The sequence below is a fragment of the Parasteatoda tepidariorum genome, chromosome 6 (assembly GCF_982258835.1).
Source record: "Parasteatoda tepidariorum strain Cologne lab strain chromosome 6, Ptep-v5.0, whole genome shotgun sequence".
In the NCBI taxonomy this organism is placed as follows: domain Eukaryota; kingdom Metazoa; phylum Arthropoda; class Arachnida; order Araneae; family Theridiidae; genus Parasteatoda; species Parasteatoda tepidariorum.
Window position 1 is genome coordinate 98,755,224 of NC_141760.1, and position 144,179 is coordinate 98,899,402.

The following is a 144,179-nucleotide window of genomic DNA, read 5'->3' on the forward strand; positions in this document are numbered from 1 at the left end:
ATTGGAGGGGGATTTTACATGATTGAAACGATTAATTTTTGTTTTCATCTGCGTAAGCCTTTGTTAAGACTTACTTTTCTGAGATTAAAGCTCGTTGAACCAGCATAAAAATATGATTTTAAGTAAATTTCATTATATAATTTTTCCTTTTTTTGGATATTGAAGAAAACTAAAAAGTTTCTATTGATAAAATGCAGTTCTTTAAATAAAATTATCCAATAATTTTACAATAAAATAAATCTCCAATTCAGTACCCCCAGAGATGTAATTTGAAATGGGAACATGGAGAACTTTGTGACCCTACAAATTTAACGCGCATCAGTCACTATTTACAACACCGCAAGTCACTGGTCGGCATGATTCGAACCCCCGTTTTCACGAACGTGAGTACAGCGCCCTGCCAACCAGGCAATCCCGGCCATTCCGTTTACTTGCATTAATATAGTCGATAAGTTCATATTCTTCGAAAATATTCCAATCGAAAATACGTAATATAAATGCACAAATATAATAAAACATTTATATGTGTCAAAGTTCCTTTTAATGTATAATTACTTTTGATAATTCCTTTGATCAATAGTTTAAATAATTTTAGACATATTCTCTTAGGAATATCTAAAATTTATGCGTTGGAAACTAAATCACACTTCATTTTTCTTCATTATCTGCGATTCTGTACATAAAAATTTGCGTCCTTTTTGTTTTTAACTTGATTATTTCGAAAGCGGTTTATGAGGCTAATTTGTTTGATTTTAAGGTAGAAGTAGGAGTGCATAATCTTTGGCTTTGTCACGTTTATGCAAATTTCTTAATTTTATCAACGACAACTTTCTTTGTTTTATCCCATATTTGCTTTTGATACTTTTCTTAGAGACTGTTTTTTTCGTGATATTATTTCGAACTAGTAATCTGGTAGAAAGGAAAATTAAAAATTTATATAAACTCAAAGAATGAAAATTTAAAATAATTTTTAAGAACAATGTTATTTAAGAATATTCGAAATTTTAAAAGGTATGAAAAATGAGCAGAATTGAGTAAGTGTTCGTTTTAGATATTATGTAAATTATATAAAGGACTAATTTTTCTAATTCAGCTCTAAAAAATGTTAAGAACTACTATAGCAATAATAGCTTCAACGACTTTTTTTGGCTATATTTTTATTATTAATTTTAGGTTACAATTAATTATGCAAAAAGTTTAAAAACGTTTTTGGATTTAAATCTTGTTTAATTATATATCACGTTTAGGAAACTTAAATATTTTATTTAACTGAATGCTTTATTGATCATTAATGAACTTTTCAAAAATATTATATACATTTTATACTTCAATCAGTATATGATGTATCGATTAATATGTTTTAAGCAAGCACTATCATATTTCTTTCAAACCTTATGTTTGGCCCACCGTCTCATTTATTTGGACTTTGTACCATTAAATCCTACATTCAAGAAAGTTAAATGTATTTTTTTGAGTTTTACAACAAGTTTATTGTATTTTAATGTGCTTTACGGCAAGTTAAATGCATTTTAATGTGTTTTAGGACAAATTGAATGTATTTAAATGTTCTTTAAGAGGAGTTGAATGTATTTTAATGTGTTTCAAGAAAAGTTGAATGCATTTTAAGAAAAGTTGAATGTATTTTAATGTGTTTTAAGAAAAGTTGAATGTAATTTAATGTGTTTTAAGACAAGTTGAATGTATTTAATGCACATATAATTGCAGTGCTTTATCTTCTGATTGTTTTAAAACCCAATATTTGGCATATCATGTCCTTTTTCTGTACTTAGTACCATTGAATTCTACATTCAGCAAAATCCAGTTCATTAAATTTTAAATAATTGTTTTGTCATTTCTTTTTCATGAGCTCTGTGGTTAAATTATAATTGTATAAAAGCAAAATATTTGGTGCATATTGTTTACTACGTAATTTTTGATCTTATAGAAACAAACATTTAAAGAAAATAATCTTTAAATGTTTGTAATATATAAAAAATAATAATATATATCTGAATATATATTATATTTACAAGTATGCATAAGGAAAAAGAAGATTTATTTCACAAACATATAATAAATGATTAACAACAATAGATTTATAGCGCTGCACCAAAATAATTGCTCTCAGCTACGCATTATGATCCCGCAATGCAAAATTGAATTTTATTCTCAGAAAGAATTTATACTCACTCAATGAAATGTATATAAAATGTCGCATATTAATTGCAGTGTGTATCCTTTTTATTTGCTACTCATTTTTTTTGTCCCTATTGAACTTTTCGGTACAATGCCTAAGAGTGAATCATTAAAGCCAGAAAATTTCTCAAAAGGAGTAATCTATACTCTAGCCAAAATAATTAAATGTTGAAGTGGATGAATATATATATTTTTTTCCTTCTTCACGTGAAAACGATGGGAGAATACAGAAACGAGTATAACTAATATCTTCTCTTTGGGGATTAACACAAAGCCTTTTCCGCCACGCAAATAAAAAAGCGGGAACAAGAACAATGACAAAAAATTTTCTAACTCCGGATCGTGTTCCTCTTCTCTTTATATTTTTTTTTGAGGGAAAAATATAGGATATTATTTCTAGTTTGAAAGTTTTGAATGACAATGACATTATTGATTTTTCTTTGGTGACGGTGAAGCTAAAGTAATGTAATAGATACTTTCAGGAAATATCGCATTGAGAAGAAGCGCTTTGAAGATGTTAATATACGCGGTGGCGTAAAGGATTTTTCATTCATTTGGAAGCGCTAAAGGAAGCTACACGCAAATATCCAAATATGTTAATAGAGTCTTATTATAATCCGGAATATTGTGTCTTTTCTATTTTTAATAAAACACTTTTGATGTATTTCTTTTAATAGAAAATAGTAATCGAAGACAGATCAAGTATTTACAAAATTAAAAATGTATTCATAAAATTGAAATACTTTACGAATTTTTTAATGATTAACATTTATTAAATTGTTAAAATTCCTTAAAAATAATAATTATTATTGCTGAGTTTGAAGCACTATGGCATTATTGATTTCACTTACGAGAATTTCTGCATGGAATTTGCAAGACTACAAGAATATAGTAAAATGTGCCGTGTTTTTGCTCTTTTCAAGTGTTAGTGAAATGAAAATTGAAAAAACAATAAAGGCAACATTTTCTCTGTTTATCTTGAACTCAAACGTACTATCACACGTTGCCATATATTTATATGTAAAATCATGCTTTGCACACATGACTGTTCACTGAAAAAAAATATGGTAAAATTTATAGAGTTCCTGCTTCTGTGGGAACACAAAAATGTTCCGAAATTATTATATTTTGATTGGTAATAATTGGGTAATGATTTTTATTAAATCAACATTTAGATTATATTTTATTATATGATATAAAATGGATAACTTTGGTAATTTTTTCAAGATACCTTAAATGGCATAAAAATCATTTATTAGGTTAAATTTACTTTGCAGTTATGATTTTTTTACTAAATGAGTGGAAGATATGAAGTATAATTTTGAAAATCAGAGTTTTCGGCAAATTGTTACCATATGAACGGAAAAATGGCCAAATGATTGGTTTAATACTAAATATTTATTTTTTAATCTAAAAATGCCATTAATATACCCTACGGTAATATTGTTCTCCGTGTTTGTTTCTGGAAATGTTTCATTGTCAGAAGACGTTATCTCTGTAATGGTGGGGACGATTTTTAATTCATTCGAAAGAGATAATATTAAACCATTTTAATAGAAGATAACTAACTATTTTAATAGAACATAACTACTTATTTTAATAGCACATAACTATCTAAACTATTTTAATAGAATACGATTAATAATGTTTAAAAATCACAAATAGCAAAATTTTAACGTTTGCGTCTTTTGCTGTTTATTTGGAACCCTTTCATCAGTAGGACAAATGGCAGGTGGCAAAACAGAGGTGTTGTAATTCGACAGAGGTTACGTCACAATAAAGAGAAAAATGAAGAAAATTAAAAAACAACATCAATTGACAGAGTTTAAAAATTATGAAAACGAATGATTTCCAAAAACATTTGAAAAATATGGTATAACACGTAATATCATCAACAATAGAGATTTTGTTTTTGATGATGTGGAAAAATTCCCAAAAGTCAAAGTCAATGCATGATATACGCATATGAATGATGTTAGGTCTAGAAAAAACGAACCTATGACCAGCAATATCTTCAGCTGAGCAGTTTTTGAGTCCAGTATTGTTCAGCCCAGAATGTTTTGCGGGAAAGAGGTGGAGTTTTAGATTCCTTATGTAACTTTGATGCTGGGGTGATACTTTTGTTTGTCTTCAATATATAGTTGCTGGAGAGAGCAATTGGTCCTTTAGGTTTTAGAAAGCAGTTTTGTTGTTAGAAAAAAAAACTTGTAATTATTAAACATGGAAGTCGTAAAAAGGAATTTGTTAAACACAAATTTCAAGTGTGTGATTTTTTTTGTAAGTAATAATAAATCTCTGAAATATAAAGTAGACTTCTTATACTGCATAATGCTCCACATAATACCCAATAGACTGCAAATAGTGCATTATGCCGATTTTATTGCAGGTATTTTGACAGCATAAATAAAAGCATACTAATATGAAAGTTGATTATTACAAATTTAAATATTGGAATGCCACCTATTAACAGCATAAAAAATTGTATTAATAATTAGTCTTAATCAAAATTTCTTTAGTATCATTGTCTTAAAAAACAATAAGTTCATTAGGGCTTTAGGCGAGAATAAATTATTTAGCTGCAACAAAAAGCAGATTTTTTTTATTAAACTAGATTCTTTTCTAAAAGTTATCTGGTCTAATTATTTGCTTCAATAATCAAAATAAGCAACTTTTGACGCTGCGTAAAATTGAATAAATAAGTAAGTAGATAATATATTCGAAGCCTTTTTAATCCTTAAAAACTCAGAATGTAAAACAAAAAAACAATACTAATTGAAGAGATAATATATAATTGCAGAAATGCTTTTATTAGTTGATTATTTGATGAGTTGATTGCTTTTTGCAATTAATGAATCGAATATTTGTTTTTAGAGTTTTCCTTATGGTTTCTGTAAATATAGAAGCGTTCATTCACACATTTGTATAAATTATAAATATAAATTCAATAGGATATAACAAAAAAATATCCTTTTAATACAAAAGAATAATTTTAAAAATTGAAAATTTTCAACCAAAGAGATTTAATATTCAGTTTTAAAAATAAAATAATTTTTGTATATAATAGATACTAATTGAATATGAATTAGTAATGCTGATTTATTGCATTTTTATTTCAATATATCTAGAATAGAAAGTAGTTTTCTTTAAGGAATGGAAAGTAGTTCTAAGTAGTTTTCTTTACTTCATATTACTTATTATACTCGTATTTAATGGTAGTTTATAGGCAAAGTCAACATACAATATATCGAATAATCTTATTTACTCCGATATGAAAAATATAGTTTTGACAAAGATTTCATATACACTGGTAAAATAATTGGAAAGCTAAGAAATGGCACGATAATAACACTACTATACTATCTACCAATAAGTTTTTGGACACCTATGCAAATGACTATATGAGCTGTCCTGAGATACGTCATGACCTCCTGGTACGTAATGGGACCCTTGGACTCCATTCATGGTAAGCTCAATGCCGATGCCTACTGCACTATTTTGGATGACAATGTGATTCCTACGATGTGGCAGTTTTACGGGGTGGACCCCTGTTACTTCCAGGACGACAATGCCAGCTGTCATGTTGCGAGGGTCACCCAGGCTTGGTATGGTGCCAATGGGGTTAATCGAATGGACTGGCTTGCCCAGAGGACAGACCTGAACCCTATCGAAAATCTCTGGGACGAGTTGGATGGCCGAATTAAGGGGTGTACTGTCTGTCCGAAATCGGTGAAGGAACTTACATGTCTTCTCCAAGCCGAGTGGAAGAAAATACCTCTAGCCGTCACACAAGGACTTGTGCAAGGTATGCCCTGGAGGGTACACGCTGTAATTGCCCCTCGTGGAGGCTCTACCAACTATTGATTATGAATAGAGTTTGTTTTTCTTTTCAATCACACGTGTCCAAACACTTATTGGTAGATAGAGTATAGAACTTTACAAAACTCTAAATATACAACGAAAGCATGAAGTAATATTGAATAGCTTTCATATTGGTCGCACTTTGTTAACCTATAAACATACTTAAATTTCCGTACTGAACTAAATTAAAACAGTACTTATATAGATATAAAAGCGGAAGTATGCCTGATTGTATGTTCCCTAATAAATCGAGAACAGGAGCACCCACATTCAGAGAGTGGTTTTTTCAGCAGTTAGCAAATTTTCAAGGGGAGGTTTGTAAATAATAGCCTCTTTCGGACGTTATGTGGTTTACGCACAATACTGAAAATATGAAATTTCATTGATGAAAACCATTGTTAAAGATTAGCTGAACCATTTTGTCGCAAATTCTCTTTCTCCCTCATTACTAATTTAAAATTTAAAATAAAGAAGTTCAGGCTAACCTAGACTAAATCATAAAGTTTGAATTGCTAAAAAAAAATTTAAAAATATTAAAATGCAAATAAATTATTACAAGATAATTTCTCCGTTGCATAATCCTAATTTATCATCTGATAATTTATTTTTATTTGTACGGTTTAAAATTTTCTTTTCAGTATTTGAAACTTCATGGCTAACTCTAGGTTTGTCTGTACTCACTTTTTTCTACCCTTTAAATTGTAAATTAGGAATGAAGGAGAAAGAGAATTTGAGATGAAACTTTTCTTCCGTGGTATGGTGTTCCCTTAAGCTCGTTTTAAAACTAGCTTAACTCATAGTCTAATTGCAGAAGTAAACAAATATGTAGGCTAACATTAACGAAAATTAAAGAATTATCCTATTTCCCCGTCACTGGTAATGTTTAACAGTAATCAAATGATTCTTATTCGTCCGAACGGTATTTCATTTCCAAGGCCTGTTAATCTAATAAATTCTGATGCTAAAACGCTTTAATAATAAATATTAATGATAATAATTATTTCAGAATTAGATATTCAGAATTAGATGTTTTAGATATTAAGAATTGGATATTTTAGATATTTAGAATTAGACATTTTAGATATTTAGAATTAGATATTTTAGATATTTAGAATTAGATATTTAGAAATAGATATTTAGAATTAAATAATTTAGATATTTTGAATTAGACATTTAGAATGAGATATTTTACATATTTAGAATGAGATATTTTAGATATTTAGAATTAGATATTTTTGATATTTAGAATGAGATATTTTAGATATTTAGAATTAGATATTTAGAATTAGATATTTAGAATTAGATATTTAGAATTAGATATTTAGAATTAGATATTTAGAATTAGATATTTAGAATTAGATATTTAGAATTAGATATTTAGAATTAGATATTTAGAATTAGATATTTAGAATTAGATATTTAGAATTAGATATTTAGAACTAGATATTTTAGATATTTAGAATTAGATATTTAGAATTAGATATTTAGAATTAGATATTTAGAATTAGATATTTAGAATTAGATATTTAGAACTAGATATTTTAGATATTTAGAATTAGATATTTAGAATTAGATAGTTTAGATATTTAGAATTAGATATTTAGAATGAGATATTTTACATATTTAGAATGAGATATTTTAGATATTTAGATTTAGATATTTTAGATATTTAGAATGAGATATTTTAGATATTTAGAATGAGATATTTAGAATTAGATATTTAGAATTAGATATTTAGAATTAGATATTTAGAACTAGATATTTTAGATATTTAGAATTAGATATTTTGAATTAGATATTTTAGATATTTAAAATTAGATATTTAGAATTAGATATTTTAGATATTTAGAATTAGATATTTTAGATATTTAGAATTGGATATTTAGAATCAGATATTTAGAATTAGATATATTGAAATTTATAACAATTGAAGTTCAATTCTTTTTGGCGAAAAAACCCTTGCATATGAAACTGATTGGCTCGCTTAATTAATAATAGTTAAACTGCACAAATGGGGCACAATTTGATCTTGACAAAGTTGCTTTTTTGGGACTGGATAGCCTGGTTGGTAGGGCACAGGGCTCAAGTCCAAGGGTTTGTGTGTTTAATATCCACCAGCCGAAGACTCCCCTTCTAGTAAATGGTGACTGATGGACGTTAAATCCGTAGAGCCACAAAGTCCTCCATGTTCCCATAGCAATTCATACATCTGGGGGTACTGATCTGGGAGATTCCTTGTCTTCTGGGTTGGTTCAAAATTACTAGGCTACGGAGTTGAATATTAGTAGTCGCAAACTCAAAATTGGGTCAGCTGCTTAACGACGACTTTTAAAAAAAGTTACTAATTTGAATTATTATCCATCAAAAATGCCATTGAGATAATCAGCATATTTATTTTTTAATGTTAGTATGCGCTGTACTAAATAGTTTAATAACAAATTCACCACTTTACCATCCGAATATGTAGGAGACAAAAAATAAATTCTCTCTCACTTGAGTAATAAGAGTTTATTTTGCTTACATATTGTTTTGATTTTTGGATGTACAATCTTGAAAAAAAATCGAAATTCTATTGATTTAACAAGGCAGATCAACTGGTCACCGGTGGTAGCTAGTTAAGTAATAAATGTGTCTAACGTAAAAATGAAATCACAAGAAATAAAAATGTATTAAATTACTAGGGTGTCTCATGATCTTGGAATCCATATTAAGCAGTAAGCAAACCCCTGATTGGATGGATAAAGAATTGAAGGCTTAGGCAATAACATATCTATGAATTATATGACTAAGAAATCATTCAATATGAATAAAGAGTCCGATTAAAAACACGGCAGCGTATTTTTTTTTCACGTATAAGATAACTAACTGATTTTAACGAACTTAAATAGAAAAAAAAACTAACGCAGTACAAAAAATATTCATAAATCATTCATAAAACGAAACGGTATTTTCTTCCGAGTTAAAAAAGAAAAGAAAAATTTATATTAAAAAAAATGCATGAATCATATATAGCTACTTACATTGTTTCGTAAATATGACATCACCAACTTACTTATCTCGTACTAAATTCTACAGCTTATGTCTCTAAAATACCGAGCTTATTAGATAGGCTTCTGGAATATTCGAAGTAAAAATAAATGGATTTCGCTCATTTTTTATGAGGCAGCGTAACACCTGCCAGGAAAAATCCTTTTTTTTTTTAGATGTTTGGAAACAAGAAACAAATAAAAAAAAGTTCTTGAGAGAGTGTCTTTTTATCTTCCATCAACTTGGAAAGGAATTGATGCTTAGAAAGTTGTTGTGATAGTGCTTGTTGTTCCTTAATGGCTTAGTATCCAGTTAAGTAAGTGCTTCAGTTGTTGCTTTTCCCGAAGTTAATGGCATTTTAAATACCGTCAACAAGTTGTTAAGGAAAACACTTGAAAAAAAAACGGTTAAGCTTTTATTTTCTGTTTGATTGCGTAGGTTAAAATTTTGATATTGTAATCTTTTAGCGGAGTTAAAATAAAGTCGAACATGGACGAAGCCAATTAGCGCGCACAAAACGATACGAACATAAGTAAAAAAAATGCCATTTTCTACAGTTATAAACATGAAGATACTTCTTTTTAGAAAAAAATCATACATCTTAATTTAAAAATGAATATGTATGTAACTGCATTGTTTTGCCAGTATGGCAACACTAACATACTCATGTTAAAAGCACGGTAGCTTATGTTTCTACAATGCACCAAGTTTCTTAGATAAGTTTCTCGAATATTCGAAGTAAAAATAAATAGATTTCGCTTATTTTTTCATGAGGCTGCGTAACACAGTAAACAAACAAAAAAAGTTCTTGAGATAGTGTTTTTTTTTCTATCTTCCATCAACTCAGAAAGGAATTGATGCTTAGAAAGTTGTGATAGTACTTGTTCCGTAACGGGCTAGTATCTCGTTAAGTAAGTGCTTCAGTTGTTGCTTCTCTCAAAGTTAATGGCATTTTAAATACCGCCAACAAGTTGCCAAGGAAAACACTTGAAAAAGACGGTTGAAATACTTCTTTTCTTCTAATTGAGTGCGATATATTGTGATATTTTATTCCTATTAAGCAGAAGGATAGCGAATCTTTTCTCGATTAGTGTGTCAGTTAAATTACGGTTTATATTTGGGTAATTAGAGAGCCATTTTTTATATTTCTCATTAAAAAAGCAATTTTTGAACTGCTACTTCGATTTCAAATCATTTCATTAGGTACAGTGAGGGGTAACAATATTTATCTTTATTAACTTGCTTCAGATGGGAATAGAATACCCATTTGAATACCCGTACCGTAATAACCATACTTGTTTTCGAATCCGATTTTAATGACCGCTAGAATTGGAAATGTTTTCCAGGAAATGTTGTCAATAAATATAAATATTTAGTATAATTACTTATATTTATTAAATATAAATAAATAAGTAATAAGTACAAATAAATATAAGTATAAATAAATATAAGTGAAAAAAATGCCATTTTCTACAGTTATAAACATGAAGATACTTCTTTTTAGAAAAAAATCATACATCTTAATTTAAAAATGAATATGTATGTAACTGCATTGTTTTGCCAGTATGGCAACACTAACATACTCATGCTAAAAGCACGGTAGCTTATGTTTCTACAATGCACCAAGTTTCTTAGATAAGTTTCTCGAATATTCGAAGTAAAAATAAATAGATTTCGCTTATTTTTTCATGAGGCTGCGTAACACAGTAAACAAACAAAAAAAGTTCTTGAGATAGTGTTTTTTTTTCTATCTTCCATCAACTCAGAAAGGAATTGATGCTTAGAAAGTTGTGATAGTACTTGTTCCGTAACGGGCTAGTATCTCGTTAAGTAAGTGCTTCAGTTGTTGCTTCTCTCAAAGTTAATGGCATTTTAAATACCGCCAACAAGTTGCCAAGGAAAACACTTGAAAAAGACGGTTGAAATACTTCTTTTCTTCTAATTGAGTGCGATATATTGTGATATTTTATTCCTATTAAGCAGGAGGATAGCGAATCTTTTCTCGATTAGTGTGTCAGTTAAATTACGGTTTATATTTGGGTAATTAGAGAGCCATTTTTTATATTTCTCATTAAAAAAGCAATTTTTGAACTGCTACTTCGATTTCAAATCATATCATTAGGTACAGTGAGGGGTAACAATATTTATCTTTATTAACTTGCTTCAGATGGGAATAGAATACCCATTTGAATACCCGTACCGTAATAACCATACTTGTTTTCGAATCCGATTTTAATGACCGCTAGAATTGGAAATGTTTTCCAGGAAATGTTGTCAATAAATATAAATATTTAGTATAATTACTTATATTTATTAAATATAAATAAATAAGTAATAAGTACAAATAAATATAAGTATAAATAAATATAAGTGATTTAATATGTACTTATCGCGTGCCACCAAAATACTTGTCACGTGCTATTTATTGACAAGCGTGTCCTAGATTCTCAACCTCTGATAGGAAAATAAAATGACTGCTAGTATTGAAGATGTTTTCTTTGAAATGTTGTTTTCAGCGAGTACAAATAAATAAAAGTAATTTAATAATTTAATATATACTTCTCTCACTTGCTACCAAAATACCTACATTTAATGACATGTGAGTCTTAGGTTCGCCATCTCTGATAAAGGAATTAAATGATTTTAATAACTTCTAGTACTGGAGATGTTTTCTTTGAAATGCTGCTCTTAAGTGAGTCTAAATAAATAAAAGTAATTTAATAATAAGTATTACTCACTTGCTACCAAACTACCTGTCAAGTGTCACTTATTGGCTAGCATGCCCTAGGTTCGCCATTTCTGATAGGGGAATTAAATGCTTTTAATTACTGCCAGTATTGGAGATGTTTCCTTCGAAACGCTGTTTTTGGTGAGAATAAATAAATAAAAGTAATTTAATAATATGTACTTCTTGCGCTCTACCAAACTACCTGTCACGTGTCGTTTAGTGACAAGCGTGCCCTAGATTCGAAATCTCTGATATGGGGAATCAATATATAGTCTCTGATTGTAAGATATTCTGGGTTTGAAGAGATAAGCTCAGTTTTTACGAGTGTCACTTTTATTTTTCTGTTGATGACTGATTGGAGAAAGTTTTCCACCAATGGCTACGTTGTTTTATAGGGCTCAGCAAAACTCAAATTTCTTTGTGTTAAAACAAAAAGAAAAAAAACTTTTTTTTAAATAAATAATTACCACTTCTTTCCTAATTATAAAAATTAACTACTAGTCGGAAAATCATCAAGAATTGTTAAAAATTATAAGAATTATTTTGAGCGAATTTAAATATCGCAGATGGATCCTTCTCAGATAATATTTTTTTAAAGATCTAATTTCATACTGTATGTTTCTTTTATTCCAAATAAAATATTCCAGCACTCTTTCTAAAATGTTTCTAATTTCTAAGCGATTTAAGGGAGTCAGTTTATTCGTAAAATTTTGGAACTAATCTCGCTAAATTGGTTATTGTTTTGAAATAAATGACAAAATATATGAAATTTTTTTTTCAACTTTTAATACCCATTAATTCTATTTGCATGATAGTATAATGTAAAGTAAAACCTTTTTGATACTATTACTGATACTGTTGCATAGATATAATCGTTATTTCATTCTGCTTATTATTTTGGCTATTTATGGCAAAACTACAGTTATCAGACTACTGGACTGTGTATGGATCAGGGAACTGACCTTGTATCGGAACGGTTCCCGGTTTCGATTCCCGGACAAAGCATGGATGTTCTTTCATTCTCTGTACTACCTGTCCTTATTGTGGGAGCAACGTTGGTCCACCTAATATGGTGCTCCTGAAAGAGTTTCTAACAAATCTGCCATGTAAAATGCGAGAATTGACGAAATGTTAACACATGTGGACATAAGAAATAAAAAAAAAAATAGTTTTGATGAATCAAGGTAATACGAAATGATGACGGAGTTGCCGAAAAGTTTTAATCTTAATTCAAAATCAGAAACATCATTTTTTTAAATACATAAATTTAAACAGGTAATAAGTAGACAACAGTAGAGATTCCAATTTATTTTCCAACAGAAATTCGTTTTTCTTTCGTAAGCCTCTATCCTACATTAAATTCCATCGCAAATGATTTCTATTATTCCCGAAGTAAAACTTTTAAATAATTTATTTTCTTCTTCAGGCCTACAGGGTGTGAAAATAGTGATTCGAGACTTGTCAATAAAAAGCAGCTACTTTCAAAGTGAAGAGACGTCACATCAACACTTTCTTTTTATCACCCATTTCAACAGGAAAAGAGATTGAAGCCATTACTGCGCAGTATTAAATCTGTATTTGCGAACTACCTTTTTTTCAATTTGGGAGCGGATCGCGTTTTATAAAAGTAGAATCTAGATTGTATAGGCATATGCATTAAGGGACTTTTTTACACCAGGTATTCATTGGAAGTTTCTAATATTTTCTCTTAAAAATCCTTTCAACAAAAGAATTTATCTCCAGAGCCTTTGATTTCAAAACAAGGCATTTATTTTCTTTCATCACCTAATCTCGTTTGATGTTTATAATTTTTTTGTGTGGATACAATACTTTTCTTTTGACGGTGTTTGGATTTGGAAATATGTAAAAATTCACTTTTTGATAGTTCTTCTTATCTTTTATTTGATTTCACAAATATTGAGTTTGAGTGATGGGAATTTAGAACTTGACAACTTAAAGAAGAGAATAAAAGAAACAAATGGAAAAAAAAATCCCCAGAGATTTTATTAATTATAAAATGTATGTCAATGCAAAATGTCAAATACAAAAATAATTCAGTCGATTTATCTTTGGGATTAATTATCAGATTTCTTTTAATATTCTGATATAGTTTTGATAAATTTTTCTGCATAAAACATGCATTTTCAGAGATTTGATTAAAAAAGCCATTCATTCAATTTTTTTTATTTTATTTGGCACGGAATCTCGTTGAATGTTTAAATTTTTTTCATGGTTTATGCTTTATTTCACAGTTTCAAAGATGAACTGTGATATTTTGAGTGGAAACATTAAAAATCTTAAACTACAATAATTAATGCTTTTCTCTAATTCAGAATAGCTTTAATTCTCATATGTTAAAATTCTCATCTACATAAAATATATTATTTTTCAAAATTTTTCAATCTTGCATTTTAAAATGGTTTTATTATGGTTATGGTACTGCTATTGGTGTATATCAGTAGTATAGTGCTACAACCAGCTTTATGTTATTGAACTCTACATTCATTCAAATCTTAAATTTTGTCATCATTACTTTAAATAACTATACTCCAAAGTTTTTTTTAAAAAAATTTCTAAGATGCTCCACCCACTGTTCGTTCCACTCACCAATCTCCATGCTTTGCACTCATAATTGTTTTTTCCCTCTTAAAAATTGATAAAAAATATTATTTTGCTTGCAGAATATGTCACTATTACAATTTCCTGTAAGCACATTTTATTAATATGTTTAAAGCAAAGACTTGAAACGATACCCAGATTTGAAGAAAATAACCAATAGGACGTGAAAAAAAACTAAACTTAGGAATATAGAATATGCTACACAAATATGAAGTAATAAATAAGAAGTAATTTTACTTGATTACAATATACAACGATAATCCTATATCATAAAACAGTTCGAATTGGGAGCAGTTTTTTATTTCTTTTTAGACTTACCATTCTTGAAAATTTGGATATTAATATTGAGGTATCTGGCAAAATCTAGTCTCTTATTTTTTATTTATCATAATTTTTTTCTTACTTTTGACATCTAGAGAACCACGAGTTTATGAAATGTATATTGCGAAATTGATAGTTTTGTTCTTACAACTATGGGTAAATAATTATTATTTAAAGGGAAAAAGTGAATACTTTCAAACCAATAGGAATTTGGAAGAAAATTCTTGTTAATTTTATAATTAAAAGTGTTCCTATCAGCTCGTCAAATTTCAACTCAGTAGTTGCATTTTAGCGAACATTAGGTAATTTTTTTTTCTATTAGAACAAAAAGACCTAAAACGTACCAAATGGAGGCGGTTGCGTGATCGAATTTCATCATCCATATAGTTCTTGGTTGTGTAAGTTAAATTATATTTACAACTATTTACAAAGAATTTCACTGTGGTAAAACTCTTTGGCTTGCTGTATTGTTAAGGTTCCCCACTAGAAAGTTACAATTTCGGACAGATCAGCATATTATTAAATTGAAACTTAAACAGAGTGATATGTATATCTTTTTAGCTCACTGTACCAACTAATAAATTTCAAGTTGTTTATAAAGATGCATTTGCACTATGTATTTTTTATCTTTCTATAAAACCGTTTATATGCCGCAGCCTATAATTTTTTCGGTCACTGTAAAGTTAAACCTCACAATCAATTCAATTAACACATTAGCGTATCTTACTGACGTTGTGATTAGTTAAGTAATCAATTATGGGGTTAAATTCCTAACTAATCACACGAACTATAAAAAAATATACTTTTTCTTACTTTCAAATTAATTAAAATTTAAATTTTTATTAGTAACTTTATTTAAGCAAAAAAAATCTCATTACCTGGTGACTGATTACCAAAAGCATTCTTCATCCATTTCTTAAAACGCATAATACTTAAAAAAAAGAAGAAAATTAAAAAAAAAATATGCGCCTTTTCCCCCAACACTTTAACGAGGAATTTCCTGAATATCATTACGAGCAGTATTACAACGGCTTCTTTAATTAAATAAAAAAAAAGAAACAAGCAAAGAAAGTGATATTTATAAAAAAAAATAAATCTCTAGCGGTTGGCAACATCATTTAGAAAAAGAGTATGGCAAAGAGTGTAAAACATCTTAATTAAATTGAATCCGTTCAGAGTGTTGCCAACTTCATTTATAAATTCCCAAATTTATACCTTTAGAACGTTTTTTCTTTAACTCAATTTCATTATATGCCTTTGTCAGACGACTTTTTCTATTGTGAATGAGAAGCAAATAAAGTAAAACGATCGTATAGAAATTTAAATGAAGCAGTTATTGCTGTTCCCAATTGTGGCGCGGGACAGTTTTTCACTCGCATACGGAAAAAAAAAAATTATGCTTACAAGATAAAAGATCAAAGACACTTTTGAATTGGAAATTTGTCAGAATGTTAGACATCAGGAAAAAGTTTCTTTTTGTTGTTTCCAGCGAGAATGGAAAACATTAAAAGTTTTCGAAGAAAGAAATGAATTGTGAGACTCTAATCTCGTACGATTTTGTCAATTAAGTGTTTTAGGAATATAAATGTTCTTTTCAAGGACTTCCAGATATCGCGATCGAGAATTTTTCAATTAATTTGCTGACAAGATGGTTTAATTAAGCTACCGAGATAAATTTATTCAATTCCGCTTTTGTCACGTCTTGTAAAGAATAATAAGTAATTTTTTTTTTGTCAACGCAAAAAAATTTATAATTATCCAGTATTTTCGTGGTTTGAGAAAAAGGACACTAATATTTTGATATATTTTAAGATGAGCCATTAATTGAGGTTCTGCTTCAATTAGTCTCGTATAGTTCGTCGTGGTGACTGTTCATTGCACACAATTTTTTATGGCACATTATACAGAGAGCACAATTCGTCGTTGCGACAATTCATCGAGACCACAATTCATCGCAATAACAATTCATCGCAGTAACGATTAATCGCAGCGACAATTCATGTCAGCAACAATTCATCGCAGAAACAGTTCATCGCAGCTACAATTCGTTGTAGGCATAATTCGTTGCGAGCACAATTAGTCGTGAGCAAAATTCGTCATTGAGACAATACATCGTGACCACAATTCATCGCAGTAACAATTCATACCAGCAATAATTTCCAGCAGCAACATTTCATCTCAGAAACAGGTCATTGCAGTAATAATTAGTTGTTGCGAGCACAATTCATCGCGAGCAAAATTCGTCGTTGCGACAATTCATCCCAGTAACAATTCATCTCAGTAAAAATTCATCGCAGCAACAATTCACCCCAGTAACAATTCATATCTTAGTAACAATTCATCCCAGCGACAGTTCCCAGCAGCAGCAATTCATCACAGAAACAGTTCATTGCAGCAACAATTCGTTGTGGGCATAATTCGTCAGGGGCACAATTCATCTTGGGCACAATTCGTCGCGATGGCAATTCGTCGCATTCATAACTCGTCGTTGTGACAATAGCACAATTTCTTGCAGTTTCTATGAAATACATTTTAATTCAGTAATTATAGAAATAAAAAGAGTGTTCCTCCAGAATAAATAACACCAAAAATATTTTTCGACAGAAAGCGTTGCTACGTCATTACAAATGATACCTAAAAACCCAGCTACTCTCCTCTGTACGTTTCTTCTCTTTTTTAAGAAAAATGGGAGTAATTTGAGGGGGTTAATTGAATTTCTTCCAAACATGCAAGTGATGCATTGCTTTTGATGCATTTTGTTATGCAAAATTGAATCAAATCATTTACAAGATGATCAGACCAGTAGTTTAAAAGTTATATGGGTTTTATTTACTAAAAATATTTGCATTTGTGCCTATTTACGCATAGTTGCTCTTCGATTATGCTAGAAAAATTCATAACAAACAATATCTCACTAGTCTGTATGGAAATCAGAGATACGTTAATAAATGCAAGTACAGCTATGTACTTTTTACATGGAAAATCTTTAATACAAAACCTATTCATCTTATAAATTTCTGTTTTTTATCTTTTAATAAAGCATAAAAAAATTGCGTCAAAAAGATACATTATACGTTCAGATACATCCTTCAAAGCATTGTAAAAAGTGCACATTAGTACATGTCAAAAAGAGTACTTTTTATACAAAAAGCTCAATTAAAACTATTCGTTCGTAGTTTCATTCGATTCAATGAGAAAAATTCATAAGAAACATATATATATATATATATATATATATATATATATATATACATACATATATATATATATATATATATATATATATATATATATATATATATATATATATATATATATATATATATATATATATATATATATATATATATATATATATATATATATATATATATATATATATATATATATATATATATATATATATATATATATATATATATATATATATATATATATATATATATATATATATATATATATATATATCTTTACAATGGTAAATGCGATATTTCCAAATAAAGAATAATTATCCTAAGACAAAAACTAATATTTATAATGCGTATATATCGCTTTTAGTTTGAAATAAAAGAGAACAAAAAACAAACTTACAGACGTGGAGTAAAAGTAAACGCTATATAGAAAAATCAATGAGGTGTTTTCATATCATGAGAGGAATTTATGGTGATGGAGGAGGTATAAAAAATACCTACACTTTACACTTTTGAAGCCGCCCAGGTTCGAATCCCAGCTGCAGCTGTATAATATGTATTCTGATCCCGGCTCGCACCGACTATAGTGGTAGGCATATCATAGGTTAGAACCCCCCTGCTGTCGTTCTGACAGGTTATCTGACAGGTTTTCATGGTTTTTCTATCCATGTAACGCAAATGTGGGTGAGATCCATCAGCTCCCCACAAAGACTAGTTCATACCACTGCTTAATTCAGGAGTTCCGTTGTTTTCTGGGTTGGGTTCAAAACTATAAGATTACGTACATTGTTTGTCGTAAACACAGAATTGAGTCGACTGGTAACAATACTAAAAAAAGCTTGTAGTTAACTATTACGGAGTATTATTCCTTTACAGGTTATTTTTTTCCTGAATTTTCAGTATTTAGAATTATAACGAAGGAAATACAAAATAATTCGAATTCATTACAAGTAATTGTTTATTCTTATTTATTCTTAAGGAATTTATTTGCTCATTTCAAAAATGGAATTGAAAGAAATTGCTGTTTTAATGACTTTTTTGTTCTATACATAATTTCTAAAAATACGCAAGCTTTAAAGCGGAAATAAAAATTTATATTATTAATATGATTAAAATTAGAAAAATATTATGCTTATTTTTCCTACAGAAGGAATTCTACTAAAATGTTTTGTTTTTTCGAAATTAGTTTTTGTTCGCTCTTATTTATTAAAAAACTGAAAGCGCTAATTTATGGAGATTATACAATTAGGCACTGCATTTAGTTCAATTTAATCAAAAGGGAAAAAGAATGTTCTTTTTTTAAATTTCTTGCTTCCTCCATTATAGCAAATTTTAAGACAAAAATTATGAACGTTATAGTTATTAAAATTATGAAAAATACTAAATAGTTGTTTACTCGTATTCAGCTTTAAAAGATGGAAATGTTTATTTCCGAAAAACAATAAATGAAATAATGAAATTCTTTTTTCAGTGACTTTCCCATCATAAACAAGCTTGAAGCGAAAATTAAAATTGTGATTTCCATAAGAAACTTTTAAGTAAGATTATAAGTTCTGAATATAAAAATAAAAAAAACTAGCAAGCAAAACAAAAATCTTTGAGACATGATTCATTCTTCTTATTAAATTTATAAAATTTACTTCAGTTTTCAGTTAAAAATTATTAATCCGTTACATTATCTTTGGAAGGTGCTACTTTAACAGAATTTTCGTTTCTAAAAATATGCTTAAAAAAAACTTGTTTTTGAATCGCAGAAAGCGCGGAACAAATCCAATATTTTTAATATATAATTTGATTCAGTGGAAGATATGAAGGCAAAAACACATTCGTATTTATACAGTTGATTGAAAATGTTTCCTTACAGCGAATCAGATTTTTCTCATTACTGCTATCATTTACTCAAGAATATCTTTTCAATCTACAGAAAAAAACAAATTTTTCAGGGACAGATTATATAATTCAGAAAACTGCATAGTTCTTTTGTAGTTAAGTTTTGATGTATCGTTTTTCTCTCGAAGGGATAATATTTCGTACCTTGGATTATTTTTTATCATATAATATACATATTTTTTAAAATAAAATATCTTTCATATTCTATTCCGATGTGAGAACTTTTAAATTTACATCTTGACAAAAATATTTCTTATTCAAGACAATTTAGCTAAATATAATAGCCGACTTTAGGAACGGTTTTTATTAGAAAGTACTTACATCATATAATTTTAAGGGAATTAGAATATTATTTATAATTAAATCTTTGTCGGCAATAATATAAATTTATACAAATATTATACATTATATACTTTTAAAATTCACCTGACAATGCAATTATCTTGATCACAGAAAAATGCATTATTATTCTTAAGCAGCTTTCTTATACTGTGAAAAAAGTATGGTCAAAACTATCAGGATATGTAAAAATTCAGCGTGTTTCTGGCTCTATGGGAACACCAAAAAGCTCTGTAACTTTTACCAACGTGCTTTGATAATGACTTTGGTAAAATTAACTATAAAATATGGTTCTATAATATATGATAAAATGTTATAAGTTTTCCCAAAATATGGTTATTTTATCTTGATACCTTAGAGTATGGCATAAAAAAATTTTTTGGTTTAATTTACTTTCAGGTTTTTGCTTACTAAACGTGTGTAAAAAGAACTATAATTTTGAAACCTGAATTTCCGGTTAATCGTTACTATACGAACGGAAAAATTACTAAATGAAAAGTTTAAATACCGTATATTTCCATAGTATTTTTTCGGGGTAACACATTATCTTAACTTTTTGCGGTTTAACTTGTTATTACTGTTTTATAAATTTATACACAATTGCTATATCCTATTTCATTTATCGTTTTCGTTATTTACTGCATCGTGTCATATTTCCTACGCACCTTTTTTACCTATCATGTGTAAACTTGATGTATTTATACCTTTCTATATCTAATTTTATGCACTCTTATATGTATCTATTTTTGCATGCAATATTTTATAAATTATATTATACTATGATAGTTTTGCAAAATGTAGATGCAATGTATTTTTTATAAGTTTCGATATATTGTGTAGTGCGTGCAATATGTCTTTTTTTGGAACTATTGTACTATTTTAAACATTATACTTATTTAAAATTCTCTTACTATTATTTAAAGTTCTCATTACCTTTTATGCATCAAATAAATAAATAAATTTCGCGAAATGATATGCTTTCCTCCTTCCTAATGCTCTTTTTGGCAGATTTTATCCCGATCTTTCATCCCTACTTAGTGACCCTATACATCACAATCTCATCAAGTTCATCAAAACAATAGGACTGTATTCATTAATATAAATAAAAGTGCAATTCTTTTACCTAGTGACTGGCGCAGTATACCCACTTCTGTCTGTTGTGCCAATAAACTTCAACTAACCAACCAGCCGTCCTAATGCTTAAAATTTTTATTGGAATTTGCAGTGTGACTTTAAAACAATGTTTGTAAAATATTAGAATTTTATTGCCAATACTTTTATGTTCTTAATTTTTTTTATGCTACTAATTAGTCTTATTTATGTTACAAATTAGTCAGAACATATATAGTTTAAACATTTAGAAATTTTGCCGTTCATACGGTAACTGTTTAAAGGAAGAAAAACAACTTTTCTTTCCATTTAAACTTTCGTGAAAGTAATTTTTATAACGTCAACCTTAAAAAGTCATACATCATACATTTGAACGAACAATAATGTGTAGGAAATCAAGTTCAATTGATCAAGCTTAAAGAAAGGCAACGGACAGTAAAATAAACAAACAAAACAAAAACACACCATATCAGTCACAGAATTAAATTTGACACAAACCTCAGTAAAAAGAAAGACGAGAAAGGAAAAGAAAGAAAAGTTTAACAAGGAAAAGAAAACTAGATCTGAACGGGCTAAAGTACCTATCCAGTTTTAAAACTTGAAAAATCGATTTTGCAACAGCTGATAATACTCTTGAAAATCCCAATAGATGGCGTTACTGATTGTTTCTTCGCTCTTCAGAAATGAGGATTCACCAGGATGGATGGGGTAAAGATCAGAAGAAGCGCAAGAGGAATTTGTGCCGAATGTGCTGCACAGAAGATCTCGATTCGGATTTGGAGAAGAAAGATGCCAAGTGATGATGCTTACCTACAGAACCACGTGGCGCGCTTATTTCTTGGCGATATTTGTCTTCGCTTTTGTTGTCTGCTGTTACGCGCAGGGTGAGTTTTTAAGCGATGGTAATTTATTATTTTCAAAAGTTTGGCCACATTTGAATGCGTAAATGTAGGATAGAGAAAAATTACTTCCAAAAAAGATTGGGATTTTATTTCTTTAGTTGAATTTTACAAAAAATTTGTATAAAATAAAAATAATTTAGAAGATAATAATGAAAAAATAAAAATAACGGTAAAATTTTATTTAATGTCTTACAAATGTGATAGATTTTTATTATACATAGTTTATGACATAAATATCTGAAAAGAAATATTTCACATTTTAGAAAATAGATGAAATTAATTTACAGGAATAAATAAATAAATTTAAATTTGATTTGTTTTCTTTTTAATAAAACAAAAAATCTCTTTTCTGGTATCTAGGTTGAAAACAATTGATAAAAGGAAACATTATGATCCAGATATACAATATAATTTTGTTCCAGATAAGTACTTTAACAGATTCACAAGAAATATTATGAATTTAAAGGAATTATTCTCTTAAGACAGAAAGAATATATGTTATTAAATGTTTATATTCTATATATATAACATTGTTCTTACAATAAGAACCATCAGGATATAAGGATGACGAATTAGTGAATAATATATTTGTATCTATCTATATATAAATATATATATATATATATATATATATATATATATATATATATATATATATATATATATATATATATATATATATATATATATATATATATATATATATATATATATATATATATATATATATATATATATATATATATATATATATATATATGTGTGTGTGTGTGTGTGTGTTATGAGATGAGAATGATAATGAGAGTACACTATAAAAGTGCTTGAGACGATCGTTACTACCATAAGTTTTAATAAGGTTACATTTGAAGGGTTACTATCAGTTCAAGTACGTTATTGCAATGAAGTTGCTTTATTTCTGTAATACCGTCCTTTATAGTTATGAAGATGCTTTATTACACAAAGGTAAGGTCTTTATTCCTTACATAATTCAAAAGTTATGCAATGTTTTGGACGGAATCGTAATGGCTGCCATAGACAGTAATATTAGGAAGTCAACACATGGAAGCAAAACTTAAATGAAGCTTTACAATATACTGTCGTTTAAGTAGTTTTTTGAATAGTTTTTTTTTTAACTTGTACTCTAGAAGTGGTACATTGTGAAAAATATTAAATTCCATGGAATGTAGCACTTCAATCACTTTTAATACTATTTAAAGAAAACATGGTGATTTTTTAAAATTGTTTATTTAATTTTAAGCGATTGTTTATTTATTTGTAATAAGAAGACGTGCCACACACGTCAAGATTATTTTGTAACATAATCACCAATGGCGATTACTGACTGCGATAACTGCCTGCACACGTCTGCAGGCAGTTATCGCAGAAATGGTACAAATTGTTCTGAATTCTATAAGGTATCGAACACTAAACGCCTTGTTGGTAGCGCATCTGTATTTTTCTAAATATATATAGCGCATTTTTGCTAGCAAAGGAGTGAATATGTGGCATGATATTCGGGTGTAAAATTAAGCGAAAGTCGTGTCCGTGTAATAATAACACTTATTAAGTGAATATGAACATTGTTTTTATTTTTCAGGAATTTCACGACATTTAAGTGCTGATTTCGTTTGTTAATTAACTGATGTTCTCCTGTCATACTAATTGCAACATCACTTTCCAATGAATGACTTTGATAGTTTGGTTGACAAAAATATTCAATTAAGATGTTTTTACTTTAGACAAAATATTTAATTTTTACAAATTTAAGTTATATTAAATTAAGTTAAAGTAATTTAAGTATGTGGTAGCCTAAGTAAAAAATGAAATATTTACAGCATGCCTAATAAGTTACAATGCTGTTTGAAATGAAGAATTGCAAAAAGTGTGGTTAAAAGTATTATGATTTTATTTATAGCGAAAATGATGACATTATTTTCATAAATATAATTGCAGGGTGGTTAATATGATTCCTGACAGTAGCACCTAAAGCTTATATGCTAAAAATTAAAGTAATTTCTTTAATTAAACTCTGTGGGACTGTTTCATTTAAAATTCTTAAACTTGCATTTTTACGGACGCTTAGAATTTGAAGTGGTTAACTTTACACTCACTTTGTACCTCTAAAATTTCTGCACTCAACAATGTGAGTGAAAGAGTGATATGCATTGTGGGCGTGAGGGCTATGTTTTCGGCTATACCTCATATAACACTAGGCTGGTAATAGTAGTAATTTATTTACGTCACTCTACAGATGATGCACAATGGTCTGCACGACGGTCTGGGAATTATCCCAGAGGATGATTTCGAAGAAATGCCATCACAATTTTGATCCTCTGCAGATAAGATGGCCCACCCGCTTTGATAAGCTGATGACCTGCGAACGAAGTCCAGCATTTAACGGTAGAACCTATAAGCAAGGTCAGATACTGAGCAAACTATGTCCCTTCGCAAACTGATCACTGCAGTCCTGATCACTGCAGTCCACCAGTAAGACGTAACTTCAGGTATTTACTGGTAGTCGAGTCATTCGATTAGTCTACTAAGGAACAAAACTGGGTTAAAATTGATTTATATAGGTTGAATTTCTGAAAACTCAGTAGAAATTAAAATAAGTTAAATTGATGCAACTATGACAAAATCGAAAAAACTATGTTAAAATTGAAATATCTGCTTTAAAACCAGTCCAACAATGTTTAAAGGAGAACTTGATTGAATTATAATAACTATTGTTATTAAAGTAAATAATTAATTTTGGTTAGGTCTGCCTGCAAGTAAAGTATTTTAAATCAGAAAATAACTGTTAAAGCACTGTAAAAAAACAGAGCAAAAATATCTCCAAATACCTCCCAAACAAGTAAGAGTCAAATTTGAACACAATTTATTTAAAACTAAAACAGAAACTATTTATTTTTAGGCGAAATCATTTTCTGAAAAAAGGATTTGAAGGGATAAATGTAAGAGAGGTTATCGGCAAGATTCGAACTAAGCACCCCCGGGTTTGTAGAACGATGCTCTTTCCACCATAGTCATACATTGCGCATGCGTGTCCAGAGTGATTTAGGAAGCTTCATATACTGGCAATTGCAGTGGAACATCATAATATAGAAATTTACAGTTTCAATGGTGGAAAGGGTTGCAATTTGCAAAATATTGACCCAATAGCTTAGCCAGAAGATAGGTAATATTAGTTTTGTCTCCTGCTCAGTTTCACCAACTAAGATATATTTTATTCATTTCCCATAGAAACTTTTAAGGGAGTAGAATGTGATCATGATGTGTCACTGAAGCGGCCCTATATAAAGCTTTCTAACTCTCCCTGGACTGGGGTATACAACTAAGGTGGCTAGAGAAGCCTACTACACATGAAGGTTCCATGTTTAAATCCTTCAAGAAACTGACAATCATATCTCTCACTCATATCTTTTCAGATTATGCATTATGCTCAAAAATGAATATGAAACTAAACTCAGCGACGCGGCAGCCCATAGAGGGCCAAGGCCTACTATGCCCATCTCAGTTTTCTTGACCTTGAGCTCTGAGGTGCAGGAGCAGATGTTCCGGTCAGGTGCTCAGTCGAACGTGGAACCCCCAGTGTTTAGTTCCCAAGCATGCTTGGTACTCATTTATCGACCCACTGAAGGGATGAAAGGCTGAGTCAACCTTGCCTGGCCCGAGGATTGAACCAGGGACCTGTGGCACGACAGCGCGAAGTGCTACCGCTCAGCCACCGGGCGTCCAAAAGAAATGAATATATGCTGTTCAAATTTTGAATGGGTTTCCAAATCCGATTATTATTTCTTTTGGAGCTATTTTGACAGATTTTTGCTCAATGTTTTTACAGTGCTATAACTGTGACTTCCCGACTTAATGCATTGTACTTGCAGACACACCTTACCAAAATTAATATCTACTTTAAAGAGATAAGGTTTCATAATTCGGTTTATTTCTAATTTTAACTTTGTATGCCTAATTTTAAGGTAGTTTTTAACTTTTAACCAAATTCTTTCGACTTTTGGAGAGTTTTTACTAATTTTAACAAAATTATCTGAAATTCAACCTATTTTTAATTAACCTAAAATTTAACATAGTTTTGTTCCTTAGTGGACGAATAGTATCATACGGGTCTCGAAAAATCACCGAATTCATGCATCAATGCGGGTGGGTGACCACTTTGAAGGGACTGTTACTTACTATCAGTCCTCATTAAGCTGCTCTACAGTAAAGTGCTCGACCTCGAGCGCAGGTTGTTTAGCTACAAAAGGGGAAGTGCCATCTAATCTGCGGAAGATTAAAATTGTGATGGCATGTCTTCGGATCATCATCAGATGTGTTTCCCAGACCGTCGCGAACAGGCCGTTGTGCATCTCTAGAGCAACGTAAACGAAATACTACTGCTGCTTCATACTTTTATGTCAATTGAAAATTTATGTAAGAAATATAAGGCGTTTTGGTTCATAAAAGCCGTACGTAGTGCTACTACTAACCTAATTTAAGATACTATATAGCCGAAAATATGGGTGAAAACTATTGTATAAACTAATGGTCACTACCGGTAAAAAGTCAACAAACATTAATGAATATAAATAAAAAAACTGTCTGCTTGCGATCGCCATTTTCTTGTCGAAGAACTATTGTCTAATGGTCTAAAACTATTGTCTAAACTAACGTTCACTACTGGTCAAAAGCTGACGAAAAATAAAGAATAGAGTTAAAAAAATTGTTTGCTAACGATCGTCATTTTTTTGTTTAAAATAAATTTTATACGTGTTTTATTATTATTTTTTTTTATAAATTTTAAACTATCATAAATATTTTGAAATGTAAAAAAAGTTGTTGTATAGTTTTATTTGGTGTAGAGGTAAACTAAATCCATTTCTAAGTACAGAACTCTAGTTATCGAGCAAAAAACTGCAAAAAATTGACGAAATAACAATTGTTTAAAAGAATAAGTGCGAATCTATTACTGAAAATATGTTTTTAGTTAAACGAAATATTTTTGAGATGAGGACATTCAGTTGAAGTTATTTCAGCATTAAAAATGGTGGCAATTAAACAGCAAAATTTTTTCACAGTGTATAATATTCCGAAAATTACTTTATCTTAAGTTTTTTACTTAAAGTGTTTCAACAGTTTGGAAATGAACAGTTTATGTCATCATATTTTGAGAAATTTCTCAAATGATATGTTTTACATCAAACATCAACAATTTTTTTAATCGTTTGAAATGTTTACTTCTTGAAAAAATTGCCAATGTTAAAAATACCACAACTGGCCCATGGTCAGTAGCAATATTTCCTAATTTTACTCAATAATTTGTAAAACAGTTTTTACATAATTGAGTTTCCTTCAAGGGATCCAATACACGGAAATAAGCAAGCCTTTTTTTAAGCCTTAAAAAAATAGAAAAAACTATTAAATTATGATTTACAAAAACTTTTAACCAGATATAGCAAAAGTTCTAAAAATAAATTAAACTATGGATATTTTTATTCCATGTAAGCAAATAAACTAATATCAACAATAATAAACAAACTAAATTTAATAAATTAATTTATTCCAATATAATCATTTTATCAAATTTGAATTTATTCAATTTATATAAAAACAATATTGAGACATAATTTTTTCAGTTGTAACAAAAACATGAGACAACATTTCTTTAGTAGTTTTATTTTTTTAAAAAAATGACTCAGAAAATTTCAGAGCATTTTTTTAAACTTTTCATATGGCAAAACACTATAAAAAATTCTAAACAATGCATGCATTTAAAATAGCAAAGTATTTATATTTAGCAAAACATTCTCTTCTATTAATTTCTATTTGGAAATAGCAAAATATTTCTATTTAAACATCAAACAGCATTTCAACTGAAAGAAATTATTTGCGTTCCTTTAATGTTTTTTTTTGTACTTACAATGACAGAGTATCTTCCACATTATTTTTAACCTTTCATAATAGACTAAAAAATAAAAAAGGTCACTTAATTGGATTAGTAGAAATAATGCTGGATAATGACGAAAAAACGTCAAGTAATGAAATTATGCGATTTATATTTATAAGTAATTCAAAACTACACATTTGTCTGTCTTAAATTTTTTAAAGTTTATTTTGCTGCTGATTAAATTAATAAAAACCGGATTCGGAAGATGTAATTTTTTTTGAAGAAAAATTGCTCCACAAAAGTTATTTATCAAAAAGAATACTAATACTAAATAATACTAAATAATAAGAATACTATATATAATACTAAACTATCTTTCAAAAAAGACTGATTGCCGAGTTGTATTGAAATAATTTTATCAGAAAAAAGTGAATAAATAATCAGACGTTACATTTTGAATTCTGTTTGGAGGACGATTTTCGAAGACATTTCGAAAGATTCTGCCGAACAGAATACGTATCCACCATCACTTTATTAGTGAACATTTGATTAAAGTTACAAAATCATAATACAATCATTTAGAATTTTTACCCCCTGCCCCAATTAATTGAGTTCTGTCAGAAGGTCAAAGGTCTTTAATAATATGAAATGTTCTTAACAGTTATAGCATGCAGACATAGCAGATATAGGGCAGTGATTACTATAATAACTTAACAAAGACATTCCATCACGCTCGTGAGTTTGGGAGTTCGAATCCAGCCGGCCAAAGTAAATGGTGACTGGTGCACGTTAAATCTGTCGGATGACAAAGTCCTCCATGCTCCCATATCAAATTATACCCCTGGCGCACTGTAGTAGAGATTGATCGCTCTATGGTTCAGGTAAAAATTACAATCTGTGGAGGAATGAATGGATGTATGAATAAATCCGTCCTATAAACGCGTGTAATGCGAGGGTGTTTCAAAAGTCAAATTGTTGGCTATAGATGGCGCCACTGGAAAACAAGAACAATCGTACCCCCAGGCACGCAATGGCCTATTACAACAACAACAACAAAAGAATCCAAAAACAAATATATATAAAAAAGTAAATATAATTTTTTTAAAAGCTTTTTAAACTTTTTAAGTTTTTTTTAAAGAAACTGGACATCAATTTTAATTTTCGAAAACTAATTATTGATTCTGAAAAAAATAAGTCATTTCTTTTCAAAACTTTTTATTTGCTTTTAATATGTCTAAGAGTGCAGTGACCTCTTAAAGCAAAAGATTAAAAAAGATATTACTGATAGAAACTACAACAAAATAACGCATCAACTGTATTGATTTATTTCAAAAACTTTCATGAACTCGATAAGTTTTTTAAGAAATTAGAGAACACACCAGCTAAAATAGGTTTATATAAAAGTCACAATAATATTGATTTCGGATGAAATCTTTTTGGCAATGAAATAAAGACCGTTGGCTATCAAATTCCTTCTATTCACATGATCTTTTAAAGAAAAAGAAATATATATCTTCTTACATCATAAATAGTATTTTGTGTTGATTTTGTTCTTAACAACAATGACAATTGGGCTATTATTTCGTGAGGATTCGTTTTGATAGATTTTCAATGCAATATAAAGGCTGAAGAGAGTGAAATAAATTTTTTTCTTCAGAAAATGTTCCGCAAATAAATGTTGTTTGTATTACAAATTAAGAAGTTCTTCATTAGTACTGTACATAACAGCTATTTAAACCCTACACTGAGAAAATAAGTATGGGTAAAACTACCAGATTTTGGTAAAATTGATCGTATTACTGGTTCTTTGAGAACACCAAAAAGCTCAGTAAATGTTACCAACTCGCTTTGATATTAATAATAAAATTTGGTTTTATAATATGTGATAAAATTTGATGAATGTGGCAAAATGTGAAAATTTTATAATAATACCATAAGCACGATATAAAAACATTTATATTTTGCATTTTTTACTTTGTGTATGGTAATAACAATTATAAATTTGGAAACCAGAATTTCCATTAAACTGTTTCCATACGAATGGTAAAATTATCAAATGATTTGTTTAAATATCGTATATTTTGGTTTTATTAACCACAATTATGTTTTTTTTTAACCAGAAATGTCATTACCTTGAAAGAATATTAATTTTACCATAGTTTTTTTCCTTCTTCTTTGGAGATAACTAATTCATTTTAGTTCGTTTAATTCTTTTGTGTGCACGATACTGTAAGGCATTAACATTTGAAAAATTAGCAATAGATTAACAAACATAAGTAGATAAAAAAAGATGAGTTCACTTATTTCAGAAGCAATATTTTCTGTTTACACGCTGAAAGTGAATGGTTTGTCAAAAATGTCAGCAAAATAGCTCTGAAACATAGTAAAGTTCGAAATTCCAATGTACTCATTCTTGAGTATAGGGACACACTCTAAACAGCATATACTTTTTTAAAAATTCAACTCAAAAATGACAAATTACTCATTCTGTGTAATTCATTTTTAAACGAGTGGGAGCATAGTCTTAAAAACGAGTACAATCAAATTCGATTACATTTCTGTTGGTGCTATTTTCACTCATTTTTGCTTAACACTTTTGCTGCCAATCCCGCGCCAGGGCGTGACGAAATTCCTACTAGTAGTTTGTGTCTAAAAAAACAGATCAAGTGGTAGCAAGGTGTATATTAACGTCCAACTATTTTTCAGAAAATACGATATTTTCTCACCAAAATAACGCATTGTTTATTGAAATAAAGTTATTGTGAATTTTAAAAACTAAAGTAGTTGTTTAAGAAATAAAAGTTAACTTTAATTTTATTTTTATCGATTACCACTTTTCAATGAAAAACACAGCATAATCAAATGTTCTCGGCTGGCAGTGAACTTGTTAATAGCTCTGTAAAATTCCTATTCCGTGCTTGCAAGCTACTCCATTTTGGTAACCCGATAACCTGCACACGAGGTTAAACTTTTTGCGGTAGAAACGTTTAACGAGGACCGATACCGCCCACTCTTGATCTCTACGCAGTAGGATTAAAGTGGTCGCACACCTGCTTCCTGCCAGTGATACTTTGGATTTCAGACCCCCGAAATATAGAAGGGGGCCGCAATCTGAGAAATATGGTCCCAATAGTTTTGTCAGGATAGCGATCCAAAGTTTGGACCCCTTAATGTTAATTTTACTTTTTCGTTATATCTCAATAACTTTTTAATAGTAACGAAAAATAACAGCACACAATTATAAAATTCATTTATTCAAAGATAGCGAAAAATAACCTTTATTAAACAATTATTATTTTTTATTATTTTATTTAACATTGGTAGAAAAAAATTTAAATTGTTAGGTATAAAATCTTTCTACATCATTTTAAAGAATATAATGTTACATGGCAAAATACAAAGTTTGAGCAAAATCGGTCGAATAGTTCTTGAGAAATTTAATTTCAAAAAAGTAAGATATTTAAAACAGCTCATCTGAAATTCCGGTTTTAAAAATTATAGTTCTTCCACATATAACTGAAAAGTAAATTAATTTTAATAAATGTTTTTTAAACAAAGCTCTCAGGTTAGATAAAATTGCCAAAATTTACCTCTTTACCCAAATTGTATCAAGTATTATAAAACTATATTTTATTGCTAATTTAACCGAAGAGCTTTGGGAAAAGTACCGAGCATTTTAATGTTCCCATAGAGTCAAAAATGCGGTAAATTTTACCATTACGGAACTTTTTTTCTCTCTCTGAAGAAGTTTCTTTTCTCGATCAACCCAGTAACATTAAAAAATCAATTGTGTTCACTATCGATTACGATAAAAACAATATAATAAACGATTAAAAACGGGCACCTAAATTTTGATTTCAAATCAAATTTTCATTAATAATTTAGGGAGATCTATCAAAGTAGGGGGGGGGGAGATTTCCTTGGTTTGTTAAAATTTGGTTTAAAGCCTGTAAAGAAAAGATTTTGAAAAACACTCTTATGTCCTATCTCAAAGCAATGCATGAAAATGAATATTATTTTTATCAGCAAAATGGTAATCCTAAGCATACTGCGAACATTTCCCATAATCGGCACTGCAACAATCCGGTTGAGATTATTCTCGATTTCAGAAAGTTTTCTCAGACTTGTTTATTAAAGACAACTTCAATCCCGATATCTCGAAGTCACAAGTTTTGATGGTTTTCTATTGATGGACCAACATAAATCTTGATGGTAGCCATCACTAATTCCATCATGAACCAGTATATTTTTGATGGGAAACCAACATAAGAAACCATCACACCAATGAAGGAATTCGGATTGATTTATGATGGTCAAACAAAAGAATAGCAATTTGTTTTGATGGTTTGTTCGTGTTAAACCATTCGAAATTCCTTTCATAGTTTCTTAGAAATCAAATGTTGGAACGATCATGAACAGCCATCATAGCAATATAGGAAATCGGACTGGTTTATGATGGTCCAACAAAAGAATAGCAATTTGTTTTGATGGTTTGTTCGTGTTAAACCATTCGAAATTCCTATAATAGTTTCTTAGAAATCAAATGTTCGAACGATCATGAACAGCTATCATGGCAATATAGGAAATCGGACTGGTTTATGATGGTCCAACAAAAGAATAGCAATTTGTTTTGACGGTTTGTTCGTTTTAAACCATTCGAAATTCCTTTCATAGTTTCTTAGATATCAAACGTTGGAACGATCATGAACAGCCATCATGGCAATATAGGAATTCGGACTGATTTATGATGGTCCAACAAAAGAATAGCAATTTGTTTTGACGGTTTGTTCATGTTAAACCATTCGGAATTCCTTTCATAGTTTCTTAGAAATCAAATGTTGGAACGATCATGAACAGCCATCATGGCAATGTAGGAATTCGGACTGATTTATGATGGGCCAACAAAAGAATAGCAATTTGTTTTGACGGTTTGTTCGCGTTAAACCATTCGAAATTCCTTTCATAGTTTCTTAGAAATCAAATGTTGGAACGATCATGAACAGCCATCATGGCAATGTAGGAACTCGGACTGATTTATGATGGGCCAACAAAAGAATAGCAATTTCTTTTGACGGTTTGTTAGTGTTAACCATTCGAAATTCCTTTCATAGTTTCTTAGATATCAAATGTTGGAACGATCATGAACAGCCATCATGGCAATATAGGAATTCGGACTGATTTATGATGGTCCAACCAAAGAATAGCAATTTGTTTTGACGGTTTGTTCATGTTAAACCATTCGGAATTCCTTTCATAGTTTCTTAGAAATCAAATGTTGGAACGATCATGAACAGCCATCATGGCAATGTAGGAACTCGGACTGATTTATGATGGGCCAACAAAAGAATAGCAATTTGTTTTGACGGTTTGTTAGTGTTAAACCATTCGAAATTCCTTTCATAGTTTCTTAGATATCAAATGTTGGAACGATCATGAACAGCCATCATGGCAATATAGGAATTCGGACTGATTTATGATGGTCCAACCAAAGAATAGCAATTTGTTTTGACGGTTTGTTCATGTTAAACCATTCGGAATTCCTTTCATAGTTTCTTAGAAATCAAATGTTGGAACGATCATGAACAGCCATCATGGCAATGTAGGAATTCGGACTGATTTATGATGGGCCAACAAAAGAATAGCAATTTGTTTTGACGGTTTGTTAGTGTTAAACCATTCGAAATTCCTTTCATAGTTTCTTAGATATCAAATGTTGGAACGATCATGAACAGCCATCATGGCAATATAGGAATTCGGACTGATTTATGATGGTCCAACCAAAGAATAGCAATTTGTTTTGACGGTTTGTTCATGTTAAACCATTCGAAATTCCTTTCATAGTTTCTTAGAAATCAAATGTTGGAACGATCATGAACAGCCATCATGGCAATGTAGGAATTCGGACTGATTTATGATGGGCCAACAAAAGAATAGCAATTTGTTTTGACGGTTTGTTCGCGTTAAACCATTCGAAATTCCTTTCATAGTTTCTTAGAAATCAAATGTTGGAACGATCATGAACAGCCATCATGGCAATGTAGGAACTCGGACTGATTTATGATGGGCCAACAAAAGAATAGCAATTTGTTTTGACGGTTTGTTAGTGTTAAACCATTCGAAATTCCTATCATAGTTTCTTAGATATTAAATGTTGGAACGATCATGAACAGCCATCATAGCAATATATGGAAATCGGACTGATTTATGATGGGACAACAAAAGAATAAAATGATATAAGAAAACATTGCATATTTAACTAATTTAAAAAAAACATTTCGTTTAAGACATACATAAAAATGTTTAATCTATGTTTCATGATCCGATCTCTTGATGCTTTATAGTATTAAAGTGGAATTTTCCATCATGGAATGCTGGAAGTTTGCTGGTATATGAAAAACCATGAACGCGTAATGGAAAATGTTGGATGATGGTAACCATCAAATAATGTTGGACCATCATGATTCGTGCTGAAACCAACATAAACCATCAAAATGTTTTGATGAGATCATCAGGAATTCTGACTTGGTATGCAAGCTGAGTTCGAACCTACGTGAACTAGCTTAGTTAAATTTAACATTGTTTCAAGCTTGCATGGTTTATTTTCTAATCATCTATAAACCTTGTTTGGATTTGTGGTTAAGGTTGCTATTGAGAATCACTTAATATCAACTTTACGCTGCTATTTGAGGCTAAAAACAAAAAATTAGTATTTTTAATCCAGCTATACGTAATGAGCAGATTCTCATTAAGCAGATACATAATTCTCTAAGAATAAACTTTTTTGCAGAGACATTTTCGTATACAGATTCAAAGAAAGAAAAAAAAACTTGACTGGGAAGTAAAGGCGGCAGGTGTGCACTGGTGATTTCTACCGTAATGCTACCGTCACATTGCTCTTGAAATTGTGGGGCCTTAATCTCTGCGAATCCCTTCGCCTATTGTGGTTTATTTTTTTTTACCTCAAATAACAGCCTATAAAACATTAAATGTAAAATGCTATATTTATTTAAAACAAAAGTAGTGTTTAAATCTTATAATCTAGCTGACAACATTACAATGGTTTAATGAGCCCAAAATGCTTATAAACTATATAAAATGCAATATAGTTAATGATGAAATCTTTATTTAATTTGATGGTTTTCTAGGATTTTAGAAATAAAATAACACATAAGAGAATGAATAAATAATATTTAAACCCCTTCCCACAATAGAAGAGTTGAAATATTTCGTCTAGTTATGGATGGAAGTATAAAAATTAAATAGAAAAGCCTCACAAAATACATAGTTGTTTACTTAAAAATCGAAAAAAATGAAATACCTTTGTACTTAATTTTAAACATTGCTTGAATTTCTTTTATCCTTTTGCGGATCTAAATGAGTTTTCTACAAATGATTCACGAAAATGTTCATTATTTTGAATGAATTAAAAAGATCTATTTAAATTTTAGATAGAAAAATACCAAATTTCTTAGAATATATTTTTTTTAAAGTTCAAAGCTTTCATATTAAAAACGTGTTTTAGCTATTTATATTTCTTTTTTTTTTGAAAAAAAAAACCCTATTCAAATTTGCTCAAAACCTAAATTAAAATTACCATTTTATAAAAAAGTACTATTTGAATTTAATGTCTGGCAATATTATATTCTACGCCACTGTGTATGTTCAACTAAGCAGCAATGGTTTATTCTAGTCTCTTTAATAAAATCTTAGTTTCCAGTTTCCTTAATAAAGTCCCTTAGTAAATATTTCCTTGTCTAATATTGATTGATTTCCCTCTTCTATTTTAATTCAATTTAATATTTAACACGGATCGATGGAAAGGTTCTTAATCTAATGAGTAGATGGCGCTAGAATCGAATGTGAATTCCGCATGTTTTCAAACAATATTTATTCAATTTCGATGAAATTCAAAAAGCATGAAACGAAAAATGTGTATCTATATAGAAGTAAAACAAACGAATTTGATGTAGGAACTGTGCAAAACGAAAACAATGTAACTGGTTTGAATGTAAATCTATTTTTAAGTAAATAAGCTGATCTTGATTGATATTTTAATCAAATAAAAATAACATTGAGATTTGAAAACAATATTTTCCGAATTCATGAATTCGAAGCGGAACGCAATTGTAGATTATGTGATTTATAGCCTAAGGCAAGATTAGGCGGAATAAGAAAATATTTGTTTCAAAGCAATATTATTAATATTTTATTTTTATTTTTTTCTAATAGGAAATATATAAGTGAATAGGGTTGATTGAATGTGGAGTTTAATGGTACTTTAATTCAGGAACCTTATTTGAATGTTGATACAAATGCATAATGAGGTTCATTGGTAAAAATACAGGGAGAGTATTTTAAAATAATTTGTGGTAGAAATGCAGGATTAGGTTAACTAGTAAAAATGCAAGAAGCACATTTGAAAGAAGTTTATAATAAGTACAAATGCATAATAAAGTTTAATGGTACAAATGTAGGATGAGGTTGGGTGGTGTAAATGCAGGAAGCGTATTTGAGAGTAGTTAATGGTGAAAATGTAGAATGAGGCTTAATCGCACAAACGCGGGAAGCTTATTTAATTATAGTTTATTGTACAAATGCAGAATGAGATTGAATGTTACAAATGCAGAATGAGATTGAATGTTACAAATGCAGAATGAGATTGAATGTTACAAATGCAGAATGAGATTGAATGTTACAAATGCAGAATGAGGTTAAATGAGACAAATGCAAGATGTGTATTTGTGAGTAAGTAGTTTATGGAACAAATGAACTTTAATGGTACAAATGCAGGATGAGTTTGAATGGTGCAAATGCAGGAAGTGCATTTGAGAGTAGTTTATGGTAAAAATGTAGAATGAGGCTTAATCGCACAAACGCAGGAAGCTTATTTAATTATAGTTTATTGTACAAATGCAGAAATAGATTGAATGTTACAAATGCAGAATGAGGTTAAATGAGACAAATGCAAGATGTATATTTGTGAGTAGTTTATGGAACAAATGAACTTTAATGGTACAAATGCAGGATGAGTTTGAATGGTGCAAATGCAGGAAGTGCATTTGAGAGTAGTTTATGGTAAAAATGTAGAATGAGGCTTAATCGCACAAACGCAGGAAGCTTATTTAATTATAGTTTATTGTACAAATGCAGAAATAGATTGAATGTTACAAATGCAGAATGAGGTTAAATGAGACAAATGCAAGATGTATATTTGTGAGTAGTTTATGGAACAAATGAACTTTAATGGTACAAATGCAGGATGAGTTTGAATGGTGCAAATGCAGGAAGTGCATTTGAGAGTAGTTTATGGTAAAAATGTAGAATGAGGCTTAATCGCACAAACGCAGTAAGCTTATTTAATTATAGTTTATTGTACAAGTGCAGAAATAGATTGAATGTTACAAATGCTGAATGAGGTTAAATGAGACAAATGCAAGATGTATATTTGTGAGTAGTTTATGGAACAAATGAACTTTAATGGTACAAATGTAGGATGAAGTTGAATGGTGCAAAGGCTGGACGTGTATTTATGAGTAGTTAATGGAACAATTGCAGAATAAGGCTTAATCACACAAACGCAGCAGGAAGCTTTTTTTAATTGAAGTTTATGGTGCAAATGCAGAATAAGGTTGAATGTTACAAATGCAGAATGAGGTTAAATGAAGAAAATGTAAGAAGTGTATTTGTGAGTAGTTTATGGAACAAATACAGAATGAGGTTTAATAGTACAAACGCAGGCAGCGTATTTAATTGCAGTTCATGGTACAAAAGCAGAATGAGGTTGAATATTACATATGCTGAATGAGATTAAATGAAGCAAATGCAGGAAGCTAATTTGTGAATAGTTTGCGAAACCAATGCCGAATGAGGTTTAATAGTAAAAATGCAGAAAACATACTTTTGTAGTTGACGGTACAAATGCAGAATGAGGTAGAATGTTACGAATGCAATATGAGGATAAATGAGTCAAATGCAGGAAGTGTATTCATGGGTAGTTTATGGAACAAATGAAGGATAAGGTTTAATGGTACGAGCTCAGTAAACTTATTTGAATGCAGTTTACAGTACAAATTTAGAAGGAGGTTCAATGGTGCATATGTCGAATGGGATTTAATGGTACAAATGTCAGAAGCACATGGAGGTTTGACGAGTCAACCAGTTGGTATGTCTATTCATAACCGTTTCATTTCGAGTGTAAGAGAGGAAAAAAATATCCTTGATAACTTTCGATCTAATTATCGAGTTTTCACTTAATAAATGCTGCCTTTAGTAACAAAGAGGGCCGCTTAATGTAGACTATAAATTAATCTAAGAAATCCGATAATTTACGTAGGAGTAGTTTATCTCTCTCTCAAAAAGAAAAAAAAATCTTTTTTACAATGAACATACCATTTCTTTACCCTGAGATGTGGGAAAATTTAAAAGATATGGCTCTAAATGTAGAAACTATGATTTCCGTGGCTGAATCAAGAGATATGTTTAACGTTTTGGAGCCTTAGTTCCATTTTTACTGTGTATCAAAATTTCTCTGAAAGTAATAGTGCAAATCAAATCTTTTTAGCACCCATGTAAAAAAGAACCAAGAAAATTCCAAAAAGATTTAAATCTAAAGATAATTTTAGTTAAAGCAATTTTTAGCTTTTTATTATCTTTTTATTACTTTAAAGCACAATAGAAATTGTAACATTTGTATATTCTTTTAAACTAAATATGTAACTTTTTTTAAATCAAAATTTAAAATTTTGTTATGTTTTAACAAAATATTTCAGAAAACATTTCGTTTTTATTTTACAAAAATACCACGAAAATTAATTTGGTTTCTTTTAAGCGGAATCACTCTTATTCAGGAATGCCTAATAAAGTTATGTATTTTTATTTCGTTATTTAAAACCAATCGGTACGTATTCGTACGCAGCTACTGAGCTATGTTTTTATTGTCTTGGTTAATTACGTTACATAAAAACATTGATTTACCATCAATTTTGGCGCAAATTAAACCATTAGAGAACTAAGACATAAGTGATAAAAATGTGGAGGAATTTTGTGGACTTTTTCTCCATTTATCTTGCACTTTGATAACTTTGCATTCTGAAAGTGGTACCACGGATTAATAATAACAATAAAGACAGTATAAAAATTTTAGCACAATGTTTTTGTCTAATTATTTTTTAGCTTTGCCTTTTAACTTAAAAACTAAATGTACTATTTTTAATAATATATGTAATATTTTAAATATCTAGTAGGCTTTACTTCTTATTCATAATTGAAGATAAAAGGGAAATATCAGTTCAGTAAATTTTTATAAAAATTAAGATTGGATTGCAATCTTATACATTTTGAGGATTGACTGAATTTTGGCCATTTGTTTAAAGATGGAAAATTGGTACCTCCATCTTCCCTAGATTAATTACTCAGTGAAAATTTTTTTTGTCTGTTTTCAGGATAAAAATTTTTTGTCTGTGCACAAATTCGTTTTTTTTTTCTTCTCAGATTCCAAGAATTGTTTAGAAAATATATAATTATTGTATTTAATGTAAGCACATTTTATAAATATGTTAATCATAACGAAACGAAGGAATACATATATAATGAAAAACAATCAAATGTACTTAAAAAAATAAGCTTAAGAATACAGAATATGCGACAAAATAAGTAGTGATAAGTAAGAAGTAATATTTCTTATTAAAAATTTATAATGATAACCTCATATCATATTATAGTTCTCATTGGAAACAATTTTTATCTCTTCAATATTTATTTATATCGAAATTTTAAAAATATATAAAGATTTAAGTTTGGCATCATTCACATATATTCATTTTTTGTTACTTTTTTTTACATGAAGCTAAACGAGAACTTCTAAAATGAAAATTGCCAGATAGAGATAAATTATTTATAGCAATGGATACACAATTGTTATTTAAATAAGAGAAAATTGCAATTATATTTGAACAAAAAATAAATTCCAAAAAAAAAAGAAAAAAGTAAAACTCTCGTTAAAGTGTAATTCAAAATGGTCATATCAGCATGTCAAATTTCAACTCTGTACTTGTACTTCAGCGGATAATAGATCAACCGAAATATTTTTTTTTACTGCATGTTTCACAGCAAACAATTCTCGAACTAATAATCGAATCTTATTTTTTATCTTTTCGAACTCTTTTACATTTTTCTACACACTTTTGCAATTTCTAGTTTATAAGCAAATAGATTTTGAGCAGTTAAGCAAATTGCAACGTAAAGCCAAAATCAATGGAAAAAAAATCGCAAAATAAAGCACTTAAAGTTGCAATAACTTTCATACAAATTGAATTTTCATACAAATAAACTCTATGTTAAGTTCTTAAACTAATATACCCCTTTCGGCATATCAAATTTCAACTCTGTAGTTGCATTCATTCGGCCTATTTTTTCCTGAAAATTTAAGAGTAAATAATTTTTGAACTAATTATCGTGTGTTCATTTTTTTTTCATTCATCTTGATTCATGTACACTTTACTATATATCTTAGTAATTTCAGGTTACTAAGTTCTATACTTTTTGGGCAGTAAAGAAAATGCATCGTTAAAGTGAACACCCGAAAAGTGGTGGCAGCGTCGACGGCCTTTAAGAATTTTTTTAATATAGAATTAAATTTGCAATTGCTCATTTTCAAAATATTTAATAGTATATTTGTATTTCTTATTAATATTCAAAAGAGAAGATTTATTTTCTTTTTAATATTGACTTTTTAACATTGAAAATGGTTGTTTTTGAAAATAAACAAATGCTAATTTAAAACCAAAAATACGAATAAAACAAAATAATTATAATAAAACGCATTGAGAGAAAAACAGAAAAGTTATTTTAGATATTTTTCTATACATTCTTCGTTTATGTTTATAAAAATTCGTAGATATTTTTAAAAAAAAAACTTTTTTTACATTAATTACAAATGTATCAGATTTTACGTTTTGTAAATACAGAATATTTGAATATGCTAATTAAAATCATGAATACTACAAAGTTTCTTTTTCTTCCTAAGCCACAAGGCAGGTAAAATTTCTAAATAACGTGTTTTTTTCGAAAGTAAATGAAATGGTAATATTCCTTTTGTAAATATATAAATATGCTCACTTGCTTTATTAATTACAAAATAAATTTTAAATTTGCAATATGCTGGAAAATATCTAAATTTATTATTTAAATAAAGCCTCGTATAATAATTTTTCTTTCAATCTTGTAAATTTCTTCAATGTTTGGATTCTAAAAATAACTTGTATTTTGAGCGCACGTATTTTATAATCTTATTTGTAATTAATTTGAAGATATTTAATTGAAAAATTAGGATTAAAGAAACTAGGATATTTTTTTATGCTTTTCTGAGTTAATTTTTTTCCTGGATTCAATAAATAAAATTTAAAGAAATAAAATTATAAATTAATGACTACATTTGGGAGCTACTTTATTTTTAGAATAAGTACTTTCATAGACTCAAAATTTTAAACATGGAAAATAGTATGAAAATACTAGTTTCAATAAAAATTCTATATATATATATATATATATATATATATACTTTTTTTAATATTCAAACAAGCATCAATTATTTAAAATTCCTTTTTTTATTCTCATTCTTTTAAATATATTTCTAGCGCTGAATGAACTATACTAACTGAAAAATATTAAAATCGAATTTCTATGGAAAAACTTATGTTAATTCTTAAACTCCATTCATCGTTTATACTTAAACGTTTTTTTTTTTAAAAAATATCGAATCTCGCATCATTATAATAACAATCACTGTTTTTTAAGCTGTTCTGAAAAAAGCAAGATTAGAAATAAACAATTATGCTACCTTTTATTTTTTGTCAAATAACGTATGATTTAAATTTTATGTGAGGTAAATTCAAGAGAAAGCATTCCATTTTTAGTATTATAAATCAGAAATTAAAATGCATGAAATTTTAATTATTCTCATCGATATGCAGACATTAAATTTATAGTTAAGTTTATAGTTATAGAGCCTAAAAAATATGATGTTTCTTCATATATATAAAAAGTGTATAATCATTCGTAAAATATTAAAATTTTTTCGGTTCCATAAAAAACAGAAAAATTCGGATTCATTACATTAAAAATGCTTTATAGGAGAAACAAAGATAATTGGAGCTAAAAAATTGTTTTTGCAATAATCTACAATAAAAAAACCCCCTAAAATTTAGGTTTTTAAACCGGCTGCTGGGTTGGTTGAAAAAAACCGTAATACATAGCTTCACCAATTTTTTTACTGTAGAAAAACAAGTTTTTTTCATAATCAGACTGGTTTTTTACAATAACAAAACAAAGTTTTTACAATAAAAATTACTTTGTTGTCTCAACGGACTTTTACCAAGCGAAAATAAAAATTCTCCATAAAAGGTACGAAGTGAATCTGTACTGTAGATGTAAATATTTTATGTCGGCAGAATTCGTATCGGCGAGTCATCACTGGGATTCGAACCTGTGTCACTTCATTGGAAGGCTAGTGCTCTGACTCCTGATTCTCTGCAGCTCAAGTGATTTATTATGATGAAATTGTGACCCTGAGAATTTCATTTCAATGTTGTATTCAATTCAGCAACAAAGTCTAATCACTGTTTTATTTATACTATGTTTGAAATAATAAATTGATTTCTAAAAAATACGTGCAAGATAAATGTTATATGATTGAGGAAAAGAATAAAGTGATATTACAGGAAAAAAAAATTGCATGGCAAAAACTAGAATTTCAACTAATTAGGGTGAAAGAGAAAAGAAAAATCAGTTTTGTGATAAAATGGTTTAAACCGTTATGGAGAAATTTTGAATTTTTTTTTTCTTTTTACAGTGTAGAAAATATAAAGGACAAAGGCTAATTTTCCCCATTTATAACTTGAGTAATTATTCCATAGCTACCTCCGAGGCCAACTTTGACTTACAAAACTTAAAACAATCAGGGCAGCAATAACGAAAGCTAAACATAAATAACTGCATTTAAAAACACCCAAAAGCATAAGAAAATCCTTCATATAAATACATTTTTTACATGTTCTATCAGAAATAATCTTCATCAGAAGTCTATCTTTTATTCATTTAGATTCTGTTAGACTTTCAAATAGATATTATTATTGAAAATACAATTTATGGTCGAACAAAAAGTACATGCCTTTATTTTGAATCAAATAAGTTTTTTCTATAAAAATATCCGATGAAATGCATGCAATGTAACTTAATGTATAGAAGGTCATGAGATATATGCTTCAGGTAAGGAAAATCACCACCAAGTTTAGTTGCTGTAAATTTTCATGGCACAAGAGCTGACGTTGACAGCACCGCAACTAGCATAAACTTTAATACATATATTGATAAACCGGTGCTATAAACCATGTGTAAAAAATCATACGATGTAAAATGAATGAAGTAGCTCGGGATCGTGGGATTCGTAACCTAAGAGAGTCTAAGAAAATAAGGAATTTGAAATGGAGTAAAGACCGAGGAGTCATCTTGACTTGACTGTTGTTGTCGTAGGCCATTAATACAAAGGGTGCGAATGTTCTTGTTTTCCAGTGGCACCATCTATGGCCCAGCATTTAACTTCTGCCACACTCATACATCACACCCGTTTATAGGACAGACCCATTCATGCATCCATACAGTCATACACAGATCGTAATTTTGACCTGAACCAGAAAATGATCAATCTCCAATTCAGTACCCCCAGAGGTTTGATTTGCTATGGGAACATGGAGGACTTTGTGACCCGCTAGATTTAACGTTCACCAGCCACCATTTATTACATGGGAAGTCTTCGACCGGCTAAATTTGAACTCCCATTCTCACGAACGTTAGTCCATCACCCTGCCAACAAGATTAAGTTGACTGTAAAATTTATTTATAAAAGAGCCTAATTCAGTTGTACTATGGCAAACATATTGTGCTATATATAATCAAAGTTTGACACAATAAACATGGAAAAAAGCTCTATCTGTTAATAGAATTCATCACATATTTTCAACATGAAACACATAAATTTAATTATATGCTATTATAGGTTTTATATTTGAAAGGCATGAGATGAAAACTGAAATCTTTTAGAGAATAGCCAAGCTTTAATATACTTCACTATCGGAAACAATAAACAATATTTTGGAATTATCTTCAATTTTTTTCTTAAATAAAAGTTGACTTAAAACCGGTTTTAAAAGTTAACTTAACTTAAGTTTTGTTAGAACATTAAATCATTATTTTTTTTAAACATTTTTAACAGAAGATGCATATGAAAACATTTTTTAAAATTTTATAAATAAACTTTACAAAAATTATAAGTGAGCATAAAACAGAATGGTAGATACACAAAAATTACGATTAAAAAACTATTATATTTTAACATAATTGATAATCAATTGCGTTATGAAATGAACAAAGTTTGTTAAAGAAAGCAACTAATATTATTCTAAAAGTTTCTAGAAAATTTCCTTCAGACATTACGAAAATTTAGCGAGTTTCTTAAAATATTTTCGCAGTCAATTCTTGTTTTCTATTACCCCCCACCCCAAATCTTAAATATGCATTAGAGATTTTAGTATTTTTTTAAAGGCAGGAAAAACTGAATATCTTCCGAGCAATTTAGAAAGGCAAATAGTTCGAATAATGATATTCCGCTAGTCACTCAACAACGCCTGTACCTATCTTTACTTGACAACAACTTTAGACGAGAACATGGTATATTTAAATATGCATAATGTTCATTCTAATTTGAATAATTTATGCTCTTCTTTCGACGTTTCCACCAAAACTGACGAGAACATAGCGAAAATTTCCATCTTTATGCTTAGGAATTATAGCATGACAGAAAGAGTTGAAATGTTTTTCTATTTTTAAGACACGTGCCATACAACGTAGTTAATTCAAAATTAATGACTCTCAGCTGTTGAAGTTAGTAGATTGATTTATTGGTTTGCTCAATATGTTTCGAAATAACATCTTTTTTTCTTTGAGATGTATTGTTTAACATGCTATATTTTTTTTTAAAATTGGAAAGGAAGTAATCTTGAAGTAAAGTGGTTGTAGAAATGAGAGGTTATTTATTTTGACTTGTGCCAAAAGGGCCTTGGTAAAAGTAATAAATATAAGTACTTTTGAGTGTAAAATTTTTTTATTTAGAAACATTTTTTATTTAGAAAAACTTTTTATTTAGAAAAGTTTTTATTTAGAAGTTAATGTTAAATTAAAAAAATGTTAAGAAATTTTCATTAAGAAATATTTTGCGTTTTTAATTTGTGATAAATTTTTAAAAAAATGCATTAAGAAAATGTCTGAGTTATTTCGGCAAATTCTGTTAAAGATTTATTTTTTAAAGACTGCTAAGTATTATTTCCAAATTTTAAATGCTTTTTAAGTTTAATTTGATATAAATCTTAAAAATATGCATCAAAAAAGAATGTATGAGCTAATTTAGAAAATTCTGTTAAAGATTTATTTTTTAAAGATTGCTAAGTATTATTTCCAAATTTTAAATACTCTTTAAGTTTCCTTGAGAAATTTTACTTTGTCTTCTTTAATGTGCAATAGATTTTTTAAAAAAATGCATTAAAAAAGAATGTCTGAGCTAATTTGGCAAATTCCGTTAAAGATTTATTTTTTAAAGACTGCTAAGTATTATTTCCAAATTTTAAATGCTTTTTAAGTTTAATTTGTTATAAATCTTAAAAATATGCATCAAAAAAGAATGTATGAGCTAATTTGAAAAATTCTGTTAAGGATTTATTTTTTAAAGATTACTAAGCATTATTTACAAATTTTAAATGCTCTTTAAGTTTCCTTGAGAAATTTTACTTTGTCTTCTTTAATTTGCTGCAAATTTCAAAAATATGCATTAAAAATGTCTGAGCTAATTTGGAAAATTCTGTTTAAGATTTACTTCTTAAAGATTGCTAAGTATGTATTATTTCCAAATTTCAAATGGTTTTCAAGTTTTATGATATTTAATTATGTCTTTTTTAATTTGCTATATGAATTAAAAAAAAATGTGTAAGAAGAGAGTGTCTGGGCTAATTTGGCAAATGCTGTTAAAGATTTATTGTTAAGGATTGTTAGACATTATTTGCAAATTTTAAATGCCTTTTAAGTTTTCTTACGAAATTAAATTTTGACTTCTTTAATTTGCAATAAGAAATTAAAAGAAAATTTATCAAAAGAAAATGTCTCAGCTAATTTGGTAAATGCTGTTTAAGATTTGTTGTTAACGATTGCTTGACGTTATTTGTGAATTTTAAATACTTTTTAAGTTTTCCTAATTAGATTTCGTCTTCTTGAATTTGTTGTAAAAATTTTTAAAAAATGCATTAAAAAGGAATATCTGATCTAACTAGGCATACCCCGTTTGGTGTTTTCGAAACCTTCTACAGATATATAAATTATTTAGTACTAATAGTTTAATGTCAAAAGCTATTATTTAATAGAGCGTGGAATCATACTACATTGCTTAATAAAGGAATAATCTCCAGAAATTGAAACGGAAAGTTATATTTTAGGATATAAAATTTCATTTGCATAAAGAATAAGAAGAATATAAACACCAGCCCATCTTGAAGTCCTAGAATCTTGCTTAATTCATATCAGTGCAGATTCCCATATTAATGGCATAAGTTACTAACCAACTCTGAATTGTGCGTGGAAATGCATTTTGCCCTGATTTACCTCTCTTTGTTGGATGATGGTGATCCTCAAATGATGTTGGCCCATCATGATTCACACTGAAACCGACATGAACCATCGAGTTCTTTTCATGGGACCATCAAGGATTTTGACTTGGACGCTATAGCACAGTATATCCCAGTACTGCGATTATTTTCAAATCGCTTGGCTTACTCATTTCCTCTTCGTTATACAATGTTTTCGTTCGCTCATTTAATCTTCGAAATGCATTCGAAATTCTCGCTCATTTAATCTTCATATTCGAACATTTTATATGCTATTCTCAATGTGTCAAAAATATATTTTCTAGTACGTTATTCAGTTTTTTGCTTACTACTATTCGTTATTATTTTATTAATTTGAGATAAACCCTATATTAATTTAGCTTTCAGTAAACAAAACTTTAGGTATGATATAGCCAATCTGCTCGCTTGGTAATAACTAGATAACCAACCATGGTTCTTTTTTTTCGAATAACAAAATTATTTTTTAATTTTCTTATTGGTTTGCTAAAAGCTATAAACAGCTGAAAAGTATACTATTTACTATGGAAAACTTTGGTTTCATGTTTTATTTCTAAATAATCGTAATTAATTGTTTCTTTATGTAAAACAAATATTTTTACAACAGTTGCTATTCCAAAAGAAACCATGTTGTTAGCTTACTTAATAGCATACTCTAGACAATTATAAATAAATAAATGCTCTTAACATTTTACTATGACAAACTTTGGTTTCATGTTTTATTTTTAAATAATCGTTATTAATTGTTTCTTTATGTAAAACAAATATTTTCACAACAGCTGCTATTCCAAAAGAAACCATGTTGTTAGCTTACTTAATAACATACTCTAGACAATTATAAATAAATAAATGCTCGTAACATTTTACTATGACAAACTTTGGTTTCTTGTTTTATTTCTAAACATTCATATTTAATAGTTTCTTTTATGTAAAGCAAATATTTTTAATACAGCTTCTATTTGTAAAGGAACCATGTTCTTAACTTCCTTCAAGGGGTACTCTAGACAATTATAAATAAACAAATGCACATAACATGTCGAAACATTTTTAAAAAGGTGGATTACGCACTTTCAAAATCTCAATAAATAAATAAATTCAAAAATTAAATAATCAAGAAAAACTGTCAAGAAGGAAAACGTCGTTATTTTGGAAGCTTAAATGCTATTATTTTTGTGTAAAGCTGTAGGCTAAAACTAATTGGCACTGCATATTTAAATTTCACAGCATGAGGAGTTTTCTGAGTTAAACATAAGCTTTTTTTTTTATTTATAATGAATATATTTGTACGAAAGATTTTTTCTATACTATAATAGGTTACATAGTAGGTACAACATTACTTTTAAACCTAATATGAGATTTTATAATCATTTTTTAATTAATTAAGATTAATAAATTAAGCATTTTTATAACAAGATAATATTTTTTTATTTGCAATAAATATATTTTAACGAAATATTTTTTCTATATTACAATAGGTTAAATAGATCCAACATTACTTTTAAGCCTAATATAAGAAGTCTTGTCTGGAAAATATTACGACTTATTCGGCAAATGTTGTATCCACACAAATTAAAGCGATTAACAGCTGTGTTATATCATTATTAGGTGTAAGAAGTATAATATCTTCAAACAACTCACATTATGCATGTGATTAAGAGGTACTTTGCTAGCTTTATTTGTTTTTGATGACGTTACAGTGTTACTTCTGATAATGCACCACAATTATAACAATTGTTGAGACGGTTAACAACGGGAACCCTAAGGCATGTCGCATAACATCGAGGAACAAGTTTTATTTTATTTTCTATTGAATGAGATTTTCTTTAAACAGATTTCAAATATATTCTTATCATTAATTTCAAATTTGCAACAGTTTCTCTCTGCAATACAATTTTTAGTCGATTTTTTGTCGAAATGTACAACTTTAAGAACTTTATGTACATTTTATTTTATAACCGTCGTTGAACAGCCAATTTTTGAGTTTACGACTACTAATGTTCTACTCCGTAGCCTTGCAATTTCGAACCCAATCAAGAAGACAAGGGAACTCCTGGATGAAGTATTGGGAGAAATTTTCTTTCGTGGAGGATTTGTTGATGGAACTAACCCGCATTTGCGTTACATGGAGAGGAAGACAACGAGAACCTTAGAGCACATCACTGGGATTGAATAGGATTCCATGCCTGGAAATGTCGTCATACGCCGGGCAATTACTTCATATAAACTGTTTCGTTGTGTGCTTCAGAATATTTAACGAGGAAGAGCCTCTAGTAGCGTACGATGACATTTTCGGCCTTCGGTTCCTAATTCTGATGATGTGCCTAACTTCCATTGAAATATGTCGCAACATTTATGTGACTCCTTGCTATATGTAACGATTTTAAACTTATTCATTTCGACAAAAAATGGACAGAAATGTCATAGAAAAATCTGTAGCTTTTAGGAGCAAACACTGATTTCAGATTCGAAAACCCTACTCCTGAGTTAGGCCGGAGCGAGTATTTGTATAAATGCAACAAAAACGTGTTTCCCAGTGAAATGTAACTCTATAGCTGATTTGGTCAAGATTAAAATGCTTAAAATTTTACAAGAAATTTAATAAAAAAACAATTTTTTTGTCATTTTATGACTTTGATGTTTCTCCTTAGGTCCTTAGGATGTATCTAGAATTCAATAATAATTATACTGTATTTTTAGAGATTCTAAACATTCAACAAGATAGGTAAATTGTGAGTTTTTCAAATTTAAAATACAGCTTAAATTCACAAGAATAATAGAAAAAGGGAAAATATCACTGAAATTTGAAAATTTTTGGCGCTATAGTTTTTGGTTTTTGTGACAATCTAATGAATATTATTTTTGGGAATATCTGTTCGTTATAGAAACTAGAAGGCTTTTCGTAAGAAATAGCGGAGAATTGCCATTGTTTTATCGGTAATTTTTTAACATTTATATTTTTCTTTCACTCATTAATAAATTGGCTTTATAACAAACTGTTGCATTTTCTATAATTTTTAATTTTTACTCTTGTCAGATGACATTGTCAACGTTTCAATCGTTTTAACTGATTTTTCACTATTTAGTTTTGTAAAGTTATGAAAATTAATTTTGTTCGTAAACATTTTATTTAAAAATTGATTTTAATAAAAAAATATTATATTAAATTAAAGGGTACACAAGTCGAAATTCTTGATGGTCCTATCAAAACATTTTTATGGATAAGTTGGTTCCAATGCGATTCACGATGGTCTAATATCATTTGATGGTTACCATCATCCAACATTTTCCATTATGCTTTCATGGTTTTTGATATGCCAGCAAACTTCCATCATTTCATGATGGAAAATGCTACTTTAATACTATGATGGTTAATCATCAAGAAAAGGTTAATTCTCATGAAATAATAATCTGTGATGGTTCATGATAGTTCCAATGAAACATTTTCATGATGGTTTAATGGGTATTCTTGTTGGTTCTCAGGAATATACCATCAGAACCAATTTTGTTTTTCTTATGTTGGACTATCATAAGTCAATCCGAATTCCTACGTTGGGATGATGGTTACTTATGTTGGTTACCATCAAAAATATAATGGTTCATGATATTTACCATCAAGATGTTGGTCCATCAATGGTGAACCATCAAAACTTTTAACTAGGGTAAGAAGACATTATACTACTTTATTCCTTTTATTTCTTTGGCTTAATTTTAGGAGTCATTTTTCTTCAAATTCGATATGTTTAATTAATATTGATATCACTTGTGATTTTCAAAATAACTTCCTTACATTCATAGAACAGAAAAGGCATAAAAATGAAAAAAAAGATGCCGATAACAGGAAAAATTATTATTTGCATTTTTAAGTACTAGGATTTTTATATAAAATAGTTTACTTATTGACGCCCGGTGACTGAGCGGTAGAGCTTCACGCCGTCGTTCCACAGGTCCCTGGTTTGATCTTTGGGCCGGGCAAGGTTGACTCAGCCTTTCATCCCTTCAGTGGGTCGATAAATATGAGTACCAAGCATGCTTGGGATCTAAACACTGGGGGTTCCACGTTCGGCTGACCACCTAACCGGAACATCTGCTTCTGCACCCCAGAGCCCAAGATCAAGAAAACTGAGATGGGCACATTAGGGCCTTGGCCCTCTATGGGCTGTTGCGCCACTGAGTTTAGTTTAGGTTTATTTATTAATTCGAGAAAGATATTTATTTTCTTTAAAAATTCTAAAAACACGACTTAATAAGATTTTAGAATATTATTCCTTTCATTAAATCACTCTCATACACTTAAGCTACAAAGCATAAAACAGAGACTAAATAATTTATTTGTTAGTTAAAACAAAAACCTAACGAATTAAGAGCTTATATTATTTATTTTACTTTAAAAATTCAGCAGCAGTTAATTTCTGAAAAGTCGAAACTACATTTTACCTTTCAAAATAAACTATGCTAAATAGTTTTCTGTAAAATACATACAATCTATTTAAATGAATTTTTTTAAAAAAAAAAAAACTAAAATATAAAGAATTGAAGTCATCGATGAGAAAAAATTCTATCAAAATTTAAAAGTTTCTCTTGGATTTCTAACAGAAGAATACATTTATGCAAATTACTTAAAAGCCTGTTCCAACTTCGTTATGAATAATTTACTTTTAACTTTCTTTATTCAGCTACAGTTTTTCGAATTGAATGCTGACAAAGATGCTTTTTAGCTTCTCAAAGAATTCCTTCTTTTCTTATCTGATTACAAAAAATAGAGAGCGTGACAAGAAATTTAAAATCTTTTACTATGTATTTCTTTGTCTCCAAGCTAAAAACCTTTTATGAGGCGCAACAGTGGTATGGTATTTTACTGTCTCTCTTTACTAGAACTTAAATATGGATGAAAAGATAAATCCCAAAACTATGCAATACTCTTTGTTTCTATATTTATATGAAAATCTCTTTTTGTTCTTGAGGAACATTGACAGATTAAAGAAATAAACTAGCATTTAATGTTGCGTATTCCCCTTAAAGTGTCAAAAGTGCTGCTTTTTCTTACGAAGAATTTAAGAAAAAATAGCAACTAAATGTATCATTTAAGAGAATTCTTTTAAACTTAAAAAATTGTTCCTTACGTAAGATATAATATTTATACAACATAAAAATAGGTATTTAGAGTATTATTGCTTGAACAATCCGGATAAAACTAAACAAGTTATCACTAACATTCGTTTACACATTTTTTACAGTAAAAAATTCCAATTGTTATTTTTCAAGATCAAGATTTTTCAAACGGTTTTTGTCCTGCTTCGTATCTTTTGTTAAAATTACTAAATTTGAAAAAAAAATATCACATAGTATGAAACATATTTTACTGTTAATATTAACAAAATTATTAATTAATCTCATCGGTAAATATTACTGAGCTTTTTTGTGTTCCCATAAAACCTGAACTATGGTAAATTTATCATATTCTGGTAGTCTTTGCCATAGTTTTTTTCTCAGAATGATTCTTTGAATCTATGATTAACTTCATTTTTATACTTAATTCAGTTTGTCGAAAATCCAAAGGTTATACTAGATAATTAACAACAACGTTTTTAAGGATAGTTCACTGTAAAAAATTCGGGATCAAACTATGATAAAAGATTTTTACCGTAACATATTACGGAACAGAAAAAATGACATACTATAATTTTTACAGTAATGATAATCAAAAAATCACTGAGTCACTTAAATGAAATAAATATTACGTAAAAAAATTATGATAAAATACTTTAAGGTAAAAATTAATTTTTCGTTAAAATGGATTTTTCGAATGATGTACCCAAAGTACCGGTACCTTATACTGTTATTTGATCTGGAATTATTTACAGTGAAGTTGATTTAGATTGAATGCAGTTTATAAAGATACAAAGAGAAGAATCGGCTACACTATGCTAAAAGTAAATTTTACTTAGCATTTTAGCATGTTTTTTAGCTTCTCAAATTTAGCTTCTCAAATTCATTCTTCTTATCTGATTATAAAAAGTGGGGAGCATAATATCAAGAAATTTAATATCTTTGGTATTTTACGGTATTTACTAGAAGTTAAGTATGCATGAAAATATAAATCCAAAAGCTATGCGATACTCTTTAGTACTTAAATGAAAATATATTTTGTTATTAACCTATGTTCTACCAGGAAATATTGCAGTTTAAAAAAATAAACTAGCATTTAATATTATATTTTATCTTAAAGCGTCGGTGTGACTTATGAAAAACTAAGAATAAAGTGTTGTCATTCTCTTGAACTTACGAAAATTATTTTTTTCTACAAGATATCTAAAATCTATATTATGTACATAAAATAAAAAAAGTTTTTTTTTTGAAAATTAAATACACTACTACAGACATTTGTTTACACATAGTTTTTAGCGAAATGGCCAGTGTGATATTTTTCAGGAAATGCTGCTGGATTGGATTAAATATATAGTTTGAAAAGGTACAAGAGATAAAATAACTTAGACTGCTCTAAAAATGAACGATATTACGTACAAATAGGCTTTTCAGCTACTCAAAGAATTCAATCTTTATTATTAGCTAACTGGATGTTCCTTCTTTGTAATCAATCAATAAATCAATACTGAACAACGCTGCGAAATTATGTGCAAAATGAAACGACATATACCAATCGAATCAGTCAAGCTAAAATAAAAATTCTTTTTTATTTATATTTAGTTTTAATACTTGCCGAGGCTTTGCGTTACACATAAGATCAAACAAAACATCTTCCTAGTAGTTCATCGCATCATAATAAAGATTAACTGTATTCCGTAAAATTTGGAAACTTGTTGTTGCTCAAGGGGAACTCATGGTAGTTAAAGTTTACAACAATGAAGAGATTTTTTCTGATACCCATCACTTTTAAGGTCTTGTAATTAATCTTCTTTCCCCACTTTTAGACACAGTCAGTAATATTATACACACGCAGTCAATAATTTTAGAATTGCAGTTTTGATAGATATCAAATATAATAATTGTAACTAGATTAGTACACGGCGAAAACAATTCTAGTAAAATTACCGTCTTGTATGGTAATAGCATATCTGGTTAAAAAAAACTCATAAGGCTGGTTAATAAATTTAATATAAAGGGTATTTAGACTATTTATTTGATAGTTTTTCTGTTCATATAGTTTACACAATATTCTAGTTTATAAATTCATAATCCTTCATAGTTTTTATTACCACACATTTAGTAAAACATACACACTGGAATGTTAAATTTACCGAATAAATGGTATTTATGCCATGCTCTCAGGTATCATGATAACCTCAATTACCAAAGTTTATAACATATACTAAAACCGAATTTTAATATTAATTTAACCATTGTCATTACTAAAGCACTTCGGTAAAATTTAACGAGGAGTATTATAGAGCCAGGAACGTGGTAAATTAACTTTTTTTTAAATACATAGCTAATATTTTTTACTCCAATCAATACATATTACAGAAATTAATCAAGCATCAACAGCGTTAATAATAGTTTGGTGATTTTTTTACGTTTCTTCTTTATTATTCCCTTATTTATTCATAAATTTTACTTTTTAGAATTTAATATTTTTCTCAAGTACCGTTGATTTTAAATTATTTGTCAATATTAAAAGGTGTTTTTATAAATACATTTAAAGGCACAACTGCAAACGAAATAAATACATGGATTCAGATAACTTTAGGAATTTTTATACTATTTAAGGAATTAATTTGATGCTGCAGTTCGGCTTCTCTACCACATTCGCGTTGATCATAAAGTTTATAAATGCATACAATAAAACAAAATGAATAAAAACTAATAAATAAAAACTAATAAATAATTTAGGTACTTGCTATAAACTATATATAAGCAGCAGACAAATCAGAAAAACGCTTCATTTTATTATTATAAATTACAAGATGTGATGAGGATGATAAAAAATTCAAAACATTTTATAATATATTTCTCAGTTTTGAAGCTGAAAACATTTTATGAGGTCAACTTTCGTATGGTTTTTGGGTTTTCACTAAAACTTAAATATGAATGAAATGATAAATCTATTCTTTATATAGTTAACATATTTTCTTTTTTTTTTACAAAATTTTTAAAATGTTCTACAAAATTTACAAAAATTGATTTGAAAATTTTAAAGTGAATTAAATTTTAAAACTAACTTTGGGTACTATTTAAATGTATACATTTCATAATTCATCATGACCTAATAAATTCGGTTTATATAAACTGAACACAATTATAAATTTATTTCGATGTGACAATTTAATCAAAACATCAAAGCGACGCTTTTGCATTTCCCTGCCGATAACTTCCCAAATATTTGTCCAAATATACAAATATTAATCGAAAATGAGTGCAAACTTGAACCTTTATAGACAAAGCACTTTTATCTTTGACGAGTGGCTTGCAACACCAGAATGTACAGCACGATAAATATTTTAAATATAATTTTGATCGATTAAACTTTTGACAGGAATAAACTCAATCATAGGACAAGGTATTAATTTAGTTAAAGAATGGATGCGAGTGTTTATAGTTAAGACAGCTGAATTGAATTTTCAATGAATTTGTGAAGCAACAGTGAAATTATTAGAGTAAGGTTTATAGAATTAATTTTTATAGATTTAAAGTATTAATCAATTTTTAGATATTAGATCAATAATTTATTATATATTGCTAGAATTTTACATGTGTTTAAAAACAAAAGTTTCTTTAATTCAATGTTATATCATAACTTTGAATAACAAATAGATATTAAAAAACGTAAATGAAGGCATAAATGAAAGTACATATACTGGACTACTTCAGTTCTACTGGAAGTTCAGTTTTATAAACAAGAAACTATTTCAGAAATTAAATACCAATTTACGGTACAAAAAGTAAAGAGATAAACGCATGGAAAATAATTTAACTAATAGATGAGGTGCCAACTTGCTCCGGACAGTAGATAAATATTTTCGAGTGGTAGTCTTTTAGTGAATAATTCCGGATTTAGTAAATTCCATTTATGGAATTTTTTACTTACCACTACTTCTAAATAATTCAAAGGCTTATATAATACACCATTTCTTTACAGTTAAGCATTGTTGAAGCTTTTAAAAAGTTAACAAAACCGAAAATCTGCGAATTTTAGTTTATAGTTTCTTTATTGTTTTTAAAAACATTTTGTCGTACTTGGAGCAGTTGACATATCTGTAATAGGGACAGGGCAACAAGTTTGAATTTTTTTTTCTCCAAACGGCAGGCTCTGAACTTTCGTTCTTCATCTTGGAAGATGCCGGAAGTGCTCATTTAACGTTACCCAGTGGGCACCTGTGAACTTAAGTCAAGGAGGGGAGCAACACTACCCACGCCACACTGCCACAAATACCCCTTCGCACAACAGAGAAGAACACCTAGAGAGAAACATATATGCCCTGAGCGGGATTCGAACCCGTAACTCGAACCTGGCGGGCAAGTTTGAACAAGGGTGGGGGATAAGAAACAAGTGTGAGGGAATACGGCGGGAACTCCAGGGTACGACAAATTAAATTAAAATAAACACCCAAATGTTCGAAAATGGTGAGGTACTAGAACGATCATTATCTAAGTTATCAGAATTTTTTAAAATATAAAATGACACTAAAATATCAAGTTCGGAAAACGAAGAGCAGTGAATGATTTTAGCCGAAGGTAACTCAACCTTGTGGTTTGAATTTCAATTATGTAGAGCAATAAAAGATCTGTCAATGTCCTTAGTTTTGGGCAGATCTTTCGGTTCTTTACATCGAGTTTAAGAATACGCTCAGTTTGTGCACATTGAGATGAAATATAGTTCAAGGGCTGCAATAGTGGCACAACTCAAAAAACACGCGTTTTGGACAAAGAATAGGTGTAAATATGAAAATACACATTCTTTTCAGCAGCAATACTAACACAACTCATAATTCAACTCGAAGGTAATCTTCGTTAATCAAACTAAAGCATTTCTTATGCATTTTCATTAGCAATGAAAACTTTAAACCCACTTATCTCAAAACACTTGTTTTCTGAGTTGTGCCACTATTGCAGCCCATGAGTGATATGATAAATACATCAGGTATCAACATCAGCAATAGAGTCTTTAAGGTTGGCAAAATTCAGTTTATTTACTAAAAATGACTTTAAACTCAGATTTATTCAAAATCTTAGCAATTCGGGAACTGATTTTCGGATAATGAGATGAAACAATCAAATTGTTCGAATTCGAATTAGAGAGTTAGGTGGATTGCTATAATTTATTTCTGTAGGTGGGGCGGGCGAATCAGCTCGTCACTGAGAGAAGAATGCACTTAGATTATTTTATCACAAATATTCTTATTCAATGATCATTTTATTATTTCTTAATATGGCTATTGTAGTAAATCCTTGCCTTTTGGTAACAATCTTCGCTCTTTAGTTACAATCATTTCACAACATTTTATTTATGTTCAAATGTTGATCCTTCCTTTGACCCACAGAGAGGAACTTTAGCTGAATTCAAATTGCTCAGTGTGTCTTCATTATGTTTCTATTCATTAACTGCATCCCTCATTTCTGAATGCCGTACTAAGTATCACTACCCTACGGGATCAGTTCTGAAAAATGTAATCACTCATTATGCATAAATCTCCCTAATCACAAGTTAAAGTTGTAACTTTACATGCATCCAGTCCATAACATACAAGCTTTACCTGAATTGTGACATTGTTCTTTATATCCTTTGTTGCATTTTCATTAATTGTTAAAATTATATATATCATTCTAAGAACAACAGTCAAAAATGATTATTTTATATTCTTATTCAATGATCGTTCTATTGTTTCTTAATATGGCTATTATAGTAAATCCTTGCTTCTTAGTTAGAATCATTTCACATCAACATTTTATTTACGTTCAAATGTTTGTCCTTCCTTTGTCCCTACAGAGACAAGGAGAAACTTTGGCTAAGTTCAAACTGCTCAGTATGTCTTCATTATGTTTCTATTCATTAACTGCATCACTCATTTCTGAATACCGTACTAAGTACCAGGGTCCTACGGGATCGGTTTTGAAAAATATATTCACTCATCATGACCAAGCCCCATCGTTAAAGTCCTTTTAAATACAGGCGCGAAGCTGTAACTTTAACTGCATCCAGTCTTCAACACGCAGTCATTTTGAATCTTTGAGATGGGGGGAAAAGGAGTTAGTCCTCTTTCATCAGGTTTGTGAAATATTTGTTCGAATGGAACCCTTTGAGGATATTCGTTCACGTCACGGCATTTGCGCATGATACTTGCCTGTTGGGAATAGAACGGACTGGATAATGTTCCGGAGGGGTACCTTGTGGAATAGTTTGAGGATTTTAATGAAATGGTGATGGTTTAGCATTTCCATCTTTTCTTTTCCTCCATGATTTTATGCCTGAGTTGCCCGGGCATTATCAAAATGAAAATGCGAATTTAATAAATGGAGATTCAACTTCTTTTGAACTGGAAATGAAATGTGTCTCTCTCATTACAAATGGGAGAGATACATTTACAGGGTTACCGGTTATTGTTCTAGGTTCGCATTTTAAATTAATACGCGTGAAGCATTGTTCTAATTTTGAATTAATGCAAAATTGTGTACTATTATACCGTATTCCATCACGGATATAATGATTTAACATAGTGTTTATAGAATCTTCAAAAGCTTAATGAATTATTTAACGTAGATAAATAGAATTTCCAAACACTGAGTTTTGTGCCTCGGTTTATGTGTCTTTGTTAACACTTACTAAATCTCATTAGTCATATTTTGCAATTCAGTCGTAATGTTATGGCATTTGATTATTCAGTGAATTAAAACTTTATATTAAACTTTTCGATTATGTTTAATAAAAAAAGTGATTGCATGGCAATAATTTAATGAGCTCACTGGCAATATTATTTGTGAAATATTAAAATGTTTGTAAATTAAAGCTATTATTAAATTTATTGGCAATTTATACAGAAATGAGTAATTAGTTACCTGATGTAATGTTTTTGATAAGATATTTCTTTCCTGTAATATATAACTTTTAGTTTATAACATGTAATAATAAATGATTTTTCTTTTCGGTAATATATGATTTTTAACTTATTACACATATAATATAGGATTTTTCGTTCTTTTAATACATAAGTTTTAACTTATGTTTTATTTTATAATCGTCGTTGAACAACCGACCCAATTTTGAGTTTTCGAATACTAATTCTCAACTCCAAAGCCTTGTAACTTTGAACCAATCCGGAAGACAAGGAAACTCATGGATCAATACCCCCGGAGGTATGATTTGCTCTGGGAACATCGACAGATTTACCGTGTATCAGTCATCATTTACTACATGAGTCTTCGGCTGGCGGGGATCGAACCCTCGACCTCTTGTGCATGGGTCCAGTGCCCATGTACAAGCCAGGCAGTCGAATAAACAACCGGTGTGTATTACCAGCAAGGTGCATATTAAAACAGTTGTGGCTGAAAGTTCCCTCATTAGCTGTGATAGAGAAGTTTGGAGAGGGGCTGCCAGATCAGGCGTTGTCCACGCCGTCTGTACAAGGTCAAAAATACTTGGCATTCCCACCATGGCTGTTTAAAGACAAATACCAAAATAATGTGACAATGAGTGGTTGATGTGTGTCCTTATTGAGCCCGTAAATAAATATTCAACAAAATGCTTTTCTCTTAAAGAAACGGTTAAGGGAATCGTAAATTAATTTTTTGTTCACAGCATCAGCTTCATAAATTTGGCCAACATTGCATTATTTCCCAACATTGCATGGCCATTTTCCCAATTTGTACAAAACCTTTCGTTTATCCGTTTGGCCAATTTAATTTATTTTTAATTTATTGCAGTTTTTTTGTACACAAGCCATTCGACTGCTTAGCAAACTAATCTACATTAGCTTCTTGCTATCTTCGCTATATTTCTTTATGGGGATCTCTCCTTGCTATATTTCTTTATGGAGATCTCTCTGCACATTTGCGAGACCGCATTTGCAACGGACATTGCTTATGAGACATCTTTCCCATAACTCGATTTAGACACACCAAAATACCTTGAATGGCGAAATTTGGCGACTGATTTTATGGCGATAGTTTAAATACGCCGTAACAGACAAATATACTTAAGAATACATTTAAATTATTACTAATCCTCAATACTACTATAATATTAAAGAGCAAACACCTCTTCATATTTCTAAATGGATTTCCTCTGAAAACATTTAAAAAAAAATACTACCTGTAAACATTTTCTATTTGAATTTGAACTGCTGTTAAAACTTTGAAATATGTGTTGTTCTAAACTCTTTACTATTCTAGAGACTCAAAAGTGAAATTAATTAGTTGCAAGGTCGTCCTTAAAAATAAAAAATATCTTCTTAAGCTGATAAAATGCATTGAAAAAAAATGAGCAAACCATCTGAAGTACGAGATTTGCTATGCACGTCAACGGACACCACTTTTTTGAAAACTTCATCATCAATTTACATTTTACGTAAGAGATAAACGAAGTATCTCACTGAAAACTTCTGTTTGTTGACACAGAACAAGTAGCATTTCAAACTTATCTAATCATCGTTATGAGAGTTAAAAATGTACTTCACTTTTTACGAAGACGCAATCTAAACAGGTATTTTAAAAATCAGTGTAGCTCCTGGCATTCAATTACGAGTGTTCAAGTACTTTAAATATTGATTCCTCTATTTGAATGTTTGTATCTTTAAGATTTCTCTTATTTGAAGAAGTATTTTTAGTCTGCTTTACCAATACATTCAAAGGCATATATTCACGATACTTTTATTTTAAGTTAAAACCGAAACGCTTTATTTTTATTACCATCTTTTATCGAGCTCTTTTTCACCTTAGAGAACTTCTCTTTATACTGTGTATTCATTTGCAGTTGAGTATTTTTTTTTATTTGCAGATGAGCAGTTTGTGCTGTTGGGTCGTATGAAAATGAATAAATGGTATGGAATCACTATTGCAGGGGTTGTGTACAAATAACTGTTTTTTTTTCCTTTCTGGACAGGACTTATGCCTTTAAGTCCAAATATATACTAAATCTGTCAACATGTCTTAAATTATTTGCTTTTATGTATTTTGCTTTATTATTAGTTTCGATACGACGGAAAATTCTTTTTTTTTTTTTAAAGTTAAAGGAACCACTCGGAGTTTTGTGTACAGATTACTGGCTTTCATTTTGTTTTAGACAGAACCTATGTCTTTCAGTTCAAATATATACTAAATCTGTCAACATGTCTTAAATTATTTGCTTTTATGTATTTTGCTTTATTATTAGTTTCGATACGACGGAAAATTCTTTTTTTTTTAAAGTTAAAGGAACCACTCGGAGTTTTGTGTACAGATTACTGGCTTTCATTTTGTTTTAGACAGAACCTATGTCTTTCAGTTCAAATATATACTAAATCTGTCAACATGTCTTAAATTATTTGCTTTTATGTATTTTGCTTTATTATTAGTTTCGATACGACGGAAAATTCTTTTTTTTGTTAAAGTTAAAGGAATCACTCGGAGTTTTGTGTACAGATTACTGGCTTTCATTTTGTTTTAGACAGAACCTATATGTCTTTCAGTTCAAATATGTACCAAATCTATCACCACATTCTAAATTATTTGCTTTTATTTATTTTGCTTTATTATTAGTTTTGATTTGACGGAATATTATTATTATTTTTTTAAAGTTAAAGTAACCGCTCGGAGTTTTTTGTACAGATTATTGGTTTTTGTTATGTTTTAGACAGAACCTATGTCTTTCAGTTCAAATATGTACCAAATCCATCACCACATTCTAAATTATTTGCTTTTATTTATTTTGCTTTGTTATTAGTTTTGATTTGACAGAATATTATTATTATTTTTTTAAAGTTAAAGTAACCGCTCGGAGTTTTGTGTACAGATTATTGGTTTTTGTTATGTTTTAGACAGAACCTATGTCTTTCAGTTCAAATATGTACCAAATCTATCACCACATTCTAAATTATTTGCTTTTATTTATTTTGATTTATTATTAGTTTCCATACAGCAAAAAATTCCATTTTAAAATAAAGGAACCAATAGGAGTTTTGCGTGCAGATAATTGGTTTTTGTTCTTTTTAGACAGAATCTTACATTTAAATTCAAATCAATACTAAATCTATCAGCATATTCTAAACTATTTGCTTTTATTTAATTTTCTTCGTAATTAGTTTTGATAAAACAGGAAATTCTTGTTTTAAGTTAACTGAACCACTTGGAATTTTTTGTACAGATTACTGGTTTTTAATACAATTCAGACAGAACCTTAGCCTTTAAGTTCAAATGCATAAAAATTTATCAGCATGTTCTAATTTATTTATTTTCATTTATTTTTCGTTATTATTAGTTTTATGCAAGGAAAAATTAGTTTTTTTTTCTTAATTTATAAAAACTAAATGGAGGTTTATGTACAGATTACTGGTTTCCATTATGTTTTAGACTGAACTTTTGCCTTTAAGTTCAAATCCCTACCAATTCTACCAGCATATCCTAAAATATTCGTTTTTATTTAATATTAGTTTTAATACAAGAAAAAAATCTTTTTTACTTTCTATTCTTCTCTATTTTTATATCTTTTTCTAGTTATAGCAACCAATTAGAGTTTTGAGAAAGATTATTTGTTTTTATTTTTCAGACAGAATCGTTATCTCTTATTTCAAATGTTTCCTATCAGCTTATACGGCGTTATTCAATTTTATTTTGTTACATTTTAATTTTGATACAATAGAAATACTCTTTGTAAATAATATAGGCCAATTAGTGGGGTTCTGTATAAAACACCTATTTTTTATTATTTTATTTAACAGGCCCTTTGACTTTTAAGATTACATGTATTCCAAACCTATCAGTTTATCCGAATTTGTTTTCTTTTTATTTTGGTACAACGAAAAATTCCTTTTGAAATTCAATAGCTCGAATTCGGCTCTAAGGTTTATTGGATTGTAGCAGTGATACTCAAGAAAATTTATTTTTGTGAAAGAAATAGTATCTAATTAATAAATATACATTATATAAAGCATTTAATACAATTTTAATTATAACTAGATATTGTGAAATGAATTACAATTTTTTTTAATTTTAAATTTACTACTATTTATAACAAAATCAATTTATAACACTAATTGAAACTGGTATGAGAAAAAAGAAAAAAATAACCGTAATATGGAAATATTAATATTTTACTAGTAATAATGCTTTTGTTGTAATGAAATATCCCGAATCTTATCGAAAAGAAATGGATAAAGAATTTCAAATTATAAAAGCAGTTCACGGCTACACTGCGGCAAAATAAAAAAAGGTCTTGCGCAACAAAATTAGTCATTAACTAAATTATTAACGTCATTACCTAAATCTGACAGCAAAAAAATACCAGTGTACTATGGCGTCATATTATCCATTACTTAAGTAATCGAATATTTCCGCTAATTAAAATAAATTTTTTTAAAAGTAGATAATAGTAAAATGATATTCATTACAACATCAAAATATATAGGCTTAAGTATAATTTTAGGTGAAATTTAAAAAAAATAAAATAAAATATTTCCTCTGCATATCAAGTTAAATTTTAATTTTCAATTTCTTTTACACAAATATATATTTCAGTACGATATTTGAAGATTCTAAAGACGAATTAAAGTTTAAATTATTAAATATTGCTGGGAATTTTAAAAGAATTCTCGCTCTGATCTGGCATATATGAATAAAACATAAACAATGTGACATGATTGCACAAAAATTGTTTTTTAATTACTACATAATGTCTTTATTTAATTAACAGTAACTGACAATTTTGAACCTCATTGGAAACATGTTGCGACGCGTTTTTTAGACTAAATAAACGAAGAAAGTTGCTTTTACTCTCGTCTTAATAAGATAAAAATAATTTCATAAAACTGTCAAATAAATATTTAAGAAAAGATTTTATGGTTTAATTGAATCAAGTTAAATTACTGAAATATTTTGGGAAAAATTGTAGAGTGACATTTAAAAAAATTAAATATTTTGCTTAAGCAATGATCTGGGTTTTAGACAAAAAAAGTTTTTAAAACTTATTTTCAAATTTTAGATGGAAAACTTGAAAAAAAGACTTGACTTCAAATTTTGTTTCATACAAAAAACAAAGAAAGTAATTTTTCATCTGTTAATTTTTTTTAAAAACTTAAGTTTTCGATTAATGAGTTTGGTTAGTATATATTACGCTTAATATCTGTCAGAAAGAGTATGTTATCAAAAGATTTTTTTATTTAGTGTAAACCATTTTGTTTTCCTGTTTTGAAGCTTGTTTAATTTTGTTCGAGTAATTATTTTGAAATAAATGATAGTGATCGAGTAATTATTTTAAAATCAAAAGCCAAGGTGATGAAACTTATAGGATTATAAACTTTGAAAAATAAAAAATTATACATTAAGTTTTCTGGCGTCGTAATGAGTAAATTTGTGCAAAAATGGATGAAAAATATTTTCCTTGCATAAATTTCAGAGAGCATGCTTGTTTTAAATTATCTTGGTTAAAATGAACAAGCAAATCAAACTTACAAAGAGAGTAAAAAACCACAAAAGAGCATGCACTACAAAATAACTGTAAATTCTACTGAAAAAAAAAACAACAACATATTTTTCACAGAAAAAAACTGTTTAAAAATAAATAAATATTATATTCGGTTTTTAACTGTAATCCGCATGCTACAAAAATTTTCCCTTTTTATTTATTTATTTATTTTTTGAACGGTTTTCCACATATTTGGCGGTTTAAAGCTGATTTCACATTCAGGTTTGTCCCAGTTTTTTATTCTAATCATAAACAGATTAAAACTGTAAATTGAGGTGAATCGAGTTCGAATCCCAGCGATGGATGGTCGATACGAATTCCGCACATGGTTCTCTCTGAGCATAGTGCTGACGTAATATATACTCAGTGGTAGACGGATCATGGGTTAGAGTCCCCTTGCCGTCTGGTTAACTGTAGTAGGCTTTCCAGGTTTTCCTCTCCATGTAAGGCAAATGCGGGTAAGCTCCATCAAAAAGTCCTTATACGAACGCTGATTCCCCCCAATACTTGATCCAGAAGTTCCCTTGTCTTCTGGTTTGTGTTCAAAATTACAAAAGCTATGGAGTTGAACATATTATGGGAGTGGAGTTATGGGCTATGGAGTTATAAATTTTAAAATTGATCAAAAGAAACTGTGATCTAACGTGGGTAGTGTTATGGAGTTGTCTTGAAATTATTTTTTGATGAGTTTCAAAAAATTAAAAAAAAGAAAGAAAGAAATAATGCAATATTTATGCTATTTTACAAATAAGATACCAAGCGAAAAAGCTGATCTAGTGCCTATTTGTCTAACTACTGTAGAGATTTCAATTATTTTTGAAAATAATTTTGGTAATAGTAAAAACGAAACAAACATTTTTCATTTCTTGATTTTACCGAAAAGCTTTGATAAATCCTAGGTTTTACCTCAATGCCTAAGTAAAACTCCAAAATTACATCATATTAAAGAACACTTCGAACTTTGACCAAGTTATATCCTAGGTTTGCCAGTAAAATCTCAGATTTATATTATTTCGGGTTTTCACTGTAACATGTATACATAATACGTGAAAAAATAATTATAATCTCTGTATTTAAAAACACAATTTTTATTATACTTAAATGTAATAATCTTTTATTAACCATACCGTAATAATGTTAAATTTTCGTAACATTGTGCTTGAAACTACTACTGAAACAAGATAGATACTGACAAGAGAAAACATTAGTTTGATACATCGGCTATTATTATGTTCCATTCATTCATAACTTATGTAAAATGAGATTTCGCTACACGCTATTTTATCCTATAAATAGCTAAACTGATCTCTTCTTTCAATCTGGAAGGACGATTTGAGAATAAGATCATGTACGTTAAGGACAAGACAATATGGAAAAGCTGTCACTCGTTCTTGTGTTAATAGATGGCGCTGTGGACACAATGATGAATGACTTCCGTCGTGGTTTGCGATCCTTCCTTTCAGAATGTAGCAAATTTTCTTTTCATCACATATTGTCTATGCGATTTTATTCGAAGAATAACGAAAAAAAGAGAATATAAGGATTGGGTATTCACGCTTTGAGCTAAACTAGGACACTTATTTTAATTAAAATATTTTCTTTATTGGAAAAACTGAAAGAAAATGAAATAGTTTTTTTCAGGTATCATAGTTTCGTTAAAATAATTTTGCTTTCGAAAGTGATGATTGTATATGTTACGATGTTTAAAATTTTTTTTTGAAGAATTATATTAAATTTCGTAAAACCAACTATAAAATCACTGAAGTTAAGTATGAAAAAAAAAACTATTGCAGAATTTTTACAAAGTTCAGTCGTTCAATTTGAAACACTTTGCAGAATGTGAGAAAAGTATTAAAACACTTCCATTGGTTTTGAAAGAATTAGGAAATTTCTACGTTTGTTAAAACGTTTGATTTGAACTAAAATAACTAAGCTCGCCTCATATTGTGCTACAGATTTTATTTATAATACTAGAAAATAACAAAAAAGTTCAATGATGCAAAACTTATTATTATTATTTTTTTAAGAAGGTAAGACTTTTCTTGTATAATTGTAAAATAAAAAAGAAAGGAAAAAAAGAAAGAAAGCCAAATCAAGTATCCAACAAAAATTTTAAAAATTAAAATTTTTATTCATAAAATGAACTAAATGCATAAATTTATCATTCTTGTAATTTTAAAAATGTTTTCAAAGATAGTATTTAATAAGATTTACATTTTTGAATTATTATTCCTCATTCTTTTCAGAAGGGATTTCAAACCAGCATTATAAAATACAAAAAAATATACCTTCAACAATTACAATGCGAGGCACTATATATACAGTTCTGTAAAAAAAAATACATCAACCCTGAAGTAAAGCATGTTGAATTTTGCATGTTTTTTTTAAACATAAATTAGAGTGCTTTCATAAACCTACTTAACTTGATTTATCGGAAAATCATGTTATTTTCCAAATGTTATTGAAAATGTTTTATCGAAAAAAAAAATCGAATTTAAAAAAAACATATTTTTTACACTTTTTTAACCTCTAAAAATAAAGGTAATTTTCAAGATGATACTTTTTTAAACTGAAAATTAAAACAAAAATTCTCAAAAAATTGTTCCATGGCTGTTCATATATCCCAAATATGTTTATGGTATTTTTTGAAAATATGTTATCGCGCGTCAAACTTTATTTTATTTTTGCTTTCAGACTAAAAAAGCATGCACCAAACTGCATTAAATATTCTACACCGAGAAAAAAAACGCATGATCAAAATTATAAGAATATGGCGAAATTACTGTTTCTGGCTCTATAGGAATACCAAGAAACTGAGTATATTTTTTACCGATGCGCTTTAATAATGATTTAGGTAAAATTTTCAATGAAATATTGTATTAGATGTGATGATAAAATTTGTGATAAAATTTGGTAAATATCTCAAAATGTTGGTAATTTTGCCATTATTACTTAGAGCATGACAAGAGAAGAACCTTTTATTCGATTAAATTTGCTTTTCTGTTTTGTATTCCTTACTAAATGCGTGGTAAGAAGAACTATAATTTTAAAAACATGAATTTCTGGTAAACTGCTACAATACAAACGGTAAAATTATAAATTTAAAGGCTTAAATATCATATATTTCAGTTTTATTAACTATAATTATGTTTTTTTTTCTTTCTTTTATGAGAAATGTCATAATACAAGCATTGTAACTCTACCCATACACTGTGTAGAACATGAATTAATTTTAGTTTAATTTTTCGTGTGTACGCTATTGCAAAACATTGACGTTTGCAAATTTTGCAACAAATTAACTAATAGAGTTAGAAAAAAAGATATTGTTTATTTATTTCAAAAGCAATAATTTCTGTTTATGCACTGTGGGTAGGTATTTTATATACGTCGCACTAGAGCTGCACAATGGGCTATTGGCGACTGTCTGGGAAACATCCCTGATAATGATCCGAAGACGTGTCATCACAATTTCGATTCTCTGCAGATGGGGGATGGTTCCTCCACTTTGGTAGCCCGGCGACCTGCGTGCGAAGTCAAGTAATTTGCTTTAGAACAGTTTAACGAGGACCGATGCCGCGCACCCTCGGTAACTACGCTGGCTGATCAAAGTGGTCAGCCAGCGATGCTTGACTTCGGTGTTCTGCTGGGAACCGTGTCTTTACGTTCAGTCCACTGCGGGACGTTCATGCACTGTAAACCGTTACCAAATGAAGAGAAAAATCAACAAATGCGTGGTTTAAATACCGTGTATTTTAGTTTATTAACTAGAATTACTGTTTTTTTCTACCAGAAATGTCTAACGGAGTTTATTTAAATAAATAAATAAATAAAATAATGAAATTAAGAATTTTTATGCAAACTTATAAAGAATTTTAATGTACTGTACTTCAAAAGTCGAATCAGTGTTTCAGCAGAAATTTTAAAAGTTTGTTTCTTTATAAGAATGAACTGAATTCATAAATTTACGATTTTTTATGCAGCTTTTACGAACGGTTTGCAGACAGCCTTTTATGAGATTCGCATTTTTTGAATTATTATTCCCTACGCTTCAGAAGGAATTTGAAACCAGCGTTCTAAAATACTTGAAAGAAAAAAAATGAAAGTAAAATGTCGACAATGACAATATGCAGAACAATATTTTTACGAGATACTTAAAATAACTTTCATTTTGACATGTTTATTGCTATTCGGTGTTTTTTTACTTCTTCCTTTTTAACCACTTTCATATTTCTTTTAAGGGTTAGAATTGAACATAATTATATCAGACGCAAAAAATCTTTTTTTTTCACATAACGAGCAAATATCCGTTTTCATGCTTCTAAAATCTTTTTACTTTTCTCAGAGATATGAAAAACATTCGGTGAAATTTTCTACACATTATATTTAAATATTACTAGAGATTTTTTTTTTAAACTGTGTTTGTTTCTTTGCTAGATTTTCGCAAGCATTTATTACGTTTTTGACATGCACAGTGAAGAGTATATTTATATTTATTAAATTTTAATTTATTCTAACGAATTTCAGAGTTTATTCATAAGGCCAAAAAGAGTGAAGAAGTCTATTAAAATGTACTTATAATTAAAAATATTCTAATATTCTAACAATATTAAAATATATTCTAATAATTATATTCTAATAATATTAAAATGTATTCTAATAATTATATTCTAATAATACTAAAAATATTCCAAAAATATTAAAAAAAACTAATCTGTATGGAAAATTTGATATTTGATGCAGCCGATGAATGACAGTTCTGATACGATGTTAAAAACAATGAATAAAATAATTATTAAATCTGAAACATCAATGTTTTAAGCATGACGTGTAAGTATAATGTGAAGGCTATTCTCTTTTTAATTTGCTTACTTACTTTTTAAAGCATTTATTTTATTAATATTTTGAATAAAATCGATCAAATCAAAACATTGGTTTTGAAAATGTAATCAATATCCAGGAAAAAAAAAATTTCCAAACTTCCAAAAAAAAAAAAAATTCTACAATGTTAAACCAATTTATCACCACAGTTTTAAACGCATTCGATTTTCTATATATGGATTAAAGCTTACAAGCAAAATTTTCAATTCAAAATTATAATTTTAAAAGTGTGAAAATGCTTTGTACTCTTAAAAACGTGATTGATTTCGTAGAAAATTTTTCAACTTTTGATTGGTCCTTCGTCGCATAAATTAAAAATTTCAGGGAAGATCTACAGTTTGTTTCACGGGTAATTTAATCCTGCACATAACGTGATTTACCCAAATATACTAATTAGTGTACGATTTGTGACTTCAAAAAAAGGGTCTCAGCTTGAAATAGATATTTACGAAAATGGACACAGCATTTGATTCCGCTTTTCAAGTTCCTTTTCTGAGTATTCTTCTTTTTTAAAGAATAAATTAATGAATCCAAATAAATCCACAGTGTGAGAACATCCATTTCTATAAATCACCAGTTACATTTATTAAAACAGTTGTCATTTTTTGGAAAGATTTTGAAAGTCAACAGTTGTTCTTGCAAGATTGCCACAGGTGCTATAAATTCATAATAATGGTAAGTGTTAGAAATTTAGAGTTTTAAAACTCACTTTAACGTTCTGAATTATGAATTTAAAGACATGACCAAAAAAGGCTACATATGCATTAGGCCCGGTGTCCGAGACTGTCCCGTACTGACTATGCGTATTATTGAAATAAGGGAAGAAATGTAGGTGCTCAATTCCTCATTTAGTTGCTAAATTTAAGTTTAAAATTCAAAAATGGCATTTTCTTGTTGAGCCTATTTTTGTAAACAAGCATTTCGATCAGTGTTTAATTTTCGTAGGCATGTATTTTGAGCTGTGTCCATTTTCGTCAACACGCATTTCTAGCTGTGTCTAGTTTCATAAATACGCATTTCGAGCAGTGTTTAATTTAAGTAAGCATGTATTTTGAGCTGTGTCCATTTTCGTCAACATGCATTTCCAGCTGTACGCATTTCGAGCAGTGTTTAATTTTCGTAAGCATGAGTTTTGAGCTGTGTCCATTTTCGTCAAAACGCATTTCTAGCTGTGTTTAGTTTCGTAGCATTTCGGGTAGTGTTTAATTTCAGTAAGCATGTATTTTGAGCTGTGTCCATTTTCATAAATATGCATTGAAAGCTGTGTCTAGTTTCATCAACTCGCATTTCGCGTTGTGTCCATTTTCGTAAATACGCATTTCTAGCTGTGTCTGGTTTCGTAAGTAAGCATCTCAAGCTGTGTTTAATTTTCGTAAGCATGCATTTTAAATTTTGTCCATTTTCATCAACAAGCATTTCTAGCGTGTCTGGTTTTGTAAACTCGCATTTCGTGCTGCGTCCATTTTCATAAATACGCATTTATAGCTGTTTCTATTTTCGTAAACTAGCATTTCTAGCCGTATCTAGTTTAGTAAATACGCATTTTGATCATCATTCATTTTCGTAAACAGGCATTTTGTGCTTTGTCCATTTTCGTAAACATGTATTTAAAGTCTAGTGCATTATCGTAAACATGTACTTTGCGTTTTGTCTATTTTCGTAAACACGCATTCCGAGTTAATTTTAGGTTTAAAAACTCCCCGCTGATGCATTTAAAAATAAAGATTAACTTCTCTTATAATATATTTGCTCTAATTATGAATATACTAAAAGAAATTTTTTTAATTATAAATAAACTTAAATTCTCGAATTATCTTTTAAACTAAGTTTGATGTGATGCATAGCCATGAATGGCTCTTGCACCAATAACTCGTTATTAATACAAGGAAAACTGATAAAGTAAAATATGATTTTTGATGTTTGTATTATAGTAATATATATTTAAATTATAATATTAATATTTTAATTAAAAGTTTAGCATCAATGATTTATTTATCACTTATTACTTCTCTGTTTTCCAACTATTTCATAATTTTAAAATAATGGCACTATTAACTGTAGAATTTTAATTTATTGGGTTAGTTAATCTATTTTCATGAGAAAATAATATTAGTCTGGATATCTCACTGTATGTAATAACAAACAGATGAGTACGATGAATTTAACACAAATTTACTAATATACTTGAAGATATTGAAGGTTAAAAACTTTTTTCTGATTAGAGAAACTAAGAAAAAAAAAGAACGCTTAATAGTTTTGGATCCCCAAACAATTGGAATAAAAATCATTTCAATAAAAATTCTTCCCATTATGAATTTAAAATTATCACAAAAATGATTCTATTTTAAGCCAAAACAATATTTTTAGCCAAAAGTTTATATCAATAAACCCTATTTCGTTTTTAGGAAAAAATAAAATAAAAACAAAGTAATGTAAGCGGAAAATCAAGTCATTGATTTGAAAAATATAATTAATACCCATGAAAAGATTTTAAATCTATCAGAAAAACTGCGTATTTAAAACTTTCTTTTTATCCGAAAAACATTTTAAGCTTTTATTTTAATGTCTTTTGACACGTAAGCAAAATTTCACGCATCAAAAAATTTTTTTTCAATTCATAAAACATTTCACTTTTCTCTAATAAATGGAAGATTTATTTCTACGCTAAATAGCCCTTTTATTTTGAATAATTTCCTCAAAAAGTTTAAGTTCTCCCTATTTAAAAATTGAATTATTAATTTATTGTTTTGAAATGGCATTATTTTTCAAACATTCCAATTTTTGAAAGAATTCATAAACTTTAAATCAAATTATAAAATTTAATTTTTTTCTTCAATAAATCCTGGTTAACTTTTGTTTAAATGTCATGTAATCTTCAGAGAGGAACGCTTGAAACAATATCAAAACTGGCTGACTTGCTCATATCTTAGACTCTTGCTACATTTACGTATTTTTAAATCCTGTTGAAACTTGTAACCTTTTAGTTCAAAAGTTTTTCTATCAATATTAAACTAAATGCAAATCACATTCTCACTTTATGAAACCAGAGTGCACTAAAAAAAAATGAAATGCCAAGTAGAAATCACGGAATAATAAATTTATTATTTCTGATGAATATAAAAATTTCAGCTGTGGCTCAGGGTATAGAGCGTTCACCTTCCTACGAGGTGAACCGGGTTCAAATCCCCACCGATGGCTGGTCGGAACGAATCCGCATCCGGCTTGCACCGATCACAGTGCTGACGTGAAGTATCCTCAGTGGTAGACGGATCATGAGATCGTTTGTCGTCAGGCTAACCGTGGGAAGTTCTTGTGGTCATCCTTTCCATGTAGCGCAAATGCGGGTTAGTTCCATCGAAAAGACCACCACGTAGGCAAATTTCTCCCAATATTTGATCCAGGAGTTCCCTTGTCTTCTGGATTGGGTTCAAAATTATAAGGCTACGGCGTTGAACATTAGTAGTCTTAAGCCAAAAAAAAATCGGGTCAGCTGTTCAACGACGGTTATAAAATAAAATAAAAAATATAAAAATTTCAATTTTAAACTAAATGAAAGCAAATTTCTGGGTATTCTCTACTATAAAGCATTGAGTCTTGAAATTTTAAAATTATCCAAGCTTGAATGAGGAATAATAATTTATAAACTCTAAAATGAAACATAAACCTTTTGTTTTTAATAAAACGTTGGAATAAGTTTTAGCGATGAAGTACCGGAAGCGTACACCGAAGAAAAAAGTATGGTCAAAACTACCAAAATATGGTGGAATTTACTATGTTTCTGGCTCTATGGGTACACCGAAAATCTCGGTCATTTCAACCGAAGTGCTTTCAGTAATAATTTTGGTTGAATTACGAATAAAATATAATTTAATAATGTGTGATAAAATTTGGTAATTTTTCATAATATCTTAGAGCATGGTGTAAAAATCATTTATTCGTTTAAATTTACTTTTCAGTTCTGTATTTTGTTCTAAATGAGTGGTAATATGAACTAGAATTTGGAAAATCAGAATTTCTATTATACCGTTACCATTTGGAGTGAATACTACCAAATTAATAGTTTAATTACCGTATAGTTGGCTGTTTATAGCAAGAACTATTTATTATTTTTTTTGGTTAAAAAAAATTATTACCAAACACTACGGTAATTTTACTAGACTTTTTCCCGCAGTGTAAAACATAAGATATTTGAATAATTTGTTGACGAATTGTGTTACTTACCGAAAATTGGTTTCTAATGATCCCTATGGTATTTAGGTTTTTACTCAAAAAATGGAAATCCTGTGCCATCGTCTTAAGATTTGGTTTGCTAAATTAATGATCGTCAGTAAAAATCAGATTTTTATCATGATGAGAAAAAATTCTATTTTATACAAAACAGAAGTATGTTTCTAAAGTAGCACTACTTCAAAAGAAGATTAAGCTTCATCCTTAAAAATACTGAGCTAAATATCGATATATATATTTCTCTTACACGGCGACAAAAAAAAAGTCTCATTACAACTCCCCGAATGGCAACGCTGGAAAATCGACCAATGATTGCCGCTAAAAATGTCACATGCTAAATCTAGCTGAGATGGCGCAACATATGGCGCTTTTAAAAACAGAAATTGAAATAACCAGAGAGAGCATAAGCTAGACAGAAGTGAGTAGTCTTTGTCGATAGATCTCTATTTTAGTATTTTGTCGAAAGCGCTTTTTTTCACGAATTTATATATTTCACGAATTTGTTTGACGATTTTTGATTTATATGACGAATTTATTTGTTTTACTAGAATTTATTTGTTTATGCAGGTTTTTCCAATGCAATTCACTTATTTCAATTTTTAATAGACTTAATTATAGCCAAAACTTTAGCATTTTTAAAGAGATATCAGTTATGGAAATTTTATCTTAAGATTTTATACTATAGCACATTTCTAATAGGTTTAATGAATTACATGTCATTTATTTGAATTCAAATTTATTTTAATGACTTAGTATTTACTAAAAAGATGTAATTTTTATTTAAAAAAAAAGTTGTTATATGAATTTGAATGATTGTTTTGAATTCTTAGAATTTTGAGCATTTGCAATGTACCTAAGTTAGTAGCGAGCGAAGCGAGCTTGGCTTGCGAAGCAAACCATATAAGATTGCGTAGCAATTTTCGGGGGTTGGCGAGCGTTAACGAGCAGGGGGCTCAGCCCACTAGTTTTTTTTAAAGCTGATGTGTGCAACTACAATTTATAAACTTGCTAAAGCAAATCTAAAAACTTTTGAATAAATCAAAATAGCGTGAATAAAGCTCACATAAAGGCACAAAAGTGAAAAAAATGTCTATTTCAATATTATATAAAAAAATTAAAAAATTATTTAAAATAAATATTCTATTATTGGTGTAAAATGAAAAAAATTTAATCCATTTTGTGAGTTGCTTCATTCGTTTGTCTCATAAAATATATCCTATCTTCAATTGAAAAAATTTAATGAAATCTTGAAACATTTTTCAGCATTAAAGGAATAGGCAAGTAAAGCAAAAAAAAAATTACAATAGAATAAACAAATTCAATGCTTATTAGAAGTTTATTTTTTAAGCAGCAATATTGAAAGATATTAATTTTCGTCATAGAAGAAAATTTAAAGATGAAATATAGAAAAAAAATTCAAAAATTTGCGGAAGCGAACGCAAAACTTCTGAATATTGCAGAGCAATGTGAATAAAGCTAAAATCAAGACTCAAAAATAGAAAAATTTTCTTAATTATTATGACTTTATTCATATTAAAAAATTCATAAATTTGCAAAAGCGACCGCAAAACTTCAGAATATTGCAGAACAACGTGAATAAAGCTAAAATCAAGACTCAAAAATAGAAAAATTTTCTTAATTATGACTTTATTCATATTAAAAAATTCATAAATTTGCAAAAGCGACCGCAAAACTTCAGAATATTGCAGAACAACGTGAATAAAGCTAAAATCAAGACAAAAAAACGAACAATTTTCTCCATTCTTAGGACTTTATTCATATTAAAAAATTCATAAATTTGTGAAAGTGACCGCAAAACTCGTGAATAACGCAGAGCAACGTGAATAAAGCTAAAATCAGGACACAATAATAGAACAATTTTCTCCATTACTTGGACTTAATTCACCTTGTTTCTTTCTTTTCATACTTACGCACAAACTATACCCTATGTTCATTTAGTTTAAATTTGTGCTTTTAATAATAAGTTGGAATATTTTTACCAAAGAAATACTAGGCAAGTTAAATAAGAAACATTAAAGAATAAATCTATTTTTTTTAAAAAATATTCTTTCTGCTGTCTTTCCATTCACGAATGATTCTTTGAAAAAAATTGATTTTAAACGTTTGGGGAAGATTCAGGAAAAGAAATCAGAGCAAAAAATACATTTCAAAAAATAGGAATTCTTCTCCGTTTGGAGAGCTATGCAAAATATCTTGCAAAACAGAATAGGTTTGTAATATTTTCCGAAACCACTGTTTTCATTTCCTGGAATTTTATAGCTGAATTCCAGTGAATTCTTTTCTCATTGAAACTTTAGTCTTTTTTTTTATTTTGATGCTTGATGAAAGAACACGAATTTTTACTTTCTCCGGGAACTAAAAAGAGATCCAGTTTTAAACCATTTCTCTATAAAAGGAAATGTGAAAGTATATCCATCAAATATGCTCCTATGCAACGGTGTATATTTTCCCCCTGTTTTTCACAATATTGCACTTTTCTTTAGAGAAGTTGAAAAATACTTTTCTTTTTACGAGTTCTCGAAAGCAACCTTTAGGTACTCTGAACTTCTTCTGCAGGAGCAATGCATAACGTATTTGATTGAAATGTCGGCAATGAAAGAAAGGAAATGTTAAATTTTCTTTGCACTTGCAGTTTATTTATTTTCTTAGCTGTTAAAATAAATAAAAAGTACAAATATAAAGATATAAATCTCAGAAAATGTTACTCATTTCTATTAGTTTAGAATCCACCCATTAATTTTTAATAACATGTTGTAATTTAGTGACATTTTACAGATGTTAGAAAATCTATAATCTCTTATTTGTTTGGATATGTTGTAGATGATATACATTTGTTAAATATTAACAATAGAAATGTTTTTTAAAGTGTTAATTAAACAATTTTCATTAATAAATTTAATTTTCTAAAATTGAATCTTGACTTATTTTAATACAACATTACAATTACGCTACTATAATAGACTACAGACAGACCTACACAGACCTAGTTTTTTCCTTCTAATTTTCATTTTGATGAAAACAGTTTGAACATTTACTCTCTCAAAAAATTAAAGGCGAAGGAAGCTTTACAATGTCAGCAATAAAATTTCCCGGCAGTTTTAGTTAAGATATTCTCTTGGTTGTTTACATGAATAATGTATTTTCATATATTAGAATTTAATAATAATGAATTATTAATCACTATTCTACAATTTCCATTTTTTAACGACTTCGAATAAGCTGCAGTAAATAAACAATTTAATTGAATAATAATTTCTGATAATACTTATGAGATCTAACCGATGACAAACAAAACTAATTTAATACTTTATTTGGAATAACTCTTAATAATATAATATTGTCAAATACAATCTAAAAAATGTAAATGCATTTCAAAATATCATTTAAGGGATACGTTATATTATTTACTTTTAAATTCGAACATTTTATTTTCACAATTGTTGTTTGTTGAAAACGTGTTTTATGAAGATAATTGTTATTGACAATAATTGTAAGTATTTTTATGTTGGGAAAAATATAAAATATCAACTCGGTTTTCATATTAACTATATATTAGACGATATATAAGGAATGGTTACCAGAAATTTCATTACCGTTCAGTACGGTAATTTTACCAGATATTTTTTTTTCTCTCAGTGGTTAACTATGAAATAGATAAGCACTAATTTTATTTTGTATTTACTTGTACAGAATATGAGAAATAGTTTCTACTTAGGTACTTAACTGTGCTAAAGGTTAGTAATAATTTCTAATTTGTATTTAATTGTGCAACGGGTGAATAACAATTCTTATTTTATATTTAATTGTGCAAAAAAAAATAAGCAGTAAATTCCATTTTCTAATTATTTGTGCGAAGGACAAAAAATGATTTTCATTTTGCATTTATTTTTGCAAAAGATGAGTTATAATTTCCATTTTGAATTTTATTGTGCAAAATATGAACGATAATTTCTGTTTTATTTGTGCAAAGGATGGAAAATAATTTCCATTTTGTATTTAATTGTGCAAGAGATAATCAATAGTTTCTATTTTGTTTTTATTTTGCAAAAGATGAACAATAGCTCTATTTTGTATTTAATTGCGCAAAATTTAAGCAATAATTTCAATTTTGCGTTTATTTGTGCAAAATATGAAAGATAATTCACTGCTTCGTATTTAATTGCGCAAAAGATTAACACAAAAGTAAAGTTTGAAACTTAAATACAAGTTCCAGACTGTCAGTTTCTAAACTACTTACATTTGGGTTTTGTAGAATGGTTTTTCTCCTGTGTTCTTTGATTAGACTTACTTTGTTCCAGAAAAAAGAATTCACAAAAATTCAGAGCAAGACATCAGATTGCAGCAATCTTCTATTCGATCGAAGTGATCACTCCCCTTGAGAATATTTTTTTTCTGTTCTTGAACTATACTTTTTTTCAGCATAGACCTGATTTTCAATCAGTAGGGGCTACGAAAAAGTTTTTTTTTTTGCTCCGCTTCTTATTATTAAGAACTTAAAGAATAATGATAATCAATTTAAATTATTTTTAATGAAACAATTAACATGGCTGTCAGAGTAAAATTTAAAATTAAATATTCTAAGCATAACTTTGCTGAAAAGAAATAAATATATTTTACGCATTTAAGTAAATAACAGGATTATAGTGTTTTATTTATTTTATTTATTTATTTTAAAAATTTTTTTTGCAGCATGTTCTTATTTGATTTTTATGTTATTTAGCCCTAAATTCCAATGAGAAGGATTTAGATATTTTTGAAAATTAAATCTTAATCGTAGATTTTATTTGCTTCTAAGTTTAAAACGAGCATGAAGTTTTGATTTTAGAGGCATCAGAAGCGGAAACGGTTATACTGTGCCAAATAGACATTTTCCTTAACGCAATGTATCACTCAATGAAACTCAAGGTAGCTACATTGGGTTTCTCTCCGTGTATTTTGTGTTGTTTCATAATTTTCTTGACGGTAACCTGTGGAGTGCATTTTGAACTAATTTTTACTTTACTAAAACCATTGCTCTTGAGAGAAAAAAAATGATAAAATTGAGGAAAGGTAGATAATAAAAATTGTGAAGAAATCTACTGATTATTAAAAGAGAAAAACAACATGTCATAAAATGAAAGAAACGACTTAGATGTTAAATCGCTGAATCGTTAGCTGAAGACCGCAACAGCCGAAGGGAGCTGAGCTGCGCAGCACTCAAATGATATTGCACTTTCAAGAGAATAAAACATTTAATAACATAATTATAAATTACAGTTAATAATATAGAGAGCAATCTATTGGATATATATTAATAATATATATATTAATTGAATATATACTTAAAGGGTGAAATATATGTTGATTTAGGCTGTATTTTCTTTTTTTTTAATCGCCAATGCGTTTTTATAATAAAGTTTTTTATTCAGTATTATTCGATTTTTTACAGAAATCAAATATTACAGGTTTAAATGTAATTTAACTTTAAAAAATGAAATTTTTCAACCATTAACTAAATCTTCTTCCCTCTTTAAATTAATCTAAATTCTTCAAACATCAGAAGGAATTCTGCTTGTTTAGCGAAACAAGTTTAAAAAGTTTAATTGATTTTAAATTGAAAATGAAAAGAGAAGAACAAAACAAGTATATTTTTTTCATTAACTTTACAACTGGATGTTCAGTGCTCTTACTTTATTTGTGTTTTAGATGTTCAAGTTACAAATTTAAGCAATGAAAAAAAGCTCCTTTTAAGGATTTAATTTAATCACAATATAATTTTTTTTTCAAAGTTTGGCGTAGTTGAAAAACTAGATTTATTTTTAAGATCCAAGAATTGAACTTCAAAGTTTTGTCAAAAAACTAAAGATTTTGTTTGACTTAGTGAAATTTATTAAATTTAATTTGTTATACATTGCTTTAAAGTTAAGATGTAAGCGAACAAAAAGTAACAAGACGCAATTAAGGATTTCTAATTTTTTGTTGGATACAAAAACGATCATTTTAACACAGCGCTGCATCCTTAACTTGCGCAGTTTTCTTATTCGATTAAATATACATTTTAAATAATTAATTATCTATAAAATATATACTTTAAATAACTAATTATATATAAAACATAATCTGTGATAGTAAAGCCTTGACTTGTACCGGGAGAGATATTTTGGTAAAATTACTGTACTGAACAGTAGCGACAATTTTGGTAAAAAAAGAAACCATAATTCTGGTAATAAAATCAAAATATACGGTATTTAAACCATTCATTTGGTAATTTTTCTTTTTATATATTAACGGTTTATCGGAAATTCAGGTTTTCTAAACTATAGTATTTATTACTACACATTTAATGAAAATTACGAAATTGAAAATTAAATTTATCCGAATAAATGGTTTGTATGCCATGTTAAGATTAAATTACCTAATTTTATTACACATTATAAAACCATATTTTATTGTTAATTTAATCAATAAAATGACCAAAGCACTTCAGTAAAAACTATCGAGCTTTTTGATGTTCCAGACAGCCAGAAATACCTGAAATGTTACCATATTCTGGTAATTTTTAACATATTTTTTTCTCATTGTACCCTATTCACAAGGCCAATGAGCAAAAATTCATAAACAATTTAAAAACGCATTTATAAACAATTCTTTGAAGGAAATAAAGTTTCGACCAGAAAACTGAATGCACGCATTACACCAATTTTGGCATAGCTTGTCATGCATACCAAATGTATCAAAGATTCCACATACTGTAGTCTCAACAAAATAGTCAAAACTTTGAGCATGTCTATAGTATTAAAGAAATAATCATACAAAACTGAAGGAAAAAGATAGTACTTACCTCATGCGCTTCGAAAATGTACAAATTTGAAATAACAGTCAACATGTTTCAAGTGTTTATAGATAGGCGCCCATTTTCAAGACTTTCTAGACATGAATGAGAAAAGAAACAAAACTTATTTGGAATATAAAACGTAAAGTTGTCAACGTAAAATGGAAGAATGAAGGTAAGAAACAAAATTGGAAAAACCATGGTAGCTAAGAGAGAAAAAAAGATAATCAGAACAAGAAAAACCACAATGGCCAAAAGGGGAAAAATCAGGATAAAATGCATTTCCATGCGCTATGTTTGTGAGTTTAGTTATTATTATTATCACTATTGTTATTAGACTCACTAGCGAAATGCAAGTAAAGTTTGAAATCAAAGGCTATTAATTGTATTTTGCTTAATACATTGATAATTTATGAGTTTAAAATTTGATATATATTTCTTATTATATATTTTTTTTAGAAAATTTAATCGGTTTCTAAGTTCTTTTTTTTATTCGCAAATATTAATTAATGAAAACAGCTCATAGACCTGTGAGATAGGTATTAATTTACAATCGGGGGCCACTTTTATATTTGGCGATTAGTAAGTTAGCCGATGTATATGAAAATAACCAATAACTAATCAAATAAGGGCGAATAAAAGTAGCGGTAATCCGAAAGTGACGTCATTAAAAACAAAAACAGCAAAATCGGGATTTTCAGCAAAACTGAACGAAACTTATCACCAAACCAAGGGGTCCCGATTTTACACCTTAACCGTGGGGGGATTTTTAAGTAGGAAACATTTTTGTTCAATATTACTATTTTAATAAAAAAATTGAATAATGAGTCAGTTATTAAATATTATCAGTGCAGTTGTGGTACAATTGTAAAAAAAAATAATAAAAAATTTGGAAAAGAGCGTGTTGTGAAACAATCTCAATTACTTCTATTTTTTATTTATGCATTAATTTATGTTCCTTTCAAAATACATCAATGTCTTCCTGAAAATAATATTAAAAAAAACTTATATCTTTCTCACACTGAAGTGCTAAGAATAATTAGACAGATTTATCACTGTGTTATGATTATGGTTTTCTGTATCACTAATATTATGGTGCTCGCGATATTATCGTGTTCTGTTTCACTAAAATATGTATCATCAGTTAAAAGATGTGCCAAAAGATGGTAATTTAAAGTCAATTTGCGTTCGAAAAGACATAGATTCAATTTAGACTTACCTCAAGATTTTCATAACTTGTAAAATCGGGAACGAATTTTTGTAAGTATTTGAGTGATTTAAATTTTAAACAGCAACAAAAATTATAATAGTATCTTAATTATACATATGTGTGTAAAAAAGTATGTAATTTGACATTTTGGCATTGATAAATGCTTCGAAAATTGAGAAAGTAGTTAATTTTAGTTTTATATAATAAAATCAAGTTTTTATTTCTTTTTTTCTTTAAAAAAATAAAGAATTTTTTTTTCATTTCTTCCATTTTGTCCTTTTTTATTCAGACTTATTGGCATTTAAAACTACCAAAAAAAGGTTATTACAACTTTAACTTGTTTTCCCTAAGTACTTAATTTGCATATTCATTAATGTGATCAGCTTTCATTCAACCATATCTCAATGCAGTAAAAGCATCAGAAATACAATTTAATCATTCTTTAACTGGCTATTTTTAGAATGAAGAAACAATAAAAAACTGAAAAGAATGCCAGAAAATGTTAGATTAAATAGGTTTTAGCGTTTCCGTTATAAGATGGAACAAGAGCTTTAATTGAATTTCACAGACATCTTTAAAGACTATTAAGGTAATTGGAATGAATTGCTAAGCAGACAAATCAAATTTTCGAACTTATTCATGATTTAATCAAACTCCTTTTTTTCTAGATTCAGTAGGAATTTAAAGAAGATTATCTATGTGCTTGAAATGATCATCCATGTTTTTCGAAAATTGAAACAAATTGCTTTTAAAAGATTTCCTTTTTATTCCATTTCTAAAGCTTGAATGATAGAAATGTTAGATTAAAACATTTGTTATAATCAGTGGTCGGAAAAACTACATTATTTTTGTAGTTTACTACAATTACTTTGTTACAAATGTAGTCAACTACAACTACTTTTTTTAAAATGTAGTGATTACAAACTACTTTGGAATTGTAGTAACTACTTCCCTACTTTAAGAGGACGAACTTAGGTGTCGAACTTACTTTACACCTAAGTTGAAAAGGGTTTTGAATAAGAAATTGCCTTGCATTAAATATAAGAGAATTACTAAGAAGTGTAAGAGATTTCCTTTTTATTTTATTTCTAAAACTTGAATGATAGGAATGTTAGATTAAAACATTTGTAATAATCAGTGGTCGGTAAAACTACATTATTTTTGTAGTTTACTACAAATACAAATGCTTTGGAATTGTAGTAACTACTTCATTACTTTAAGAGTAAGAACTTAACTGTCGAACTTACTTTACACCTATGTCGAAAAGGGTTCTGAATAAGAAATTGGCTTACTTTAAATATAAGAGAATTATTAAGAAATGTAAGAGATTTCCTTTTTATTCTATTTCCGAAACTTGAATGATAGGAATGTTTGATTAAAACATTTGTAATAATCCGTGGTCGGACAAACTACATTATTTTTGTATTTTACTACAACTACTTTGTTACAAATGTAGTTAACTACAACTACTTTTTTTAATGTAGTGACTACTAACTACTTTGGAATTGTAGTAACTACTTCATTACTTTAAGAGGACGAACTTAGCTGTCGAACTTACTTTACACCTAAGTTGAAAAGGGTTCTGAATAAGAAATTGGCTTACATTATATGTAAGGGAATTATTAAGAGATATTTATTTATGTTTACGTTAGCCAGTGTATTTCTAAACATCTCTTTCGAATTTATATATTTAACTTTCAACTTTTGATGTTTTTCTCGGCAAAGGATATTTAATTTCACAAAAATGCTAGGAAATTATTATATACTTGCAAATTTGTTGATCGTTTAATGTCCTTTTATTTCCTCTAAGAAACTAAGTACATCAAAAATATGTTTTTTTTTTAAATAAGATCAATATTTCAAGAGTATACGTGCAATTCCACGCGAAAGTGTGACTAAAGGGCTTATCTATTTTTTGAAGTAGCTAGTTTAAATATTAGTTATACGTGATTCTAAATGCTTCATTCCCGTTAACGCTCAACTGCATCCTCAGGGGCATTTTCATTGCGTCCATTGACGCATTAGTGAAGATTTGTACCCATCAAATTAAAAAAAAAATGAGTTGCGTTACAGCAGTGTTTCTTTGCTGAACTAACATTGAAAATAGTTGCACAAGATTGCTACTAACTACTTTTTTTCGTATAACACTACTCACTACAGTACTTTCTTAAAAAAGTAGCACTAAACTATAAACTACAAACCACGAAAAAAAGTAGGACTACAGTAGTTTAACCATTCGTAGTGCGTTACCTCCGTCCACTGGTTATAATCAAATCAGCCGATATTTGTTATTGTTATTAACAAAAAGTGTTTGTCGTATAATTTTAATTAATTATTTAAAGATTCACTAACGGCGTTATACGAACGTTGCAACAAATATTAAGTCAGGAAGAGTACATATTATAAGGACTAGTTGGAGTTGCTTTAGGTCGTACCATTGAGCTATTGCCGACGGTATTTTATTTTATTTTCCCTCCGTCGTTGAGCAGCCGACCTAGTTTTTGGTTTACGATTACATATGTTCAACTCCGTGACCTTGTAATTTTGAACCTAAGAAGAAGACAAGGGAACTTCTGAATTAAGTATTGGGGGAAATTTTTGCCTTCGTGGATGACTTTTTCATGGATTTAACCAGCATTTACATTTCATGGAGTGGAGAACTACGAAAACCTTCCACGGTTAGCCTGGTGGCAAGGGGACTCTAATCCATGCTCCATCCACCACGGAGGATATTTTTTGTCGGCACTGTGGTCGGTGGGGAATGATAATTAAAACAAAAATTCGACCATTATGAAATACGATAACATAAAATGAATTTATATTTTACGAACGAAAATCATGTAAAATATTCTGAAATGTATATAACTTTTAATGAAAGGCGTAGAAAAGAGATTAGCTATTTTTTCAAATTAAAAATTCCTCGTTCATGAAGTGAGCACTTTTTTACCGGAAAATAAGTCATTTAATTAAAAGATTAAAATTTAATCAAAAAGAGATTGTTAAGTATTTTGTTTTCTATAGTAAATATTTAAAGGGAATATTGCAAAAAGTGTTCTGAAATTCCATTGGAACTGTTAAATTGCGAAAGTATCATGGTTTCTCTTAAAATATATGTATCATTTTTTGTTTTAAATTATTACTTACAATTAAGAAGTCTTTTAAGAAAAATTAATTCATTTTATTTTAAAATTTAAATGAATCTTATATACCTGGATCTTCAAACATCCTAGATAAAATTTTCGCAAATTAAATTAAGATATTTCAATTAAATGTTCATGTAAAAAGAAAATAAAATGAAAAGAAATTTCGTTTAAAAAAGTTTTGCACAAAATTTCAATTAAAATGTATGTTTTTGTTTGATAAAATAGTCTAAACTAGTTTTTTTTTAAATTCTTAAATTTTAAACCACTGATTAACGAAGGTTTTTCGTGACCGAAGAAAGCTTAAATTTAGTTAACAAATTAAGAATTCTTAATTGAGAGAATAGTTGTAGATTTTTAAAGCCAGAATGGCGGTGATCTAAATGAACACTACATTGTAAAACTACACCTAACATACAAAACAGCACCTAAAATACAAACTACATCTAAATATGTCATAGAATGAAAAATTTGAAATACCGTAATAATTACCCTAAAATCACTGAATCCCTTTAAATAAATATTACTATATAAAAAACGCTGTTAAAAACGGTACGGTTATTAAAAATTGATTATGATACCTATTTTATCTAACTATTATTTCTAAATGTTGGGAAAAAACAATGTAAAATTATCAACTTTCAAACTCAAACGAAAAGAAATAACGTAAATTATTTTAAAATATTTACGTAAATTACTTTTTTGCGTGTACTTATTTCAAAAACGCATATAATCTCCAGTTAGGTGTCATTTTATTTCTTTTTAGTTCTAAATTCAATTTTTCATTATTTACAGTGCATTCTTTTCATTTAATAAGCTTTTACGAAAGCATTCCCTCTATTACCACTTGTGGACTAAATACACTGAATCACTTTAAATAAATATTACTGTAAAAATTACGGTATAAATTACGTTGTTAAAATTGGCACGGTTAATAAAAATTGATAATAATTCTCTTCCTATCTAACTATTGTTTCTCAATGTTGCGAAAACAATGTAAAATTGTTTTTTAAATTCACACTAAAATTTTTTTATTATTTTCAAATATTAAGTTAATTAATCATTTGCGTTTACATTCTTTAAAAACGCATATAATCTCCAATTGGAATTAGTAGGTGCCATTTTATTTCCTTTTAGCATTAAATATTATTTTTCATTGTTTACAGTGCATCTTTTCCATTTAATAAGTTTTTAAAAAAAGTAGTCCTGAAACAGCCCCTTGTGGACCAAGGTGTCCATGGATGTCAAGTTTCTACAATTTCCTGACAAACGGCATGATTCTGGCAATTTTCTGGCAATAGTAAGCGTTGCTCATGGGTCACCTTTACTAACCAGATAATCTGCTACTCATCGATTTGAAACTGAGTGGGCTTCATAGATGGTGAATATTATATGTATATTAATCTTAAATGAATATTAATCAGTGTCAGTAAAAGTTAATCGATGTTAGTGAATATTAATGAGCATCATATAAGAATTTACGGAATTAGCAAATGAGCCTTCATAAAATGATGGGAAATCATAATAAATTCTCTATCTTTTTGCGTGTCCAAGAGATTGATTCACTTAATGTGAAAATGATAGAGATCTACAATCCATTTATTACATAAAGAATTACCATTTTCTTTCTTGCTTATAGATTTAAGAAACAAATTGCGCAATTTGAAACTTTTTTCATACTATTGTACTTAAATTTTGCGTAGTTACAGCATCACGAAAAAAAAGTATGATAAAAATTACTTGAATATTGAAAAATTTACCGTATTTCTTGCTGTATGGGAAAGAGAGAATGCTCTGTAATTTTTACTGAACAGTTTTGGTAATGATTTTGATAAGAAATTATAATAAAACAGGGTTTTTTATTAGGTAACAAAATTTGGTAAATATGATAAAATCAGGAAATTTTTAACGTTATACCTTATAGCATGGCTGGCATAAAAACTGTTTATTCGGTTAAATTTCCTTTGCGGTTTTGTATTTTCATGATATGTAGGGCTTAAGAACTATAATTTCAGAAACTTGAATTTTCGATTAACCGCTACCATATGAAAAGAAAAAAATACAAAATCAATGGTATAAACATTTGTAAATTTTTTTTAATTACATCATAATGTTTTTTTCTTCTTTTTTTTTGCCAGGAATTTTATTATTATGCTGCTTGGTAATTTTACTAGAATTTTTTTTCTCCGTGTATTAACTTTACGTTTTATTAAAAATTTAATTATTATGTGTGTTTCAGAATTGTTCGAAAATTAAACTATGAATTAAATGTTGATTATTCATTGGTATTGAAATGATTCTAGGATTTCACAATTTGATAAATGCAAAATTTCATTAGGTTTTTTAATGCGCAATTTCTATTGAATATTTAGCTTTTTTTTAGTCAATATGATGAATAGCTTAGTTCCAAGAATTTATATTTCTACCGATCTTTTGTCACCATAGTGAAAATTTTCAAGACTGCTCGAACTTACTTTAAGAAATTTTCTTTTGTATATCAGTAAATAATAGACAATAAATAATAAATAAAAGCATTTCGAATATTCTTATAATCGAATTTCAAATTTGCTCAAACGAAAACACCCACAACTCTCTGAACTCAATCATCAAATAGTAAGAAAATAATTATTTTGTATTTTTCGTGAAGTTTCGAAAGCGAAAGTCTTAATATTTGTTAATTGCATCAGCAGAGAATAAGCCTGGGGAATGTTTTCCCAGATTTATTGAGCTTTTGCAGGTAATTTATAATGTTGATAAGACTCAGCAAAACAAAACAATTCTTTAAGAAGAATATTTTACTCTTAAAAGTAAGCAAAAGTCACGCTTTAAGTAAAAGAATATTTAATAACAGTTGATTGAATTAAAGCGGAATAAAGTGAACTGTTTATAAAATGCTGTGTGTTGAATATTTTGGAAAATAGTTTTCTCCTTTGAAGATAACAACAAAAGATAAAATTAAATGCATTAGCTCAGAAGAAAAGATTTAGAGTCAAGTGCCTCATTTCTTACAAATTAATTAAATAATAGGTTTTAGGAACTATTTAGATTATTTTCTATTATAATGTAATATTATTTTATCTTATTCTACTATTTGAAAAAGTAAGTTCCTTTTATAATGAGTATTTACTTATATAATAATATACGGCATCCAAACTTAGTGCTTTATTCTCGAAATTTTAAATCGCCTTATTAAATCGATTTAGTTTTAATTTTAATTTCTGTAAAACGTACTTTTAACTAGACGTTTCAATTTTAAGGGAGAAAACACAATAAAATTTTCAGAAAGGGAAGAAAAACATGTTGCATTTTTCACACTTCATCCTTTTGAGAGTATTGTAAAAAAATATAGCATTGATTGTCATAAAAATGTAAAAGTTATAGAATATGACATTTATGAAGTTATGTTATAGTTATAGTTATAGTTATAGTTATATAGTTATATATAGTTATATATAGTTATATTATATAGTTATATATAGTTATAGTTATAGAAAAGTTATAGATCATGACATTTGCGCGCTATGAGATTTATGAACTAGTGAACTCTTACTTGCTGTAACTCTAGCACAATTTTAAATTGATTAATTTCAAATTTTTTAATAATGTTAACAATAAATATAATTTTCGTTGTACTTAGCAATTTTTAAATTGGTTTTATTAGGTTTAAGTAATCTACGGAAACATTCTTTATTTTAGGCTTTTTTTTAATTTTTTTTCTTCCAAACTCCACTATTTTGTGAAAAGAAACAGTCTTTTAAAAATCCTACATGCAACAAAAACTCCAGTCATATAGTTTAAAAAAATCAAATTGGAATCAATTTCGGATGATTTTTTATCAACTTATGAACACAGCTAGTTATAGATAATTTAAACAAGTAAATTATAAACATTATATCATTACAAACAATAATTTTTAAAATGTTTGTATTCATATAACATGATAAAATGAAGATTAACAAATATACAATAGGATAAAAAATTTATTAAGTTAAATTAATCACTATTAAAAAATTCAAGGAAATTTTTTTCTTTTTTACTGGTTTCTACTGCGTTCTTTTGATTTTAGTCTAGTGGCACGAAATTTTAGCCTAATTATTGGCTTTAACCTAGTTTTATGCTCGATGTCGTATAAACGTGGCATTTGCACCAGAAAAATTGCAAATTCGCACCAAATATTTGTAAGCAGCAAAATGGATGCAACCGTAAGAAAATGCTTTTTTAATCTATTTCCAGATTCAATACCATAATGGCATACATTGTGCTTAAAAAAATACAATATATACTTAGCCACACCTTAAAATTGTAGCAAATTTGAACGGTTAAGCCCCTTTAAAAGCTATTAACTGTGTATCAAAATGATCAAAATCTAGTACAAGTTTATTGAAACTAAATGCATAGCGAATAAGGTTTCATAATAGCTGAACTACAAATTACGATATGGTAAATTATAGTTGAATATTTACCATTTCGTATTTGGAAATTTATCCAATATTTGTTTTTGATCATAGACTGTTTTGCTGCTCTTAATTGGAATAAAAGTAAACACTGTCAGCTGAAATTATTAGTAAATGGGTTTTAGTGATTTATGAAATGCATTGCATATCAGCAAAATGCCAGAGTATGTATCCATTATAGATGTATATCAATGCAGGAATTAATTTTCTAAATATCTCCATATGTAATACAACACTCTGAAATCTGCTTATTGCAGTGTATTGCCTGAATGTAAAGAAACATATTATTTACACGCTTTAAAACTTGTTGCTACAGTCCTCCTGTGGTAGACTTTGCTATAGTACACTGTAAAAAAAATGCATCAAATTATAGTCAAAAGTGCCTGCGCTGTGGGAGCATAATCCGTAAAATCCATTTTACTGTAAGATCTATTTTTACTGTAAAATATTATGCCGTAATTTTTACATTGATATTTAATTATAGTAATTACTTACTTTAATAGTAATTACTAGTCCAAAACTAACGGTAAGTAAGATTTTTTTGTTATGTAACATGTTCCGGTAAAAATGCTTTTTACTCTAAAAAGTACCAGTACTCTGATTGCCGATACCATAAAATATTATATTATAAAATATTACTGTATTTTTTTTACCGTAAAATATTATACCGTAATTTTCACATTAATGTTTATTTAATTCGAGTGATGTCGTGATTCTACAGTAATTATTAGTGAAAAAATTAAGGTCTATCATATTTATTGTTCTGTAATATGTCTCGATTTAAAAATGGATTTTATTTTAAAAAGTATGGGTATCCTGAGTACTGGTACTTTTTACAGTAATTTGATCCAGAATTTTTACAGTGTATATATTTTGCAGGACAGTGTCAATATTTTAACTTACACGTTATACATAAATATATTTCTATTCTGACTTTTTTGCCTGAATTTTAATTTGCAATTTGTATCAAACTGAAAAATACCATAATCTTGTTTTCTCTTTGGTCAAAAATAGATCGTGCAATCCAAAGTTTAAAAAAAAACGAAAAAAAGTAAATAATAACGAAATCATATTTTTAAATTCAATTTCCAAGCAATATTTTTGTTATAAATACCTTTTAAATAATTTGTTACTATAAAATATGATGTTGTTAGTGAAGAGATAAACAAACAAAAAATCCCTTTCAGTTGAAACGACATTCTGTAAAATCATTTTAAGTTCGCAATAAACTTTTTTTCTAACCAGAACCATTATAGAAAAGTTAAAGTTGTTTTTGTAATGCTAACCACAAATATTTATCTTTTGATTTGTTTACGTAGAAAAAGATCATGGAACCACACATTTTAATGAATTTTCTTTCAGAGTGTTTACTTTCATGGAGACAACAGGAAAATAGTTGCAAACATAAACATTTTCAATGTAATCCTAAATGAGTTACTTTACCTTCGCTTCCAATTGTTTTGTCAACAGGAAACTGTTTTTATATCACCAACTATCAACTAATATCTATTGGTAAATCGCATTATGTGGATTAGTTTTATTTTCAGGGCCTATCTAAAATAAATATTGAAACATAACAATGTTAATCTTACAGTTTTGTGATCAAATTTTCGATCAATACTTCTTTAATTGATGTTTTACTTTTTACCCTCGCACGAAGAACGGTTATTTAACTAGTTAATTATATTATATATGATCTGTAATTTATCAATAAATTTTAATAAATTTCAATAAATTAAGGTATTTACTTGAACTTTAAAAATTTAATTCAATTAGTTTTAATCTTTAAATACTTATTTCAATGCATTATTTTTATATAAGTATTTTGAACACATAAACTTTCCATTCAATCTGGTTTGTAGTTTATTTATATTAAGTATAAACGGTCACACCTTCTACGTAGCGGAATCGAAGTACTATAAAAACATAGCGTTAGAATTAAAAGCTGAAGCACTGCGTTAAACTCTAACAAAATCAAACTGTGTTTTAAGCTGTTTGAAAGTCAAGGCTTACAAACATAAGTAACACGAAACACTCGCTATCATAGAATTTATTTTTTAAAGAATGAAACATCTCTGAGGTATTTCTCAATTTAAAAGTTGCACAAGAGTTACATATGAATAGAATCATGGTATCTAATGAAGTAAAAGAGTTACGACACATGGGTTAACAGTCTGAATTTTTGAGATTAACCAAAAAGAAGCAGAACAACAATTTCATTGTAGTTATAGATACTTTATGTATTCGGAATAAATATTTATTCGAGGTAATCTAAAATCTATATGTAAGTTTTTTTTCTTGATTTAAATTTTTTTTTAAATTTTAAGTATATATTATACGCAAAAATAAAGTTATAGAACCATTGATTTATGAAACAGCTAGATTTTAAAGTTTGCAATAACTATATTTTACACTTTTATCTAGTTATTAATGATATATTTGCATCATAGCTGTATAATTTTTTTGATTATAAGTTAAGTTAAATTGAGGATATGTCTATATGGATACTAGTTAAAACGTTTTGCTAAAGGACTGAAAATAAATATTTACTTTTACTTTTACCAGTTTATGAATAATTTACGCAACTTAGGTGTAGTTGACTTGTTCTTCAGATAATTTCTTATTTTGATGCGGAAGAAGAAAACGAGATTCGAGGTCAACCTCGATCGTCAATTGTAGTAAGTAATTGTAAATTACATATAATGTAGTAAATTTTAGTAATTGTATAATGAGGAAAATTGCAGTAAATTGCAACCGACTTCGTGGTTCTTCTCTATCGGACAATTTTGATTTTGTACATGAATTAAATGAAGCTTTAAACTATTTTCTGATGCAAAAGAGAAAACATGGATTAGGAAACACATAATCGCATTTAGTGGGATTAAACAATGCAATAAAAAATTCCTATCAAATTACGGTCAAAAGTACGAGCAATTACATTTCATCATAAATTCCATTTTTATCGTAAAATTTTACGTAACAAAAAAAACTGATATTCCGTAATACTTACTGCAAAACCATTGTGATTAAATAAATATTACTGTAAAAATTACGGTATGAAATTTTACTTTAAAAATGGATTTTATACTTAAAATGGATTTTACGGGTGCTGCAACTATTTTCCCGGTATTCTTTACAATGTAGAATTAAACTCGTACTTCGTCCACACCAAGTAAGTTTTTATAATAGTCTTAAAGGATAGGAAATATATTGTAATAAACAAGAAATTTTATTATTTTTTTCATTAGATCGTCATCATTGGTATCGTCAAGCAAGAGCTCAGATCTTGAAAAATTTGAGAGACCAAGAGAGTTCGGCCATTGCCAAGAATATCATTCTGTTTATTGGCGATGGGATGGGTCTCACAACGGTCACGACGGCCAGGATCTTGAGGGGTCAGCAGAAAGGATTGAAAGGAGAAGATTATGAGTTGGCCTTCGACAAGTTTCAACACGTGGCTCTTGCAAAAGTAAAACAAAAATTTATTTTTAATTAAAAAGAATTGAATTCATGCTCATCCTTATGATTAATATATAGCTTAAAATATTATAATAGAATGTATAGTGTGCCAAAAAATGGACCACTCTAAAAACTTTTGATCTAATGAGTGGATCTAATGATCTTTTAGGAACTCAATCTTAACGATTCGGGGGAATGACCTCAAATGTACTAATTAATAATATATACGATATTTTAAGTTATGCCATCAGACACAAAATCGTACTTTCTCTGAATAAACATACCTTTTTAAACGGTTTCGGGTTTCTGACCCTGAAAATGTAGGGGGTAGCCGCAATCTGGAAAATTAGGGCAGAGCTCCAAAGTTTGGACCCCTTAATGCAAATCTTACTTTATGAGTATTTCGCTATATCTCGAGGACTTTTCAAGCGAATTGAGAAATTTTTGCACAAAATTATAAAATTTATTTATTCAAAAATAATTTCATGCAAAAAGTAACTTTCAGTAAACATTTATTACTTTTATTATTATATTTAATAATGGTCGAACTGTAAAATACACAACTTTTTGCGACATTTTAAGGAATATATTATTACATAGCAAAATCAAACTTTTCGCGTCATTTTACAGAATATATTATTACATGTCAAAATACAAAATTTGAGCAAAATCGGTAGAAAAGTTCTTGAGAAATTGACTGAGAAATTTGATTTCTCAGGAAGTAATCGACTGATTTCACTCAAATTTTGTATTTTGCTATTTAAAATTATGTTATTTGAAACGTCGCAAAATATTTTATGTCTTACAATTAAATACTTTTTGATCATTATTAAATAAAATAACAACAAATAATAAATGTTTACTAAAAGTTATTTTTTTCTGGGAATTATGTTTGTATAAACAAATTTTATAATTGTGCCGAGAAATTTTTAGGAGCCCTCTCCTGTTTAAGCTATTGGAACCATATTTCCCAGATTGCAGCTGCCCCCTAATTTTGGGGGTCAGAAATCCAAATCTATCGAAAAAAAATTATTCAGACAAAATACGTTTATGAGTCTGATTTCGTAACTTAACACATTCTTTGCACTTATTGATTACCATATCTGAAGTCCCCCCCGACGAGCCATTAAGTTTGAGTTCTAGAATGTGAAGATCCGAAGTTATTCAGGGTGGTCTGTTTTTTTAAGGACTGTACATTTTGTAATATTTCAGTTCTAAAATTTTGTAAAATAAAAAAAGAAAGTATAATAGTGAGGTATTCATTTTAGTTATTCAAATACAACTTATCTAGTTATTTTAGACAAATTTGAATCAAATTAAATTTGATATTGAATACAGAGTTAAAGAATGTTTTCGAATTTTTCCAGTCTTGTAAAAACATTTTCAGGTAATATGTTATTTTCCTATAATTTTCGCTAATGTCTAACATTTATGCATGATTGTTTAGTTTATTCCAAGCCCAATTCTTCTGCAATGGTTAAAAATTTCTCAGAAAAAACGGTTAAATAACAATTTCTTTCATTGTTATTTTACCATAGTCAAACAAAACAGTCAAATAACCATAGATGAGACGTATTAAAACTGTTAACTGTGCGAAAAACTGTTCCATCTAATACGGTTAAACAACCAGAACTTTAACTCTTCAACTATGCCAATTTAATGAAGATACTTACTTCCTTCCAGCTGGGTATGTGTTATAGCCAAGAGGGTTAATCTGTCAATCTCATGACCAACTGAACCGGGATTTGAGAGACAGTATTTGTATCACAATATTTAATGCATTCTCTTCAACAAATGAAGAACTATCTCATCCAGTATCTTAATTAAATAATTTCATAAATTAATTAAACCCTATTCCTCGGTTCAATTGATAAAACACAACTCAACCACGACCTAACTCCAATGCCTATTATCTAACGAAAAGCTTAGATCCTATGCCCAGTTAAATTTCTTTTAACGATTTTCAATCCTTGCTAAATGTAATTTGTTAGTAAATCGTATGTCTTTTATATTCATGCTTTTTTTTAACCATGCCAGTTGTAAACGATTTCAAAACTGTAAAGGTAAAAAATGTAATTTATACGGTTAATTCGTTGGGCAGACTGCTGACGGTTGTTTTACCGTAATTTTAGAATGAAATTGCTACAGTGTACGCTGATAAGAAAAGTAACGGAAAATTATGATAAAATGAAAAATAATTTTTTAAATGAAAAGCATTTTGGGGCATAATTTTTAGTTGAAAAAATACTATGTCATTTAAATTATTTAGGCTTAGGGCTCATGAAAATAAGTAAAAAAAATTACAAATATTACAAATATATAAATTTACTATATATATTTTTCTTATGATATTCATTTGCTGACAGTTTTAGAGACAAAACCTACAATTTTCTGACTGATCACAAAAGATTTCCTGCAAATAAATAACATTTTTCATCTACGTTTTACTTTAATTTCTTTAATGATGTAGAAAATTTGATGCAAGTAAGTTTTAAGTTCTAAGTTTTGTGAGTATATCAAACATATATATATTTGTTTCTTGTGTCAAAACAATTGTAAAAGTGAAAGCACGTATGAAACATTGAAATTTTCTGCAAATAAAAATACTAAATAAAGAATATGTATTTACTTAATTATTCTTTTTGTTTGTTAAAGTTCTCTATCAACAACAGTGGGTGTAGTTTTATTTCGTAGAAACACTAAATAGAGAAAGGAGCAAAAGTAATTCCCTTGAGAAATTGTGCACAAGATTAGCATTGAGCAAAATAACTCTCGTTGTTATAATATAAGGCTAGACTCTTGCATTTTCATTGAGAAATTTTAAATATTCTGGAAAACTTATTATTTAAACATGCGAATGTGTATCTTAGCTGTTACTAAAATTCGAAATGAAGAGAAACGCTTTATGACATGAGTAAAAATTCAAAATTAATTTAAAAGTCTCGCATGTTTAGTTTGAATAAAAACTAAAATTTATTAAAAACTTCTTTTTTGTAGATAACTAAAAGCGCGCGCATCGAAGCATTTACTTAATATTTATTTCCCAGTTAGAAAAATTATAGTTTTGTCTATGTAAGATTGATGAATTTATAATAAAGATTTATATTCAAATTGATAAAATTATGTGTTCGAAAACCTGTAATTGAAATGTAATAAGAAATAGTCATATTAATTTGAAAAAGTGAGGGTTAACTTTTTAATGCAACAGAGTCCCTTTCATATAAAATGTTTTGTCCTCAAGCAAAAATATATCTTGGTATTTTTCAATTACAAAAACCAGTCTAATAGTTACTGAAACAAATCTGTTAGATTATAGCAATTATATTTGTTTTAAAATAATAAAAAAATTGAAAAGTTGAAATTTAAAAAAAAATTGTATTCAAAAGTTTAACGTTAATAGATTTTGCAAATTAAAGAAATTTCAAAGATAAATAACCGTTCTCTTAGAATGAATGCAAATAAAGGCAAATTTAAATAAATAAATATTATCAGGAAGTGAGCCGCATTTGGGAGATTTAACCTTTAATGCAGAAAAAGACACCGGAGTTTCATGTTGTATTTCATAACCAGAAATTATTGAAATGTAAATTATAATATGTTTAACTTATTTTGACCCAAATTAATGCAAAATAATGAAAAAAGTATAAAAAATAGGTTTCACAAAATTTCTGCGAGAAAGGATAAACTGTTTAAGCACAATCGGGAAACAATGTTTTGCAATTTATTTTGATTATTTAATATTAAAGAATTTATTTTGATTATTTGATACCCAGATATGAAAGAAGAAAGGAAAAAAATAATATACCTTTCCAATTAAGGTCGCAATTTTGTCTGAATAATATTTTATCAAACAGCGGAAAGCAATTTCTGCTACAAATTAAATTATGTAGTATTTTATTATCAACTGGGAGAAAACTCATTTTAGGTGACATTTTCCGTTTTGAACAATGTATATACGTTTTTTTAACTTTTAACCTTATATAAAATACTAATTTTTAACTAAATGCTTATATTTTTTTGTAGAAAGAAATATATATTAGATGAGATAATATAATTTTTACAAAAATGTATTTAATGTGCTTCTTGTTCCTCGTGTTATATAATATTTTAATTCCTTCAGTTACGTTTATTACAGTTATGATATCATTTAAATGTTCAATTGAAACCAGTAAAAAGGGTACATATTTATAATTTCATTGAGTTAATTCTCTTGACATGTTCTATAATTTCTCCAACTGAAGACCTAATTCTGTAGACCAGCCGAAATTGTAGCAAGATAAATTTTTCTTGGTCAAACATCGTATAGACCGGTCTACTCTACTCGATTCATATTCCCGTATAAAGAAGTCCATCGCACTTATCATCTACTGTCTTCCATTTCCCTGCATAGACCTGAATACTATATTAATCCACTTTACTCATATATATGAGTGTTCCATTTTCCTGTGTAATACACTAATATATTTTAATAAATTGATGTCAATTAGTTATTTTTGGCACATTATTAAATTTCAAATACGTCACTTAAATAAAAATGTAAAAAAAAAAATCCTTCATTTTTAAAAGGATATAAAATATTTTATGTCTTCTGTAAGGTATAAAGGCTAAATTATTGCATGTAATATTGATTGTATATAAAATACATACACTATCGACAGAATTATGTATCAATGACAGAGTCGACTCTATACCAAAGGCGTGTTAAGATCGCAAGTCCTTCATGTATACGTGCGATTTGAAAGAGAAAAAATATTTTGTCTTTGATATAACAACTAAAGAAGCACCAGGGTGTTCCATTAGCGTAGAACCCCTAACTAGTATGCATATTTTAATTCAGAACAACAAACTAAAAGTTCAGATACAACACCACTTTAGTAGTTTCAATCGATCATTGATTTCATTAATTAGAGAATCTGTATTCCATTATTATTCTCATTGTACTATCTTCTCATACTTTTAAGACATTGTTTCTTATGCGTCAATTCAGTTTTCAAGTCACAATTGAATCGTTAACCCTTTGCACTGAATTTTTTTAAACATATTTTTCCTGCTGTTTTAATTATTTTGTATTAATTTAGGTCAACTTATGTGAAAAATATTACATTTAGTAATGGAATAATTTATGGTTAGTAATTAAAACACAATAACTCTCCAACAATAACTTGAGTATCGTATGTTATATATATATATATATATATATATATATATATATATATATATATATATATATATATATATATATTGATATAGGTGATTATCATTAGTGCTGAATGTGTGTAATAATTTTATTTTTCTCTCATTTTAGACGTATAACACAGATAGTCAAGTTGGAGATTCCGGTGCTTGTGCAACTGCTTTGCTCTGTGGCGTCAAAGGTCGTTTCGAAACTGTTGGTTTGGATGACAGTGGAGTTTACAATCGGTGTGACACAAACGCTAGAGCGAAAGTTGTTTGTTTAGGAGAATGGGCGCAAAGTGCAGGTAAAAATTACCTCATTACTAAAAAAACAGTAATATCCCTATTGGGTTCAGATTTTGTTGAGAAATTGAAACGGAAATTAAATTTTGGTAATCATATATTAAATTAGATGGTAGCCAACTTGCTTCGTAATCTTCATAGTTAATTCCAAGAACTGTCTTTGCGGAAATTTCCAAGCGTTTTGCTGATTATTTCTTTTTTATACAATGACCCCAAGCTTAACTCTGACCTCACAAGCTGAGAGAATCTCACACAATCTGACCTTCACTAAATATTTGTGGCCCAGTTCTCGAGTCTGGGCTGAAAGATAAGACCAAGTTCAATATATATTAGACATTCAAGAGTATTCCAATTCAGGACTATTCCAATTCTACATCTCAAAAATGACTGCGAACTTTTCGGACAATTCAATATTTTGAATAACAGTGCCGAGCAAATATTATGTATTTCCAAGTAAGTATTATCCATTTTTTCAGAGATCGGTCTTATAATAGTGATAGCATCTAACTGCGTAATTTTCGTACTTCTGGAAGTAATTGGTTCATAGACTTATACTTCTGTTTACAAAATTAGCGCTGCACTAACGTGGAGATGTTGTAATGTGCAGTGAGGGACACATTTTCATTGAAATTTAATTAAAAGATTATAAATAGGGAAATATCTGTAGAATCACTGAGGGTCTCAGATCTCTTGAGAGCAGCCGAGTAGTGGGGGAGGGTCTGTAGTTGCACCCTGTTTTAAAGATTGAACTATAAGTGCTCCCTCCTCCAAGATCATGACACTAAGGTTCTTGAACACCGCTTATTCTTCGTTGCACACTATATTATTTCATATGACCGGCATTGAAAAAAGCCCCCCTAATTCTGAGATCACGCTACCATAAATTTTCAACTCTGTAGCATTGTACTTTTGACCCCAACCCAGAAGACAAGAAAACATCCTGGATCAAGCATATTGGACAAACCAGCCTTTGTGGAGGACTTGACGGACCAGATCGTTCGTTCATAACGCTTTCAGTCTGGTATGCAGGTTGAAAAATGTCCGGCTTAGTTAACCGAGTGCAGCATAACCAAGTGCGAAGCATGGTTATGCTGTAATGCTGTGTGGGAGTAAAAACGGGTTTACTCTTTTACATGTAACAAAGTATTTAACAATTATTAGTCTGTTAAATTGTTATTTTATATATTATATTATATAGGATTAGAATTAACATATAACCAAGAATGAGAATTAATATTCTAGCGACTTACAACCATACTATATATATTCTATATATAATTATACTATATATATCTTCCAGACTATATATTATATATTCCGACTTCAGAATTGAATTGCTAGATAAGTATGTTAAGGAATAGAGAGCTCCTTCTCCTACTCGCTATCGCTCACATACTTCCAACAATTGCTAAGCATTATTTTGTTTTATTTAGCTTCGCAATAAATTATGTAATCGAAATTTTATCCGGTTTGTTTTACAGTAAAAGAACAGCATTTAAAACAGATTTCTCTACAAAATTTGAAACTATTTACATATATATGTACTAAAAAAATTGTGTTTGCTTACGCTTCTCATGTCCAAACATTTTTGCATTAAATTTCAATTTATAGAATAATATTTACATACTTCATTAAAACTTCGGAATATACTGCCATGCGAATTTTCACAAAACCAAAACAAGTGGCTTGATTTACTCTAATGTCAATTTCGTAAAGACTAGAATAAGAAATATGTAAAAAACAAAACAAAAAATATTTCATAAAAACAATATCTTATAGTAATTAAGTTGCGTATTTCATTCGAGCGGAGGTTTTATTTTTCGGTAATTAAACAGTTATCAAAGTGAAAATGATAATTTTGCTTAATTATACTTTATAAAGATTTTAATGCAGCAATAAATATCTCATAAATGATGCAATGCCATTAATGGACCAAATAAATTTTTAAATTATTCTTTGATTAACCACTAATAATGTAAGTAACAGGTACTTTTTCATGTATTGCATTTCATCAAACTAATTACGCATCTGAAATTTATTTAAAACTTTATATTTGTTTGTCATATAGTTGTGAATTCTTCCATGTGTTATTGAAATATTCTCAATAATTAAAACCTTATTTAAAATAAATCTGAAAGCATGATTTCAATCTGTTAATCTATGGAAAATGCTTTCAGGATTGGGAAAATAATTAATCGCCTACCTCAAGAAAATTAATTTGAAACAATAGAATTTCGGTGTTTGATTTATTTTAATTTCGAAAGGTAAATGTAGAAAATAATGCAAAAATTTTTTAGATTAAGGATTATAGAGTTTAATCAAATCTAAATAAAAAAATATTTTCAAGATTTAATTAAGTTTATATATATATATATATATATATATATATATATATATATATATATATATATATATATATATATATATATATATATATATATATATATATATATATATATATATATATATATATATATATATATATATATATATATATATATATATATATATATATATATATATATATATATATATATATATATATATATATATATATATATATATATATATATATATATATATATATATATATATATACGGTATTAAATACATGGAAATAAGAGTAAAATCTTTCGTAACAAGATTTCAGTTCTACTGTTTTCTCAATTTAGCTTCATTAGTCGGTTTTTTCATGTGATTTAATTAAATTTGAATACATAATTTTAAGAAAATCTGACTTTCTGAAAAAAATCACATTATTTTATTTGTAAAGGTTTCCTATTTAACAATTCTTACTTGCTTCGAAATATATTATTGTTAATTGTGGATCTCGCATCTATTATAATAATGCAAATCGAATGATTTGGATATGTAAGTTTATCAAGTTTTATTTCCAGCAAATTGTTTAAATTCTAGAAGAACAATAGATTTATTCTTTCAGTTAAATAAGAATTCTAAAATAAGAGATAAAAAGAATAATAATAAAATTAAGAAATAGAATAACAATAAGAATAAGAATGAAATAGAAATTTTTATGAGGTATCTTTCTCTAAATGCATTTATAACAAAAACTAGAAAATCTTTCATATCATTTGCAGTTTTGAAAGATGAAAAGGAAATGTTATAAAATAAGCTTCAATGAACAACAAGTTGAGTTAAATTTGTACTAAAAAAGGTATAAATAATAAAATAAAAATTTATTTTTAATATAAATAATTAGAACGCCTAACATACCGATGAAACTAAATATATATATTTTTTAATAAAAGTTTTATAACTTTCTAAAAAGAAGAAAAAGAGGTTTTCTACAACAGTTTGTTGTGGGTGTAGTTTTTGCACCAATGATATAGTTGTAAGAATGTAGTCTGCTGCTTTTATTTTCAGACAAGTTGGCACACAGAAACCTAAAGCTACTTGGGCATCAAGACGCAACTGAAAATAGAGTCTGAATACTTCACAAACACAACTAAGTTCTTTTAACCACTATTTATTTCTGTTTTTTAAACAACTATCTATCTCGACCCAGAGCATTTAACTTCTATCTATCGCCGCTAAGTGCTTTTAACCACTATCATTAAATTCAATAAGTGTAAGTATTGCATTGTGCATGAAGCTTATTGTTAAGTATTAAGACTAAAAAAATATTTATTTTGTTTTAAGCTCTTAATTCAGAAAACAATCAAAGTCAAAAACGCAATAACATCAGAGTAAAATATGGAAGATAAATTTTACAAGCAAATACTACCTTTACATTTGGTATAGGAATATTTTACGTTAGAGCAATATCGTTATGACTTGCATTAATTTTATGCTGATAATAATTAATTTTATGTAAACAACTAAATATGGAAATTGACATGGGAAAACCAAATCCTACCATGTGATTTTTCGTTCAATAAAACTGCGACACCATCATTTTAGATTTTTTTGTGTAGTTAAAATCATATATCAGGTAATTTTCATCCAAACTGAATAATTTAACAAATAAAGATTTCACGAATGAAATATTGAGTGATATAAGTTTAAATGATGTTCATTGTGGGTAAAACGCTTATATTTTGATTTTTTTAAAAGGAAAATCAACTGGACTTGTTACAACAACCAGAGTCACCCATGCAACGCCAGCTGCTATGTTCGCTCACTCAGTTAACCGCTACTGGGAAAGTGATGAGAAACTTGCAAATGACTCGTCTAAAGCAGACTGCAAAGACATAGCTAAACAGCTGATTGAGGACAGTCCTGGGAGAAACATCAATGTGAGTGGTTTCAATATTTAGTTTCTTAGAGTGAAACCGTAAGTAAGGATGCTATACAAAGCTTTCTTGCACGAAAGTAACTTACAGTGCGAGAAAAGAGCGTTCTATTTTGAATGTCATTGGCTCTATTATTCAGATTTTAGTAACAAAACTAAACTCTTTATGGTTTTCGAAATTCACAAACTACAAGGTCGGATCTTTTGTAAGTGGCATAAACACTTGTCTGATAAATCAGAATAATTAAAAACAAATAATATGGGCACACTATTTAAAATTCCATGGAAAAAAAGGTTAAAAAAACAAATTAGTTAATTGATATTTTACCATATTCAAACAAAACAGTAAAATAATCGTAAATAAGATGGTATACAGACTGTTAAATGTGAGAAAAGTCACTTATCACCAAAATACGGTCAAATAACCAAAATTTTATCACGCGAGCTAGACCCACCTAATAACGCCATTTATTTCCTTGCAGATGGTCCTTCCTTGCAGAAGTGTCCTGCTCTCTCCAATTTGTGACCTTACGCTATTAAAATAGGATACTCTCATTCACGCATAGACGTAAGCACCATGAAGGTGCTAAACCATAAAAATCATTAAAAAGATCTCCAATGCACAGATAAGCTCAATTTTTACGGTTTTGAAACCACGCTTGTTGTAAATGGTTAAAAAAACCATATGTTTCGTAAAATTTACTTTTAAGTTTTTTTTAATATTTTACATAATGTGTTGTAATTAAAACTATAATTTTGTAAACCAATAAACCATCACCACATGAATAGTTTAAACACCGAATATCGTTTTATTCACCAGTATTATGATTTTTTTACCATGAATGTTATTACCATAGAGTATGGTAATTGTACCAGAATTTTTTTTCTGTATTTAGTTAACCCTATGAGAAAATTTAAATTTCGAAACATTGTTCCCAAAAAGTTCTTTACATTTTCGAACGATTGTTCCATTTTACAAACCACTTCTCAAATTTTAAAACACTACTTTTAACGATTCATGAGTTATAAAAGATACGAAAAAACGTACTCACAGCTTCCTACTTTTTTCATAACAGGTATTTCGAATTCATATTTTAATTTTTTATCGTATATAGACGTAATAAAATTAATTCCTCTTCTTATAACAGTTATTAATGAAGCTTCCATTTCATATTTTAATTTTATATCTTACATAAAAGTATTAAAATTAATTCCTCTTTTTGTAACAGACATTAATAATGTTTCGATTTTTTATTTTAAATTTTTATCTCACGTAAACGTAATACAATTCAATATTTAACTGAATGGTTCAGAATAGTTTTATAAAAAGCAGTACATTTTGTATTGAACACAATATTATCTTCATGAGTAACTTGTTTAAAATCAACTTAAGAAATAGAAATGTTTCTTTATTAGGTGATATTAGGAGGTGGACGTAGACATTTTTTATCGAAGACCGCCTCGCAAATTAGTTCAAAAAATAGCAATGAACGAGACGGAAGGAGGGAGGACGGCCGGAACCTGATCGAAGAGTGGATGAGAGATAAAAAAATTCGAGGTCTGTCTTACAAGTACGTGTCCAGGAAGAAAGAGCTAGACAAAGTGGACGCCGTCAAAGTAGATTACCTCCTGGGTCAGTACAGATAGTCCTTTTTTTTATTTCGTAGAATATTTCTTTTCAAGGAGATAAAATGTATTTTTTTCCAAAAATTCAACCAATTTTCTGCGGAAAGAGGTTTGTATAGGGCAAATTAATATCGAAAAAAATAATAAAAGTTTTAGGTATTAGCTTTTTTATTTTGTAATTATAAACGTTTTATGCAGATTAATCTTTAATAACATCAGTTAGTAAAGTAGAAGTTAGATATAACAATTTTTTTTTCATGCAAACTGAAACGGATGTTACATAGTACAATGCAAAAAAATATATTCATAACTAAGAAATGCTGGTATTCGGTTACTAAGGATAATAATATATCGAATAGAAATGGCAACTTTTCCCTTAATCAAAGGAAATTCAAGTTTTTTGATATTTAATGCTTGGTAGCTTCTAAAGTAAAACAACAAAAATACAAAATCAAATGATTCACTGACGATGGAAGCATTTTTGGACACTTATTTTCCAATAGATTTGTCCTTCAATAAAAAAAAATGGAACGAAGTTACTGTTGCTGTATATTGGAAGCAACGGTTCAGTGTAGACTGCTTATGTGAGTTAAAATATCATTAGGAACTCTTTGGGATGGCCGTGACCTGCTCTGGGCTGTAGTGCTAAGAAGAGGAAGAAAATTCCATTGCCCCTACAGAGTATAACTGGTTATTATGGCGTAAAGAGAGTTGTATTAGCAAAATCGTGCTCAAGATCATCCACAGTACATCTTTCTCGAATCCTTATTAAAATTGAAATTAAAATGCCAGCACATTAAGGACCAGAAATGAATAATAAATTGAGAAAAAAACGCAAAAGCAATTGAATTGCAAAAAAATCACTGCTGAAGTAGGCGGGACATTTGAATAAAAGCCTGTTTGATTGTCTGAGGAAACCAAGAAGAATTTCATGTAGATTAGAAATAATTCCAAATTTTGCCTAGTAAAGTAAATATTAAGCGTAAAAGATGCCTTATTAACTAAAATATTCAGCTTTGCACTTAAATATTGGACATAAGAGTTTAATAAAATAAATAAACACATCCGATCTCTTGCCAATTTGGAATACGAAATTTTCTGTATGTTCAACGCGAAATGTTTACGAAAAAATGTGTGTTAGCATATGTATTAGCATCATTTTGAAATTGGTAATTTTTGCTTAATTTTTAACAAGCAAATATAAAAATATTAGTTTACCATATTGTGTTAAATAATAGTTTCTAATACCTCTCATATGTTAGTTTTAAGTGGCGAAAACCAGCATGATTTCCATATTTGAATTAAGCTTTATTATCCAAATTCATTTTTTTAAGAAATAAAACAAATAAGGTTAGGTTCATTCAACTTGTTAAGTTTAATATATAAAAGCATATTATTGCTATTTGTTATAACTTTTTCACTTTTAGTTTTTTAGGACGTATATCTTTGCTGTCCGAGTACAATCGAAATACGAGATAGTTTTGGTCTATGTGTTTGCAATTACTTAAAAGAAGAATACTAGTATCTAGGGAACGAGTTAAGAGAGTTCAGATCGTGAATCAATTAAAACCAGAAGGGACGAAAAAAAGTTCAAAAAATTTGCAGAAGAATCCTTATAAATAAACATTAAAAATATTTATTTTAATGCAGTCTACAATAATAAACAAATGTTTATTTTCCCGAAACACGTTATATGCATAGTTTACAACGGGTTCTGGGTTTTACAAAATTATTAATTCAAAAGACTATTTTATTATTTGTGTGCAATATTATATTTTTGACAAGTGTCTTCAATGAGTTATTTTTAAAAATATTTATGTTTAGTGATTATAAAATCTGGTAACCACAAGAATATTCATATTTCTCTAACAAAGTTATAAAACTTTCAGGACTTTTTACTTCCGGTCACATGGCGTACGAGTCTGATCGAGATAAAGACAGTGAACCATCTCTTGCTCAAATGACAGCAAAAGCTATTGAAATTTTGAGGAAAAATTCACAGGGTTATTTTTTAATGGTTGAAGGTAAATATATTATATGCTACTTGTCAATTTTTTTTTATATTTGCTGTAAATAAAGACAGCAATGATATTTCAATAAACTAAACTATTATAAAAGCAAGTTTGGAATTCCCACAAATTGCACTTTCAGAAAAATTGGCATTAAATTCGGTGGTAATCTGTAAGTTGAATCCTAATAATACAGTAAAAATTTAAAGCAACCCAAAAAAGATGTTAAATTAAAATTGCATTTTTATGTAAGTTCAACCGTAGTTAATCAAGTCGAATCCATAGGAAACACAGAACTATAGTCAATCAAGTCAAATCTGAAAAAAAAAACCAATATCAACTATTTTATCTGTATTTCTGGTTCCATGGGAACACCAAAAAACGCGGTTATTTTTACCGAAAAGCTTTGGTAATGAATTGGTAAAATGAATGATAAAACACAGTATTTAAATGTGTGACAAAATTTAAAATAATGTGGTAAAATTTGATACTTTTATCATGTTATCTTAGAGTATAATACAATATAAAAGCAATTTGTTTAATTAAATTTACTTTTCATTTTTGTAATTTTTTCTAAATGAATGGAAATCAGAACTATAATTTTGAAAACCAAAATATCTTTTAAACCCTTACCAATAGAACAGGAAAATTACCAAATAATTTATTTTAAAACCGTATATTTTGGTTTTATTAAGTAGAATTATTTCTTTTTACTAGAAATGTTATTTTACCAGAATTCTACCTTTCTCCTTGTATAAAAGCATTAATTTCTATGTGAGCAGTAAGTAGTTTCTAAGTACTGTTCTTCAATCTAGCGGTATAACTACAAATTCTGAAGTACCTATCGAAATTTAATACTAAAGAGCAGTTTCTTGTGAAAATGTTATCTTCAATAAATGAGGTTTATTGTTGCATTACCCGAATCCCTTCAATAGGAGTTTAATTTTAAGATTCACATTAAAAAACTAGTATATTGAACATATTCGCAAACATTTTTATGTGGGTTACATTTACACTTTAAGTCTTGAACTCATCTTTTTTGAATTGGTCAATTGAAAAGTATTTTTCCTGTACATGTAATTATTTTGTTTCTGTATTTAATGATGATACTGTAGATGTAAAATTGGACGTGTCTGACCAAAATATACTATTTTTTCAAAATAATATGTATTTACAAACTACTCTTTTTCATCATTTTAAATATATTTTTCTATCTCTGCATTAATTTATGTCTAGTTTTTAAATATTTTCAAATCAGGTTCCATTATTTTTTTTATTTACCATAATATGCCTAATAATCATTTTGTGCTAACTACCATTGAACATGACAGCAAAATTTCACGATTTTTTTCATTGCTTGATTAACTTGAAAATATTGATAAAAGTTGTAAAAATTAGGTTTACTCATTTAGCATTCTTTTTCAATTTAATAAAAGGGCAATAATAATGACAGCTCTATAGTTTTGTAATAATTGTCAGTTCCGTAGATCTTACAGTATATGCAGAAACGATCGATCTTAAAGGTCATCATACAACGTCACCATACAACTAATCAAAATTGTGCATGAAATTAATGTAAGTAAATGCATCTTAAAGTAATACTTAATCATTTTTAGAGCAATTTAAAATACAAAATTGTCTTTAAACAAGAATATTAATAGTTTAATCTAACTCTAATTAAGTTATGCTAATTAACTAAAATGGGCGTAAGTTTTTGAATACTCACACTGATAAACGAAGCGTATCTTCTTATCCAGTGTGAATAAGAAGACATCTAATCTTCTAATAAGACATCTTTAATATTCAACTTGAAATTTAGAGACCTACATATTGCAATTGCAATATTTGTTAAAGTTTCGATATTGCACTGTAATATTATTTAGTAAGGTAGGAAATTTCAACTGACGATTTGTTTTGAAATTTACTATACTTAGCTACCAAAACAATTTACAACTTACAGCCTGTCATTATTCTGAATCAGATTATGGTAAAAGTACCGGCACTCAGAGCGTCGCTACTTTTTACCGTGAAATCTGCTTTTACCGTAAACTTTTACGGAACAAAATATAACATACGAGTATACCGTAACTTTACAGTAATATTTACTGTAAATTTACTGTAACACTGTAATCTATTAAATATTACTGTAGAAATGACGGTATAAAATTTTGCGACAAAAACGGAATTTACGGTAAAGTGGATTTTATGGATGTTGCACTCAGGGTGCTAGTACTTCCTTTTTACTGTAATTTTGATCCGGAATTTTTTACAGTGCACTTAATAAATATTAAACGTGCTTTATATTTAATATCATAAAATTTCTATAATTGAATTTTAAGTTATAGTGTACCAAGTATATAAAGAAACTTCAAATTTCGGTCATTTAATTTCTTCGTTCCAAAATACTTTTTTAATCAAAAATTGATTAAATATAATAATGAGGAAATACCTTCACAACCACCGAATTATAATCTTTAGCAGAGAAATAAACCAAAGGTTGAATAACCTTTTTGATAAAATCAATGGAATTAAGATGTTTTGTAGAACTATAATGTATTTCGTAGGAGGTCGAATTGATCACAGCCATCACTTCAACAATGCACATCGAGCTTTAGTGGACACCCTTGCATTTGAGGATGCAATCATCACTGCCCTGGACATGACACGATCAGATGAGACACTAATGGTGGTCACTTCCGACCACTCCCACGTTTTCGCTTTCGGTGGATACCCTAAGAGAGGAAACTCAATTTTCGGTAAGTAATCATCACGAAACGTCTTACTATCTCAAATTATATTCCAGTTATTAAAAGGGGTTCAAATACATACTATAATGTCTTTCATTTTTATAGTTTCAAGTATGCACTGAATATTTTAACGCCTATTTAGTCGAATACTTTCGTAACAAACAGTAATTTCTGAGGAATGTTAGATATTTGTTTAATTAAATTGAATGGCACTGGCTACATTTTTTTTGTTTCTGTTGCATATGATTTTAGAGTGGATCTTGGATATTTGCACGTCGGTGATTTCAAATATGCTCTCAATTTCTATCTCCAAGCTATCTATTACAAGCTTTCCTAGTTTTTATCTCCTAGCTAGCAATTTTTTAGATTGCATTTTTAGTTTATTTTTTGTCGAAATGTATAAGTTTTAAAACGTAATATATATTAAAGGGGAGACGTAAATGCTACAATTATTTTTACGATAATTTGGGCACATCATCAGGAATAAAACTGTATGAGAATCCATGCCCGGGAATGCAGGCATGCGGCGCTAAGGACGTTTCAATATTATGACTTCTTTATGCGTTTCTGAACAGGCAATAATAGAGATGCGCCCTTAGTGGCGTATGATGACATTTCTGGGCATGGGTTCTTATGCAGTTTTAATCCTGATGATGTGCCCTAACTCCCATAAAAATGTTAGTAAGAGTTACGCTCCCCTGTCATTTATAAAGCTTTTAAACTTCTACCTTACGACAAAAGCTAAACTGCTATTTAAAAAAATCTGTAGTTTTAGGAGTAAAACTAATTTTAGATTTAAAAATCCCACAAGTCTTTAGACCAATCGGATGTAGTGTAACTGCTTCTCTACTATTTCTAACCGGTCTGAGCACTCTAGAACGCATATAAATTTTAAATTACATTCGGTGAAATTATTTTTCAGCCCCAACTTATCCATGCTTAGTAATGTAAAAATCTTATTAACCCTGTAACTTCCAAATTGAAATTTAAGGAAATCATTTTAGTAAAAACAGAAAATTTTGATTGTTTATAAGACTATGGCTCTCTTGAAACAGTGGAAATTATGATCTTAGCAATTAAATGTAAAAATTACATTTCAATTTTGAAATAAATATTTTAGAAGTATTTCTTGATTGAAAAAAAATTGCTACATTATAATGCCTCTGATGGTACATGGGATCTTCATATTTTTTGAGTAAATTTTGATAAATTTGTATGGATATAATTTAACATATGATGCATTTTTTTCTATACTCATTGAATTAAATATTTGTTAAGGTGTTGACAACAAAGTGTCTGACGTCGATAACATGCCTTATACTACTTTATTGTATGCTAATGGTCCAGGCTATAACCGAAACTTTCCTGGTGGTCGTGAAAACTTAACCAATGTAAATACAGGTAAGGAAACTGTCTTTTTTAACTACTTTCCTTTTAAAATTGTTGGATTTTTGATATTATACACGCTACAGTTACTCACGCAAATTATTAGCATTTCAAGTGATTCCAATCAATGTTTTATCGAACAAGTTGTTCGTACCATGTCAGTTAAGTAAAACGCATCATACATTACTTATAGCATATCATCTGATAAAGAAAACTGCTGTATCACTCAATGGCAAAAAAAAAAAAAAAAAAAATTGAACAAATTAACATCTTGTTTTATCAAGCTTTTTTCTTTTGAATAAATATGTGTATTATAAGAATGAAATTAAAACTTTGTTGTTGTTGTTGTTAACGTAAGCCATTAAGGAAAGGTGTAAGATTGTTCCTGCCTTCCAGTGGCGCCATCTATGGCCAGGAATTTGACTCCTGCCACATCCATAAGTCTCACCCGTTTATGGAGCGGATTCATTCATTCATCGTCAGATCGGAATTTTGACCTGAACAAGAAGACGGTCAATTTCCAATTCAAAACCCCCTGATGTATAATTTGTTATGGGAACATGGAGGACTTTGTGACCTAATATGTTTAACGTACACCAGTCACCATTTACTACACGGGGAGTCTAAGGCCGGCTGGATTCGAGCTCCCCTTCTCACGAGCGTGAGTCCAGCTCTCTGCCCGCCGGGCTATTCTGGCTTTGAAACTTTGTAAATTGAATATTGAATTAAATTAATTTTTAAATTATTTTAACTAACGGATAATTTTTCAAACTAAAAAAATGCTTTTTAATCCATTAATTTATCTTTTCTAACGTAACTATTTTGTTTGAACTATTTTTTCCTCACTTTTTTATTCAAAATAATCAGCTACGATATAATATTTTTCTACGTACAAACTATTTCTATTTAAATTCATAAAATAAAAAAATAAAATCACGTTTTTTTTCAGATTCGAAAATACATTTCTACATTCAAAAAATTTTCTTTTTTCAAATTCAAAATTAATTTTTTTCTTCTTCTTCTTTCCAGAGGATAAGAACTACATCCAGCAATCAGCTGTTCCCAGAAGATGGGACTCTCATGGTGGAGAAGACGTACCAGTGTATGCACAAGGACCAATGTCTCACCTGGTGCGAGGCGTATTCGAACAAACCTACGTACCACACGCTTTAGCATACGCTTCGTGCATAGGTCCACAAAAAGACGACTGCGAAAGAAGAAAACAAACGTATCAAAGACATGTCATCGAATGCCCTTCCCCACACATCGTCAAAGAAGTACTCTCTTCATTTTCTACACATTCTCGAATGCTACCCAGCGTCTGGAACATTTCAGTCTTTTGTCTCATCTGTTTCTGGTTCTTAAAATCATGATGACCAGAAATGAAAGCGTTCTTTAACATTTTAAGGCTCTGCAGTACAAAGTCAAGAGCGTTGAAACGTTTTTCTTTTCGATCTGTGCTTTTTAATTCATTTCGAACTCCGTATAGTAAATTATGTTATGTTTGTATGTTTGAAAGATAATATTAAAAGCGTTTGAGCAGCATCATGAAAAGCCGCACTTTTCTAAGACAGGCATCTTCATAATATCAAGGTAATTTTAGTACTGATTGTAGATATTTAATTTACAAATTTCTGGAACTTCCGCTAGAGGGCAGTGAGTTACCAGAATTTCCGCTAGATGGTAGCACAAATCGGAGAGAAATTTCAACAATTACCTAAAAATCATTGCGTTTGTACCGCAACTCTCGCAAACATTTTTAAACTGTGGCTTATCATTTTATTGCCCAAAGCTTATATTGGATGTTACCTTTGATTAATTTTTAAAACACAAATAACGAAATGTGTAATAACAAAATACAAATAACAAAATGTGAATAACATTTAACAAAATGTGGTTTAAATCAACTGCATAGTATTATTTGTCATGTAATGTTAAATTTTGCAAAAAAGTATAACGTCGTTTTTTTTTCCTTCTTCTTGTTAAAACTGTGTTTCAGTTTTTAAATACTTTACTAACTAGAGTGATAAAAATCAGAAATTTTTTTCATGTATAGCTTAATTTTTACAGTTTATAATTTTGACTTTACGCTTTTAATTTATGCTACACATGGTACATAGTACAACACATTTTGCATAACAAGTTGTAGAGCATCTATCGTTTATAAATTCTGTCAAAATTGCAAGCATGTTAAACCAATTATTAATTTAAGTTAAATTTCAGTTTCAAACTACTACAAATAATTAAAAAAATATTCAAATTATTAGTAAATAACATAAAAAATTAACTTAAAAAAATTTAAATTTGAACTTGTTTGAGAATATAATAGCTTCTTTTTTAAATATAATAATGGGTATAATATTGTAAAATAGGTGTAATAAAAGTACTACAAATAATTAAATTTGATTTGCTGAAATCAATTTTCTTACAAAATGAGTCGCAATTTTTGCATGTTTTAGATACTTATGCTCTTAGAATAAAGTTGCTAACTCATACAAAAGCAAACATCGTCTTCCGAAAGTTCATTTAACTTTTAAACTTTAATAAATTTAACTTGCTCATTTAAGTTTAAATATGATGTTAAGAACAAAGTTAGTGAAAATTAATTTCACAAATAGAAAAAAGTTAACTGTTTGAAGAAGAGGAAAATCTGAAGTACAATAATTTGTTTATAGAACACATATTTTATGAAACTATTTATAATTGTTTGTAAAACGATTATAAATTGCCTAAAAGAATATAGAAAGTGTATTATATATCCCTTTTGCATTTTATTTCTTTTATATTGCTATACATATCTCTATTTACTGTTTCTTATATACTGTTCATATATTACTCTTTTCTTGCACAATATTTAAACACTTTTTACTTGTTATTGTAATGTTGAAATAATTTTAATTTTCTTCAAATAATTACAATTATGTTTATGTGGGATGACAGAAGCATTAAGATTAAAATAGAATAATAAAAAAGTACGTAATAAAATGAGCACGTACAGCTTTTTACGTAGTAATACTTATTAATACCGGATAATAATGATTAATATGTACATCATTCGTTTATATTTAATTGTGAAAGAATGATCATGGCAAAAGTCTTCTTTCGAAATAATAGCATTCGAATTAATCAAAATGAAATAACTAATTATTGGTTAATAACTGATTCGTATTAAAATACGAATGAGCATCTTAGACTCACAGGCAAGTTAGACAAAATAATACAGACAACGGAATTTAATTCTTACAGTAAAGCAGTCTTTGTACATATTTTAAAATACAGTATTACGTCCTGGAAAATAACTCTTTTTTGCTTATTGTTATTATTTCTAAGATTTTTAAGAAACCATGTGTACAAAATGAAAGTTCAACTTGCGTGTTATAGACGTGATTATAACACTTATTCGAGTAAAGTAAAATGGATTGTTTTACATAAGGTTGATTGATAAAAAAAGAGAAATAAATTTAGAATATCAAAGCAAATAAGCAATTCTTAAAGCAGATTTTAAAAAATTCATTCTACTCTAATTTTAAAATATCAATTAATTTTTTAAATCTACTTTAAGAATTGCTTATTCACTTTGATATATTTATTTAATTTTTAATCTACTTTAAGAATTGCTTATTCACTTTAATTTTTTAAATTTAGAGATGAACTTAAAATATCAATTAATTTTTTAAATCTACTTTAAGAATTGCTTATTCACTTTGATATATTTATTTAATTTTTAATCTACTTTAAGAATTGCTTATTCACTTTAATTTTTTAAATTTAGAGATGAACTTAAAATATCAATTAATTTTTTAAATCTACTTTAAGAATTGCTTATTCACTTTGATATATTTATTTAATTTTTAATCTACTTTAAGAATTGCTTATTCACTTTAATTTTTTAAATTTAGAGATGAACTTAAAATATCAATTAATTTTTTAAATCTACTTTAAGAATTGCTTATTCACTTTGATATATTTATTTAATTTTTAATCTACTTTAAGAATTGCTTATTCACTTTAATATTTTAAATTTAGAGCAGAATCTATTTCTTTTAATCTGCTTTAAGAATTCTTTATTCACTTTGATATTTTTTTAATTTAGAGCAAAATCTAAGTGAATAAGCAATTCTTAAAGCATATTTAAAAAAATAGATTCTACCCTAAATTTAGAATACCAAAGTGAATAAGCAGTTCATAAAGCAGACTAAGAAAAATAGATTCTGATCCTTTGGAAGGGAACAATAATAGAAATTAACCCTTTAGCAGGAGCGCATACACCACTGATGAATTTTGTTTTGTAATTTAAATCTTAAAGGTTCTCCAAAATTCCAGTCCAAAAATATTGCCTACCTTCGATATTTTTCATGTCGTTGTATGAAATTTGTAGAGATAATATTACTTAATATTTGATTATATGAAACACTGTAAACACATTTGCTCTGTTTGCAAACCGGCAAAAAATATACATGGAATTAACTTTTCTTTCTTTTATACCTAATTATGTATTTGTTTTATACCAATTTGATTTATTACTTCCTCTTCCATATTGTGAATGTCAGTTGCCAAATCGTAATTTTGGGAATTTTTATTATTCATTATTATTTGATCATATTGATATTATTACACATTATTAGTGTAATTTGTGATTATATATATATATATTTTTCTTTTATTATAAAATTTGTTTAAAGTAATTAATTTACATTCTTAAAATCTCGCAATTTACTATGGAAGAGACATTTGTATAAATATTTAGGCTGGTTTTAAAGGTGCGTTAGTTAGAAAGTTAAAAAAAAATGTATAACAAATATTTAAAGAATATCCTTTTTAGGAATCCATTTTCATAAAATAAACACTACCATATTTATAATGTGATTTAGCTGATCTAAAATTGTGCTTCAAAAACTGAAAATAATTTACTAACAATTTCAAAAATTCAAGGAACTTATCTTTACTCACGGATAAAAAAAAAATTCTGGTAAAATTATGCACTACATGGCAATTACAGCTCTGGAAAAAAAATATATAATTCTGGTTAATAAACCAAAACTATATGATAATTAAACTATTCATTTGGTTATTTTTCCATTCATATCATAATTTGGAATGAAATTTGAGAATAGTTAGACAAAAACGTAAGACGTGATGTGGCCTTTGAAATTCGTTGACATAAAAAAAAAACTTATTTTGAGTTTTTGTCGTACCAAATTATGTTTTAATTATGTTTACCTCACTATAAAACATTCTAAATAATTTTGTTTGAAAACTGCATCAAACATCACTGAAGTCTAATGTTTAGTTTCATTTTTCATTCAAACTGGAAGGATTTTAACAAAAAAGTTTTTAGTCTAATACTTTCAACATTAAACAAATTGGTTTTCCTTCTTTTTTTCAAAGACGCCTGTATTTCTTGGAGGACGCTGAACTTTCTTATAAAATAATGCATCGTGATAGTAGTAATAAAACACAAAAAGTTTACGGAAAAATTTACAAAAAGGTTTCAATCTTTCATTATTTATGAGATTTTGAAAATGTTTTCGTTATCTATTAGGACAAAATATATCAATGCAGTTGCGCATTTAGTAAATGTTTCTGGGTTTTTATTTTTAAAATATTATATTTTGCTGTTATCCATAATTTTTTATGTGTTATTAACCAATTTATTTTTACTTTCATTCATGCATAGATGGCAGCACCATAATGCTGCTAAATTATCTCCAATGTTCAGTTAACTTTTTTATGGTTTTGAAACCATATTAGTTGTAAATGGTTAAAAAACGTATAATTTTTGTATTCATGGTTTTTTAATATTAACTGTAAACGGTTTAAAAACGGTAAAGGTAAAAAATGTTCCTTACCGCAAACTTTACGATTAATTGGATGGACAGGCTGCTACCGTTTATTTTACCATAATTTTTGAATGAAAATTCTAACAGTGTACAACAGCAACATTGTTGCAAAATATACTTATTTTTTGCCCTTGAATAGTTTTCTTTTCCTTAATAATTTATTGATGAGGCATACTTAGAAAATAAGAATTAATTTTTCAATAAACTGTGGTTTAATTGTTATAAATTTCATCATTCCTTCGTCATAAAAACATGCATATTGAATAAATATATTTGTTCTCTTGTTTCAATGATAAAATAATTTAGTTAATGTATGTAAGTGAAAACAGTGTTCTCATAGAGAGTGTTTTATTAATTTACGATACTGTAATACGTGATTTGAGAAAACTGCTTTACATATTAAATGTGCATAAAATATTTACCAATTGAACTGGGTTCCTCTACGAATTATGGATCATATTGTATTTGAACTCATTCAGTTGTAAAGAAGAAGCATGTACATAAAAGAACATAATTCTTGTACAGTGATACATATCACGCTCAATGTAAAATGAATTATTAGTATAAAGTTGGAAAATTTGTAAATTGTGATATCACTGTTTAGTGATTAAATAAAGTCTACCATTTCTTAAGACTGTGTTGATCACGTTATTTATTTAAATCTGCAATTTTATTTTTCTTAGACGGAAACTGTTATTTTTCTAGTTTGTTATTTAAAAAAAAATATGTAGAAGAGTAGTTATAATCCTTTCTAGTTTTCCAAGATTAAAGTTTTCTAAAAAAATAATCTTAACAGTATTATAGTAATTAAACACTTTACTTCAGTTCTTAATCATTTAATATTAACTTAAAAATTAGCATAATTAAGCTGATTTACACATGATCTTTATATGTTATAAAATATGTAATATTTCAAGAGAAAGAACATAAATTAGCTATTTAATTAAAGTCTTTTACTGTACTCTCTTTTTTTCATTTATTCTCAAAAAGGTATAAGAAGAGGATGTAGGAAAACTTATGAATAATTAAAGGTAAATAAATACTAATCATGAAATGCATCGTTTATTGATTAATTAATTTATATAAATGTGAGACATTTAAACAAAATCTTAATGTGTTAAAAATTATAACTTAAAAACAAGTAAGAGTTGATTAAACAGAAAAATAAGATAAAATATGATAAATGTGTGTCTATGGGACTCTTCGTATTTAAAATATTATTCGAAATTGTATATTAAATTTGTTAAAATGTTTTAAAAACATTAAGCACTAAATCACACTAACTATGTACAGTGCGGAAAATAATAAAAAAAACCCGGATGAACCACAATAACTTTTGATCTAATGATCGGATTTTTACGTTTAAGGACATAATTTTAATGGCTCGTGGAGGTAACCGAATATGTGCTATATTTCAATACTAATATGTCCTACATTATAAGTTACGAAATCAGACATAAAAAGTGCTTTTTCCGAATAAACAAACCTTTTCTTTCCAATGGATTCGCACTTCTGACCCCCAAAATATAGGGGGTAGCCTTAATATGGAAAATATGGTCCCCATAGTTTGGTCAAGAGAGTGGTCCAAAGTTTGGAACCCTTAAGGTTAATTTTATTTTTTGCGTATTTCGCACTATCTCGAGAACTTTTTAAGTGGATTAATTTTTTTTGCACGAAACTATAGAATTCGTTAATCCAAAGATAAAGAATTTTATAATTTAAATACGAAATATAACTTTTAGGAAATATTTAAAAAAATTTTTAAAAATTTTATTTAATAATGGCTGAAAAAGCTTGAATTGTAAGGTATACAATTATTTACATAATTCTTTCATGTGACATCCATGAAAAAATAGTTAATATTTCATGGCAAAAAGCAAAATTTTAGCGAAATCAGTGAAATAGTTTCTGAGAAATCGAATTTTAAAACTACGGCGAGATTTTAAAACTCGATTTCTTTAGGAACCGTTTCCACTCAACGGCCATTTTCGCTCACCTTTTGTATTTTGCCGCGTAACATTAAATTTTTCAAATGATGTAAAAATTGTATACCTTACAATTCAAAATGTTTTTGACTATTATTTTATGAAATAATATAAACTAATAAATATTTCCTTAAAGCTATTTTTCTTGCTTGGAATTATATTCGTATAAACGATTTTATAATTATTTGCAAAAAGGTTCAAATTTTCTTAGAACGTTTCGAGATATGGTGAAATGCGAAAAAAAAAGTTACAATAAGGGATCTAAGCTTTGCACCGCTCTCCCGACCACCTATTGGAACCATATTTCCCAGATTGCGGTTACCACCTATATATGGGAGGGGGGGGGAGGAATCCGAATCCGTCGAAAACGAGGTACGTTTATTCAGAGAAAGTACATTTTGGGCCTAATTTCAATACTTAAAATATAGTCTGCACTAATTAATTAGCCCCAATAACCATTAAGATAGAATCTAAGAACGCAGAGATTCGATCATTAGATCAAAAGTTATTTAGGGTGGTAGAAGTGAATGATGTTGATAAAATACAATTATGAAAAACGGAAGGAAATGGAAATGCAGGCGTCGTGTCAAAATTATGATAACCAGTTTATATTTAGGTCAAGTTTTAAAAGTTACAAAGTTCGTCGATAGATGGTGTTTTTAACAGAGAAAAATTACGAATTTTTTTTTCTGAGAACCTTATTATGAAGCAATGAGGTGGAACACAAAATTTACATATGCGTGTGAAATTATATTATTTGCAATGATATGAAATGCAGAAAAACTTATTTTACAGGTTTTTCCACAGGAGAGTATACGACAATTTTATATACGACAAAATGTAAAACATTTTTTAATCAAAATAGCCGCCATACATACCAATATTGCATAAGCCAGAGGTGAAAATTTACCTCTGTCGGTGCATTTATTACAGTTGGAATGATTTTAAATGCAGGAAAAAACCTTGTTTCATAGATTTTCTCACTCCGAAACGGTGTTTGTTTAACGCAGAATGTCTTTTTTGCAACTTGATATCTTTAAACCTTGCATCCTAACTCAATTGCAGTCAGCAGCACCATATATTGACAAACTTAGTTTCTAATTTTTATGCTTGCTAATTTTCTGCGTTTAAAGAGGCTTTCTGATAGTCACAAATGTATCAACATTCTAGAAATATTATGTAATGTGTCTGTACTCAGGAATAAAATTACATCAGTTCATACATCAAGTATATAAAATATCCTAGAGTCATTTTTGTAGTCACAAATGCATCAATATGCCTATAAATATTATGTAATGTGTGTGCACTCAGGAAGAAAAATCCGTAAATTCATATATCAAGTATATAAAATATCCCGAAGGCTTATTTGTAGTCACAAATGTATCAATATTCTGGAATTATTATGTAATGCGTGTGTACTCAGGAATAAAAACATATAAGTTATTACTTTAAATGCTCACGTTGAAATACCGGGAAATGAAATCACTGATTTTACAGCAAAATCTAATCAAAATCTTTCCAATTATCTTGTTCCTCTCTCAGATGTTATGAAAGCAATTACAAACATCTTAACCATTCATTGGCAGACTGAATGTGATAGCGAAATTGGTACTAAGTTGTATGAAATTAATCCGTCAATTACCTATTTTAGAAGAATTAATAACTAAGGATAATTATAAGTACTAATAAACTATTAGTACTAATGATAATTAACAATTACTAATAAACATATTTGATTATCACAAGAACACGTTCTACTAAAGAGTCAGTACCTGTTTGCTCCACTTGCAAAGAACCGTTAACCATCAACCATATCTAAATCCAGTGTACCAAATTAAAAATTGAGTAACATAGTTATAATTGCAATTTTCCTACCATATTTGGTGAAATTGCAGGCCAAAATCTTACTGATTTCTCAAAAGAAGTTGGATTCTTCTCATCAAAAAAATCATGGTTTTATATTTACAAAGTATTCAGCACGGCATAGCCATTTGTAACTCTTGAGCAGGGAAACATGAACTAACAAACTTTTACATTAAATACATAAAATATCTCGAAGACTTATTCTCAGTCACAACTGTATCAACACTCTAGAAATATTACGTAATGTGTGCCTACTCAGGAATAAAAGCATTTAAGTTCTTGCTCCAAATATCTAGATGACTTATTCTAAGTGACAAATATATCCCCTTTCTAGAATCATTTCTTTTTCACTCGGCAGAGCTACCTTTACTTAGGGGAGCATTCGTAGTTAATTAATGCCCTAAAGAGTGTTCTGTCATGCAGCATAACAACATCATTATAAACACAATAATTCCGCAATAAATCCTCTTAAACTGCAACAACTCCTTATGAGGTATTCTTGTTAGGAAATTACATGGTCAAATGCAAAGTCACTATATATCCTTTAGGATGAAAGGTTGCTTAGCAGCTAAATACATACAGAGAGAATCCGGAGGCAGTTAGTCATTTTCCACTAGTTATTCTCACTATATTTCAAACTACGCAATATTAACATTTCTAAACATGTATTTCAAATATTACCAGGTGCTGAGAAAGCTGCTTACTTTTGTTATTGGTTTTAGGAAATTGAATTCACAGAGGAGCTTAAAGAGAATAAAAATTTCCTGAAGAATGTGCTCTTTTTATTAAATTCATTTGAAGTACTCAGTATATTCAGTTTATAAGAACCATATATTTAACTTTAAGAACAGCAGGTGCACTCAACGACACACAGAGAGAAACATCCATGCCCTGAGCTGGATTCGAACCTGCAGCCATTGGCTTCTCAGTAGGGCACTCTAACCACTCGGCCAGCTGGCCGGCATTGAAATTAGTTTGGAAATTAGAATACAGCTAATAAAAACTTTTTTTAATTCAAAAGAAAGGGAAAAAACAAAAATATGAGTCTGAACAACAACGTATAACTCACATAAATTATTTCAAATTAAAAAATAAACAAAATAACCAGTATTACTATTGAACTACTGATCTTTTTATAACTAAATGTTCAGTAAGAGACTTGAAAGTAAAAAAAAAATAATTGGAATTTAGATATAGAGACGAATAAATTAGTTTCATAATTAATTGTTAGTTCAATTGCAGAGTTACAGTTAGTACTAATGTGTTTTGAGTGATCCAAATGTGAATTTCGAGAAATATCAACTCCAGAAAATCTGTCGAGTCACAAAGTCCTCCATGTTCCCATAACAAATCATACCTCAGCGGGTATTGATCCAGGAGTTTCGTTGTCTTCTGGATCGGTTCAAAATTATAAGGCTACGAAGGTGTTCATTAGTAGTTGTAAACCCAAAATTGGGTTAGCTGTTCAACGACGGTTATAAAAAACAAAAAAAACAAAAAAAAATTACTTTATTACGATGTAATAAGTAAGATAATAAAACATAACATAAGATAATAAAACATATAAATAAGATAATAAAACATATAAATAAGATAATAAAACATGACGAAAATAATTTTATCGGAAATTGGAAACAAGATAATTATATTGCATTTTAAAGTCCTTATAATTTAAATAGATGTCAGCAGAAATATTTTTTAAAATATTATCAGTTAAAAGAAGTCTAACAGGGATTATATAAAACACTAGTTTTATTTTTTCATAATTATACGTCTAGAGTACAGAATAACGTCTCGCAAACTTTAGCTAAGCAAAGAAATTTCAAGAAATATCCTTCAAGAGATATGCAACTTTCCTGGAACTCACCTAACAAGAGGGAAGAAAAAAAAAACAGGAAAATTCCAAGGAAACATGATGCCTTAAACGAGACAAGAATTTAATAAAAGGATAAAGAAGATAACCTGTTGATACTACCCATATTAGGTTAGTACAATCTGTAATAACAGGAAAAGTTATTTTCCTCAGAACTATTCTAACTATTTGCCAATCCATAAGAGAGAAAAATCTCTACTGTCATTTTTTTAGTGCATGTGAACGTATATTGCGGTAAAATATTTTTTTTTATGATAAATAGCTTAATGCGAAAAAAAATTTAAGTCTATAAAGCAAGTATTAAATTAAAGCAATATCGATAAAAATTAATTTATATGCGTACAGAAGCACGTCAATTTGAAAAATAATGCGAAAAAATGAAATTTTTAAGTTAAGTTATGAAAATAATGCAACAGTCTACTAATATATTTTTACTAAATACATTTTTGCGTATATTGTAATTTGGTTAAGTGCTTATGATGAGTGGTAGGTACTTGTCCTGCAGTGGACTGATCGTAAATATACGGTTCCCAGTAGAACACTGAAGTTAAGCATCAATGGCTGCAGTCAGTAAGCTGCTGGCAGATCACTCTGATCAACCTGTGTAGGAACCGATGGTGCGCGGTATCGGTTTTCGTTAAACTGTTCTACCGTAAAGTGCTCGACTTCGTGCGTAGGCCATCGGGCTACCAAAGCAGGGGAGCCATCCCCCATGCAGAAGATTAAAATTACGATGGCATGTCTTCAGATCATTATCAGGGATGTTTCGAACAAGATCATCAAGTACATAAAACATCCCAATAAGTATATAAATATCTTAATTCAAATTATATATCCGTCCCATCAAGTATATAAATATCCGAAGATGGTCATCCATCATGATTGATATCAACTGTTAATATACATGTACACTTATATTTACAATCATGCTATTTAATTACATTGCTGATATGTGATTTTATTTGATTAAACTTTAGAAATAAGCAAACATTTTTTTTTACCTTCAGTGTTGGGATATTTAGTTCAAAACCGGCTGGTTTGAATACATATAATTTAATGCCACAAATGCCTAATCTTGCTATGCTACTCCAAATTCATAGAATATTATAAATCGTAAAAATATTATAAATCGTAATGGAGGGGATAAAATCAAAGAAAAGCATAGATTTAAAGAAAACGAATCAATAAGTGAAAAACTGAAGAAAAATCATTAGTGCCCTTTAGGCTTATAAAAATTAAATTTTGGTAAACAAGATACAACTTATTGAATGTACTTTGTTCTTCTCTTTATTATAAATTGCAGTATATAAGAATTTATTGTTAAAGTTCGATCAGAAGTTTTATAAAAAAATATCCAGGGCAAATGCGTTTATAGTAAATCACCCTGGCCTCTGCTAGCCTATTCTCAGAATTCTAGAAAACACACCGCTGCGACATTGATCAACCAGCAGAGAGTAACGAGCATTTGCGGTAAAGGCCCCGAGTCACGCATTTGAGCATTACGAATTAGGAAAATGAACGACTTAGCCATGATGGCCCAAGGCATAGAGCGTTCTCCTTCCAATGAGGTGAACCGGGTTCGAATCCCAGCAATAAATGGTTGAAACGAATTCCACATCTGGCTTGCACTGACCATAGTGCTGGCATAAAATATTCTCAGTGATAGTCGGATCATGGGTGAGAGTCCCCTTGCAGTCAGGTTAACCGTGGGATGTTTTCGGTTGTGTGTCGCTTTCCTGGACCTATCCCTTTTGGATAGAAGTCGCAAATAACTGTCTTGAACCGGCATTGTTGCCCTTTTGCAGCCCTGACCAGATCAACTGACCACTATTCCTGTCTCTGCAAGAGGACACGACATTTCTCAAAACCCTAGATACTTACAGCAAGTAGCCAGTGATATGTCCTCCAACTTATGGCATCGTCTTTAGACTATGATGACTGGCCATACAAACGATGATTAAACAAAGAAATTCAAAACACAAGGCGTGACCCCTTCTACAATGTTTCAAGCCATCCTTACGCTGCGAGCTTCGGCAAACAAATGAGGTACTTTAACACAAACGCAATCACGGCAACCACTGCTTTACGATGGCACAGGCCACTGCGTGGTAAAGGTGCTCGTGAAAATCTTAGATATCACCCAAAATTTTATTTTCATACTTTTCTTGCGTTACTTATCTTGTTCTCTTTTCTTTTCTTTTTTTTAAAAAAAAAAACTTTCTTCCCATTTATTGCTTCTTTCAGTGTATATTGATAGATGCTACACGTACGTAATAAAGCACAGGAATCACACCCCCTCTAACAAAGCGAAAAAGCAATTCCGTATTTGGTGACATTTTAATACGATTGTTTGAAGGCATAGAATTATGTTCTTATATGTATCAGCCATGTTTTGTTCTTGATACACTGTTACATATCTCAACATTTTCTATTAACCCTTTTTTCTTTGACATACAAAAAAACTATAAACAAACTTTCTTAGCATTTAAGGAATTACTTTTTAAGTTTTAATACCATTTGAAATCAATAATTATTACTACACAAATACTTTTTTTTAAAAAAAAGTGGAAAACTCTGTTAGAATCTAAAATTACTTTAAGCGTTTAAACTGTTTTGGGGGCAATTTTCTGTCCAATGTCTGATGATTAAATTTTCATACCGAAAGAAGTTAAGATAACATGTAATTCATTTTCTGACAACGTTAAATATCCAATCAATTTGAAGCTCAAGCTTGTAATTTTGCGAAATAAATGATTTCAGATACTAACATGATGACAATCTTAGTTTAACAAATTGCTGGTTATTCTACAAACTTTGGATGAATGATCGTAAAAAGCCAGAAGATTACTCTTTTTATGAGCAAAACGTTATTATGTTCGTAAGACGTAATCACGTAAGAAGGGGTGTAGAAAAACTGTCATCTTCGTAAATCGACTACAGGAGTGTATAAAAAAGTTAGAAATGACTCGGGACAACCCTCCTTAGAGAAAAATAAAATAAAATAAGACATCAAAATTCTGATTGCAGAGAATAAGAGGGAAATTGATGGAGCATTTTTTCAGCATAATTAATTGAAAAATTCTTTCCAATGAAAAAAAAATCTTTTTCATCGATTTTTTTCTTAAAATCTAATATTTATTTTTATCTGGTAGGAAATAGTCTACGAAGAGCAGCATCGAATAGCACGTTCTTACACCACATTCAAGGTGAAGTTATATTGACTGATATCTTTCAAAAAGGTGATGCCCAAAAGTTTTACAAATAAATTTAGATAAGTGATAAAATGTAACAAAAGCGTAAAAAATTCAATAGATAAGTTGCAAAGCTCATGATTTTCGCATTGAAAATCGTAATGCTTCGCATTGTAATTGCTTCGATGCAACGCATTCAAAGGAGTGGATTAGACGTGTCGGATCTACTGCCTGGCCTCCTAGTTCGCCGGATCTGAATATGACTTTTTCTTATGGGGTTACTTTGAATCACTAATTCATGCGCAACATGTTGGTAAACTGAATTATCTCATAATGTGGAGTGCCGTCAGATCGGTAGACATCAAAATATCCCTGCCATATTTGAGTGTATCAGAGATCTATTTTTATGACATTGCAGACTGTGCAAAGATGTCAGTGAGCGCTATTTTGAGCTAATCTTCTAATAATCAATCTAATGAGTTTTTTGTTGTTAGCAAGTTTGTTATTTCTTTAATAGTTGCATGTTGTCGAAACCTGCATGTGTATTTCGAGATTTTTCTTCTTTCATAATGGTTTACAACCACATGCTCTGTGGTAAGGTTTCATCTGTTTGGTGCTTTCCGAATTTATTGAACGAATTTTGAAAAACGCGGTGTCTAGTAGAATGCAAAAGGTAGTATAAATACAATGAAAATGGTGTTGAAAAGTTGTATCTATTTATATTTATTTATTTGATGAACGTGTTCTTAATGAATTTGATACTTGAAAATTTCTTTGATTCGTGTTTTGGTATTTAGGTATTAATAAAATGCTAAATATTCTTACTCGTTACAATTTTTCTCATAAAGCATCAAACACTTATTTTATATTACTAGTTATTATCTGAAATACAAGTAATTCTGTGGTCTTTTTAATTTTTTTCTTCAAAATATAGTTTTGTACTGAAGGAAATACTTAATATTTAGAGTATTGATATGCCAGCTGTTGACCAATATTTACACGCAGAACACGCACTGACGAAAATACTATTTGGCACTTGGTCTTAACTAATTAATCAATCTTTTTTATAAATAAGTATCAAGAATTTCAAAATAAAAGTTATTCTAAATCAACCGTCCTTTTCCTTTCATAGAACTATTGTTTGATATTGAAAAAGTAAACAATGACATTTAGCTCGGAATACTAAAATATCATCTGTGGGTCTCGCAAAACTTGTTGAAGGCGTCTACTCTAGCTAGTGGGAAATTGGCTCAAAACTGATTCGTCAATCTTTTATATAAGTATCAGCCACGGAATTGCCCTACTAGCCAATTAATTAAAATAATTATTCTATGACTCTTTTCCCTTTTTTTTAATCAATCTATTATTTCGTTAAATGTAAAGCATTTCCATATCAACCTGTTGTTGTCTAGGGAGTCATGGATGTTAAGTTTTGCGACCAACGGCATGATAGTGGCAATGTAGTCAGCACTAGCATTGCTCACCGGGCAACTTTACTTCCCGGGCAAGTTGGTACTCATCCATCTGAAACTGGGGGGCTTCAAACCGACACTGAGGATCGAACCCCAGTTTTTCACATTGAAAGCTCAGTGCAGTGCCTTAACCACCGAGCCATCTTGACTCCTATTATTTTGTACTGAATGAGATAGTTGATAGTTAGTTCGGGGTAATGAAATATCAGCAGTGATCCATTAATGGCTCACGGATCGCAACTCAAAATAGTTCAAAGTGATGCCAAATTTGATCGCAAAACTGGTATATCGCGTTCCAAAAAATACATAACCATTGACTAGTCCCGATACCCGTAGTCCAGATACCCGTACATAAGAAAAAAAATTGGTAGTACTAATTAGAAATTTCAGATTCATTTATGAAGTATAGTTTATATGCATACATTTAAAAAGGGCTTGCGTCAGAAAATCGTCATAGAGCATTAAAATCATCAATATTTATGGATGATACTTAATTTTAGGATAAATGGCGAAGAATAGTTTAAAATAGTTAACTTAATGAAAGGACGCATAAATAATTCAAGCACAATTAAAATACCGACTTCAAATTAATAGACGTTAATTATTTCAGAATAATTATTTGAGCATCATGAGCACAACATTTCCTACTTAAAGATGAGGACTATGTTATCATATATAATCATAACATATTTATTAAACAGCTGAGTCTTATGTACATATATTGCGAGAAAGTTCACGTCTTGTTTAGCGGTCATTCAAGACAAGTTTTAATCCTTTCATCAAATTAATTGAATGAGCAGATAAAATTTAACTGAGAGTTATATAGTCATTAATTAAGTTATAAATTAATAGTTAATTATTAGTTAGAATTTATTTGGTATAAAAGCCAATTGTAATGATATAGTCATTTGTTTGATGAATGAAATTTCTGCTTTGGGTTAAGAGCTTAATCAATATTAGAAATTTATCTTATGGGATAAGAAAAAAATTTATTGCAAGAATACACCAACAATAAAAACAGTTATAAGCATTGATATTTATTCATCAAAAATAATTATTCGTAAATAATTACACTATCTGGCAAAATTGCTGTACATTGTACAAAGTAATGAACAATTTAAGAGTCATATAAAATAGAATATACTTGACAGTGCAAGAGCTGTTCGGTTTATGGTGTTGTGGCGTCTTTGGAACGTATAACGTTAAATACTAGACATTTAATAAATATATTTAAGTAATAAAATAAATTTAGAATAATTGAATAGAAAAAGATTGCCATAAGATACTAAATATAAAAGTTCAGTTAAAAGTAAAAAAGATAATATAATTTAAATTTCTCAAATTGTTTTTTAATTTAAATTCAAATAATTTAAATAATTAAATAATTCAAATAATTTAAATTTCTCAAATTGTACTGAGAAAAAAAGTATGGTCAGAACTACTAGAATATGGTATAACTTACCACGTTTCTACTTCTTTGGGAACACTAAAGAAATCATTAATTTTTGCCTCAAAGCTTTGATAAAGATTTTGGCTAAATTAACAACAAAATGTGATTTTATAATATATGATAAAATTTAGTAAATGTGGTTTCATGATAGATACTCGTTATTGCATCAAGAGCAAGGCAAAAAAATAATTTATTTGGTTATAAATTTACTTCAATTTTGTTAGTATATTTGGTTATAAATTTACTTCAATTTGGTTTGTATATTTGGTAATAAATTTACTTCCATGTGTAGTAATAAAAACTATTATTTTAAAAGCCAGGATTTTCGGTTAACCATATGAATTAAAAAGTTACCAAACAAATGAGTTGAATACCGTATGTATTGGTTTTGTTAAAAAGAATTATGGTCATTTTTACCAGAAATGTCATCACTATACATAACGATAATTTTACCTATTTTTTCCCTTCGTGCCATCTACTAATTAGAGTGGAGATTAATATATATCTAAAAAAAAGCTGAAGAAGACTATATAAAAAAGGACTACTAAAATTCTTTTTTACTCTATAAATTCAGCTACAAAATATTCATCATTCAGTTAATTACATTTTGCAGTATATACCTTCGGTACAATGTCATATAATTACATGCTAACTTCTAACCATTTTAAACTGGTAAAGACATAGTAAGAATGATTTTTAATATCTATTGATCCGATGAGTTTGGTGGTCAGTTTGTCCACTTTCATGAAACTCACCATAAAGGATTTGGGTGCATAAATAAGATATAATTGGTAAAGTAATAGAAATAATAATTTTTTATATCTATGGATATGATGAGTTTGGTGGTTAGCTTGTCCACTTTCAGGAACTCACCATAAAGGATTTGGGTGAATAAATAAGATATAGAAAGAATAATTTTTTATGTCTATGGATCGGATGAGTTTGGAAGTCAGTTTGTCCACTTTCATGAACTAACCATAAAGGATTTGGCTGCATAAATAAGATATAGTTGATAAAGACATAGAAAGAATAATTTTTAATGTCTATGGATCGGATGAGTTTGGAAGTCAGTTTGTCCACTTTCATGAACTAACCATAAAGGATTTGGCTGCATAAATAAGATATAGTTGATAAAGACATAGAAAGAATAATTTTTAATGTCTATGGATCGGATGAGTTTGGAAGTCAGTTTGTCCACTTTCATGAACTCACCATAAAGGATTTGGCTGCATAAATAAGATATAGTTGATAAAGACATAGAAAGAATAATTTTTAATGTCTATGGATCGGATGAGTTTGGAAGTCAGTTTGTCCACTTTCATGAACTCACCATAAAGGATTTGGCTGCATAAATAAGATATAGTTGATAAAGACATAGAAAGAATAATTTTTAATGTCTATGGATCGGATGAGTTTGGAAGTCAGTTTGTCCACTTTCATGAACTCACCATAAAGGATTTGGCTGCATAAATAAGATATAGTTGATAAAGACATAGAAAGAATAATTTTTAATGTCTATGGATCGGATGAGTTTGGAAGTCAGTTTGTCCACTTTCATGAACTCACCATAAAGGATTTGGCTGCATAAATAAGATATAGTTGATAAAGACATAGAAAGAATAATTTTTAATGTCTATGGATCGGATGAGTTTGGAAGTCAGTTTGTCCACTTTCATGAACTCACCATAAAGGATTTGGCTGCATAAATAGGATATAGTTGATAAAGACATAGAAAGAATAATTTTTAAATCTATGGATCGGATTTGTTTGGAGGTCAGCTTGTCCACTTTCATGAACTCACTATTAAGTATTTGGACTTTTACTTTCAGTAAGGGGTTGGATAGTGGTTTAAAATAAAAAATGATAATTGTGCCCTTTATAGATTTAAGAAAAAAATGTTAAAACATGGACTGCACTCGATTGGATTAATTGTCACCGAAGACAGAAGCGCTTTTGCTACATCAAACTTAAACGATATTAAAGAGTCACGGTAATAGAATCAAATTTTGTTATGAACATAGTCTGACGCTAAAGCAAAATAAATTCATTGATCTGTCGTAGAATTTGTGTTTACATAAAGAGTATAAGTTATCTGAGGATTTAGCACAATTAGGTAAATAGTAGAATTAAAATTAATTCCGTTTGTATGACAAAAAAACCTTTATTCGTTTTTTTTAAAAAAAATTTCTGGAAATATATGCTAAATTATTTACTTATATGTACCACAACTGATAAACTAATGCTTCTCTATATCATTTCGGCAGACTTTGATAATCTATTTACATATGTAAACATATCCCTTGTGTTTTCTTTTCAACCAATATTTGTAAACTCATTTGTGTTAGAATTTATTGCAATATAATCTGAGCTTGACTCACATGAAAGATGGGGGACTTTCGCCTTTTATGTGTTAATAAGTTAAACTATATCACTCTGCTTCACATTTATGATGTGTGGGAATCTCTTTGAATCGGTTTGAAGGACTAGAATAATTTGTTGACAATTTGCATTAATGCAAAGGCCAGCTAACATAGTGTAAATGAAAGAGACGAAAATTTGTATTTGAAGTTTGAGTTTCGATGTTAATATAGCTTTATGATATATGAATAAGTAATTTATTTAATCTATTTACAATGAAAACATCTTTTAAACACAATCACACAAGAGTTACATATTGTTAACTTGTAATTATAAAATTATAAATTTTAGTAATAAAAGTAGTTTTTAATTCATCAATGTAGTTTTAAGAAATTTTCTTCATATGAGCATCTAAAGCATTATTTTACTGTTTTTTTAAAAATCTAATTAATTAATAATGATAATAAAATTAATTAATAATCAATTTAATTAATAATACGTAATACTAATTAAATTTGATAAGGATTGTGCAAAATTATGCAAATGTTTCATCTTTCAAATTTTATAATTTAATTAATACAAGAGTAAAAAATTTTTAATTTGTGAATCTGTTTTTAATTTTATTAATAAAAATAGATTTTTATTAATTTTATATACTTAAACTTCTTTATATGAGTTAATAAAGCTTTCTATAAATAAAAAAATAAAATTAAAATAAAGCTTTCTTATAAATAAAGATACTTACATTTGATAACGTTGTTTGAAGTTATTGGTGTAAAACCCAATTGTAGCTACATTTCAAATTTAACTAGCTTTATAATATAGAACAAAGTTAATGTTCCTGTTATAGTTTAAAAGCTAATAATGCAAATTTGAAAATGTATTTTTAACTATATAATAGATGTATATTGCGAAATATTGTTTATCGGATTTACGATAAATTTTTATTTAATCGAAAAGTTTTTTTCAATAAAGAATACTTTCAAAGCATCATGTAAATAAAACATAAAGTAGTTGTCTTATAGTATAGATTATACATTTTCTCGTTCTTCCTTATTTGGTTTTGCAATATGTATATTTTAACAAAAATGGTCCTTTTATCCCGGCAATAACATTTTCCTACAACGATTTGTTACATAAAGTTTCTTACATTGGAATTGTAGGAATTTTGACGGGTATAAATATAAAATTTATATAAAATAAAAAATATAAAATATAGAATCTATATATGTTACATCTCAAAAAATCTATACAACTTTCTACAACATAAAAACTTAATTTTAACATTACCATATACAACATTTCTTCGTGTATGTCAATTATGGGTGTAGTATCAACATTTAGAAGAAGGCTAAAACCAAGCTAAAAAATAAATAATTCATTGAGTGTAAAGTGTAACGAAATTATAACCAGAAGTGACTGTACTCCATGAAACTCAAACGAAATAACCTATCTAATGCAACAAAATTTGATGGTGTTATAAACTAATTCTGACACAAAAACCAAACTAAATGCATGCATGGGAAGAAAATTAGAATTTGTGCATACAACATATATATAAGGTTTTATATGTATAAAGTCTATGAGTCCATGTTTCTGAGTCGTAAAGGAAAAAAATAATACTCCAAATATAAAAAAAAAAAAAACAAGCGGTGATATTTTACCCCATATAAAGACATAGTTATTTAACATCTCGTATAGTATTTTTACTTTTACATAGAAAAACAGATCAATTTAAAGAAAGAAAGTCTTAAGCTTAAGCATAAAATTTTAAACTTTTTCATTAAGCATACATTCACAGAAAAGTTGGTGCAACTTTGAACGAAAATATAGAAACATAATTCAATTCAATTCTTTGCAAACTTAGTAAGATTTTAATTTCTAAAATTTTTTCTTTTAAATTGAAGCATACTATCAAGTAATTAAGGAATTCGATAATATAATTTATCAGTCTTCAAAATTTTTAACAATTATTTTAATAATGCAATTTAAATTCATGAATAATGCTAGAAACATAGAAGCGAAATTGTTACTATTTTCGACGTTATCTCCTCTAAATTATTTCATGTCAAATTTAAATTTCCCCCCTGAAATATCTCATCTCCTACAAGATGGTAGTGAATACTTCACTTGTTCTGCATATACAACTTCATTACAAAACCCAAGAATTCAAATTTCGAATTTGGAGAACAGACTGCACCTATTCAAGAGTAGAGGCCTGAAAGAAAGAAGATAGGAACATAAAATGATGAATTATGTTTCTATTGTTGTTCGGGAAAAAGACAAGTTCCCAACCAATTTGTCTCCGTGTAACGTTTGAGGTACTAACAACACCGATTCCCCAGACTTCTTTGTCAGTTTCTCGTTTCAAACGATCCCAGAAAGTCGATTTAATTTGCGATTCATCTCAAATTGGGTGGAACAAAATTCATAACACATGAAAACCTGAATATATTAAGGACTTCCTTGTAAAATTTAGTTATTTAGGATAAAAGTAGCATAAAAATATGTTGAAAGCGCTTGTAAGTCATTAATAACGTAAGTAGCGTTCTGTCATAAGTTTTAGTGTTACGCTTTGTGTAACAGAGGGTTGAATTTGTCACATGGACTCAACATCATTTGTCAAAAGACACAAGTTACTTTCAATTTAAAAGTATACAATTTAAGATCTGTTTCAATTTACTTAAGTTTAGCAAGTAAGGGGATTTAAAGTATATTATTTACAGCAGTAGTAGCATATTTCAATCTTTCTCAGAAAAGGCTATAGAAAATTTGCAGGATATAATGGTTAAGGGCATTTATAGTACGGTTCCAAAATTAACCAATTTTCCAATAGTGCATACTAATTTTTTACAATATTAAAATTTTTTTTTCCATTTTTCTTCAATTTCACTACAGCCAGCTGCAGATAAAGGCTGCCTCAACAGGCTGATTACAAAGTATCTCATAAGACGACACGATACATCAACAACTGGTTTTTAATACCTTGAAATGCATCATCTTGTAATAGGTATATATTATTATTGGTTCTATCATTCCGTTACCTTTTTAATAATAAGTTATTACACCTAAAAATATGATCAAGTTACTTGATGCGATAATATTTGATGACTCAAGTAATATTAGAGTTGTATTTTCAATAGATTTCGAAGGTTCTCATCAGGACACATTCCTCTTCGACAGTGAAAGAGACATCTCAAAATAAAGAAAAATTATCATAAGAGGAAAATTACTCTTTATAATGCGTCTATACTTCTAAAAAATTAAAAAAATATACTTGTAAATGAGTTTGAGATGAAAGAAGAAAATCAAAAAACAAATTTACCGATATGAAGAAAAACAAAATAAACATGCATTTAAACTAGATGAACTAATTAAACTGTTAACAAAAATTGTTAAGAAAAAATATAATCAATGTGCTCTTAGTTTATATCGTATAAAATAATTAGTAAAAAATATATACAATGAATTACATTTCAGGGCTGCTATATGAAAAAAGCACAATATAATAATAATTATTGGAAAATTTAAGCAACAATCTCAAGAAAAGAAGTTAATGAAAGCAATAAAAAATAGTATATAAATTGCAAAATCATAGATAAATGAACATTTCAATAGATTATATTATCTGAAGAGCTTAACATACAAACGTGTGTGTAGATAATATTATTTTAAATAATTAATTGACAATGGTATTACTATATAATTGTACTTTGAGTCATTACAGCTTAACTATTTTTACAGGTTCGGCATCATTTCTCGTAATACTGCTATTTCAAGACAAAAAATATAGATAAAACATTTTTTTATCTTCACGCTTCATCCAGACAATTTGGGGACAAGATTAATGAATGACAATATTCCTCATTTACTTTATTTCACTTGATAGCACCTCTTAGAGCAGAAATCGTTAATATCTCACCTCCTTAAAAAGGTAATTGTAAGGTTTAAGATGGTCATTTTTTTCCAAATTTATCTGTACCACTCCTCTTTTAACGCCTTCATAATGTCAGTTTACTGACTTTTAGAAAGATTTATTGTGCATAATAACATGTTGCCACACAAAATAAATGTGATTCATTTGTTAGACTTTCAATGAACTGCAAATATTTTTTTTCGCAATGCTGAAGAATCATGTTTAGCAATTACGATAAAAATATTAACGATAGAAAATGCTTGGTTATTAATTATAAATAAAAATTAATTCCTTTGAGAGTGATTTTTTTTCTATGAAAATTATCGAAATTCTGTGATGAAATTGAAAAAAATTTTTTACTCTACTCTGACTCGAAACCTTTAAAAGAGGTAATGAAAGATGATGAAAGTGTAGAACAATGAAATATCTTTCTTAAAAATAAGAGTTTCATAGTGGTAAAATATATACTATTAATTCACAAAAAGCAATTTTAAAGAATTACCCTTCATTTCACTTTAAGTTAAAGCTAATGTATGGTTTTAAACTAATTAAATAAACATAGCATTTGTAGTTCCTTTCATAAGTAAAATCAGATATTTAAGAGACAAAAAATTAAAACCCCATGTCCAATGATTCAGCACTGAGGAACGCCGAACTAGAAACATCAAAACCAGTTTAAGTGTCTTAGGAAACAGTGAGAGTTGGAAAACGATTACTTGCAAACTCTTCTAAATTCCATCAGGCCGTTAAACACATTCAAATTTTTTTCACAGTATATTTTCAATGGTGATACGTCTAATTTTGTAAGATTTTTTAATTTTGTTCTTGAAAATACATTAACCATATCACTTTTTTTGGTATCTTTCAACGAGTCATCGTCAACAAGAATATAAAATATGGTTTCAGAATTTACGTAGTGAATGCGCATACCTATCTTTATGAATCTAAAGTTGCTTACAACTTCAACGCAATCAAAGTTAATTATTGTAACAAATTCAACTTCTTCTTACATACATGTAGAAAAATGCATAAATGTAAGATCTATATACATAAAAACTATATTTTATTTACATTTAAGTTGAATTTTGATGCAATGATATTAAAAAAAAAGAGAATTAACCCATATACAGTTAAGCTTGTAAATAATTCTTTACTTTTTGTTCCTTTTGGTGTTCTTTCAATTCAGTTTTCTAAATTTTATTAGATATGTCTTACTCCCATTTATTTATTTGCTTTTTAAAAGTAAAAAGCAAAAAACTTTCCGATGAAAATAATCTGCGGATTCTGTGTAATGATCATCAGATTATTTGATAATCTGCAGTTGCTAGGATTATCTGCAACGTCCACTAACTTGCCGTTAAGATTTTACTACCGGTAGCGCAACCATTATGGAATACCCTTTATTTAAGCACTATTGCGTTTTTAAAAACTTGCAGTAAATAAATATGCAGCTGCGAATATTCATATAGGATATTAATATGTTTTCTTTTGAATCTTTTTAAACGTTTTAGATTCTTGAAATAAAATATGAATTCATTAATGATTTACGGTAACTTGAAACAATACTTTTGTCTCAAAATTTCATTTTCTAGAGATAAAATGAAAATGTTTTAGTTGAAATTTATCTTGAATGTCAAAAAACTAATCTCAATATTTCAAACAACTATACCAATAACAATCATCATAAGCAATAATTTCGTATTATTTTTTTTTAAATTAGAGTTTTTATTTTCCTAGATACTTTTTGTTTCGTTTTTCTACGAAATGAAGTTTATTTAAAAGCAATAAAATGAAATATATTCAGAGTGCTTTTTGTCATGAAGTTAAGAAGAAAATAACTAGCTATTTCATTTAAAACCCCTAATTAATTGAAAAAAGAAAATCGTTCGACAGTGAATTGCTGAGAGGATGGCAATATATAACCCAACAATAAATACTCCTTTGATAGTGCTTTGTAATTTAACATTTTGTGAACGAAGTTTAATTTTTCCCTCCTTGTTTGTTTTTAACAAAAAAATGCATTTAAAAAGATGCTTTTTAATAAATGTTTTATCATATTTTTCATATCATATTTTATCATATTTTTTTGTGTAGTACCTAATGTTGAAAACTGTGATACAGTCATGTGCTTGCATTTTTTATATCTTTTTTTGCACATAACAAGTATAACCTTTTCCCATAATTATATGCCAAAGTTTTATTGATGATGTATATAAGTATTATTTTTTTATTGAAATTACTAAACAATTTCTCATGTTCGACGAAGTATAATATGATGCTTACAAATACAAGTAGGCAAGGTACAATTGTCAATTAAAAAGAAACAGAACAAAATTAAAAGTGGAATCACGTGAAATATTTACGTTTTTAGTGCATGCAACAAACAAGGACAAAACAGATTGCCAAGTAATTCCTGAGTGTCTCAGATCCTTCCTTAAGCTTTCGTTTAATGTATGTTTCTTCTAAAGTTTTTATTTAAATAAAATGGACACTGAAAATTTCGCATCTAAATTATGGTCTGTGATCGGCAAAAACTGATCCAAGTCACTGACTATGAAAACTAATTTATAACAGTAAAGTTATCATGAACAGAAAAATACTAGTCTGCCCGTAATCTTTTCTCCTAAAATATATGGTGGGTGACCGTGAACTAGCGTTAACCTCGTTCAGGATAAATCCAGTTTGGATCTTGACGTTGGAAAATTAACTATAAGGAAAACCGTGAAAAGAAGTTAAAAAGTGCTGCCACGTGTTGAAAAATGACTGAGTAACGTGTTCATAAACGGTGAAAGTATGTGAGAAAAATGTTCTTCATGCGACATCAGTGTTTGAGCGAGGAACCACCGTGGAATAGGATGCACGCACACCTCCGAATTGTAAAGGGACCTTTTTCACAATAATCGTATAAAATAACGGAGAACTCTTTCAATTTTCATTTCAATTACAGGGACAGGTGTTTTTTTCATAATGGTCAATTTTCCGAATTTTACCGTAATTTCGTTAAATGTATGAAGGGAAATGAAGGAATTATACAATTTTATTTACATATAATTTTTCTAAAAAATTAAAAGTTGGATTAGCTTTGCTTTGGAAAAATTGCTCCTAAAACTATATTGTTTTATCAATTTCTTGAAGACATACAATAAAACTTCCGATATATGAACCAAATGGCATGAGGCAGTTTTAGATCGTTGGCAAACAAATATTATAAATTTCAAAAGGAAATTAAGAATAAAACTAAAGATCTTCACAAAGATATTACAGTCATTTACGCAAAGTTTTTTCCTACATTACCACAAAGATTTTTCAGGTATACATATTAACAGAAGGAGTATTGAGTAAAATATTAATTAATAACATTCGTTATAGTATGCACAGCATACATTCTCCATAGCATACATACATTCACATAAATTAATCATAGCATATTATCTTGGAGCAAAGATATTTCAGGCATATTTACATTATGGTTTTTGACTGAGAAAATAATTATTTACATTCGTCAAATCATGCATATATCCACAAACATTAGTCATAGCATGCATTAGTGAAGAGATATTTCTGACAAAAACATTTACAGAATTCTTTTTGACTAATAGTAATTATTTATATTCATCATAGCTTGCACAGCTTCGTTATAGCATATATACATTCACATTGTCACATACATTCGTCTTTTTATGCATGCATACATTGGTGAAAAGATATTTTAGGTACGGAATATTTACGGAATGATTTTTGAAAAAAATCTTAATTATTTTCATTCGTCATAGCAGAGGTACAAGCAGTTTCAGATTAAAAAAAATACTAAAATTTTTGAAGTAAAAAACAATTTTTTCTAAACCTAAACAAAATTTCTGTAGTTCATTTTTATTTTCCATGCGATTTATATAACGTCACGATTTCATTTTGTACCATCTAGAATATTTCACCTAAACAATATTTTTTATCATCTAGAATATATAAACAATATTTTTGTTGTTTACTTTCCTTCTCAATACTATTTATGAAAAAAACGCGAAATTATTTTTTATCGTCTGGAATGTTTCACCTCAACAATATTTTTTATCATCTAGAACAGGGGTTTCCAACTTACATGAGGGCGGGGGCCACAATTAAAAACACAAATCAAATGGCGGGCCGCAACTTTATCAAAATTTTATGTAGAACTCTTTTGTGTTTGAAGGAACATTAAATATTACGGGCAGATTTTTACCAAGTTGTACAAAACAAAAGTATTGAATTTCAAATTAAAATAAGATGTAGATTTTAAAAAATATTTAATTGCATGTTAAAAAATTCGGGCTACAATAACTTTAATGTGCACCCATGTATTAAACAATTAATGTGCAACAGATATCTAATTGTTAAGATATAAAACTTTAAAAAGGTTGGTATTAAAACTTACATAGTAGCACACAAAATGTTCAATGACAAAATTGAGTTTTGTCTGCTTCAACCATCAGAGAATAAATATTTACATTTAAAATTTACAAATGTGTGTGTAAATATTTTCGTCCAAAATGAGTGTTTCAAAAAGTTAAATCGGAGAATTTCTTCGAGAAAATTTGATACACACCTGCTAAATTATATTCAGAAAAAACAAAAAAATGAAATAAAAAAGAGCAACATGCACGATTATTTTTATATTTGAATAAAAATCTTCTTGGATGCAAAATCAGAGAAATAATTTTTTTTGCACCGTTGGTATGCTAAATTTCACAGAAACGAAGATATTATGTTTTTTTAAACGAAAGAAAAGTATCTTAAACCCATATAGAATTTTTACGAAAATTGTCCGCAAAAAATGACAACTAATATATTTTAGTTCGCGGGCCACAAAAAAAGGCTTCGCGGGACGGATCCGGCCCCCGGGTCACCAATTGGAAACCACTCATCTAGAATATATAAACAGCATTTTTGTTGTTTATTTTCATTTTCAATATTATTTATAGAACTCTACGATATTATTTTTTCATCCTCTAGAATATTTCACCGGTTTCAATTAAATAATATTACATTATGTGCTATTTTATAGGCATTTAATATAGGAAAACCTACAGGATTAAAGAAGGACTTAATAGTAAAGTTTTGAAGCAGATATTTTTTAAATCTAAGTGAAGAGTAGATTTGGTAACAAATAGGGTTGATATTCAAGAGTGACAGGTTAATTTCGCAGAACTTTTATTCTTGTGGGATCTTTGATTAGAACCACTTACTAGTGTGTGAAGTGAAATCTCGACGTGGGAATACAATACCCTGATGAGATAGTTGCAGCATTCCAGTTGACGGGCCAATTCCTTAAGAGAACTCTATTTTTACTTGGAAATAAAAAACTTCAACCAATAAGCACTTGAATTTACGTCATGAAAAAAAATCAAAAGCACTGAATCTTCAAAATAAATGAATAAATAAAATAAAAAATAGAATTTTATTAGAAAAAATTTAACTGATTTTCCTTTAAATTAAAATTGGTTTTCTAACGCCAACAAGCATAAATAAAAACTATTCTGAATAAATTTCTTTTTTATTCTAAGTTAAACTAAGTTAAACTAAGTTAAAACACTTAATGTTTAGAAGAGTTTTTATGTTTAGAAGAGAAAGAACTATACATTCACCATGAGGTGTGAACCGCGAAAGAGCATATACCTCCTTTTATTAAACGATTTCAACTATATAAATAAAATTGGTGTCTAGGCTTAGTAAAGTGGCCTCACGCAGCAGGACGAAGCAAAACAATTTACAGACCTACTTAATGAAAAACTGTATAATAATCGTTCCTATTTCAATACCGTATAATGGTAGAAGAAAAAAAAGTGCAATATATAGGTAAAATATAAAAGTGCAATATAAAAGTTCAATATACAATAATGCCGTATACATACAATATATAAGACATTATTGATTTAGTACAGAAAGCAATCTTGGGGTCATTTATGCTAACACAGGACACTTAAAACACAAAATTGTGTTCGCAAACTAATTGAGTCATGTATAAATAATCAAAAATATTTCTTTAAAAAAAACGAGAAAAAAACTTTTCAAAAATAATGTACATGTTCCCATATTTATATATATTTTATTTTGTTGAAATAAACGGTCAGAATCAGTTGTACTACGCCATTTACCCTAAATGAAAGTACAACGTCTGCATAGGATAATCAAATGACTTTCTAAACTAAGTCTTACGGGGAAAAAGAAGAAAAATAAAAGATTCCAAGGAAAATTTATTTTTATTTTTACCCATATTTACCAATCTCTCACCTTAAAAGGAAATTCTTATAAATTCACATTTTATAAGAATCAAAAAATGGAATTTTATGAAGAGTATATGGCGATATTGTGATTAAAGTAAATGTTGAATAGAAAAAAATAGAATTACTCCAAATTATGCTATTTTAGCAAATAGTTCAATTTATGCATGCACTGTGCATTCCATCTCAAAAATTTTAAACACATTTTTTAATCTTTCAGTTTGAATGATATTTCACGTAAATGAGAAAAATGATAAATTTTCCTGTAATCATTGAGAATCATTTATTTGATGAAATAACTAAATTCTGTCCCCTGAAGTTGCTAATTGTTCCCTAAACAAGCATTAAGTGTTGTTTATGCAGGGAGTGGAAGAATCTAATACTGTTGAGGACAAACAAAGGTCCCCTAAGATCGGGTGAAACAAATTGCATAATTTTTCAGCCTAACAACATCCTAATTATAGGAAGAAACTCTTAGTAGCTCAACTTTAGGGGACCTGTAATGATCATGTATCTATCTTACATTTAGGGATTTAATTTCCCTTATGTTCACACTAAACAACCTTTCTATTAACATCCTTCGTAATTAGTATTTATTTTATAGGATATGCGATAGAATTTTGGGACTTTTCGTCATTTCGAAAATTAATTGTTCTTTTCAATGGTAAAAATTAAAACAGACGATTTTTGTTATATTTTGTTAATTTTTTACCAATATTTTTATTTAAAATTTTTATAAGCGATTTTTAAATCATATTTAAATAACTTTTATTTTGATAGGAACCATTTTTATGCCGTAATTCCTTATAAAGCTGTGTAAAACGTTTTTAGATAATAACAAAAACTCCTAAATCTTACATTTAGGAATTTAATTTCACTTGTGTTCGCACTAAACAACCTTTCTATTAACATCCTTTGTAATTAGTATTTATTTAATAGAATATGCGATACAGTTTGGGGACTTTTCGTGATTTCATTTTCGTAAGGGTTTGAATCGAATCATAATTGAAGGTGCAAACTTAATTCAACCATAATAAAGCGTACTATCGATCTGCCAACATGAAACAAACCATCACGTAATTCGGTTTAGAAATAATTAATTTGCGTTATAATATGGTTCAATTTTGCACCATTTCAGAAAAATTGAAGAGTCTTATGGTGCAACATGATCCAAAATACATTTAGGATTTTATTAAATTACCAAAATTACCTTATGTTCTTTCTGTTTCTACATTACAACAAATGTTCCATATCGTATCTTTAAAGAATAACTGTCACGTGTCTTTGCAGTTATTTTTATTATTCTTATTTCAGATTTCATTCATTGCAATTAAGATCCTTCTTGTCTTCAGATACTCTAAACATGATTCTCTTTTTTCATTAGGAGTCACAACTTAACTTTAATAATAAAGGCAATTTTAAGAACTAAAGACAATATTTCCTTTGTCATTCATGATATATAATGGAATAATGAATCATGTTTATGTAAATCATCAATGTAAAACCATTTGTAATATAATGTAATCTCATTTAGTAAGATCAATTACATCAAGAATTTATCTCTTTATGATGTTTTAAAGAAATGGATGTTATTACGATGGTTAAATTATTTCTTTAGTGATATAGATATTTTTAATATTCCTTTTTAGGTATTTAAAAACGTTTATGACGAATTTTTACTGTTATATTAGCTTATTATATTAGGTTTCTTCTAGCAATTCACATGGAAACATTTCTGTAATATGTTTGTGTTTTAGGTATAATTGATAATAGTAGATGCATTTTAATTCATGAAATAAAATTTTCTGTTTATAAAAATTCAATTTTTAAAAATATATAGCATAACAAGAAGTGTAGAATGTATTTGTGTTACCGGCAAATTATGAAACGCCGGCATTGTATAGAATGCCGGATGTTTTTAGGAGAAGTATGAAATGTGAGAAGTATTGCATACTTTCCCTAGGCATTGTATGAAAGGCCTAGGCATTGTATAGAATGTCAAATGCTATTTAGGCGAAGTATGAAATAAACGATGAGGTTATTATGTAAATGATGTTCACGTTACTGTGAATGACTGAAATCGGTGGTTGTTGACTTTCACCGGTGAATGTTGACAATCACATAGTCGCTTTGGTGAATGTCCGAAATATTTATTACATCCGATTTGATATTAATTTACTCGTGGATATAATTACATTTATTCGATATTTTAATACTTACTAACGATAGATTAGAAGAAACATCAGTGTTTGGAGTATCGGACAAATGTATACCACACAATGGCATTTGACCTTAAGAAAACATCATTGTAGGATATACCGGGCAATGGCACTTAACTACACCTAGTATGACTAGACCTTTGGAAAATGTCCGAAATATATACTAGGTCTAGTGTCACTGCACGGTTTACATTTGCCCGGTATATCCAACCCTGATATTTTTTTAAGGTCAGTGCCATTGTCCGGTATACATTTGCCCGGTATGCCCTACACTGAGGTTTTTTAAAGGTCAAGTGCCATTGCCCGGTATATCCTACACTGATGTTTTTCGAAGGTTCAGTGCCACTGCCTGGTATATATTTGCCCGGTATAGCCTACACTGATATTTTTTTAAGGTCAAGTGCCATTGCCCGGTGTATATTTGCTCGATACTCCAAACACTGATGTTTCTTCTGATCTATCGTCAGTAATTATTAAAATATCGAATAAATGTAATTATATCTATGAATAAATTAATATCAAATCGGATGATGTTTTGAATGACATTTTGACGAATCGGAGATGTATTTCATACTTTGCCGATTTCTCATTTGGCATTCTATAGGATGCCTAGGCAATGTGTGAAATATAAATTATTTCATACTTTGCCGGCTAATTTTAAGCATTTTATACAATGCCTAGGCATTCTATATAATGCCGGATTTCATACTTTGGCGGTAACATATATATTAAAGGGCTTTATAAAAATTTAAAAAAAAACATAACAATAAATTGTACAATGTCATAGATAACAGTAAAAATGGATGTAGATAAGAACTTCTTTACATCAATATTTATAAAACCAAATTTTTGAGTCTATAAGAGCTTGATCTTTAGATGATTACAGCAATGATTAATTAAAAACATGCAATTTAATTTAAATGAAATGAATTTTTGATGAACTTCATTCTACGAAGCTAATGAATTTCAGCCTTTCTTTTTTTTTCATGAATTTTAGCCAACGAAATAAGCAAAATTTATAATATTACTAGCTGTACCCTGCGTGCGTTGCAACGCTTTCAGTTTGAATTTTAATTTTGTATTTAAGTGTGTAAATGAGATTTGCGATTATGATTTGAAATGCAAATTTTTTTAATGGTGAAAAAAACCAGTGATAGTCTCAGCAGTTAATTCTCTAGGATATCTTTAGTGCATTTTCAAACAGACATGTATGGTGATGCACACGGACCATGAAACATACTTTGGGCAATGATCTGAAATAAGACTGGATCTATGGCGACATCAGGAATTTCTGCTGATATCTGATCAGTTTGGCATGGAGGGATTTTTTCAATAAGCCAAATCAAAATGTGTGCCTGTGGCGATCCTCTTTTTTGCCATTCAATAGAGTACATCCAACACCGTGTCTCTCTAAAGACATGACGCTTCACAATGAAATCAAGTAAAGATTTTAATTTTTGTTTGAACTTGCGTGCTGTAATATCATGACGATCCAATTATGATTGTCCTGGTAACAAAAGCTCTTTAATTTCAACCCAAGCAGAATTGCATGTAAATTTAATAAATAAATCTGGGAGCCCATATGCGCAAACATATGTCATTGCATCCTGTGAGTATTCATACATGTGTCTTGGACTCCTTGCAAATGTAGTCGGCAATATAATCATTTTCCCC

General features: G+C 28.6%; 2 protein-coding genes across 2 annotated transcripts in view; one reads left to right on the forward strand and one right to left on the reverse strand.

The window, feature by feature from the left end:
- Positions 1-21,930: 21,930 nt before the first annotated feature.
- Positions 21,931-113,544, forward strand: LOC107441958 (alkaline phosphatase-like). The gene is made up of 9 exons (XM_043050591.3): positions 21,931-22,163; positions 92,376-92,596; positions 97,892-98,066; positions 102,139-102,320; positions 103,733-103,949; positions 105,832-105,966; positions 108,516-108,707; positions 109,977-110,099; positions 111,114-113,544. Exons 1-9 carry the CDS (start codon positions 22,079-22,081, stop codon positions 111,455-111,457), a joined length of 1,674 nt encoding a protein of 557 aa, XP_042906525.2. The 5' UTR covers positions 21,931-22,078; the 3' UTR covers positions 111,458-113,544.
- A 15,250-nt stretch (positions 113,545-128,794) lies between these two features.
- The window catches only part of LOC147808230 (uncharacterized), a 94,280-nt gene continuing 78,895 nt past the window's right edge, over positions 128,795-144,179 (reverse strand). The window contains exons 4-7 of the mRNA XM_087166942.1: positions 131,407-131,478; positions 129,325-129,338; positions 129,089-129,220; positions 128,795-128,984 (exon numbers count right to left, since the gene is read on the reverse strand). Coding sequence (XP_087023068.1) covers positions 128,795-128,984; positions 129,089-129,220; positions 129,325-129,338; positions 131,407-131,478 — 408 coding nt within the window. The remainder of the gene's footprint in view (positions 128,985-129,088; positions 129,221-129,324; positions 129,339-131,406; positions 131,479-144,179) is intronic.

Bases quoted from the DNA above. Each gene is read 5' to 3' on its own strand.
- LOC107441958 (XM_043050591.3), top strand. From the start codon at position 22,079: ATGATGCTTACCTACAGAACCACGTGGCGCGCTTATTTCTTGGCGATA. The intron at 92,597-97,891 runs GTAAAACAAAAA...CTCTCATTTTAG, and splicing joins AACACGTGGCTCTTGCAAAA to ACGTATAACACAGATAGTCA. The intron at 110,100-111,113 runs GTAAGGAAACTG...TCTTCTTTCCAG, and splicing joins CTTAACCAATGTAAATACAG to AGGATAAGAACTACATCCAG.